Here is a 144,179-nt window from a genome sequence, read left to right as displayed (position 1 = left end):
TGAGCAACTGCACGTCATTTGGAACTTTTTGTAACCAAGGGTATGTTTTTAAACTCAACGGTTGCATATATATATATATAGTGTAATTGGTGTATATATATATATATATATGCTACGGTAATTGTTATAAATGAGACTATTATGCATAATCGCCAAGCAGTCTGATAAGTTTGATAAATTTCCCTAAATTTATCACTTCTAATTGCGATTATGCATAATTTACACAAGTGTCGCGTCGTTGGCAAACAGGATAGATCGTATGATATAATACATGCATCATCTATATGATATACTAAACATGATATAATTATTCATGCATGCAATATCATGTCATATCGGGGTTCGACTGTATTCATTACATAAACTACACTGATTCGGAATATTTTTCACGTTTCATTTACCGTCAAACCGAAAGATACCCAGGCCACATCGTCATATGGCAATATCGGCTCATTGTCCTCACGCACTGGATACCTCTGGCAATTTATTCATAAAAAGCATACATTACAAAATATACATTACAATCACAACAACTATAAAATCATAATCTAAGTATAAAATCAGTTGCGAGATCACAATCTACGTATACAATCGGAAATCAAGAATATAATTCTATATTCCATATTAAATCTTAATTCGAATATAAAATCCTAAATCGCATATGGAAATCAATAATAAATCAGAAAAATTTATAATCGTATCAAATTCACCAATTACACTAGGCTATTATGCATAATCACATACAAAGGTGATAAATTTCAAATTTATCTACGACACTTGGCTATTATGGATAATCGCCGGTAAAAGTAGCAATGTTTTCAGTATTAATCAAATACACTGCTGGCCACCCAAATTGCAACACCAAGAAAGACAAGAGATATCGCAACAATATTTATTTTGTAGATAACATGTTGACCAAGCATCAAATGATTAAATTTATAGACTTCTGTGAAGTGTGGTTCCTGCCAAAATCAGTAGCCAGAGTAGCCGCCATTGTTGGAGATCACCGTTGCCATACGCCTCGGCATTGATTCAAAGAGACTTTGGATGTGTTCTTGGGGTACAGCAGATCAAGCAGCTTCCACGCGTTGCCAAAGTTGATCTGGTGTGGCAGCTGGGGATGTAATCTGGGTCAATCGTTGAGCAACCATGGACCACGTGTTTTCTATCGGCGAAAGATCCGGAGAGCGAGCTGGCCAGGGAAGCAATTCAATCTGGCGATTGATGAAGAACCTTTGGACAATGCGTGCCACGTGTGGTCGCGCATTACCCTGTTGAAATATGGCTGTGGGCAAGCCCTGAAGGTAAGGAAGGACAACTGGCTCCAACACCTCGGAGATGTAGCGCTGGCTTTTTAAAGTACCGGCAATGCGTACTAGAGGAGTGCGAGAGTGATATCCAATACCGTCCCATACCATAATACCCGGTGCAGGACCAGTGTGGCGGTGCATAACGCAGCTGTTCAGCATCCTCTCTCCACGGTGTCTCCAGACTCGAATCCGACCATCGTGGTGTTGCAGACAGAAGCGTGACTGGTCAGTAAAGACAATTTCATTCCATTGTGCCGTCCACATCCTTCTTTCATCGCACCATTGGCGGCGGAGATGTCTGTGGTTCTGCGTCAAGGGTAGACGAAGCAATGGACGTCTTGCGGACAGACCACTCTGCTGCAAACGGCGTCGAATGGTACGCGCAGACACTGGATGATGCGGTACAGACTGAATGTGCTGTGCTATGGTTCGTGATGTGGCTGAGCGATCCGTCACTGCCATACGCACAATACGCCTGTCATCACGTGAAGTGGTGCACTGAGGTGGATGCGATCGAACACGTCGGTCCGTCGTACCCTCCTGCATCCAACGATCACATATCCGCATTACAGTTGTTTGGTTTCGTCCAACACGACTACCGATTTCCCTGAAAGATAATCCACAATCTCGGTAGGCCACTATCCTTCCTCTGTTGAACTCGGATACTTGATCAAAAGATGATCGCTGTTTTCTACGAGGCATAATTGATCGTTTTTTTGAAAAAAACCACAAGAAAAACACAATTGCCGTACTTCAAATCGTCGAAATCTCCAAGCCTTAAATAGCGCTTTGAAGTGGCGCCACAGGCGCGCGTGATGTGCGTCTGCGCTGAAATTCTAATCATTTGGATATCTCACCTCCGCTAATGCATGTTGTAAATTTCATATTATATGCATGCTTCCTTCAGGGTGTTGCATTTACGGTGGCCAGCAGTGTATTTGCCACCCACGCTTGGGTTTTTTGCATAATCTTCCTCCGGTAGAACAGTGATAAATTTATCAAACTTACTAAGACGATTGTTAAATATGCATAATAACCGGTTATTATGTGAAATGACAGATTTATCGCATTTACCGTAACATATACATTTATAAAAATAAATAATAATTTCTAATATTCCACGGAAACCACATGCGCATTATTTCATAATGAGTAGAAAGGATTTGAAATTATTTTCTGAAAAGCTATTCCAAAACCTAGAATTCGTGAATAATGAATTCCAATTCCTTAAACATGCGTTTTGAATGCCCGTGAAGTTAATTGGATCTGCGTGGGACAGAAATTCTACCTTCAGCCATTATCGCTCAGCAGTTATGCCACCAGTCATTAACATGATCGAAAATTCGGTTTCATAATATAATATTTTGAAAGGTCGGGACGAGGGACGACTCGGTCGTTATTTCACAAGCGTCGCATGTTGCAGTGGGAGGCGAAAATTGATCGGCCGTCAATTTATATTTCGGATTGTTTACCTGCCAACTGAGACGCGATTGGTTCGGACTGAAATTGTTCGATCCGGTTGTACTGGTTACGCACCGTTGTCATATGGATAAAAGTTCCTTGTCGATTAGTTATATTTATTCATTTTAATGCGAGGAATATTTCACATAATATCCCTCCTGCAGCCAAATGATATACAGTCAAACTTCGTTATAACGACCTCGGTTGAAGCGACACCTCGGCTGTAACGTCATTAATCGGTGTTCTGGACTGATTCTCATAGAGCAAGGAGTTTTCAACCTCTCAGGCACGGCGATCCGAATTGAAACTTCTCACGGAGCTCGCGGGCGACCGACTCATGTAATTTAGTGACATCTTAATACACTGGTGGGGAAGAATTAAGGACGAGACGGTTTTTCCAATGCAACGTCGTGCAAAAGTGTTTCGAATCGACACACATGATACCATAAGATCCCCAAGGCATAAGAACATGGAGAAAAGTAAACAAAACTTTCCAGAAAAGAAATCCGAAGGATAAAAAGGAACTTTGTTGAAAAATTAGCGTCGAGCACAATTGGACAGAAGACCGAAAAGTCCACGTGACAAGTGACTGGCAAGGAAATTCCAGTCAACAGTAGGGGATACGATCACCCCTGACCAAAGCTGCATTAAGAGTCTTAACTTTCAAGCGGCTTTGCCCCTGACTGCGTTATGCAGGATTTACATCGTCTGCCCATACTGAGTACCAGGTTGTCTTGGAGCTGTTGAGGCATTGCTGCCGCTTCCTGTTCTAGTGCCAGTCGCAGCTCCGGAATCGTTGCTGGCGGCTGGTAAGGGGCCGTTGGAGTATTATGTCAGCAAATGTTTAGCCATTTTTGACTCTCCCCCCCCCCTTGTAAGCAAACTTTCATTAGCACTGCCCCCCCCCCAACGCATATTGGAAGGATCAGAAACATACGAGGGAGGGGGCATATGTCACCCCCCCCCCAAACGATAAAACAAATTTTAATGCAAAAACATTAAAAAAAAAATTGAAATTTCGAAAGAAAATGCAATGTTAATTTCAATGCTATTTGAAGGGTGAGAACTCAAAATCCCTTTTAAGAAATTCATTGCGAACCACCCTTTAAGCCTTATAGGGTAAACTCTTGACCGGCGGACCAAATGTGGCCCTGCAGGTTATTTGATATGGCTTGACTCCTCAAACCCAATTTTGTGAAAATATGAACTAAGTGGCACATTTAAAGATCACTTAAATGACCCGTGGCGCAATTCCTGAGCATTTAAATGGCCCGTGGTGCATTCAAAGATCACTTTAGTAACAGTTCCAGAACACTTAAAGATCCGTGGCACACTTAGAGATATCCTTGAGTGACATGTGGCACAATTTCAAAGCACTTAAGTGGCCCCCAGTGCTGTTCTACATCATTCAAGTTTTCCGCGGAACATTCCCAGGTAATTTAAGTGATGCATGGCATAATTACGGATCATTTGAGTGATGCGACCCGGACGCATTTCCTGAGCACTTGAAGGATCCGTGGCCCATTTAGAGATCGCTGAAGTGGCACTGTAAGGGATTTATCATTAGGGAGAATATTTTTGTTTGGGTGCCCACAAACTAGCGAAAGATTTTCCTCGTTTTTGACGCACCGAGTAAGATGCCATTAAGAATATTTCATATATTCATAAAAGGTGGTTGATGACGTAAGCATCATCCACATCCCTCCCCCTTGTCACCAAAAGTCAGCAAATCGGGGACCCCCCCCCCCCATCGATACTGACGTAATACTTGAATGATCCCTCACGTGCTGCCAAGCGTTCCCCCTAAAGTCGTTCCACACGTGTTCGTTTGCATTTAGATCCTGGGATCTCGACGGCCAATCGATGCGTTTAATATCTTCACTCTCTCTCTCTCCAACAGCTCTGCGACAGCCACTGTAAGATGAGGTGTAGCGCTGTCGTTCACGAAGACGATCTGAGGACCCATAGCACCTGTAAAAGTGATAATCGTTCGAAAAGACGCACGTGTGGAAGGAGAATAACGGGCACCAGTGACTGAACCACTTTGGAAGATGTACGGGCACCAAGCATGATACCTCCGCAAACGAGAACTCTCCCACCTCCAATCCGGTCAATTTTTCAGCTTTGTCCTTAATTTTTACACACCAGTGTATAAGGGGGCCAATGAGGCCCCGAGTTAAACCAACACCACCTGTATCACAAGGCCTCTGCACGAAGCTTGTGACGACAATAAAGAAGGTGATTTCTCCTATTGCCATTGGATATACTGCAAAAAGAGGTAAAGATATATCGCATGCGTCGACCTGCTATATCCAATGGCAATAGGAATTTCAATGGCCTTCTTAAGTGACGGCACGAGCTTCGGGCGGAGGCCTTGTTCTATAGGTGGTATTGTTTTTTCTCAAAATTTCTTGTCCCGCCTTTGCCGCAAAAGAGAGGTTTTACAGTATTCTATTGCTTCTGATCTTTTTTCCCGTCAAAAAGGTCTTAAAAACGACAACTTTGGTTTTAATTGCACTTCGGTTATAACGACAAAACTTCGTGCAATCGTCGATGTCGTTATACACAAGTTTGACTATAATAATGACCAATTCAATTATTTTCCAAATAATTCAGAAATTCTATTCCTCAACCGCAATTCGTTAATGTTATTCATAGCATTATTTTGGAAAATACCTGAAATTCAAATTCACTGTCTTAAACCGAAGTTAAAAAGAAGGCTACAATATTATCTCCATTATAATTAATGACTAGTTTTGATTGACGTTGTGATGGCGCAACACTTTATTTTATAGTTATTTCCAAGTGATTTCAATATATCTTTTTATAATCAATAATCATTTTCTAAGAACTGAAAGCTGTAACGAGGGTTTGTTAAAAAAATCTAAATAATTTTAATTTTTCATGATTTTCCGAAAATAAATTCTAAAATGAAAAAAAAAATTCTCGATTTTATTATTATAAATTTTTAAATTTCATGAAATAATATTTACATGAAATTATCTAAGTCTAACCGATTAATCCCTCAACGATCACGGATGAGATATACCGTCCTTCTGTAAATGGAAGAAATGCATTCGATTTTTCTTTTCTTTCCTTCGGGTAACCTTTATTTCATATGTCAACTAAGAGCTGATGTTGGCGAGATTTTGAGCTCGCTCAAAATCTCGGCTGAGACGATTGAGAGTGCGTGTATTTTCCTCACTGACACGGTAAGCGGAAACGTGTCGGTCAGGAGTTTCTCTCCAGTGAGCTTAAAATCTCGCCAAGCGTCGGCGCATTGGCAGCATACGCAGATGGATCATTTACACCAACAATATTTTGTGACATATAAAATGGTTGTGGCCGTTTGCATGAGTAACATAAGAACCGGCGTATTATACAGGGTGTCCTGTAAATATTGGCACGGCCTTTATTTTATCAACCGCCCGTCGTAGAGGTGTGATTCCAATTAGGAAAATTCTCAACAGGTGTTCAAAAATTACCCTGTTCGAGTTTTGAGAGTGAAAATACAGTGTGTAACAAAATAAAAAAATCTAAATTAGTATACGATATCCCCTGTGCTGTAACTTACAATGAGAAAGTTGTTGTCCTGTTTCTCCTGATGCCAACAACAAAAAAAAAATTCCATGTTTCTAAATGCAATATTCACAGAGATATTCGAATTCGAAAAACGGAGGAAATTTGGGAAAGAACAGTGTAATATGCGGAAAAACTGTTTTACCCGCCATTTAACGATTTTTTTTTTAAAATTTCCTCCGTCTTTTGAATTCGAATACCTCTGCAAATGTTGCACTTAGGAACATGAAAAATTTTTTTTGTTAGCATCAAGAGAAACAGGGCGAAAACTTTCCAATTGAAAGTTTGAGTACGGGGGAGCGTGAAATAATTTAGATTTTTTATTTTGCTACATGTAAAAGAAAATTGCCTTTATTTTCCTTTAAATCAGCAGGATCTTTTTATCTACTCTCCTTGATACGGTTTACGATTAATATATGAATACGTGTGTGTGTATATATATATACACACGTATTCATATATTAATTATATATATACGCACACACACACATTTAACATATATATGGAGAGGGTAGTTGAAAGAGGAAGAAAGAACACCAAAAAAGTAGTTTTCTCAAGTTTGTTTCTCTTTCATGTTTAAATAATCATATCACTTTTTAAGATTTATTTCTGCTAATTCAACTGCACGTCGTCTAAATTTGTTGCGACAAGCCTGTACGTAAAGGGACTGAAAAATTAGAACTTTCTTTCATTGAAGATATAATTAATAAAAAAAGTTATACTAATTTAAAATATGATAAAGAATAATGCTTAAATTTTAAAAATTTATCAAACACACGTATAGGTTTTGACAGTGACTATTTTTATAAAAATTTCACAGGTCTACAAAAAATGCTTTTTGAAAGTGTGTTTAGTTTTGATATAACTGATTTTTATTATTATTTTCAGTGCTGATTCCAAACATGTAATCCATTTTTTTCTATCACGTAAGATTTTTTCACAAGAGAATTTCATATTTTGGGGGAAAATAACTCTCATCCGAATGTTTTCTATAATTTTTATTTTTATTATATTACCTCATAAATACATACTTCACATTTATATCCTAGCTTTATCATTATAATGATTAAATCCTAAAATCACCCTAAAATCAATAAAATATCTTTGGCAATGATTTTTTTTACTATATCTATTCATAACGCACATTTTGAACGTGATACGTATGCTGCTCATGGTATACCTATTGAAATTTAGTTTTCACTTTTTCCTCAAAAAATAGAACCAATCTGATAAAACCAGTGCCAGATTCAGAATCACTGCCCCAAAATCATTCTAAAGTGACTGAAATATGTTTGGAAATGATTCACTATATTTGTTTATAGCGCACTGAATCGATGTGGTTGTATGCTGCATATGCATTACTATTGGAATTTAATTTCTACTTTATCTCAAAAACTAGACGTGATGAAATATTTAATCACTTTTCCTGTAATTATCATCCAAAACATTATTTAAGAAAACACTCATTAATTTTAAGAAAGGTTTTTCATCACTGACCTGTGTTATTGGCCAGAAATGGGTTAAGGCAAGAATAATAAAAGGTTTGCTAAAATAAAATTGAGAGGCATGATCATATTATGCAGATCAAAGATTGGGTAAGAGTAGGATGACCTTAGCGAAACAAATTCTACTGCTATGTATTTAACGTAATTTTCCTCATCGTAATCCGCATTATAAAAATATCTGAATTCCTTAGTGCGAATTGTACGCGGCAGCGTCTTATCTGGAGTTTTTTTTTTTTTTTTTTTTTCTGAGAAGCTAAAATATACATAAATAATTGCAAAATTGATTTGTAAAAAACATTCTTTAAACGATTTTTATATGATGTATAATGGGCAGAAAATGTTGTTTTTCCCCCAAAAACGGGACAAACAACCCATTCCATTACTTACTATTTTATAACTGGTGTGGAAACTGTCACGTATAGATCATACCCAGCTGCGGACTATATACGATATTTTTTATTTTTCTTAGAGTATGAAAAAAATGGTATGTCACGGAATCTAATTTGTTTTCATGTACCGTGTATCAGCTATACAAGGCATTTCGCTAGTAAAAAGAAAGATATATATAGATAATTAGGGAAAGTTTCATAAAAGACATACAAAAATGTAGTCCTGGAAATTTTGATCAATGACCCAATCAACGAAGTCATCAACAATACATTACACATGGGACTAAAAAAAAACCATTCGGAATGTTATTTAAGCAGAAGAACATCTTTTAAATGTCGTCTACAGTCTCTAAATCACCGGAGGCAATCGCAGAAAACGAAGTAAAAATCACACTTATCTTCAGAACCAATGTCAAACAAGAAGTTTCAGTCATCAGTAACAGAAGTTGCTGCATCTGTACTCGATAGTCGAAGGTCAAACAAAGTTAAAAATAGAAGGAAAAATAAATTACGCAAAACTTTATCACAGGAACCATTTGCGCCATTGAGACAAGAATAAGAAAACATCTACAACTTGCGTCTAAGCTGGAAATAGTTAAATAAAGTAAAGGATAATGAAAATGAGAAATATATATACATATATATACATACATATACTATTTTTTTATTTTCCCTTTGCTTTTTAAAGCTGTCTTGAATGTCTGAAGTCATTTCACAAAAACAGTAATCCGGGAAAACAAATGACTTGGTAGACTAAATTATAATTCTTAGCACATGAATTATGCGTCTCTGAGAGAAACACTTTATATTCTTTTCAGTATACCCGAGAAGTGACACCTTTGTAGAGAGAATATTACATTTTTGTTTTGCACCAATTAATTTTATGACTGCATCACTCACATTAATTGATTACATGCAAATAAACTAATTTATTACACGTACGATATATGATGAATTGTATATTTGATAAGTTCTTTTTTTCACATTTATTTGGCCTCGTAACTTTAACGAGTTCCGTATCTAAGGGGTCATTCAAGTATTATGTCAGCATCGGGGGGGGGGGGAAGTGGGGTTTCGGATTTGCTGACTTTTGATGACAAGGGGGGGGGGGTTTGAAGGTTGTTTAGGTCATCAACCAACCTTTTTGAAGATATGAAATAATCTAAGCTGCTGACGAAATTTTGCTGACAAGGGGCGGGGGTCAAAAATGGCTAAAAATTTGCTTATGTAATACTTGAATGGCCCTTAAGTGACCATTTTTTTTCACAAATACAAACATATAATACACAAAAACAAATTGATGCACACATATTACAAACACTTTGTAGCCTCAAGGGACTGAAAAGTCCTTCCAGCAGGCCTAAAGGAATAAGCTATAGAATATTTTTTTCTTTTTCTTGCAATAGCATTATTATATTTATTAGATATGTTCTCAAATGTATTTTCGCTTATGTATATATCTGAATAATGTTCACAATTAAGTTGCTTATCGTGAAGCTCAATATAATATAATTATCGTACATCATTTCTTTTTTTTTTAATTATTATACTCTTTTGCTCAGTTTAATATTGTTTTTATATACTTTTATCAATACTTTCATCTAAATGGTTTCGTAATCTATGCGTCTGAAGAAGTCAAAAATCACATGATTTATGTTTTTATTCGTATTAAATTGATTTTCAGTGTGAAAAATGTTTAATATCTTAGGGGCAATGAAGGAAAAGCTCTTTTTATATAATCTTTTATTTGGTTTTGGCACTTGATAAACTCGATTATATCTGTTTGTAGCTCTATTTTGATTTTTCGTTAAGTAATTTTCATTTAATTGTGAAAATTTGATAACTCTGTACAAGAAGTTTTGTCTCAAAGTTAGAGTATGGCATTGTACTTTGGAACTATCGATTGGAGATCTTATTTTGTTATATATATTATCTAATTTCCGAATATTCTCGTAATATGCCACTCCCCAAGCACTGATTGCATAATTGACAATTGAATATGTCCATGCATAGAATAAATCTTTTAAAAAATGTTCATCAATCAAGTTTTTCATTTGGTAAATGATCACTGCATATTTTCTAATCTTTTTTATTAAAATATCGCAGTGTTTGTTCCAATTAAGATCATTCTGTATTGTGATACCCAAATAATTGTACTCCCATTTCTTGGCAATGGCATTGATTGTTCTCCAGGCACTGACAATGATTATGCATTCTTAGATGCATGTTTGTGTTATAATTTATGTTTAATTAAATTAACCAGATATATATATATATATATATATATATATATATCTTCTACATAGAGCACTGTATCACCGGCAAAGGTTATAATTTTTCCACTCAATCTCAAAATACATAAATCATTTATATATATATCAAAAATAATATCGGACCCAGAACAGAACCCTGAGATACCCTTTTTTTTACATCTTGTACTTCTTTTTGAATAACAACTGCTTGTTTCCTGTCCTGTTGCACTAGTATGATTTAAAACATTCAAGTATGTTTCCTCTCACTCCCGTTTCAAATAGTTTATTTGTTAAAATGTCCACAAATCCACAAAATCTAATGATATTTTTAAATCTAGGAACACAGTTCTGGAACATTTATTATTATTGAATCCATTGTTGAAATATTTAGTTCGATCAAGTATCGCCATTTCTGTATTTTTATTTTTTTTGGAAATCCATATATATTGGTTAGTTGAGAATTTTTTTTGTCTATTTAGGAAATCAAGTAGCTGGTTCTTTATACGTTTTTAAATTATTTTTGAGAAGACGAAGTATTGATATTGGTCTGTAATTTGGCAAACCATTACATCTCCTGCTTTATATATGGGATGGACTAGAGAGACTTTCAAATCATGGTAGAACATCCCATTAAATACCGAATGATCAATTAAGTCTTTTATTGTACTTAAGTGGTATTTTCAATTACAGTGGAAATTCGGTTAACGAGCTTAATTCCTTCCACCATCGTGCTCGTTATCCGAATTGCTCGTTATGCGAACCAAACTTCCTCATAGGAAATAATTTAAAATTAGATAATTCGTTCCACATCATTCATTCACATGAAAATGACTAATAAAAGAATCATTCATTCATTCATTTATTCAATTGTTTAACATAATAATAGTATAATAAATAATACAATAACATTAAAAAATAGCAATACCATAATCTTAACAAATTAAATTATTCTAAATAACTAGACAGAGGAGGACTACCGTTTAGGACCACTTACGCACTGCACTCACTGTCTGTAAACTTATTTGTATGACTTGAAAATGGAATCCTATGACACTTGCATTTGCCATTGTTTTTTTTGTTTTTGTTTTTTTGGAAATGGGAGATCGCACTATCCTTTATTGTTCGCACTGATACAGCTTTATTTGGGGTGCTTTTCTCTTCTGTAAAGTTTTGCACAGACTCCCACGTTCTACACATCTCTTAATCTCATTTGAAGTGAGGGACTGTTCATTTCTCTCTTCGTCTTCCTCAAACGAAATCATAATAATTTCTTGCGTTAATCATAATAAGCTCTACGTGCATAAGCTCTTGCTGTTGCGAGCAATGGAGATCCATCAGTTCGTCTGTAGATATGATCATGTCCCTCCAATTGTTCTTGACTGTCCGGCTCATGCACCTCCAGTCTCATGGTCTTCCCCAAGGACACAATCTCCGAAGAAATAGTGGCCCTTGTTCATGAGCTAGCCCCTCAAAGTCACGGTCAATAAAGCAATCAGGCCAAAGTTTTTCTCCAAGCGGAATTCACAGCACTTGCGTGGACGAAAGCGAAAAACCATCAGCTCAGTTATAATAACGTAAAAATAAATAAAGCCCAAAATTCTTTTTGCTCGTTAACTGAAGTTCCATTGTGTTTTAATCATTTTAAGGGTCAATCCATCATAACCACTTGCTTTATTTTCCTTTAAATCCCTTATAACATGTTTTAAATGTTCTTGATTTATATCAGTATAAAACATGGAATTGATCGAATTGTTAGTAGCATTATTTGTTCTAAACAATGGGTACAAAAATTATTTTGTTTAATAGAATTTAACTTCGTAATAAAGTCATTATTGAATTTAATGGTCAAACTCATTGGATCTTGAAAGTTTGGAAGAACGTTATGTCCGATGTTTTTATAACATAATATATTTATAACATATTTTGACAATTATTTTATCTCCGTAATTCGTTGTACGAAATAGTAATTTCTTGTTTTTTGGTTGAAAATAAGCCGTAGAGCTTGAATAATTTGAATATAGAAAGCTTGTTCAGTTCTGTTTACAATGGATTAATCGATTTGATTAGAGGCAGCACATGTAAGCATGTTCGAATATAGTTATTAGAAAAAAGGAAGTGTGTACACTATTCTTGTTTGCGTTACGCTGTACTGATTCGAATTTAGAAAGCACACTCGGTAAGAGTATTAAGATTGGCCAATTCGAGTACGAGAGGCTTAATCGCTTAGTGTTCTCAAAATATAGGTTGGTTGGTTCAAAAACCCCAAAAGCGTGCTTGTAAGCTTGTTTGAATACCGCTTATTTCACTTGAATGTGAAAAAAGATGCTCACTGAACAAGTTCACATATAGGCTGGCAGATGCAGAAAAGAGAAGCGTGTTCTCTCTACTAAACATGTTCAATGAAGGCATACTCACTATGCATATTGAAATATAGCTAGGCAGATAAAGAAAAGGAACGCATGCTCACTAAGCATGTTCAAATAAAGTCTGTTCTACTCACATACCTAAAATATATGCTTGGTAAGCTTTTTTCTATTAGAATAGAAGTGTAGTCGAAAACATGCTCGCTAAGCGTGTTCAAGTATAGCCTATTCAAAAATGTAAAGCATGTTCATTAATCATGTTCCGGTTTGCTGGGGTGATTCAAATATAGAAAATATTTTCGCTAAATGTTTTCAGAAATAGCGCTTCCGATTCGAATTAAAAGGCTGATTATTTTAGTGTAGCCAAATACAGGTTGGCAAAAGAGAAATGCATGCCCAATAAGCTTGTTTGAATGCGGCTTGTACTGCTCGAATACAAGAGGCGCGCTCAACTAAACGTGATCAATTATGGCTTGGCAGAGAAAAAAAAATCAATGCGTGCTTGGCAAGCTTTTTTAGTACGGCTTGTTCTATTCGCATATCGAAAGTACGCAATGCAAGTCATATGGTTTACGCCACTCGCTTCATAGGGGCGTACATTGGTAGTATGATTGACAGTATAGTCCAAAAATATAATTTTGAAGAGTGATTTTTCACTTCTCTTCAAAACGTTTTCAAGTATTTTTGTAAAATGTGTGAAGGAATTTTTTTTTATCTTTTACAAATGACCTTTAATTTCAAAGAGTATTTTCACGCCTAAACGAAATTTATAGGAGTGAAATTGAATTTTGAAGCGTGAGTCACGCATCTAGATTCGTATTGGCGAATACCGATGCTTGGTAAGCTTGTTTATGAATGCGGCTTGTTCAATTCAAACATCGAAAGCATGTTCGTTGAGCGTGTTCAATTATAAATCGGGTGCCTCAAGCATAGAAAACATATCAACCGTGCTATAGTAGCTGCTATTGATATGACATATATATCGTGATACGTGCTGATACGTATTTTAATTCATGTGTGTATTATTTTAATACATAATACTTTTGATCCAGAAAGCTTCGAGTTTATGAAAATATTAATCGGACATGGCCCATAACAATTATCACTCATTGATACGAAAACGCCTTCTAAGGTAAATAAAATAAAAACAGCATTAAATTAACATCAATATTATTATAAAACTTCTCTTAATGCATATAAACATGGTTCTAGGTTTGAATTCTCCCTGTTTTAGTTTCACTTCTTTATTCCAATTCACGTATATATACATTGTTTCATTAAAAACCCGGAAACCGTTTGCAAGTTATTTCATTTACATTAGAAAAATGCCCAAGAGTGCATATTGCATATGATGCATTACTAAATGTGTTATTTTGTTCTTTTCTTCGATTACAAACATGAAATAATTTGATAGTGTTATTTCCTGTCGAATAGATGTTCGGCTAAATGTTTTTTATGCACTATTCGAAGAATCTAGATTTCATTTCACGCTGCTTGCGATGAACAAACAATTCTGGTCCAATGAAACCCGGCAGACCCATAGAGCGTATCATGTATACTGTACATACGTAGATAAAACATTAAAAAAAAAAATACCGTAGGTCATTTACTGAAGACAAATATTGACAAGTTCGGAAATAACCAGCGAAAAACGTTAATCCCTTGATCTCTTTTCCCGTGTTTGTTCGACATAGAAAACAATGTCTTGCCGGAAATTAGATATACCTCGTACGGTGAAGGGAAGTAAAGTCTTTCCTTATTTTCTTCCTTTTTGCCCACGATTTCATCAATCGATATCTGTGAATGCCTTAATACATTGAATCAAACATCTTAGAAGATCATCCTTCGACTAAGAGGGGAACATGGGAAGAGAACATGATTCTTATTTTCCATTCCAGGAGGAGGAAAAACAATGTTCCGGTAAGGGTCAAATGGTCTCGGATAATACATTACGTAAAGACTTAAATTGAAAATTGAAGCATTCGCCATCTTCACTTCAAAATATGGGAGACTGATGGCATCACCAGAAAGCCAAATGTTACGAAACAAGCACACCACTGACAATAAAAATACGTTAGTGGGGCCCCACACATGCATTCAGACCACATACTCCGGCATGTACCGATCCAAGATATGCAAGAAACTGGTTGTTATGTAGAGATGATGATTTTTGGAAGGGAAGTTCGCATTTGCTTCTACTGGGACATGAACCACAGCCTTCGCACATTTCGGAAGAGTGAGCTACCAGTCCGCTATAGAAGCAATGAGGCATTTGTTTCTTAGAGAGTATATGGTAAACGGTGACAGCAATCATTTTTTCTGTGGTCATGTCGCCGTTTCTGTTGTACCCCTGCGTCAGGGAAGTTTTCTGACAAGGACGAACCGGGTATCGAACTCCTCTAAACATCCTTTGGTAATTTAGGCGAGTATCTTATCGACCTGGGCTACCACGCCCAATAACATGATGGAAATACGAAAATATTTGGAAACTCTCGTACCGATCGTTACAATGGAAGGGTAGCTATAATTAATTGACGGTCGTTACAACGAACGTCGACTGTAATTCTGATTTGAATCACCAGGTCAGACAGTGTTAAAAGTGCTAACAATTATCGCATCTTATGTTTTTCAGATGATGTTTGCTACCTTTCCCTCAAAAGTAAAGATTTGAACTATCCTGGCACAGTAAAAAAAAAAAAAAAAACTCGGTTGCAAAGAAACTTTTCAGCATTTATTAACCACTCAACACATATGATAGCTTCCTTTACATTTGTGGTAACAAAATTCTCAATTTACTTATTACTATTTTAACAGTGTATGATGACAGATATGGAGCATCGACGGGGGTAAAAAAATCGAAAATCGGATTTCATTTCAATAATCCGTGTGTGAAAACAACTATTCCGTGAGAATCGTACGTGAGTGAATAAGAGTAAAAAAAACCAAATCAGCGTCGATATCGGAAATTCGTAAAGTTGTGCACAACTCTCTAGTTCGCTCTGATTTTTTTCTCTTATCACATCGCCATTTTTTTTTTTTCCTCCACGTCACGAAAAAAATCAATAACGAAGTTTTTCCCGTATTCTCAAATCGCGTTAAAGATTCTCGGTAATATAATACATAAAGGAATGCGCTGGCACTTTCTGTCGAAATTTATTGAATTCATTCCTATAATCTATGGGAATCTTTACTTTTAACAAAATATGTTTAAGATCACTCAGAATTCTTACAAAATTTTCAGTATCGGTCAATATATTTGCATGCTTTTCCCCTTCAAAAATCAGCTCTACATTGAACTAACTAATCTTTATTAGTATCATTAAAATAGCTGCAACTATTATAAAAAATTGTAATTTCGATAACAACTTCCATTATAGTTGTAGAGAGAATTATTAATTAGAGAGAGATTATTAAGTAGAGAGAATTATTAAGAGAAGAGTATTAATTCGGAATATCAATTCCGAATTAATACTAATAAATTGCAAATTATTTATTAGGGATAAAATGACACTTCCGATCATGTACAAAAGTTGCCTCCTGCTCCTAACCAGATCATGGTCCTCCGCTCTGTCTCAACGAAAGATTTTATCAGGTGGTCGAAGAAGGAACACCTGGGCCATGATGGAAGCCGTGCATGTATGTGTTGTGAGCCTAACGTGTTAATGCTTGTTATGTGTAGTGCTGCCAACTGCCGTCAATTTTTCCGAATTCGGCACTACAAAATCATCCTGAAATCACTGAAATATCCTTGAGAACAAAATCAATGTTTTAAGCAGCGTTATCATTAAGAACTCCTGTGGGGCCTTTCAAGTGTTACGTCGGCAGATTTTTAGCCATTTTTGCCCCCCCCCTCTTGTCAGCAAAAGTCAGCAGAACACTGACCCCCTCCCCCCGTCAGCAAAATTTCGTCAGCAGCTTAGAATATTTCATATTTTCAAAAAGGGGTGGTTGATGACGTAAGCAACCTTCATACCCCCCCCCCCCCGTCATCAAAAGTTATCAAATCCGAAACCCCTTTCCCCCCTCGATGCTGACGTAATACTTGAATGACACCCTGTACACTAATGAAACGCTATACGCGTTTAAACTAAATAGTACTCTTATGTATTGTCATTCAATGAAGGGTAAAATTGAAAAAAAAAGACTAATGATAACAGTTATAACTTTCAAAAATGCCAAGAGAACAAATAATAATTTCTTGTGACATTAGAAACACATTCATTTTTCTATGCTCAAATATTTTCAATCTAATTTCATCCATCGGTAAATTTTTTGAAAAGTTCTTCTGAGGTGTTAAATCCAATTTCTTCGAAAGTATAAAATTCCAAATTAATCTCTTCAGTAATTGCAATTCATCGCACAACTTATTCGTACTATTTTGATATTACTACCCACAGGGTATATATATATATATAAATATGGTCTCTAATTTCCTTTGAAGAAAAATCTCATTTAATCCTTTACAACTGGCGAGACACTTGATTGCTCAGATACGATTATTTTCTGCACGCAATATTTTAAATGTGTGTTCGTTTTTTTTTATTTCATTCTAAACAATGCTTTGAATTTGATCCTCTTTTTATCTGCCTTTTATACAGTTTGGTGAGAAAATTACATCCTGCTTCCTTGAAGGTTTCGAAGAGAGAAAATTAAGTGACATGTAAGTGAAGGAAACATTAATGCTTCGACTGAAAATTATTTTTGGATTTCATATCTGAAAGTATTGTTTTAATATTCGTTTGATTGACTGATGAGTGATATACACACTCCGACCTATTCTGCCAAACGAAACGGGGTGGTAGACGAACCCAAGTGAATCATGAAACACTCCATCAACCCTGTCTGATATCGAACCGTTTTCGAGTTATGGTGGAAAAAATTGCATCAAGTCTGAAAAAAAAAAGCAATTTGTGCAGTTTTTGAAGGACGTTTGGGGGGTACGTGAAAAGAAATTGGTAATGGCGGCCACCCATGTAAAAAAAGAACAAAAGAATCAAAAAAAAATTAAAAGAATTTTAAAATGTAGGTAGAGGTTACCGCCAGGCAGTCGAGTGTTTAGGGAGCTATCCTCACGCTGTGCAGGTCTGGGTTCGAATCCCCATACGGGCATGGATGTTTACTAACACTAATTTCCCGGGAAGGATAATGTTATTAAAAAAAATTATACTAATATTGTCAGTTGTATACATATTGACTTTTTCCCTATCAATAAAATCTTCTATAACAGAGGGGTTGCGTCCGCTGGAAGGATCGGGCTTTCCTCTTAATTTAAGGCTTAACCACTTAAGTGCTTGTCTTGCCATCACAGACATGAATTTGCATTTTTTTTATTTTTTTTCATACTCGACCCCGATCGCAAAATTTACTCATACATCTCCCCCCCCCCCAAGAATATGTGTGTGGTCACTACAAAGAACGAGCGGTACCTTTTGTCGGCACTAAACGTCATTCAACTGTATACAAACTCTCAACAATCAACCAGACTGCATGTCTCCGCAGTAAGTAGGGGTTGTCAACCTTCTACCAACTCAGGGAGCACTATCGTCGCTGATTCGACGCCAGGTCTTTTGGTAAGAACCAGAAAGCACCGGTTACAGTGACCGCTACTGTACAAAAGGCCAGTCACGTACACCAGCGGTGAGCTCACTCATGTACACTTGGCGAGCTCGTCATCGCCAAGGTGTGAGGTGTGAGAACGTCGAGAAAAACGGGATTCTTAGCGTGAGGACAGTCAACATCTAGTTGTTTCAAAGAGAGGTTCTCTTGGAGGGACCTCCTGGTGATCGTGCGTTTGCCTTGCTACCACTTAAAATATAGTTAATGTGATTCCACTGTAAAAACCCATACAAACGTGATTCGGACGTCGAATGATCGGAAGCATCATGCAATGACATCGTAGAGTGGCATCGTCCTCGGATATGAAAACAGTATTTCGAAATTTTGACAAAAATGTATACGCGATTTTCAGTTATAGCTTTGTATTTCGTTCAGTAGATGGCGCTGTGACACGTGTGGAGAAAATGAGATTAAAATATGGAAGGATGACAACTGACGTTGTGTTTTTCTCCCATACACATCGTCAAATTTTGAAGAAGAAAAAACTCTGTGGTGACCCGCAGCACGATGACAGATCACTTAAGGGATGATTACAGATCAAGGCACAGTTCCGGAACTCTTAACCGACCCCGTAGCACATGAACAGGTAAATCGTGACCACGGTATGGTTACAGATCAATCGAGTGATCAGCGACAGAGTTCCAGCGCATTTAAGCTCCTCGTGGCACATTTCCAGACCACTTAAATGACCTCCTCCTCTTAACCAGAACATGGCCCGCCGCTCTGTCTCTACGAAGACATATAAGCAGGTAGACAGAGACGTGAGCCATGTTGATAAAAAGCTTAAGTGGCCCGCGACACACTCCCAAAGCACTTAAGTGACCCATGGTGAAGTCTCACATCGCTCAAGTGGCCCGCACAATATTTGCAGATCGCTTGAGTGACCCGCGGGACATTTCCAAGTTCACTTGTGTAACGGTGGTGTTTCAGATCACTAGAGCGGCCCCGCAACACGTTATCAAATGAATGTGCGGGAACGCACTCCCGTAATGGTTGAGCACGCTTGGTGTAAACTATTTCCACTGAAGATTACTTGTTTTTTTGTGATGGCCGAATAAATTGAAAGGGAATTTTCTCGAGAAATGAAAACCATTTCGTATTTTATAAGAGATTTTAACGCATTTTATTCGTTGTATCTCGCCACCATGCATTCAAGAATATTTAAGGTTAAGAATAAGGGGCAAAAAATTGTTTATGAAAAGAAAAGGAAATTGGAAATGGCATGAGCAGAATGGAAATGTTATGGTTTTTGGAGAAAAAAAAAGGGTTTGAAAAGAAAACTGTTGAATCGTTGCAATTTTCTCAAGAATAGGGTAAATAGGAGCTTAACGGATGCGAAATCGACAAAATTTTCTAATCGAAAAAGATGCCTGTAGGCAGGCAGGCATTTGCGGCTGAAGTAAATGTATGATTTCGATTTTCTCTTCACATGGTCATTACTATTTTATTTCCTTGAAGAGAGAGGAAAAACTCAAAAGGCATTTTTGCTGTTTTTGAGCTTTTATAAGACATAAATATTCTCATTTTATCAGAGAAATTTGAATATATATTCTTTTGGAAAATAATAATAATTTTGCAGCGAAACATTTTACGTTGAAAATATACAAAAAAATACAGTGTCAATAGGAAAAATAAACGGCATTCATTTTACCTTTTGCTAAATAGATGAATGGCATGAATTGCTGAATCTCGAAGCAAATCTTTGAAGAAAATTAGTTTTATTTAGTTATATCAATCTCTAAAAATCGAAAGCTACTACTCACAATACGATAAGCACGTTGTGGTAAATCGAGAAGCTGTCTATACTTATAGAATAAGACAACCATAAGTATTCTTTATGGTCATTTCATAATATTTTATCATGCATATATATTGTTTGTAATTGCACTTTTAATTTGGTTTTTGCTGTATTTTCAAAAATACAGCAAAAACCTCGATAAGTCGTCACCTCATGTTATCCAAAAATTATGACGGTTTAAGCGGAGTGACGACTCAAGCGAAGTGTCATTAGATTCAATGTGCAGAATTGAGAAAATCATATAAATTTAAAATAATAACATTTATTAAAATATGAATCAAATTTGCAATATTAATAAAATTTATAGATTGCAAATGAAAAAATAATAGAAATTATTTTACCTTTTTTGAGCTTTTATTACTTAACTTGCTATGTAAAATATATACTGATACCCTTTGATTTATATTAGTAATTTTTAATTTGGACTAATCAGAGCAACTGTTAGGATAGATAGATAGAACCGCTCACAGCCCCGGACTGATGCAAAGCACCTTACTTCCGTTACCTCAAAAGAGGCAGAGTTGTGTCGGAAAAGTTAGCAAAGATTTATAGTGGTGGCTCCCCTTGCCCCGTGCTCGCAAGTTTCGAATTACTCGCGTCGTTCTCCCCATGAAGACAGCCATCAACTCGATGCAACGTACAAGCCATTTGACAAAAATGGGTGACTGAATCCAATGAATAGGGAGAAAGATTGCACGTGCGCCCAGTGGCACATAAGGGCCGGAGACCGCAGCCTGGGATTTCAAAAGAAGGGTGGAAAAGACCTGTGGACAATAAAGAAGAAAAAGAAGCTGGCATGTTGAAGTGGGAGGGATTTGAGAATGGTCTAAATACACAATGCATACAAATTACATATATACAGCGCCTCGACTATGACGGGAAACGAAGAAACAAAGCCTCCGTCCACAGCGCTGAACAGTGTGTTCTGCTCTCTCTTCCCCTTACAGAACATGTAATATATCATGTAATATATACACACACAGAATACACACACAGCGCGCACTGCGACGGGAGCAATCAAACAGAGCCTCCGTTGACAGTGCTGGGCATTCACATTTGAATTACATGTATACATTATTTACTTTACAAAAATTCCCCTTTTTTATACTATTGGGAATGCACATAAACATTACTATGAAGGTAGTATTGGGTACAAATATCACCCTGAGCTCATACAAATATATATTCAAGGTTACAAAATTACTATCATACTATAAAAGTGCGGCGGGAACAATCAAACACAGCCCCCGTTCACAGTGCTGGGTGGCAGCGATCACATTTGAATTTCCCATACATATATTTACATAATATATTTATATAATATACACTATTTACATAATATAAATTTCCATTTTTATATAGTTGTTGATACACATAAACATTACTATGCACGACACATATATTGGAAAAATGCAATAACTGTTAGGATAGTTAGCTTTTCTTTACAACAGAATTATTGCACATTAATTCTACAAATAGGTACATGAAATTTATAATTTCAGTGTTTTAATTCTTCATCAGTAGTTCATGGTACAACTACATGGTAATCTCGAACACAGGATCCATTTTTGTCTTGGGGATGGGCCTGGGCAGAAAAATAAACATTAGAAGACCTCAACTTTGGAAAGAATGTCTGGTTTTTAAACAAAGATATTTTGTTTAAATTTGAAGCCCCAAATTAGTCAGGGCCCATGCAGAAATCAGGTCTAGCTCGAACAGTCCGTTACGTTTCAAAAACCTTGATCCGCAAATGAACTTCCCAGCGTAACTTTCGTTACTTAAACTGTTCCCGTTTTGGTACATAAGGCTTTTATGGTGACTTTTAAGCATATTACAATGCTGTTTAACAAGATATCAAAAGGTACAAAACAACAAAATGATGCACGATCCATCTCGGAGGCCCTTGAAGTCCATTGGTTAAGATCCCCTGATCTATCTATCCTCTTTTTTCAGAATAGTCACGCTACGGCTATGCAGACTCACAATACTTTAAATTACGATGGGAATATTCGTTGACTTTACCATTTCCCCAATTTCCGATTTGAAAGATGAATGACAACGCCATCTGAACAAATACAGCTTCGGGGTGAAAAACAACTGAATATTTCCTCTATTACAGGGTTTTTTGACTTCTTGTGCTTCACGGACTTAGCTCTAAAAATTTGAAGTCCATGGACCACCTCCGCCAAAAAAATGAAAGCCACGGAGTCTTCCGCAAAAATGATGTTCAGTTTACAGTACTTCTATTTAATCACGCATGCGCCTCATGGACCTCTGGGGATTTTTAACGAATTGATATAAACGTTATTAATTATACTGTTATAATTAATAACGAATTGATATAAATATATCAGATACGTGTTGTTTGTGTATACTGCCAAAGCCCGAAATCGGCTAGTTCACGAATTTGCCAATGTCGTTGTAAATTGAACCGGCCAATGTCCGAATGTCGGACTTAGGCCAGCCGGTTCGCGAAGTCTCTAGAGATCCCTAGAAATTATAGAAGTTTGAAAAGAAAAGAGAGAGGAGAGAGGCATGGTTCAATGTCATAACCAAGTTGGCGTGTTTTTTCGTGATGATAATGGCCACGTTAGCTATGGCAATCCATCGTATCGTGGTCACGATGCGTAAATCACTTTTTCGTCCTCCAACATTTGACAGGAAAAAAGATGCCTATATTGTTATGTAGTTTTTCTCTCAATTTTTTTTTAAATTTCTCGTCTCGTGGAGCTAACCCAATACAACCACTAGACATAGTCATGTATTACACGTTGGCTATGAAAGAAATTGCTTTTGGCGCCTACCAGACCGTCTCAAATTAGTACATTGAACTTCGGCCGGAGATCTCCAGCCGCATCACGAATTGGCCGGCCAATACTCGAATCATTCCTCAAATCGGACTTTGGTCAAAACTCTTGGTCAGCATCCGAACTGCCCGCATTTGAGGCTTTGGCTGTAATATAGCCCATGTTTGCGTAACCCTAATGCATTTACGTTGCCGTAAGACGCGTTCATATACTGTGTATTAAGGGGTTCTACGTTGCCGTAGTTACGCTTGTTTTTCGTCATAGTGGTGGTGCCATCTGCCTTCTATACTTCGAAATGACAAATGCCTAGATTTCCATTTTTTTTTTTTTGTCAGGCTTTGTCACGTCAACACTCCTTCACATAGCTCGTGATTAGAATAAGTCGGGTTCAGTCTTCTAATTCACAATTTAAAATTCTCTGTTCAGACGTAAATGCATTTCTGAAACCTTTCATAATATTTATAGTTTCCACTTCCGAAACCCTTCACGCGACCGCTACGTATATCCTTGAATAATTATTAAATGCATAATAAAATAATTGCCTGTGTATACTTTTATTCTACTTCATTTATAATTGATCAGTGATCTTCCCACACGAAATGGCTCCATGCAAACTCCATTTCCAATTTTGACTACGAAAGAATCACGCTGAAAATTCCCATGAAAATTTTTGTGAATGCGTATAATTTTTTTTCATAAAATCAAACTACTGTATACTTATAAAAATACGTAAAAGTCTGCTATTCTAATGGACGAACGGAGGTAAAACACTTCCCATAAAACGGGAACATAAAAATTGCAATAAAACCTGTATAAGTTCGGGTAGATACAGTAAATGAGATCATGTACACATGCAGACTAGTAACACTGATGGAGAAATCATTTTACGATCGTAACCTTCAAGCTCATATGGAAATAACTTCCACAATGAGGTTCGTTCTTGATCTACAAAAGAATTCAAGTTCTAATTCAATTCCTATAATAAAAACTCGCCATCACGGCTGCAATGAACAGGTTTGAATAAAGATTACTTGTCTTAATTGAGAACGTCCGGAGTAAATGATATTTCAATAATTATTTTACCACTGCCCGGATGTTGTTGCCTTTGCAAAATATCGAAAAATGGCTAAAAAATACCTTAAAAATTTTAAAAGAAATGCCATCAAAACAATAAAACAAAGTTCCCTTGAAATACCGATTATATTCGAATGTCAAAAGAAAAAGTTTCGACAGCATCAAAATCGTATGCAACATATTTCCTCAAGTATTTTTCCCCTCTAGTTCAGATTTTTTTAAAATAACAATTTTTCTAATAACTGAGTCGTAATTCATGAATCGGCTGGGGCCACCGCCCACTAAGGTCAAGCTGATAGGGCTCTGGCTTGGGGGCCTGAGACACGATCTTCTTTTTTTTTCACAAGAGATTTACTACTATGAGGCCCATGAGGAATCTGACCGGAGGGCCCTGTTGCTAAATTACTGGAAGAAGGGGATAAAATTTCTTGTAGTAAAAATAAGAAGGCAAAATTACCCCAGAAGCATGGACGGACATACGCCCCCCCCCCCCATCGTCAAAGGTGGAGTCGACTGATCCAATGTATATGTATATATACGAATTGACATCACCATCATCGTGCCGCCCCAGCAATAATGACCGTGCCTCCCCCCCCCCGAGACTTCCAAGTCTATCACCGCCTATGCCAAGAAGTTAAACACCGATATGGTTTGTTCTGGGATCTTTTAAAAGCTGTGAATAGGCAGATTTTCGTTAAACTTTTGACATTGTTTTTGCGGGATTGACGGTTGTATATTTTGGCGACAACTCGACTTTGCACTTCGCCAATTCAAGGCCTAACCCATTAAAAGTGCTTGTAGCTCACCATTGAATCCAGATATTTTTATTAAACTGCTATCTTAAAGGATTTTTTTCAGATTTCCCATCAATATATGTTCTTGTTTTGCGTATAGGTCTTTCAGAAACTTGAAAAATTTGGGTTTTTCCAGGATACCCTGTATACAGGAGCTTCTTTACAGGGAGGCTTAGCGGGCTAGATCCCAGAGCGGCAAGTTCGGAGGGGCAGCAAATTTTGCCAAGGAAATTCGTGTAATGGGAGGGGTAGCACTTTGAAAAGAAAGGAGTTTAATCAGCAGTGGACAAGATAAAAGATCTCAGCGGATTGAATGCCTTGATCGTCAAAGAAGATGGCCACTACTTTCAGAACAAACTGGGCACTTGTACTGACTGTTATCGAAGACCCTGAGCTCTGAACACAGAGTGTCTGGGTTGAAGGTATCCAACTGAATTACACTGAGTGAACCGGACATGCAAAGTTATGAAAATATTTCACTGCCACACAACAGGGGATTTCTCCAAGTTTTCTACCAACTGAAGGAATGAGGAGCCTCCCACATTCGTATCAACAGCGTATCTACTCAGCAGTGGATTTAAATAACACTTACTAAGAAAACCGAATACCGTTTGGACACCAGGTACTAATAGTACTCAAATCGAACTTTTATCGACTTACAAAGAAACTTAAGGAGTTAAACTTTCTTAAATTCAATTACAATAAAAACTTAGAACTTAAATCTATCAGTTATCATATATGTTGTTTATTCTGTTTTCATATAAATATATCTGTTAATAATAAGATATAAAATATATCTGTTTTCATATGTTGGTTGTCTTTCTGTAAGCTATTACTTTTGGGTACCTCCAGCTTGGACACTGTATATTTTTTCGCCAGCCCCGTCACAATTTCCTTACACTTAATACGTGTTTTTTTTCTGTTGTGTACACAATAAAGCCTCACTGCAATCTCTTATTTTTCAGATTTTGTTTGACCTATAGCCTTATTAGGAATTTATAGCCCAATTTAAACACCTCTCGATACAACGATATCCTCTATAACGCCATTTCGTCGCTTGGTTTCATTCTTTCAAGAGCGTCCAATGACATCGGAGTTTTGCACCACGTGATCACCGTAAATGCTGATAAAGCAGCTGTTGGTGTTGTCACTTTCACTGTAAGACACAAAAGTGCAACACGGTAAACTCATTCTACAGGGGCAGCGTATCTTAATGAATTTCATGAACCAACAGATCAATTGCAGTTTTCCGCAACGAATAAATACTTAAAAGCGCGTTTTCTGATAGTACTGACAACGCGCAGATTTATAAAATATGATAGCAGCATGAAATTTGGTGGAACGTGGTAACGATGCTGGATTTAGATATAACGATAATCCCTCTACAACGATATTTCCTTGGCCAGCAGAATATCGTTATATCGTGGTTTCACTGCATTTCTTCCAAAAAATTTTTATTACCAATTTTTTTAAATTTAATTCTTTTTAATATCAGCATGATTATATCGAATACATATTCAAAATGAAAATGGTTTTGTTGCATTTTTCACTGTCGTACAATGAAGAATATTCATAATATTTTTTTAAAATTTATTTCTTGTTTGAAAAAAAGATGGAATTTTCCAGCGAGAGAAATCAAAGGAAAAATACGAAAAAATTATTCTATAAAACTATGAATTTTCGTTTAAGGAAATGAATTTTTTTTTCTCTCTCTGGATGCAACGGCGACGTGAGGTGACGTTTCTTTTGAGAAGTTCTTAGTTTACGTTTCATGTGAACGATACGTGATTTACGGTTTACTTTCAGAAAAAGGCCTCTTTCTTTTTTTCGGACAAAGTGCAAAGAATCAAAACTGTCAAAACTGAAGTTTGTCTCTTGAAAAGGACCCGAGCGAAGTTTTTTTTTTTTCACCCTATTGTTAGTGGCCGTGACTTCAGAATACACTTGGGGGAAAAAAAATGTCTAAACTTTCTGATTTATTGAATGAAAGAATAAGATTTTCACTTCCATCCAGAATTTCAGTTTCGATCGGGGCTGGACGAATCTCCAAAACTTTTACATGCGCGACTGGGCATGCAACATGAAATAATAGATACTCGAATTACATGCTTGAAAATATTATTTACCTCGAAAATTGGAAAAGATGATATAGAGTAAAATTATAACACATTCCGGTATAACATACATCGTTGATATAACATAAGGTTGTGTAGTCTTGGAAATTTTGCCCATTCAAGCCCATGTATTTTTACCTTTGTTATGACATACCCTGCTTAAAACATACATTTGCCGTCTGTGCCATAACTAGGCAGGTGCAACAGGTGCTCCAGCACAGGACCCGCTTCGGGGGGGGGGGGGGCAGAATGGGCCTAAATGCAAATTCTTGCACAGGGCACAGGAATGGTTTGTTACTGCACTGCTTGCCGTTGATAGTTGGTGCGAAATACCGCGCTCTCGTCTTCATTTCTTTATTTAGGTAGAGATATTTATCCGTCAATAGCAGAATGGTTGCTTAAAAACAGCCATCAGTAAAAACATATACTGTGGATATAACATACCAAAAGAAGGGTCTTAATCAAGAAAATAATTCGGATATAACGTACTGAAAAAGAAAACCCAGAAAAATATAGCCAAAAACTTTCTGTAAAACATTCATTGCATGCAGGTGAAATCTTGATGTCTTCTCAAAGAAAGACTTACATTTTTTTTCAATAAACGAGAAATTACATCGCCAGAATAGTTAAAATTTTCATCAACAGACAGCACTTCAATATTTCTTTTAACTTCACCGTCACCATCGGTGATAAATTTAGCTTTTGTTTTTGACAATAAAATTTTTGGCATTTATTAAAATGTTGTCTTTCTGTGTAAACTGCATTGCCTATGCTTTTTAAATTATTGAATATAAAAGAACGATTGTTGTTAAACCACTCATTCACTGTTGAAAAGCTATGTTAATTCAAGTGTATTATTAATTGGTGACGTGCATATAAAATTTATAAGCATGAGTGGGCTCTTTTTTTAGAATAAATTGTACAATTCTGACAGCTTCAAATGTAAAACCGTTAGCATACACTAAAAATCATTAACATTTCTAAAAATGTCTGAATTTGTTGTACATATTTCGTGTTTTCTATAATAAACTTTCAAAACATTTCAGATATCAGTCAAATGCTATATTACATTTCAGTTATGCGCTGCATAGACTTATTTCGTCCACGACAATCTCAATCATGCACTTTATGTCTATATGCTATTTCTACGTAAGCTAATTTTAAGACCTCGCTTATAACATAATTAATTATAACGGCGGTTATAACACATTCTCGATTCAACTAGACCTAGAGGGAAGGTTATAGCCGAACTCGACTGTACTTGCATAACGCTATTTTAAATAGAAATTTTGAAAGAAATGCCTGAATTCAAAAGTAATGCAGTGACCATTTTAAAAATCTAAGTTCATTGAAACCCGTAATTCAAATTTTCTGTGCCATTGTCCTCGGAATAGAAGTCGCCTATTGCTTTTTATACGCGCTCTCGAAATCGTAGTCGGTTTACGGTACACAACTGGACTTGTGTAGGTACGCCAATGTGTATCTGCATATCTGTTGCACATGCCTATTAGGCAGGGTGCACACTGAAGCGATGCGTCATGCAACTCGACACGGATTGGTTAAAAAACCCGAAATATAGGTTTTCAACGATTTCCCATTGGAGTTCTAGACTATATCGCTTACAGTACCGCTCCATTGTAGAATGCGCCATATGAATCATGCATAGTGTGACAATATGTATACGAGGGGTTCACAACCATCGTAGACCCAAGTCCATTTATCTTTATTATGTATACCTTATGCCGTAACATCTTCAAGTTTCTGTAAAAGCAGGGCACTAAAAAATGGTAATTTTAACTGAACTTTTTCAATTCCTTTACATCACTTGAACTGATTCAGTTATCTGTCAAAGGCATTTAGTTGTTATTATCGATAATAAAGATATTGGTTTATTATGGCTGTGAACCCCTCATATATTTCTTTCCGAAACCATTATCGCATTTTGTCAAAGACCTATTAAGGTCCCTTCAAGGGAAGCGGGGGTTTTGTATAGCTCATGAAACGCAGTTGGAATAATTTTGTTTTCGCTTCCCCGGCCGGACTGCAGGTTGGAGTTTTCACCGTCACAACCCTCTGCACCTCGCGGGCCACTGACCTTACATTGCTGATGTGACAGAGCCTGGTCGTGCTCGGTTCGTTCAGTTCAGGTAAGCCAATGCTTCCTACATGGAGGAGGGACAACAAAGCACTTACCAGAAAAAAATCATAATCATTATTTTTTTACCTATATAGTTGCTTAAAATTAAAAATTCTTGGCGATTGCCAAAGATTCCAACGTATGGCGAAGTTCCAGAATGTGAGGGGGAATATTAGGGGGTCATACAAATACGTGAAATTACATAGACCAGGGCCATAACTAGGCTTTTTTGTGCAAAAATTATTTTTCCGCCAACACCATTGCAAAATCACAGTTGCATCAATGATTTTAAAACGATATTTTTCTTCGCCGACCTCCTTAACTTCGTCGGCCGGTTCAGCTGTCCTACTGTAGTTTCCGCCTTGAGATGACTATTTCATCATGACTGCCAAAACAGTGTTTCTGTGAATTTCTTTTTATTGGAACACTGGCAAAGTTGCTGATAAAAATAAATTAAATGATACGGGCGGTAAGATATTCGCCTAACGTACCAAAGGATGTTTAGGGGTGTCGCGAGTTCGATGCCCGGTTCGTCCCTGTCGGAGACGTTCCTGACACAGGAGCACAACAGAAACTTCGACATGACCACAGAAAAAAAACTGCTACCGAAGGGAATCCCATACGAGGGGTTAGCGCAGTGACAGATGACTATAAACAAAAATACTGCCGTTCGGAATCGGTAATAAATTGTAGATCCCGGGGTCTAATTAGCTCTCGTGGGCCGAAAATGACCGTGGTGCGACAAAAATGATCAATGATCAATAAAAGTTTTTGATTTCTTTCACACGCCCGTATCGGATGCATCGACGGCAGAAACACATGCCCGGTCAAAGTTTCTACATTCCCCGGGCATGTCAGACAATAGCCTTACTTTGGATTCGACTTTTCCGGCATCATCAAGAAATATTGGATGAAACTAACCAGAATGAATTGAAAAGAATTAAAACTATTACTGGCAGCTTGAATCGTGGAGAAACGTTGCTCGAATTCAATTGATTAAAATCGGCAGCAACAGTTTTAATTCGAATCCTATTTGGGCAGAAGAGAATTTTATTCTTTGAAAGATAGCCATATGAAAAATCTAATTAGCTATTTTTTTTTTGGATTATTTTTTGAAAAACATTCGGAAGGATTACAAAATTTCACGTTCAATTAATTATTGAATAAAAAGAGTATGAACTGCGTTTCCGTGGGGGAAAAAAGTTAATTTAAATCAACGTAACTGAAGATTTAATTTTCAAATCGAGATTATTGTGAAAATTAGAAGCATTCTGACAATCTTACGCTGATTATTTATCATAAACATAATCGAGAGAAAAGAAATTCATTATAGGAAAATACATTTGTATACTGGTTCTTAAATTTCACGCAAAAAAAAGAATATACTTTTCTTAAAAAACTGTTTTTCTCTTAACAAAAATGCTTCAAGAAATAATACTTAACTTTGATTTAAAATAAAAACTTTTAAGTTTGAAACCACAAAAATTAGTATTTGTTTTGAGTGATTCAAATAAAATTTAAGATAAAAACTAATACAATCAAATGACACATAATATGTATATTTCTAATTTTTTTTTAAAGAATAAACAAATGTTGAATCCCTCGACATTTTTCGAAAAATTTAGAATTCAAAAAATTTTTTTTTTCAAAAGTAATTCTTCAAATTATGTTGAAAAGTTTGGTTTACTTGAAATTCGTTAACTTTTGAGGACTTATATGCAAATATTCCGTGAATCTACATTTATTTTCATTTATTTCTAATTCTTTATCTTCTCTATTTCAAAAATTTCCATTTATTTCCAATTTATATGGTGCACGAAATATTTTCAGTCTCGGCCTGTGAGCTGAAAACACGTATTTATAATAATTTCGAAAATAGAATAAAACTGAAAAAAACTTCACATAAGTTTTGTTTTCCCCGTTTTTGAAATGCCTGTTCGAAAAATTAAGTAAAAAGAAGGAAAAACTGAAGAAAAAAAACGAAAGAATCTCGTTTGTAAGAAATTTAATTTTCAGGGTCTTTAGGGAAAATTCGAATTTCAAAGGGAAAAACATATTTTTATTCCGAAACGTACATGGTATGCGATAGTACATGGGGTTGCGAACATGCATACGAAATTGAAATTTGATAGAAATAGATTATTTCTCTTTTTTTTTTTAGAAAAAGGAATCCGACACGTTCTTCTTCTCACAGAATCGCAATGAGACATGACAAAGGCGAGTATGTGCTACTGCGGGAGAAAGTTTTTTGTCTGCATTCAAATACTTCGACCGAACTATGACACGATTCCAATACCTCATCCTTCAACTTTCACAAACAAATCTGGAAAAAAAAAATTCCATTTGTTGAGAAAAAAAGTGAAAACTTTCAGAAAAATGTTGAAACAGAGTAAAGCTTATACTGCAGTTTCGTTATTCTTAACCAAAAAATAATAATGAAATTCTTAATTTATGAGCAATTCTTTGTCAATTAATACATTTGCCAATCATTGATTGCCGCAGAATGAAACGTTATTAGAAATTATAAAGGGTGTACTATAAGCATAGGAGTGCGCAGAGTTTTCTCGAGGGGGGGTTTCAAATTTTTTTCCCTTCTGGGGAAGGGGGGTGGGGTTACGCTTTTTCCTGCAAAATAAGGGGAGGTTATTTATTTCATCAATCGTCTATCGTAGATACAAGTATAAAAATACAACGCCACAACAGGCAAATTGCCCAACGAGGTGGCTGACTTAAGAACATCATGGATCTCCGAGCCATTTTTTGGAGGCCCTACCTACTACTGCTACACCACACATGCACCCCGCCCCCCGCAGAACCCCCAACGAATCGGTACATGCGGGAATATGCGTGTACGTGTAGTGAAACCTGACGTGAAGTTTTTTTGTTTTTCGGTAATGCTTGTTATGTGTAGTGCTGCCATCTGCCACCAGTTTTTCTAACTATGAGTGAAGTGTTATGATTGAATGATTTATCGTTGTAGGACTGTTGCTCTCTGTGGCGAGACTTTTTAACGGGGAGATCGGCTCGCATTTGCGCCTTGAAGTTGGGAACCACAGAAAACCAACTTCAGCCGACCAGATGTATGATTCCAATATATAAAATTCTCAAAAGGCGTTCAAAAAATATCGTGTACCAGATTCCAGAATTAGAATACAGTGTGCCACAAGATAAAAAAAACATCGAATTTTTTATACGATCCTCTTGTCCTTTGACTTCCAATTAGAAAGTTGCTGCCCTGTCTTTTTGAGTCCAACAAATCAGATACTATGGTTTAAAGCATAATATTCTCTGAGATATTCGAATTCAAAAACCGGAGAAAAGTTGGGAAACGACAGCAAAAATTAACGGACACCGCTCTTTCCCTCATTTCTGCTGAGTATTTTTTAAACTGAAACCATACTCCTCTCTGAAAAACCGCTAATGAGATAAAAGCCACATTAACACTTACAGGACACCCTATACATTTCACCGACAGTTTTAAATGATGTGCATTTTGAAAACTGTCTTTTAAAGTAGGGGTCTTAAACATTTCAGATATTGTGAACCACATTGATGCTCTTCAAGAAACCCGTGGGCTATCAACTCATACTTGTCGTAGTTGGAATTTTAAGATGGAATTCAGATTCATCAAGGGTTAATGTATTGTACAGTAGGGTGTATCACGAAAAACTTTTTTTTGAAATTCAAAATTTCAAGTCGATAAAACGTTGTCACTATCCGAGGATGATGTCACTCTCTGCTATCCATACGAAGGTTTTTAACAGCTGTCTAATGAGAAGATATATTTTGGAAAGAGAGAAAATTCAACTGTGCCGCTACGGGGAATCTAACGCCCTAGACCACTAGAAAGTGTATTCGATAGTAAAATGATGACCATTTTCCACCATGGGAAAAACCAGAAAATTCTAGTGTTTCACTGAAACAAGGCCCACTAAACAATTAATGAATGCCTAGTCGGCCGTGAAAACAAGTGCTGCCAGAAAAATCTACCCTCTTTTTCCAGGGAATGTGACCGTAGAGTCATTTCCAGTAGAGCAGGAGCTCACAGTTAGCAAGTGCTGTTTTGAAGGATTTAAATGTTGTAACGCCAGAAAATCAGGCAGCGCTAATAGGTAAATCAAAGGTTTTTCGTGAAAGGGTAAAATACCGTAAAGGTATTAGTTCAATTCGCACCTCAGTAATAATTTCCACTTTATTTTGATGTTCGAAATAATGAAACAATAAGTAAAGAAATTGTAAGTGCCAAATGTGTCAAGATACCTATACAAGAACAGCACATATGTTTGGTTGAAGAGCCAGAATCAACATATTTAGGACACGTAACTCCAGGCAGTGGCTCTAGGAAAGACATAGTGGCACCAAGGCATCAATGCTAAAATTTGTGAAAGAAAACTGCATTGATGACAAAACTATTAAAGCTCTTCTTGGTTGTGATGGTACCGCATCGAACACTGGAGTCTCTAATGTATGAATTTCATTGTTAAAAAATATTTTTAAACACCCAGTACATCGAATAATCAACGTAATCAAGATTCATTTTGGATTACTTTTTCAAAGTTAACGTTTTAATATGTTTGGAATCTTTTTCTTTTTTTCTTTAGAATTTAGTTCAGTTTTATTTAGTTTTATTTCTCTTACTCCAAAAATAGGCTTAATTTCATAAAATTAAAATTAAATTGGGTCTAGTAAACACGTACAAGTATTAGTTTTTTTATACTTTTTACTTACATGGTTGCGAGAAATTTGGTAATGAAAAATGTAGACGAAGTAAATTTAACCGTGAAGAACAATAAATCTTAATTTCACAAAAAATGGATTAATTTAATGCTAATCCGACAGACGTAATGTTACATAAATATATATATTTATTTACTTACAATTAATTAAGATTCTCAGCTTTAAATTTTTGTACTTGAAACAAAAATTTGCTTTATATTTATGTTTTTAAAAAAAAATTGAAAATCTACGTTTTTGACAGAAAAAAAAATCAAACTTTAGGCCCATTCCGGGAGAGCTAAATATTTTTCTATTTGACTATTTTTTTTTCTAGTAAATATGTGACCATAGTGACAACTTTTTATCGACTGGAAATTTTGAATTTCAAAGAAAAGTTTTTCGTGATACAGCCTATTGTATAGTAGCATCGTAACAAAGAGGACAACGTGAATCCCTAGCTGATACCTTTATCCATCGACTTTTTACAAACAAATCTGGAAAAAAAAATGGTTTTGTTGTACTGTAGAGAATAATTCCGGAAAAAAAGGGGCGATGAATAAAGCATCTCTTCCAGAAAATTTCTGAGTTACTCATCTTCTCTCAAAAAAAATTTAAAATTAGCAGATATCGATTAAGCTTGCATGTACCGTAATTTTTTTCAACAAAAAGATTAGAAAGTATTTTGCAAATTTTCATCCTGAGTTCTACGGAATTCCAGAGTCTCCCGAGACATCGTAAGGGGATTTCCGGGAGGAAAAATCCCGTATTTCACCGAACACAACATCCGGTCAATTTTTAATTTTAATTTTTTTTCTCCAAAATATACATCAGAGCTTAAAGTGATGCATTTTTTTAAGTAGGAAAAAAAATCTACATATTTACATCATTTATTGAAAAGGAGTCATTCATTTTCAGGCTAGACTTTCCAAGCTGATTCTCTATTCAATTTGCAGTGCATTCATTCATTTTCATGCTCAAATGGTCTAAGAATCAGGGTCGTCTGAACAGCAACATAGGCTCTCAGGCGAAGTGATGCTCCAGCGACTTTACTTGGCTAGACGTCCTACCTGCCAGCCAATTCGCAGGACTTACTATAATATAAAATGTCCTTATCACAATATCCTATACACTTGATGCCTGATGGCCGTTCCTAGATGGCTCGCCCCCCCCCACCCCCTCGTTCAATAAGACGGCTTTGCCTTTAAAAGCTTGTTCATTTAACTCTCATCTGAAGGCACCCACTTGGGTATTCACAGGTAATTAATAAAAAAACTAGTATTATAATTTTCTTTTAGTTTCGTTGTCAATCATACAATTGACGTGTGACAACCCCGATAAGACAAAAAACAGGTAACTGAACATGTATAATAAACAAACAGATATTAGCCAAATAACAAAATTCTTATAATGATTAATATGTATTTATAATTCAATGTAAACGTAGAAAATGAGTCCGGCTAGCTGCCTTTTTTTTACTTGGGCTTATTTTTAGTTAGGACTTATTTTCGTGGAAGCACGGTAGTAATGGATGACAGCTGAGTAGTGATAGTGATAGGAACCGAGAGACACCCAGGCTCTGTCACACTCAGTGATATAAGCACATTGTCCCTGGGGACTCGGGTGCCTCCGGGGAAACCTAACCATTTATTGATCTTGAGAAAGATATATTACATACATGGGCAGGTGCCATTACGCACCTCGCCAGTAAACAAGTATAAAATTTGTAATCGAAAAATGGTGATTCATGTAAATAGATCACAATTGTAAATCACATAATAATCGTCATAATCGGGAATAGTTCTTGAAAAAATTTGATCTGCTTCTCTTCAGTGATTTTCATTGGATCTGTAACTATCACATCAATGAAAGCTGTCAATCTACTGCTGGGTTGATCTAATCGCTGCACCGTGTAGTTTGATTTGGTCCAAAGACATTCGTCAGTAATTGCTGCCTGTATCCAGCTTTTCGATAAGCCAGCGTGGATCAAACTATTCTCGACTACTCAGGCTCCTCTTCTTCTTCCTCTTCTCTAAACAGATGTGCGAGATCACTGTCTGGGTGTAGTTGACGTCGTAGTCTAGTGGATCTCCTAACTGGCATAGGTGGCTCTCTATCTGGCTCTGGCTCCGGAACTGTAGTTCTGATATACTCAGGGTGCTGCTCTAGAAAGCGGACCAGTTTACGTATTTTACTTTTCGAATCTTCCCGCTTCAGGATGCACTCAATCCAAGGTATTCACAGATGTTCAGCTGGTTCTCTGAAGTGGAAAGCCGTTGTCTTGGGGCATAGAGTTGCGTAGTGAAGAGGCGTGCCTATGGCCAAACATGAGCATTTATCACTGGGGATTGATTTGAACCTATGAAGGTTAGCCGGAAATGGACCATGGCCCGTTAACCACTGCTTTAGAACATTGCTAATCTACTTCACAGCTGAGTAGTGAAGTAGATTAGCAATGTTCTAAAGCAGTGGTTCCCAAACCTTCCCAAGTCACAGAGCACTTGCGCGAAAAGTTCATCGCAGAGCGCTGACGTTTACAAGAACGCCAGAAATCACGCTCAACATACTATATGCAACTCATATTCAGTTTCAATATTTGACAGACCATATATCTCGATTCCTACAAAAAAGTCCAAAATGTTTGGAAAGGGAAAGTAATTTGATTGAATATATAAATATATATATATATATATTTTTTTTTTTTGACAAATTGCGTTTCTTCTGAATTGACAAATGCTTATGTGTGTTATAATACAAATACCCGTGTTTCGATGTATAATTTTCGAATAAGCAAACACATTAAGCACAGCGCCCCTGAGGGCATTCGCTGAACAATTTTCGAATAAATGAAGTTTAGTTCAAGATCAATTTCCATAAACTTCCAATATATTCTATCATATCAAAATCATTTTATTTCGTTGATTCAAAAAAGAAGATAACTACCAGCTTGAACCTAGTACAAATGTAATTTTTTTAAATATTTGGGAAAACGATTTATTTGTTTTCCGATCTCTCCGCGGAGCACCAAGAAATTTTTAGCGGAGCACAGTTTGGGAATGCAGGTACTAAAAAACTATTTCAGTATAAAGGTTCTCCATACAGAATCATTCTAAGGGTCATTATTGATTTTTTTTTTTAACATGTTGTGAAACGCTGTTGAATACACATCCATTCCATTATTTTATTCACATGCATTTGCTGTTTCCCCCTTTTGATCAAATTCTAAAACTCCATGAAACATTCATCGAATTCTCGTGAATTTTAACTTGAGAAAAAAGGGAAACTGTCACAGCTGCATGAGAGAAAACTGCAACAAAGTGGCATTTAAATGAGAAGAAAACTATAATAATATGATTTTTCTATTGGCAATTCGTATCAGTCAAGATTGAGCCACACGTATCTATGACAAATAGCCGAAATACAATCCCGTTTCAGACTGTTCTATTCAATATGGTCGTATATACAGAGAGAAATAAAATAAGAGAAATATTTTTAAAAGAATATGTATCGGCAAAATTGATAGATACAAAGTAGCTGGCTCGGGTAGGTTAATATAACCGAATCGATTGTTGTACTCTCTTTCATTGTACTCTCCGAAGTAGCAGCTGCCAATCCTTCTTGGAATCAGATAAAAGTAACGTGTAAGAATTATTCATATGAGAAAGTTCGTTTCAAATATCGGATAAAAATTCAATTTCGGGTTATTTTACTACTGTGGCTGCTTTGACAATAACCACGGGATAAAATAAATGAAAAGTGCAATATTCGGTTTCGATTTCATTCTCAAAATCAAGAAAATCTGTTTTGATATTTGACGCGAGGAGGTACTATAATTCATAGCTATTCCAGTGATATTTGTTCATTAAATCACAATCTTTTTATTCGAAATGCGAGAATCCTGCCCCTCCCCACCCCCCAAAGACGATGTAACAATCACGTCAGCAATTGATAATATGTCATTTGGTGGCATTGATGTCGTTTACGAGGCATGATTGCTGGTACCGTTCAGCATACGTATGTATTCCAAGGAAGACATTTCTTATTGGCTTCTAACTTATAGCGTTTGAGTCCCAGTGGAGGCAAATGCGGATTTTCTTGCTATCGTGTTCCCCCGCATTAGCCGGCATGCCCTCCTCCTCCTCCTCCTAACCAGAACATGACCCGCGGCTCTGTCTGAATGAAGAAATATAGGCAGGTGGCGAGATACCCGTATTTTCCGGCACGTCAGGAAATTCAAGTAGCCGGTTCTGGTAAGTACTTGATTGTCTCCATTCTGAAATCCATTTAATTCGGTGAATGCATCTTGTGATCCTTGTTAAACCTCGCTTTCCCCCCGACATGTCGGGAACGGACCAGACCCCCCCCCCCAACATTCCGAAAGCTGGTGCCCCTTGATTTTCTTGGCATACCAGCTAATGCGGGAAAACGATAATCGTCATCTCTGCATAACAACCACAGTTTCCTTCACATCCTCTGTGTTAACAAGTTGAGAGAACATCTTTGTATCTCATATATGCTGCCACCTACTGGCTTTTATATTATATCGTTTACGAGCCAATGGTTGATTCCTGGTACCGTTCTTCAATACACTGCAAGGAAGAAATTTCTCATTGCTTCTATGGTGTAGTGATAGCACATTCGTAAATTGCAAGAGGACTGTGATTCTAGTCCCATCGGAGGCAAATGTTAATTTGCAATTACCATCCAACTACTGTAAAATTCATATGCACAACCAGTTTATGTAACAACCAGTTTCACGCATATCCTCAATTTACAATCATTTTCCTGTTCTAAAAAACTTTCATAGCATCGTATTACATTGATACTGGCCTGCTCTGAATCTTCGGAGAATGTTGTCTTCTGTTGTTTGACCTGGTTGGGCAATTCTCCTGGTCTGAATGCTGTTGGGGTTTTTCCCACTGTGACCCACATACTCCGGATAACTAGCTTGTAACTTCCCTGAAGACTGAGCAGGGGTTACATATGGTGTAGTGGTGATCACTTCTGAATGAATTGAAATATTGGTTCTTAAAACATATATAGCAAATCATCGCAGTCATCGAAATACATGCATTTTCCCGGTTGTTCGGCCATGGTCCGAGAAATTCATTTCATAACTTACGACAACCGTAGATAGTCTTTTCATCGGTCACAAAGAAAGAGTTCTATTGGTTGATTTGACCGGATTTGCCGGGCTCTGATTGGCTACCAGTGAAGTCTGGTGGTGATTGGCTGTTATTGTTATTTCCCTTCTGGATCTCGTTGTGTGAAGGTTTCCTCACACGGGGATACTCAAATGACTAGCACAGGGGGGACGCAAGGGCCCCCAGCCTGTATGGGTGATAGATGGCCAGCTTTAAGGGCCAGGCATCCCCCTTAAAATTCTAATTCGGGTTCAAATGACTAGCCTCAACTTGAGAGTTGAATTGACTTGAACGGTATCGCGTCAAAACATCACCAACAAAAACATCGTAAACGATGCAGTGTTTAGTTTACCTTCTCATCTTCCTGAACCTCATAAACTGGGATAGAAAAAAAAATTCTAGCGAATCTAAGCATCGATGAGGATGATATATTATTATTATATTATACGTAATTGTTATCCTATACACTACTATCTCCGTTATAACAGACATATTAGAATTAAATTATAAGTACATCCATACATTGAAAAATTACTCATTGTAGGACATTCGTTTCAGTACAGGGCCGACATAGGAACATCGTGGAACCTGCCTACAAAAGCACATGCTTACTGTCAAAAATCTGATCAAGTTTTTATTTTTATGAGGCTCCCGGGAATTGCCCGCGTGGACCCATGACTTAATACGGCACTGTTTGGGCCACGGAATTACGGGAATCGTATTCCCAATTCATCACATTCTACGGAATGAGGGAATCGAAACACTTAACTGGAGTCAACTCCTGACGTTCTGACGTTACAGACATTGCAATTTAGGGAATGTGAGCCCTGATGAGCGAGTGATTACCTAAAGGTAAGTCAAATTCACGTAGTAAATATCCATTATTTTGAGAGAGTGTTAGTTCTATAAGATGAAGAAGTTTCATTTCAAATAAAGAGCAGACCACGTTGTTATGGTACTGATAGAAAGAAAATAATTGCGTTTATCTTGGAGGGGGTATTGAATTTTTGCTATGTCCTCTCCCGCGTACGTGTCCTATATTTATAGCACACGCATTCCAGTAGAGGTAGATTATATGGGGCTGCATCGGGGAGCATTTCTTTTAAAAATACAAGTTAAATAAAACGCGTGGTGGCAGAATAGTTTTACCTAGACCAAAGAAAATATGAAAAAATACTATGGAGTCGCGCTAAAAATGTTTCTTTTCGACTAGCACGCCAAGTCGCCAGTGACCACGTTGCGTCGGATATTTGGTCGCCGATATCCTCATGAGGAGCTCCATAGAAATATACGCACTCGATTCTCGGTCGCGAGGCATTAGTATCTCCGTATGTGAAGGCCATAAGTCAGAGACAATACTTCGGCTCAGCAACGACTGGATAGCCGTGCAGCTCTCATTCACTCACTTTCTGTAGTGTATACTGAGATTTGAATGAACCAATGGAAAATATATTAACTTTATAAAATTTTTTACTTTTAAAATAGTAAAATAAAAATTGATTTTCTGTATTTTTCAACTAAAAAATACGAATCCAAGTCATTCTTTCTCTAAAAGTCTCTCCATAGAGAGTAGGATCCTCAACAGTTCAAATATTGAATCATTACACTTACCACGCAATTCAAAGTATAGATGGCAGCATAAATGGGCACCCGAATTATAGATGGCATGCAAATCCAGATTCATCCGCAGACTGTAAGGCTAAGAAATTGTTTTGTAATAAGTTTTAATAACTACAATTATGTGTTGTGTGTGTTCTTGAATAATTAGTATAACATGTTATGAGTTTTCAGAATAATTTGTACTGATTTATATTAGATTAATGATGAGTGAAACATGCTAGCAATTTTTTAATCTCAAATGTTTGCAAGATGCAATAAAGTATTCACTTTTTGTTATGGATATTTATTTTTATATTTATGGATTACACTTTTCGACATACATGGGGAAAAATATACAACCATGGCGAAAATCGCACTACTAGTCCAGGATGGCTAAGAAATGACTCAGGGGTATGCACTGTTTGCCAATTTCAGTCGGAACCCGCAGGCCACTATGTCATATTCAGGATTTGTTATACATGGGGGAAAATGATGATGCGAGTTATAGAAAAAAGCAACGATGATAAACAGTATGATGCTAAGTGGAAATGATAGTGATGTGAATCATGGGGAAAAAGGCAGAAAGAACTAAATTTATGATTCAATATACAGGGTAGAAGCCCTGACCAATGATAACTTAGAAATAAATTATAAAAAAAAATATGAATGAGTATTGGAAGATTGACTGATCACGTGACGTGTTGGCTGAATGCACAGTGAAGGATGTGCCAAGAGCTTTATATGAGGTTTTAAGTTTAGAAACAAAAATATAACTATAATGTTCAGTGATACTAATCACGCCATTAGTGATCCCAAAGATGAAGGAGATGTAGTTCAAAAATAATAGTTAATATTGATTTGGCGGATCTACATAACTTAGTCACGTTCACGGTCTGTGAGGCTAAGTGTATAATACCATGCAAAGATACAGGGTGTTTCACGAAGGACCCCTAACTTTGAAAATAAATAACTCGGAAACGATGATAGATAGAAGCATGAAACCAGTGGTATGTTTATTAAAAAAACCCGTAAGAATCTGATAGAGAAACCTCAAAATTTTAGTTACGAATTGCGCCGCTATATGGCGTCACATGCGGCATTATAGATTCTCATATTCTCTCATTCATGCGGCATATGTAGATTCTCATGAAGAGAGCTCAGATGCCGAGAGCGATCAGTCGTCGAAGATTTTGCCGTTGAAACGTGACCGCTATTAGCGTATAGTGAAAGAAATTTCGGAAGTGATGTATTCCATGGAAGAACGTGTGTTTATTGTGTTGGAGTGAGTGCCACCGATTAAATCCCAGGCCTACTGCCACAAGTCGCAAAAAGCCCAGATGGGAAAACAATGCGTGAGCTATTCAAAAAATTTCAACAGATGGGCAACGTGTTCGATGCGTTAGTCGGAAATGTGGGTCACACCCACTCCGTCGTTACACCTGAAAACGCAACGGTACTTGCTACAGTTATTGAGCGTCATCCCGGAATAAATCTGTCCGCAGACTTGCAACTGAATCCGGAATCACGCCATCCAGCGCGTACAGAATCGTGCGAAAAACATTACACATTTTTCCGTACAAGATTCAATGCCGGCACCGCCATACCAGTTCAAACTGAACGACAACGAGAGGATTTCGCTAACGAGATGCTGCTCAACATGACTAATGGTTCTGGTTTCGATGTCGCCCGAATATGGTTTACAGACGAGGCGCATTTTCATCGTCTAGATGGTGTCGTTAACAGACACAATTGGCGATTTTGGGGTACCGAAAATCCTCATTTGTCTCACGCACGACCACTCTATTGCCCAAAACTTACCGTTTGGGCTGCAATCTCCCGCAAAGGCATCATTTGGGCCCTTTTTCTTGCGAGAAACGGTGACGACTGACCGGTATATTGCGCTTTTGAAACAATTTGTCGCCACTCAACAAGCATTGGACGACCGACCATGTACGGCGCGTGGTTCATGCAAGATGGGACAAGCCCACACCGTTCACAAGCCGTTTTTGACTTTCTGGACGAATACTGTCATTATAGAGTTATTGCGTTGAACTATTCACCAGTTAAGGGAAAGGGCATGGACTGGCCTCCATATTCACCCGACCTCACCCCCTGCGACTACTTTCTGTAGGGCACTGAAGGACATTGTTTACCGCAACAATCCCTTAACACTCGACGAGATGGAGGAGGCTATTTGTCAAGCTTGTGTGTCGATTTCCGGTGACACTAACAGAGAGTCACTGACAATTTCATTCTTCGTTTGCGACATGTGTGTTGTGTGAAAGGTGCACATTTTGAATCGTTTTGATGTGAATGCAACGAGGTGTGCTTGCATTACCCAACTACGTACAGCCTACTTATGGCAATGCCGCCTGCGGCGTCATCTATCATCCATCCATTTGTAACTACATTTTTGAGGTTTCTGTATCTCAAAGAGAGATTCTTAGTTTTTTTTAATTAACATACCACTGGTTTTATGCTTCTATCTATCACCGTTTCCGAGTTATTTATTTTCAAAGTTAGGGGTCCTTCGTGAAGCACCCTGTACTAATACGCAAACAAAAATGAACGACAATTCCGAATTGAATATATTTTTAAAATCGATGAAAAATTCCAAGGCTAATTCTGCTGTAATTAATGTAAATTCGGTATTAAATGTGGGAAATTACTGCCGAATTAATCTTTCCGTCCCGGATAAAAATGACCCTAGCCCCTAGTAACGACCTTGAAATTACCACACTTTTCTCAAATTTCCTTATTTTTCTTCCATAATTAGGACTCACAGAATACTGTAAAATGGAATTATCGCAACTAATTACTCTTACCGAACCAATTTTGGCTTCTGATTAATTTTTGTTTTGTTTTTACTGCTTCATTAACTTTTTTTCCCCCAAATATTTTAATCTCCATAGAGTTTCAACTTCAAATTTCTCAATATAATTTTATTTTCATTTTTCATTTCATTTTTATCAGCGATTGCGAAACGTTATGTCTGAAGGGTCCATAAAGAAAATGGAAAATATCCCAAGAATACGTGCACCAAGTTTTTCCTTAATTAGCAAAGAAAACGAATTTTATGAATCAGCTTTATTTACTCGGTTATATCCCGCATCATGTTAAAAATAACCATCGAGAAACAAGACACCGACCAAGAAATGTTTGCATACTATTATTCGTGTTTGCACAAATGATTTCAGCCCAAGTATCAAAGAGATAATGACGACGAAGATGATACGTAAACCTAATTTTAAATACGTTTTGTATAAATTCCAAGCTATATATATACTTGATTTATTTTTTTTTTCAGAGATATATTCCTCGAATTTTTCGCCGCTCAATTTCTAAAGAAATTTCACCTCCGGGAACTCTATAAAATTCTTTTCAAATAATACTGTGCTAAGCTTAAGTTCCACGCGAATAATTTTGGTCCTAACTAACGCTAAAAACTCTTGAAACGTGAGACTAAAGTCCCGTTCACATGTGCAAATATTGCGGTAGTATTGGGAGTGTACTGTCTAGCACCCGCTTGACGACTTTTTCCCCTTCGTGAGGGAAGAAGAGCATTCATTGGTGAAAATTCTTGAAGCGGGTTTTAAACCCGCTTTTTCTATTCCCCATGTGACCGGGGCTTGAATGAACTAATAGCCCCGAAGCGGTATATTTCTGAACAAATAGCTACTGTGAGTGATTTCGAACTCAAAAATGAGCGTTGCGTCACACATCGGATGTGTTTCATTACCCCTCATAATTTCGAGATGAAACGAGGTAAAAATTTCTTTAACTGTGAGGGTGGATCAAATATATACCGGAGTTATTTTATTATAATTTAAAGGAAATAAAAATAATAATAATGATTAATAATTATTTTTATTTCCTTTAAATTATAATAAAATAACTCCGGTATATATTTGATCCGGGATAATAATAATAATAATTTGATAATAAATAATGAAACACATTACTTTTGATGACAAGGGGGGAGGGGGAGTTTGGATAATGCTTACGTCATCAACCCCCCTTTATGAAAATATGAGTTAGGATTCAGAGGGGCAGAGCTGATGACGAAATTTTGCTGACAAGGGGCGGAGGGGGGGTCAAAAATGGCTAAAAATTTGCTTACGTAATACTTGAACGGCCCCCTAGGAGTACAACGACGTGTTTACATATCAGTAAGTATAACTTTAACTAAACTTGTATAAGCAAAGTACGCACAAAAGAAGGAGCTTGAGGAGAATGTACCATCTACAAGGATTAAGACGCAGTGAAAAAACAACTATACGCATAAAAGCTGTGTCATATAGTAAGGGCTGTCTCATGAGGTTGCTCTTGTTACCTTGGCTCAGTGGGCTTTTTCCTCGAATCAGGTGCGTGACATCACTGCTCAAATAATTTGTAACTAATGCTTGACCGTTAAATACCAGGGTAGCTAGTGGCAATTTACCGGTTCTGTGAGAACGATGACGGCAGCTGGTATATACTCTGGTGCGTCATGAGACTCATTTTATTATATGGTCCCGAACACAAACACAGAATCTCGGTTCGAACCCACAATTGCCTACAAAATAGTGTTGAGGGGGGCAGGCAGGTATTCTATCACTACTCAATTCAAAGCACACGAATTCCCATACGGTACGAGCAAACATGCCAGAGAAAAGAAATAACTTGAAAAAAAAACCCTTGAATATATATAAATATATATTTACGCCTTTACGCCATCTATACGTCACTTAACGAATTTCATCTTTTAAAAAGAATCACAGGATGATTGAGCAGACTACTATGGTGCATCTATGGATGATGGGGAATACTCTGAAGGACAAGCGGTCTAATCAAACGGTCCATCCGGACTGTGGCGAAGGTGTTCCAGAGCTCTCCGGTGAACCTGCTTCAACTTTCCAGTTGCTAATGGAGCAGCGTCTGGCCTTGCATTGCTGTGGACAGCAATGATATCTGGATCCCACCTAGTAGACACTTTTCGGAACTCCAGGGTCCAGACCATACAGAATGAGTGATCGAGCCCTCTCGTAACCAATACCGCATCAACTATTCATGCTATTTCTGATATCTTTTTGTGGTCGTATCTGCTACTAGCACAACTACGGTACTTAACTGTCCATGAAATTCGTACACATTACTCTGCGCAATAACTAACGAATCGGTACATGCAGGAACGTGTTTTTGCGAGTACAAATGTATGTGCATGGGTCCTAACATATTCGTGTTTACAGAGTTGTGCTTGTTTCCTGTTTTTGTTGGTGCTGCCATCTGCCTTCCATATTTTAAAGAGAAGATGCAAAATGCTTGGATTTCCATGTTATGAAAGTATCATGTTGCAGGTCTGCCTGCTCTCTGTGGAGAGACTTTTTCAAATGGGAGACCAGCTCCCATTCACAGTTGGAAAACAAGTTTCAATCATGCCCCCAACGGGGTTCGAACCAGGATCATCATGGTGAACACACTTGATTGCTTTGATACGTAACTATTGGGGCTAGGATTTCTATGATTGCATATTTCGCTATTTTTAGGCGACAACATTTTTTCATGATTTTTATTGATCATTTATTTTAGAACATCTTTCCCGATCCTCAGAATTTAAGGCATATTTTTCAAATTTTTAAGAATTATTTTGCATATTTCAGCATAACAACGGAGAGGGAAGAAGCCAGATTCCCCCCCCCCCAAAGTCTCTGTTCTCTAGATTCATTCCACGCCAATTGGCAATTTTTGCAATAATTTGCATTTCTATGACATCGTTTTTGGCAATGATTGCTGATTTTTCAGCGATATTGGCAATTTTATTTGTGTATACATTTGGCATAATTTTCAACAATTATGGGCGATTTCCTATTATTCCCCATGTTTTTCTCGAGGAAATACGGCCAGCCTTTTAATAAAAGTATATTTTCAGTGTTTTTACTGCACAAATTTCCTTTTTATGGAGCATATGCTGTTAGTTTAAAACCATAAAATATGTTTATCAAAGTTTCCATCAAAACATTTTCCTTTTCATTAGTCGAATCGGTAATTTTAACTAATTCCATGACTCTTGCCACTTTGAATTACATATATAAACAGGGTGTCCTATACATTTTTAAACAGTTTAAAAGTTGATAAATATTGTAGGGGAATTGGTATACTTGAATGCGTTTCACGGAAGAATTATTTTCACAGACGAATTTTTTTTTGGTACAGGAAAAAAATTAATTTTTGTCGATAAAAGGCGCTGCACGGGAACAAATAACTGGAAATATGCAAATCAGAGACCCATATAAAATGAACAATTAACAGCTCATTTATGAATCATTTAGGAATTGTTTCACCTCAGCCATGAATCACCGGCTGAAACATTAAGAACGAAGCGGGTACAGAAGAGATTTACAAAAAAGGTTCCAAATTCTAAAGCAGCGCTCTCTATTGACAAAAATTTGAAATTTTTTTTAAATACAAAAAATTTTTCTCACCGCATCGGAGAAATTACTTTCGTACAAATCACATCAAAATACAAATTTTTTGAATATTTATAAATCATTGAAATGTTGAAGAATTTACAACTTCAAATTTTTCTAAAGTTATTATAAATTATATATTTTCTTTGTTTGTATGATTCGGTTAGTTGTGAGCATTATATCATTGATAACATGATAAGGTAGGGTGGATCGCCATATCAAGTCGTACTGCGATCATAGCTGCCAAGTCTCCCGAAAAGTTCTTAAATCTCCCGAAATTTTACGAAAATCAAAAAAATCCCTCTAATTGTCCCTAAAAATTCTCTACTTCATTAAAAAAAATCCCCGCTTATGAAAACAATCCTTAAGGAATTTCTTGTGGGGCATGAAGCCTCTTTTTTTTTTCTCCTTTCGATATGATTTCAAACGTCATATAAATGGGGAAATTCCCCATTTTACAAACCCTCTGATGGTAACAAGAAAGTTGTTTGTCTTATCGTGCAGGGAAATAGCTTAGCAGCCAATAGTCCTGGATAATAATTGATTATAGTGACGCGCATATGGTCAAAATTTCTTTTGTTGAAGTTACGTACGTGCGATATAACAAAACATGAATACTGATAAGCAAAAACATAGTTAATAAATTTTCAAGATACTTATTCCGATGAATTTCCTTTCATCAAACGTTCCAGAAGAGGGCCGACTTTTCCTTTTTTGTACAAGTTGTGTTACTGACATAAACATCGGTCATGGTGGAAAGACTGACATCATCACCCATGTGAAATGAAAAAAAAACATCAAGCAAGTGTCTCAAGAGTCAGTGTTCTTCAAAAATTGACACTTTTTCCCTTCATCTTCCGATGATTTTGGGGTCATTCGCGCAGAATGTTTGTTCACAGCGTTTCTGATTGAACACAGTATTTATTTATTTTTTTAGATCACCATTTTGAAGTTTTGGCGTCCAATTTCACTTGTTTTTTGCGTAGAGATTTTATTCCCAAGGGTTTAACTTCCATGTGTGTAAAATCCCTATTTTAATTAGACTTCAGTTTTTTAGAGTAGGGATTTTATTCCCCAACGCTTTAACTTTTATGTGTGGAAAATCCCTATTTCATTTGGAAAAATCCCTTTCGTATTTATTAGGGAGTGGTTTTAGCATAAAATACGGGTTCGCGCGAAAATCTCCCGAATTTTCATTTTCAAAAGTTGGCAGCTATGTGCGGTGATTACATTATAATATGTAATCTAGATTCCCAAGTACTTTTCATGTACAGTGGCGCCAAAACGGCCTCAAGTTGCGCTTCCCCCCCCCCCCTCAAAAGGAGCCCCAAGTAAACGATGATTCTTTGTTATTTGGAAAGTATTTCTTTCAAACTTTCACTAATCATGGAACTCTTTTTTTTTCGATAAATTATTTCTCTTATTAATTCTGAAATTACTTTATATGATTCTGATAACACAAGAATTTCGTTCAAAAATTATCGGAAAAAAAAATTTTAATCAATTATTTCGAAGTGATTATTCAGTGATTTTCTGAAATTATTTCTGCCACCAATTATGAAATTATTTCTGTCACCAATTATGAAATCATTTCTACCACCAGCTTTGTTATTTCTCTCAAATTATTCTGAAATTATTTTTTAATCAATCAAGGGGTTTTCAAGCATTTCTGTAAATTGGGTAATTCAGTATGCTACCGTGGAAGCCTACTTTTCTCTCCTGAGATGATGATATCAGGGGCCTCAGAAAATGATTGGGGACCTGGCAACGTATTTGGACGACCTTGGATCATATAAATGGTGTGGATGGTAATGGAATCAGGTTTCATCGATTAATTTTTTTTTACCGATCATATATCGATATATAATTTCTATTTCTTAAAAATATTCATCGGGTCACCTGAGGTCCCAGATATGGCCCGCGAAAACTGCGTTAAGAATCAGACTGAAGGAATGGTGTCACTATCCCGGATGCAACTAGAGTCACCGATTTGGGAATTCTCATTGACGAGCGACTTAAGTTTTCTGAACATTGTTCAGCGGTTGTCAAAAAAGCGAATAGAATGCTTGGTCTCATTTTCAAAAAGGTCTCTTCGCGTTCTCCTAAAGTCATTCTTCCGCTTTTTCGAGGCTTAGTTCGCCCTGGACTGGAGTATGCTGTAAGGTTTTGGAGACCATACCTACAGAGGGACATAGACTTGGTTGAAGGGGTGCAGAGAAGAGCTACGCGTGTCCTTATTGGCACACAGGGCTTGAGTTATGAAGAAAGACTTCATTTTTTGAATATGTTTACATTGGATGAACGCAGGTGTCGAGGAGATATGATCGAAGTGTTCAAAATTTTCAATGGGATGGATAGGATCGACCATGAACTTTTAGTACACCGCCAATCGACTGCTTTTACAAGGGGACACCAGTATCGATTGGTGAGGGACAATGCAAGGTTATGGTGTCGCAGGGAATTTTTCTCCAATAGGGTTGTTAATAAATGGAATAGCTTACTCCCGGAGGTAGTAAATTGTAACACAATTGACACGTTTAAAAAGAAATACGATAAACATGTTGGGGTAAATCGAGAAGCTATCCATTCTTAGAATAAGACAACCATAAGTATTCTTTATGGGCATTGTATAATATTTTATCATGTGTATATATTGTTTGTAATTTGTGTTAATTGCATTTTTAATTGGGTTGCTGTATTTTTGAAACATATGACAACCATATTTTTATGGGCATCTTTTTATCAGCCACCTCGTTGGGCATTTTGCCTATTGTGGCGTTGTATTTGTATTTGTATTTGTATTTGTATAATGAAAGGGGGTTGTTTGTCACGTTTTTGTAGAAAATATTCGATTTTCCAACACGTATCTATACACGCCATCTATAAACATTTCTACAACTATTTTTCACAAATTAACTTTGAAAATATTTATTTCTATTGCAAAATCTCAGAAAAAAAAAGTACGAAGCGGTATACATGGTGTGTGTGCACTGCAAGTCGTAATTCAGCCTTTACCTCATCAACCGTCCGTCGTACAGGTGTGATTCCAGTTCAAATAAATGCTCAAAATGAGTTCAGAAATCACCTTGTATCACTTTTGAGAGTGTGTGTCACTAAATAAACATCTACATTTATATAAGGTTCTCCCTTCCTTTAACTTCCAATGAGAAGTTGTTGCCCTGTGTCGTCTGAGCCCAACAAAAAAGACATCTCGTGTTTTTAACAGCAATATTCACCGAGATATTTGCATAAAAAGAAGAACAGCATATATATAAGCCAGGGTTCTTCAATCTCAGACATTCAAGACAAATTAAACTTTCCACGAAGCCTGCGGGCTACCAAGTCATATATCGTGGTATTTCCAATTATTATAGAGTAAAAATGGCTAGAGCTCTTCAACTAATTTTTTTTTTTTTAATTTAATCGGTTTTTTTATGTAAAGTAGTTACGTCCTAAAAATGGTCTGCAGCAAATTGCTCGTAGGCCCACATTTGGCCGACAGGCGACAAGGGCTGAAGACTTCTAGCATAAACTAACGGATAACGCTCCTTTCTGTCGAATATGCTGTTTCTTCTCAACTTTTTCTGCTTTTAAATACAAATATCACATCGAATATTACACCTGCAAAAGTAGAATTTTTTGTTGGTCTCTGGGAATACTGAGCAACAAATTTCGAATTTGAAGTTAGAGAACGGAAACCATATATAATTTAGATTTTTTTTATTTTATTTTGGGACATACTATATTTCCACTCTCAAAACTGGTACAGGGGAATTTTTAAATCATCTATGAGCATTTTTTAAATTAGAACCATATCTCTACGACGAACGGTTTATGAGATAAAAGCCGAATTAGGACTTATAGGACACCCAGTACAATCCAAACTAAGAAATCCAGATTTTTTTAAACTCATAATTCCAGGATTATACGCAGGGATATATAGTATCATTCTGTAGGGATCAATACTGAATCCGTCTCTCTCTTAGTAATTGAATTTCTTGGGAAAACATTCAGCAATATCGTCTTTCAAACAGAAATGCTGAAACATGAATTTATACACATTAAAAAATAAAGCAATAAAGTTTCTTTGATCTTTTTCCGATACTTATGCATGAAAGGATTTTTCGAATTAAAATTTTAATGAATAATGAAACTGGCAATCAACGGAAAGAAGCTGAATTTATTAATATATACACTGCTGGCCACCGTAAATGCAACACCCTGAAGGAAGCATGCAAATAATATGAAATTTACAACGTGCATTAGCGGAGGTGAGATATGCAAATGATTAGAATTTCAGCGCAGACGCACATCACGCGCGCCTGTGGCGCCACTTCAAAGCGCTATTTAAGGCTTGGAGATTTCGACGATTTGAAGTACGGCAATTGTGTTTTTCTTGTGGTTTTTTCAAAAAAACGATCATCTTTTGATCAAGTATCCGAGTTCGACAGAGGAAGGATAGTGGCCTACCGAGATTGTGGATTATCTTTCAGGGAAATCGGTAGTCGTGTTGGACGAAACCAAACAACTGTAATGCGGATATGTGATCGTTGGATGCAGGAGGGTGCGACGGACCGACGTGTTCGATCGCATCCACCTCAGTGCACCACTTCACGTGATGACAGGCGTATGGCAGTGACGGATCGCTCAGCCACATCACGAACCATAGCACAGCACATTCAGTCTGTACCGCATCATCCAGTGTCTGCGCGTACCATTCGACGCCGTTTACAGCAGAGTGGTCTGTCCGCAAGACACGTCCATTGCTTCGTCTACCCTTGACGCAGAACCACAGACGTCTCCGCCGCCAATGGTGCGATGAAAGAAGGATGTGGACGGCACAATGGAATGAAATTGTCTTTACTGACGAGTCACGCTTCTGTCTGCAACACCACGATGGTCGGATTCGAGTCTGGAGACACCGTGGAGAGAGGATGCTGAACAGCTGCGTTATGCACCGCCACACTGGTCCTGCACCGGGTATTATGGTATGGGGCAGTATTGGATATCACTCTCGCACTCCTCTAGTACCCATTGCCGGTACTTTAAAAAGCCAGCGCTACATCTCCGAGGTGTTGGAGCCAGTTGTCCTTCCTTACCTTCAGGGCTTGCCCACAGCCATATTTCAACAGGATAATGCGCGACCACACGTGGCACGCATTGTCCAAAGGTTCTTCGTCAATCGCCAGATTGAATTTCTTCCCTGGCCAGCTCGCTCTCCGGATCTTTCACCGATAGAAAACATGTGGTCCATGGTTGCTCAACGATTGACCCAGATTACATCCCCAGCTGCCACACCAGATCAACTTTGGCAACGCGTGGAAGCTGCTTGGTCTGCTGTACCCCAAGAACACATCGAAAGTCTCTTTGAATCAATGCCGAGGCGTGTGGCAGCGGTGATCTCCAACAATGGCGGCTACTCTGGCTACTGATTTTGGCAGGAACCACACTTCACAGAAGTCTATAAATTTAATCATTTGATGCTTGGTCAACATGTTATCTACAAAATAAATATTGTTGCGCTATCTCTTGCCTTTCTTGGTGTTGCAATTTGGGTGGCCAGCAGTGTATATATTTATATATTACAAAATTTTAAAATTCTTCGTTTCTTTCCAATTTAAATAGATACTTAGTCGTTAGAGAGGTTCATTACTGTGCAATGATAATTAGTGCTTATTACTTTAGTTTGACATTTCAAAAATTAACAGTTTATAGCATTGTTTTACCATCAGCCGCGGTCTGTTAATTATTCCATTTATTTATCTATATTTTGCCGGTCCAAAAATTATTTTTCTCTTTATTATTATTTTTGCCAGAGCTCAAATTATTTCCTTCTTTTAACTTATCTATTGCCTGTCAGAAAATTACTTTTCCCAATTATTTGTTTTTTGCCCGCCCGCAAATTATTTCCAATAGTTATTTTTTGTTGCTCCGGCAATTATATATTATTGCTATATTCGTGCTTTTGTTTATAATATTTCGCCGCTGCGGAAACTATTTTCCCTACAAATTTATTTTTTGTTGTCTTGCAAATTAATCCTCTATTTCATTTATGTTTTGCTGGTTCGAAAATTATTTTTATTATTTATTGATTTTTAGTTGGTCCACGAATTACTGTTTTCATTAATCCATTTTTTTCCTGTCCGTAAATGATTTTTCCTAATTATTTTTTGGCGGTCTGAAAATTATTCCTGTTTTCAAGGAAACAGTTATTTTCCGGATATTATGCTGAGGTGAGCTCGGAAAGAAAAGTCATCACGTCTCCGCCGGGACTCGAAACCAGGCCTCTTGCATACCGGGCAAGCATGCTGAGGCCTGGGTTCGAGTCCCGGCGGAGACGTGATGACTTTTCTTTCCGAGCTCACCTCAGCATAATATCCGGAAAATAACTGTTTCCTTGATATCTCTGGCTGAGAAAGAAGCCATCTATATCTCTCTATTCCTGTTTTGTTTATATCTTTACGGTCCAAAAATTAATTTTCTTATTCATTTTTAGTCGGTTCGCAAATTATTCTTATTTATTCATTTTCTGTCTGTCCACAAATCATTTTTCCTAATTATTAATTTTTTGCCGATCCGCAAATAACTTATTTTTCTTTTTCTGCCGGTCCGAAAATATAATTTCTCTTATTATTTTTTTTTTACTGGTCCGAAAATTATTTTTCTTGTTAATTTTTACTCTGTCCAGAAATCATTTTTCCCAGTTAATTATGTTTTTTTGCTGGTCCACAAATAATTTCTCTCATTTCCGCAGATGTAAAAGGTCGAGGAACACTGTTTATATATTAATTACATTTCATATATATATACCGTATATACTCGTGTATAAGCCGACTCGTATATAAGACGACCCCCCCACTTCAGGACCACCAAAACCGCAATAAATTGAAAACCCGTGTATAAGCCAACCCCAAAAAGTCCGTGCATTTTAGAGAAAAAAAATTCTTATATTTTCATAGAAAATGAATAGCTTGCGGAAATTTATGACAGAAAATGATTCAAACTTTTTAAGACGTTTCTTCTGAATCTCCAAACTCATCGTAATTCATCAGATCCTCACAGGGTGCGGCATCTTCGTTTTTATCCTCATCTGGGCTGTCATTGCTATTGTCATTTTCAAAGAGGATATCATCTTCAGTTCCGTCCACCGCATTGCTGATGCAACACTTTTTGAAGGATCGGCGGAAACAGAATTCCACGCCTCATGTACCCATTGGCACACTAGGCCAACGTCAGGTTTCTTCAAGGCACCACTGTTTGTAGTTTCTTGATCATCCATTCAATCCACAAATTCCTCAAATAGTCTTTGAGAGGCTTGTTGATGCTCACATCTAAAGGCTGTGCAAACGACGTTAGCCCACCTGAAATCAAAGCCAATGATGTTTTCGATTTCTTTGCCTTAGCTTTGACATTATCGGTTCTGTGGGGTTTGAACATATCCCATACCAATAATACGGGGCTCGATATTTTCTCATAAAAAACTGAATCGAGTATAAGCCGACTCCCCCACTTGAGAAACGAATTTTTCCACAAAAAAACTCGGCTTATACACGAGTATATACGGTATATGGTGTATCTAATTTAAAATTGAAATTCTGTAACTGTAGTTTGCCAGATTAATTAATTTCGCATTCATTTTACAATTCAAATTCTGAAATTAAAATTAATTCCCCCCCCATTCAAAATTTCCGAAGAATTCGTAAATTATCGAAATTCCCAACGCATATTTCAGGATCAAGAAGACAATTATTTAGGTGCATAATTGTAACATTAAACTACGTTTCCTTAATATGATAACACTTAACTAATATATTATTCTATCTGTAGTTACGCTGGCATTAGCAGGAATCGTAGACACATTTGTTAATTAACGAATGCGATGGAAAAGTCAAGAGAGTAAATATTGATAATTATTTATTATTCTATGCATTGAGCGGCTAATAAATAATTTTTAATTACTTCGGTCGATGGAGAATAGAATGTAAAAATGTCATTTCATACTAATTGGGTCCCATTTGTCATAAATTGCTATGATTGTGTTCACCTAAGTAGGAAGAGGTCTTCATTAATAATAAAATCATAATTTAATTGAAAATTAGTTTCTCTTTTTTTTTTCTGTTTTTCTTTGAAAAATTCCCCGGAATTCCCGTGAAAAATTTAATACAAAAAAAAAAAAAACTTTTGTTCGTGCTTTAGACATGTAATTATTATTGAAATAATTAGTAAAATAAGAATAATATACTTTCAGAATTTGACAAAAAAATGAATATTTTAATATGCGGTTATAATTACCATTAATTCCCGATAATGACTAATGAAAAAGAAATAATGACAAAAAATATATATATATTGTAATTAATTGAAAAGATTCGTATTATTTACCCTTTACAATGAGATCCAATTTGCTGATTATAATTGCAGTTTTTGGGGAGATGATAATAAATAAGGGGTGAACAAAAGATAATAAAGTAATGATCTCCAAGTAAAGAATGGAAAATAATTTTAACTGAGGCAATATATATATACATACTAGTATCCTCGAATGCTTACATTAATTTATCTACAGCAGTGTCTATACGTATCGGATGTTAAGATTTCTTCGTCGAAATGCAAAAAACAATTTCCTATTGAATGGTTAGAAGTTTGGTGGATAAATTGATTAAAATGTTTACCTGGTTTTTTCGATTAACATTTTTATCTTCTTAATCGATCGGGGAGAAATCATTTATGAGCTCGCAATCGGGAAAAAAAATTATTCTTCAAAAATGGGTGGCGATTTCCACCAGGCAGTTATAATGCGGATCTGGAAAACTTTAAAAACCGCTGAAAGGGTTATTTTTTTGTAGGTCCAATAAAAACATTCGTGACTGAATCTGCACTGGAAAGTTATGCTTGCATGAACGAAATTACAGAACGAAATCACTGGAAATCGAAATCACTATAAAATCTGCCAAGTGGCCATAATAAAGTCGCCACTCAGAGTATACTACATTGCTGTTACTTAATTACTTGACGAGTAACTTTCATTCATGTCCGCGTTGTCGCCCCATGGTCGCGTTATGCAGGATGGATATTTGAAGGGTTTCATGGGGAACACAACATTGTTTGCCAGACAATTTCTAGTTATTAACTGTGAAAAGGAAATTAAATCAACAGAAATTAATTAAGATAGCATATAAAGGTATTTACTTTATACGTTTTGGCTTTTTTTACGAAAATATTTAAAATTATTTTTAATTTTTTGTCTTCATAGTGGGGGGTTGTGAAGACCCCCATATGTCCCGCCGTTGCTTACGCGTCTGCCCAGGGTCAATTTATGTGATTAGCGATGTCGGAATTGCGACCTATATTCAAGAAAACACATTTTAATTGAAAAAAAAACCAACTTATATTCCAAGAATGAAATGGGTTGAGTTGTTTTAATTTTTGATTTTTTTGTCATTTTTGTCACACCAAAGCCATTTTTTGCACACGAGGGCTAATTAGACCGGGACCTAAAATTTATTGCCCACTCCAAACGTCAGCGTTCGACATTTTGCCTTTTCTTATAGTCAACGAAAAGTTAGTGCGCTAACCCCTCGGTGCAGGAATCCCTGCGATAGAAATCTTTCTTCATGGTCATTGTCGTCGTCGTTCCGGTTGTACTCCCCGCGTCAGGAAATTTTCTGACGAGAATGAATCTCGGATATCAAACTCGCACATAATGCTATTTTTCTTGAGTGTTGTGATGTTACATCGTCCAAGGCCCATATATGCCCATGTTCTCTTATTATTTTGCATATTAATGTCTTTATATCCTTCTATTATTCCGGAAAGGGTCTACTACTAAACCAGACTTGCACCTCGTCCCATATTCCTAACCGGAAAGGGTCTGCGAGATGCAAGTCCAGCACCTACAGTTATTGCCCTAATTGTTATACATCTGGGACCTCTCCCCCTTCTCGTACTTTTCGGATGGGCTTTGTGGCGGATGCGATGGGAGAATTTGTTGAGTTTCTGCGCTTAATGGGGTGCTCTGTTCCTCCGTGGGAGGTTCGACTTCTTTCCTACATGCTCCCTATACGTTAGAGGTTCCTGTTGGAATGTTAACGTGGGAGTGTGTGTGGTTCTCTCCCAAGGATATCGAACTTTCAACGACTCTAAACATCCTTTGTTACTTAACGACATGGCCTACCCAGCACCTCCAAGAGATAGAAGGCCACCGCAGTCTGCTTGTGACGTCAGTAAGTACTCCATTTTCCCTCAGAATATTCAGGGGAAAAAAAATTCCCTGCTCGTGCCAGTACCATCGTTGTGGGGAAAAGAAATTATTGGGCTCAGAATCGGCGATTTCTATGCCCCACATCCAATCACTATGCGGTATTTGTGAGCCAATCAGGAAGATTCTACGCCAAAATATGAAGAAACGAAATAGGATGCTGTGTTTCAAAATGTGGCAAACTTGCTAGGTAGTCTGAATGACATAGAAGAGTTGATCCACTTTGCCCAAGAATATTTAGAAGACACCAACGAATAAGGCAAATACACAAAAAATAATAAAAGTCCTAATGCATTTCAACACCAATGGGTGCCGTCTTCAGAGGAAAAATTTAACCACTAGTTTCGCTGACCGAGTTTCCCATTTGGGTTGAATACCAAATCTTCACGCTCGGTTGCTCAGCGGAAGAAGTACGTCTGTTCACTTCAAATGGCTGAATACCAAATCTTCACGCTCGGTTGCTCAGCGGAAGAAGTACGTCTGTTCACTTCAAATGGCTGAATACCAAATCTTCACGCTCGGTTGCTCAGCGGAAGAAGTACGTCTGTTCACTTCAAATGGCTGAATACCAAATCTTCACGCTCGGTTGCTCAGCGGAAGAAGTACGTCTGTTCACTTCAAATGGCTGAATACCAAATCTTCACGCTCGGTTGCTCAGCGGAAGAAGTACGTCTGTTCACTTCAAATGGCGTGCCATTTGAAGTGAACAGACGTACTTCTTCCGCTGAGCAACCGAGCGTGAAGATTTGGTATTCAACCCAAATGGGAAACTCGGTCAGCGAAACTAGTGGTTAAATTTTTCCTCTGAAGACGGCACCCATTGGTGTTGAAATGCATTAGGACTTTTATTATTTTTTGTGTATTTGCCTTATTCGTTGGTGTCTTCTAAATAGTCTGAATGACGTTTATGACAAACAGTGCAGAGGCCTTCTATCTCTAGGAGGTGATGGCCTACCACACCCATGTGTTGAGTCGGGATTATTTCTCCTCTACTCACCATTCAGAACCATTTATTTACACTTCCATGGTTCGGGTATTTAGTATTGAATTTTGAAATTAACCAGGCTAGGGTCTATGGTTCAGAGTTATCTATTACAAATAGCTAATACTGTACCCAACTCCGTTGAAGTGAAGATTCGCACTAACCTATAGCAAAGCCACTGCACACCCGGAAGGGATGACGAGTATCTGAATCTGGTATTCTATTCAATCTCATACACGATGCTTTGTCCGTATACAGAAATTCAATGTATTATTAGTCGTATAAATTGCTGGTGGAAGATTTACGGTGATCGGAATAGCTTTTCACTTATGTCCTATTCGTATTTATTCAGCTGGAATATCCATTTGCAAACTCCACCTTTGAACAAAACCTATTTAAATATATACGGCGTGATTACATACTTTCCCTGGCAGTTTTTGGCAAGTGATTCGTTGATCCTAGAGGCATACTTCCAATATGAAAAAATATCCAAATAACGCGTAGACTTCGGATACGTAATTCATGTTGCAAGGGGTTTTATAGTTATTAAGATCGAGGAATTAACGTTTTATACGGACACATCCTGTCCTCAAAAACCGAATAAGAAAGTCGTTGCCCTGTCTCTCCCGATGCTGAAAAAAACCTCTACGTTTCTAAGTGCAATATTCACGGAAATGGCCGTCTGGCAGTCGAGTGGTTAAGGAACTAGCTTCTCACTGTGCAGGTCTGGGTTCGAATCCCGGTTCGGGTATGGATGTTTACTAACACTAACAAACTCCCTGGACGGGTCATGCTGATCCCTTGGGAATACGTAAAGACCACGTTATTTATTTAAAATATATATATATTTGAACTCCGAAATTTTAGAAAAGTTGAAAATTGGGAAAAGACAGAATATATAATAGAAATAATTTCAGAACAAGTTAAAAAAAATCCTTAAGCAGAAGAAATAATTCGAGGACCGGCATAAATAAATAAATAGGAGGTATAATTTTCCGGGCCGGTAAAAATGCATAAGAGAAATAATTCGAGGACCTGCAAAAAAATGAATAAATGAATATATATTTTACGGACTATCCAAAGTACACCAATAGTAGAGATGAATTGCGATGCGGCACAAAATGCATAAATTAGAGAAATAATTTGAGAATTATGTAAAAGCAAAAAGAGGAATAATTTGCGGATTGCCAGAAATACATATATGGGTGAGAAATTATTTCCGGATAGGCAGAAATACGTGTAAATGTGAGAAATTAATTGCGGACCATCAACAAATAAATAAATAAGAAGAAAAATTTGCAGAAGTAAATTGAGAGAAAAGTTAAAAATAAATAATATAGAAAAAGGAGGAAATATTTGCGGTTGTGTGGCAGAAATACATAAACGGGAGCAATTATTTGCGGACCAGCATCAAATAAATAAATGAATAAGAGGAATAACTAGCGGACCGGCAGAACAAAAATATATACTCGAATAGGACCAAGAATTCAAGGACTGACATAAATACATAAACAAGAGTAATATTAAATATCAGGAATAATTTATGGAATGGCAAAAATACGTTTCGCAGAAAATAATTGTCATGTTAATATATTGTTTATAAGAAGGAGAGGGTAACAATCTTGTACCAGATGGGGAATGAATTTATAGAGGGAATGATCGATTGTGTCGAGATTTCGCATCACTGACCTTTATGTAATAATCTCCAAGGCGGTATATAGAATTAACTAATGGATTCTCCTCGAAGGAGAATGCTCTATTGCAAAATTGAAATTCATAGAAATTTCGCCATTAGCAGAGTAATTATCATAAATCAATCTTGTGGAAGTAACAGCTTCGAAAAGACTTATTTCGGGTGGTTCTCCGCTCTCTCTTGTGAAAACTGGAACACAAAGAAACTGAAGATTTTCCCGAATTTCTGTACGCAGTGCACGGAATATATATGAAGACGTTCTCTCGCAAGATGCTAATTCACTGAGGTTATTGCTGGTTGATTCAATCACAGATGCTTCGGTAAAATTGGTCTTCACTCTATCGCTGAAGATGATTTCTATAGGATTTCCACCACAAAAAAGAATTTTCAGTTACTGTCTTGCACGCTACGAAGAATAATGTTAGCATATCGCGTGCCAGGAAAGTGTTCTAGCGCAGTTCATGACGGGATATTAATCATGTTTTTGAACGTATGTATTTTATGGGTAGCAAACATGCGGATCTTTGGTCTTGGCTGAAATATGTAAAAGATAATAATTTTTTCATTGTTTACTCTGAGATTTTGAAACGGTCTTGTCACGTTGCACATCAGGAATTATTATCAGTGTATCGGGAAATTGTATGTTATTAACATTTTTTTTTCGTTCGAGGGCTTTACTGTGCTATTATTTTCTCGCTAAATATAATGGACTTTAAAAAATATCGCAATGTTTGACGTGGATACATTTTTTTGTGCCTTGAATCGAGTAGCGGGCACTGACATAAAAAAATTGTCATTTCCATCGGCTGTGTCTTTGAAATAGCTAACAAACAATACCGATATCGTCCATTTTCGTTGTGAACTGCTCGAGATGAACAGGAAACAATTTGTTATGAATCAGGGCAGTGGGCCTGGTGCCTAGAAGGGAATCGTAAGAAGGTTTAAAAGAGGTAAAATCTTTTCGTTGATTTAAAAAAAAAATGTATAATTGTTTCTGAAGAAAAAACCAGTTTTTAGAGCTTTATCATCAGTACATCAAACACAGATGAACTTAAATGCTAAAAGTCTGTACGTGAAGGGGGTTTCAAACATCTTTCGATTACTGGGATATTAATAATCTAAATCATGTACTCAACCAGACCAGAATTGAACATTTCCGTCGCCGCCTAGCCTCTGCAGGCTGTCTAGCGACTTACAGATCAGGATGGTATGCGAAAGGGAAAGACAAGTTTGCGCATGTGCGTGAGTTGTGTAGTGTATGTATGCGTAGAGAATGGAAAAATAGAGGGGGGGGGGAGGATTTTTAAAAATCTTTGCAAAATGAGTGTTAATAGAGATAAAACACAAAACGACAAAGTCGGGAGAATAAAAGGGAAAAAATCATAATAGGGAAAAAGGTAGCTGATATTACTGCTACCCAAAAAAGCCCCAAACATTATAGAATGTTACACAATCTCGGAGATATTTAACCAATACAAGATGAGTTCACGACAAAACTGGGTGCAAGGAAACCCAGTCGGCACCACTGGCACTTTAGTACTACTTAACCGTACATGCACCTGGCACATTCCTACATGGAATTTCTAACGAATCTGCACATGCCGGAATGCGTGTTCTGAGTGAATTTGTGGCTCAACGTATCTATGTTGTAGAGTTGCGCTTGTTTCGTTTTCATGCTGCCATCTGCCTTACATTTTCTAAAGTAAAGATAGAAATGCCTGAATTTTCAGGTTATGTCAGTATCGTGTTGTAGGTCTGTCTTGTCTCTGCGGGGAGACTTTTTCAAATGGGAGACCGGCTCGCATTCGTGCCTCAAAGCTGTAAAACTGCAGAAAACCAACTTAGACACTGTAGTACTGACATTAGTCATATAACTTTACTCAAGAATGTCATAGAAAAAAGTCATAATGAAGACACAGTACTCACAATTTCTATATTGTAATTACAGCAATTGCAATATCACATGTGCAAATATTGAAAACACCGAAAATATAGAAACTAGTCAAAACATTCTTATCAATTTGAAATGGAAAAGAACAATGTGTTAAAGTGATAATATATCTGAAAGCGTACAACCAAGAACTCAAAAATGCATTTATAACATGTAATAATTGTAATGTCAAAAACTTCAAAATGACGTGCGATTTCAAAAATGCACAAATAATTAAGCTTTTCTAAAATTTTAAATTTCCGTTCATAACCATTCAGCCTGCATTTTTAAAGTCTTACAAAAGAACTTTTATGAAACTTTTATAATGTAATGTCGGCCTTATTGTATCAAAAATATCTTATAGTAAACGTTATATTAAGATAACAAGAAATGAAAACATGGCACGGAGATAGAAAAAACTTTTCTCAATATACAGGGTGTCCTGTAAGTCCTATAATTCGGTCTTTATCTCATCAACCGTTCGCGTCGTAGAGGTATGGTTCTAATTTAAAAATGCTCAAAATATGTTCAAAAATCACTCTGTACCAGTTTTGAGAGTGAAAATACAATGTTATGAAGTGGTTCCCAACTTTATGACACGCGAACGCGAGCCGATCCGTGGTTAAAAAGTCTCTCCACGGAGAGCAACAGGTCTACAACTGTGCAAATATTCAATCACTTCATTCACAATTTTAAATATAGATGGCAACACAAAATCACAACAACATATACGCACTCTTACTGTTAGGTACACCCTTTTACACTCCCGGCACAGCTCAGTTGATAGTAAATTGCGCATGGCGATGGACTGGGGTTGAGCTCGCTTTGAAAACAAGAGATAAAGTGTATCATAAAATTAAAAATCTAAATTTTAATGGGAACACCCTGTCCTCCAAAACTGAATTAGAAAGCCATTGTCCAGTCTGTTTTGGAGCAAACAAAACATTCTACGTTTCCAAATGCAATGTTCGCAGAGATATTTGAATTTAAAATTTGGGAAAGAATAGCACGAATGAGGGAAAGAAGCGCTGTCTGTTAGTTTATGATGCTGTTCTCCAACTTTCTCCCGTTTTTGAATTCAAATATGTCAGCGAATACTGCAGTTAGGAAAATTAATTTCTTTTGTTGACTTCAAGAGAGACAGGGACAGACAAACACCTTTATAATGGAAGTTGGAGAGCGGGGACCATATAAATATTTTCTGTTTTCCTACTCTCGAAACTGGTGCAGAGAGATTCCTGAACACATTTTGAGCATTTTTTTAAGTTAGAATCACGTCTCTCCGACGACGTTAATGAAATAAAGGCCGAATTAGGACTTACAGGACACCCTGTATAGTGATAGAAATGCGGATGAAAACAACATCAAATTCAAATGTTTCGTTAATGCATCAACAACGATATATTGCCGACCGCTCGCATTCAACAAATGCTTCGACAATCCCACAACCACAGCATACGCCTAATGGGAGGTAATGGCTGTGAATTCACTAAATCTCAGCTTTCCATCGCATTCTGGGGTAGCAACGCTATAGACAAGTATATCCCTAAGGTGATAATTTTTAGATGCCAACGGAATTCCGCGAGAACGATGGAGCAAACAACAACAGGGAGGGCAACGGAAAATGTGGCAAACATTAGACTTTAATGTTAAAAGGGGGGTGTTTTGCTCGGTTTTGAATAGCAAACGCGTGAGAGAGAAGGGTGTAACATTCAGAACTAGCGGAGAGTGTCTAATTATGCGGAGGAACTGGTGTATAAAAGCAAAGAGCTAAAGCATCACATTTGCCTAAGACTGAATGCGAGTTGGTTACGATAACCAGATCTCATGGCTGCTTTGGATGAATATGCCTGGTATTTAGCTGGCAGTTAATGATTGATAAAAATTAACCACTTAATTTGATAGATGTCAGTTTCTGGTGCAGTGTAAACTGGTAAACATGATCTCAAAAATTATAAAATTTTTGCTATTTTTCCAAATATACGAAGGATTCTTTTAAGTAAGGACCGTGAAGTATTTAACGGTTCCCATACATTTTGACATGGTCTAAAAGCCTCAAGAACTATGCTTAGAGTAGAAATAATATAAAAATATAATTTAACCATTGATTGATTTCGAATTGGGTTTGACAGGGTGATTCAAAACTCAACCTACAAACTTTTAGGGAAGGTAGAAAATACAAAAGCGCAAAACAGAATCACATAGGAATGTATGACCGGAAACCACAATCTAATAAGCTGGAAGATAACGTGGCATTCCAACTACAGCGGTCTACAGAGTGCATAACTGTGGATGATAAGAACTTTGAGCACTTGTTGTGTACACGTACGGTCCTCGTGTAAGGTATCGGTAAATAAACAGCTTTTCCCAGCCATTATTGGTTTGTCATTTCTGCATGTTCGATTATCTTCCAGCTGATCACGTTGAGGTTTCAGGTCATACATTCTTATGTGATTTTGTTTTGCTTTTGTGTTTTCTACCTCTCCTAAAAGTTTGTAGGTTGAGTTTTTGAATCACCCTGTATATACCCAATTCGAAATAAAACAATGATTAAATCAAATTTTTATATTGTTTCTACTAGAGCCAAGGGGTCATTCAAGTATTACGTCAGCATCGAGGGGGGGGGAGAGGTTTCGAATTTGCTGACTTTTGATGACAAAGGAGGGGGGGATTTGAAGGTTGCTTACGTCATCAACCACCCCTTTTTGAAGACATGAGATATTCTAAGCTGCTGACGAAATTTTGCTGACGGGGGGAGGGGGAGTCAGTGTTTTGCTGACTTTTGCTGACAAAGGGATGGGGAGGGGGTCAAAAATGGCTGAAAATCTGCTTACGTAATACTTGAATGGCCCCCTAGTTCTTGAAGCTTTCTGACCATGTTAAAAGGTATGGGAGCCGTTAAATAGTTACCTTCGATGAATTGTCATTCTGTGAATTTCTCCTTCGAGTAATTTTCTGTCTGTGAATTTTTTTTTCTTTCTGCCAAATCGACCTTATTTCAGGTCTACTTCTATCGCTATGGGAAATTTACTTCCGAAGGAGTTGTGCCAGAAGTCTACATATGCATCCAGTAATCTGAGTGTGTATCTAGTATTGTTCGTGATGTTTTTTATATACAGTGTTGTCAAATGCTTTCCAAACTATTAGTGAAGTATAATGGTTTTGTAATTGCAGCACTTTAGGTCCTCTGCTTTCTGCGATGAGACTTTCCAACGAGGATATCAGCTCGCATTCACGCCTCGAAAAGTTGGAAATTACAGAAAAACCACCTTTAACCGACCACCTATTCGGTGCTCGTGAGGTTCGATACCGAGCCCTCGCTATTTAAACGGCTAAAAGGATAATTATTAGGCTAAAATTAATTTAGACTAGACGCTTTTCTTGCGAAGTTCGTCTCAAATTCTTTGATTCAACTATGCCATTAACCAATATGTCACGCGAAGAGAAATTCGAGTGAAAAGTTCTTTCCATTCTTCAGTTTCTTCATTCGTATGAAAAATTACTGCATATGTGCATTGAATTAAATGAATTAAAGTAATTGAAGTTTAGTGTTCAAAAATATATGGATGTACTCTCAAAGCACTTGCATTCATCAATTTGCGGACCGAGATGGTGTTTTCTGATTTCCGGCTTTCATTTTCTTTTATACGCGTAATTGTTTATACCACGGATTCAGATTCTTCGGGCACTAATAGCAGCGAGGGAAACAGGCATTTAAATTCGAGTGTGTGCCCTTATGTCTTCAAGAAAACCGAACGGGAAATGCTTTGAAGGTGAATTTTTGCCGCAGGAAATATTTCGAAATAACGTCGGCTATAAACATGATTGTACACGAGGCGGAACGAAATTCTATTAGATTTTGAAGAGAGAGCAGATCAAAGAGTACAACCAGGCAAGGTACTCATGAAACGTCGTAGAAACGCTTATTATAGGGTGCATTTCATTCAAGATCAGGCATTCACGGCGGTTCGTCATTTTGCTGTCTCTCAGTGTATTGCGAGAAATATGATTTAAAATGTATTTTTTTTAAAGTATTTTTCTGGAATGTGTTTCGTTTCAATCACATGGTCGCCCAACTGTACGAAATTCGGTTCAATTGCAAAGTAAAATAAAATATAAGAGGGAGGGACACCTTCAATGCCATGGCAGCAAGTGGAAATTTATACGTCCTTTAGATCTTGGTATAACGCAATGATTTCCCTTTGGATGAACTGTCTTTCTGTGAATTTTCCTCTCGATAAATTAGCCGTCTATGAATTTTTCGTGTGTGAATTTTCTTTTTGATATATTTTCGATCTGTGAATTTTCCCTTTGATTAAATTTCCTTATGTGGATTTTTCATTCAATATGTTTTCCATCTATGAATTTTCCCTTTGCTATATTTTTCATCTATGAATTTTCCCTTTGCTATATTTTTCATCTATGAATTTTCCCTTCGATGGATTTTTCTTCTCTGAATTGCTGGCGGTAAATTTTCTGTCTGTGAATTTCATTTTCTCTTCAATGAATTTTAACTGTGAATTTCATTTTTCTTCGATGTGTTTCCCGTATGTGAATTTTCTCTTCAATGTATTTTCTGTCTGTGAATTTAGCCTTCGATTAAATTTCCGTATGTAAATTTTCCCTTGCGATGAATGTTTCTTCTGTGAAGTTTTTCTTGGATTAATTTTCCGTCTGTGAATTGCTGGTGTCGAAATTTCCGTGCATGAATTGCTGACGGTGAATTTTTCATAACTAATATGAACATTTGTTCGTTCATTTAACTATCCATTGCACCATTTAAGCAATCGCAGTCGTTCACAAGAGTCAATTGCAGTCCAGCCGGTCTCCCATTTAGAAAAGTCTCTCAGCAGAGAGCAGGCAGGCCTAAACACGATACTGACATAACATGAAAATTCACGCATTTCCATCTTTACTTCAGACTGTACAAGACAGATGGCAGCATGAACACGAAACAAGCGCAACGTTATAACATAGATGCGTTAAGGCCACACATTCCCTCTGAACACACATCCGGCATGTGCCGATTCGTTAGAAATTCCGAAAAGGAATGTGTACGAGCTGCATGTACGGTAGTAGTAGTCGTTCACGGCCGTTAACCCATCAATAAAAACCTCCGGACTTTAGAGCCACGGTTCACTAATCGTGGACATCAGCACGATGCAATCTAAACCACGCCTAGAAATACAAGTATAGAGCTCCTGGTTCATCCACAGTTGTCTCTGGACAGACGTCTACTGCGAATGAGAGCGTTTCGTAACCACTGAAGATATTCCCCCATAGATGTAGATTATACATCTACGGCGAAAATCGTCGTATATATTCAAAACAGGTCAACACAAAAACATACAGTCCCGGCCACCGTACGAGACGGAAGTGTGCCAAACTCCGATGTCTAAGCAACTCGGAAACAACAATCATAATCGTAACCACATTTCAAGTTAACTATTTCAACAAAATCCGTACTCAGTCGGATAAGTAAATGTAAAATAATGTCTTTGTGACAGAAAAATCACTTTAACTGCTACTTCCACGACATAGTTCTAGACCCCCCAGACAGGTCAAGAATCGACAAGCTATGCAGGGCCAAAGAAACCAGGGCAGACAACATTGCCGAGACAGCCAAGCAGCTAATACAGTCAGCTGAGCAGAACTTCCGGGCTTTCTAGGAACTACTGAAATCAAGCAAAATCAGATTCAAGCCCTGAAACTGCGATCACATCTTGGACAAACTGATCTGGCTGATTAAAAAAAATCCCGGACAAGGAAAACACGGAACATCACGATCAAAACATCTGGGGATACGTCAAAGATCTGTTGAAACACGAGAAGTGCAAACTTTCCTATATACAGCCTCCAACTTCCATAAAGGTGACATTGTGCTGTGCCAAAGCATTGTTAATTCCCTCGCACAGTCATCGGAAAAGACTCCCAGGAAAACTCAGGAAAAATCAGTCGTGATTCGTCTATATTGCAGATGAGTCATTTGGAAACTTGCATCTGGACCACGGCCGTGTAGCTTGAAAGTTTCTGCTCAGACTACATAACTTCGGCATTCTGTAAGTCCGATCAGGTAGCTGATTTTAAAAAAGTAATAACAACAATAATAACTTCTATAGGTTATCAAAAGTCATTTTCTATAGGTTATCAAAAGTCATTTTCTATAGGTTATCAAAAGTCATTTTCTATAGGTTATCAAAAGTCATTTTCTATAGGTTATCAAAAGTCATTTTCTATAGGTTATCAAAAGTAATTTTCTATAGGTTATCAAAAGTCATTTTCTATAGGTTGTCAAAATATTTTGGGATTAATATTTTCGCTCAGAATAGCTGTCTACAAATGAAATAAATTGCCGAGAAACATTCTTAATATACAATTATGCGTAAGAAATCAATAATTTTTTGAAATGATGAGAAAAAAATTTCACCTGAACATCAGAAAAAGAAACGAACGTCTTTGAAAGAATAAAATGAAGGAAGGTTATTTAAGATTCAGTGGCGTAACTAACTTCATTTGTCATCGGTTTTATAGCTACCATCGTATAAACCTGCCGGAAAGGTACTTTATTTTCTTTTCAATGCATTATACAAAAAGGAAGAAAATAAATTTATCAAATGCTGTATTTTTTTTGTTACAAGCGAGGATGAAAAATCATCGTCATTGATCTTCTCAGCCTTTGAGTGAACGCGAAACTTTCAAAATAGCTTCTGTAAAGATAATTCTTACAGAAAAAGAAAAACCAAAGATGGTAGAACAAGACCTGGTAAAATATCTGTTTGTATTACTCAATATTTAAAATTTGGTTCTTTGACAAGGCTCCAAATAAATAGAAGGGGAAGATTTTACTTTTTCTAGGATATGTTTTCCAGTACTTATATACCTATTTAAATAAGGTATATAAATATTTATATACCTTATTCAAATACAGTCGAACTTCGTTAATTGAAGTTCAAAGTCACTGGGAAAAACTTTGAGGTATCCAAAATTCGAATTATCTAATAAATTATCCTGGTTCTATAGAATGACTAATAAACTTTACATGCGTCTCGTCCATATTCCTCTGAGAAACTTCTAACGAATTTGTACGTGTTGGAATGTGTGTATGTGTTGTGAACCTAGCGTGAAGTTTGTTTGTGTGTAATGCTTGTTGTGTGCAGTGCTGCCATCTATCATATATTTTTCTAACTATGAGTGAAGTCTGATGATTGAATAATTGTATCATTGTGGGCCTGTCTCTCTCCGTGGCGAGACCTGTAAAATGACTACAAATTCCTCTCAGCCTTCCATAGGATAATAATTATCAATAATTAAAATTTCATAATCGGTTACGAAACTGTTTCCCAAATTTTAATAATTTACAATTACAATATATACATGTAATTGATCGTAAAGCTGCTACATTATTCCACTGTTTTCGAATCGGCGTCACTGAAGAATTTCTCGGCCATGTTCAAAGCCTGACTTATGGAAACGGTTCATGACTATCCGTTATGTAACTGTTTCCTAAATTTTGCTTATCATTGTTATGATTTCTGAGAAATGTTCTTTTATTAACGTATTACAATCTGTACTTAACGCAGTACTTCTCATACTCTTAATGACAAAAACAAGATTTAGATTTTGAATGTTACACCTTCATCCTATTGGTTGAAAAACACAATCGGTAGTAAGTGGTACACATTCTCGATGCATTCCATCTAAACAATTGGCAATAAATTATCCAAAAAAAAGCAGAGAAAAACGAAATTTTCAAATAAAGTGAAAATTATTTTTAGGCAGTGAATTTAAAAATCCAACAGAAAAAAAGTGTAACGGAAATGTAAGGTGCATTGAATTTTTCCGAGTGGACTCCTCACCCTCCATCTTAAAAGTGACCCAAACGAGTTTTGTTTTCAAAGAGACGTGTAATTGTTAGAAAAAAGACGGCACAGGGATCAACCATTGGCTGTAGAAATACTATTGGCATCACACTTTGCACGAATATGGCCGATAAGTCAACTTGGAATTCCCAGGAGCTGTAGCTAGTTGCAATATAATGCAATTGCATCACCAGATAACAATGCTGAATATCTAAACACAATATCTCACTCAAAACAAACAAAAACTAATTTAAAAAAACTTAAAATTAATAAAAGAAATAATATCAGAACTAATGATAATTTTAACTAAATGTGATAATTTGAAATTTACTAATATTTCAATATTCATGAGAAATTTACCCCCTCCCCGGTTTGATTTATGGCCAGAGCCAAACATAGCTGTCAACAGCGGCGTCAAAGACGGGTGTGCCGTGAGTGCTCAACCAACACCCATGACATTTTACAACAAGTTACATTATTTAACATAATTTACTCCCTTGTATAATAAAAGTATGCATTTCCAACCCCTCATTAACGGTCATCCCTCTTTTACGGAGGAAATTTTTGTCCCGTCGGTGTCCGCAAAAGAAAAGTTTTACTGTATTTTCATTTGACGTTATTGGAGTAAGTAGTAGTTCGACGTGAATACGTCTTCCAAATAGGTAACCCGACCTCTAACTGGCTACCATCCAAAAACGTTCACCGAAACAAAATCACTCACAATTTAAACAAGGTGTTGTCACTCCAACTTAACTTTGAAGCTACTAAATGACTTTTCCTATACCAGACATCTACCGCCAAAATGATAGGGTTGGTAGAACAAGTCAATTCACAAATCCAGGGTCAAACCTTGGACCACCTCGTAAACATTCCTCTGGGATATTTCTAATGAATCGGTACACGCTGGAATGTGTTATATGAGAGTATGCATGCCCCCCCCCAAAAGTATCAAAAATATATATATTTTTCTTACTATTGTTGTTGTTTGGGGTATTCTGCTTCCCTATGATAGGAAGAGCTGATATGAAAGGGTCAAAAAACAACGTCATTATGAATGCTTATCTGCTGGTGCTGCCATCAGACGTCCATATTTTGAAATGATAAGGGTGAATGCTTGAATTTTCGTGTTAAGTAAGTATCCTGTTAAGTAAGGTCTGCCTGCTCCCGGCGGGGAGACTTCTTTAAATGGGAGACTGGCTCGCGCACGCATTCGCGGAGTCCAACCTCTCTTCAAAATCACACTAAGTTATGCAATTATAATAAACTTTCCGTATGTCGCTATTCAAAACATATTGAATATGAACGCAACTTCGCGTTAGTTCACTTGAACGTCAATATATATTTTATACTTAGACAAGGTAAAAAAATAAGTAGGCTTATTTATTTCAGACCAGCTGCCGTGCCAATGTAAATTCCAAATCTGGGTCCGATGTATTTTCGAGTAGTCGAAATGATTCTATTCAATTTTATATTTGTTTTCTTTGTTTTCAGGTGATTATCCCTGATTTACATTCGGAATGACACCAAAATATGCGTTTTCTTACATCGGAAGTCAATAATTTACATTAATTATTAAATAATTTTGTTTTATCGTAAATTTCTTCATTTTTCTTACATTGTAAACACGTGCAACGGATGTATATTAACATATAAATTACCAGTTATGACGCCATTCTTAAATAATTCATTCAAGTGCAATATTTTTATGGGAACGTATTTAATCGACGTACGAATCGTTTTCTTATTTATGAGTGTAAGTGAAGTCTGTGAATAATGCATCATTTCGTGATTGTTCTGAACAACCCATTGCTGCAGCTATTCATTTATCGACTCCCCTTGTTACTTTATTTCACATATTTCCTTTGTATTTCGAATATTCATCGTTCCTATTAAAGATGATTTTCATTACAAAGATCGAATGACTGCTCTTTCTTGCGTTGTCGGGTAATAGTACGCAGGGTTGGCATCCCAGAATACGCATTTAAAAATTTAACAGTAAATGCGAACGAATGAAGTTCATAACTATAGTATTTCCTCAAGCTGCCACTCCTTACGCTGCACGTTTCCTGAGGACCCATGATGTTGAGACGCCCTCTCCGCAAGAGGGAAGTTCACTGATTTCTAGCCCAGAATAGGCGCGGACCAAGGTCAAATCTCTGAAAATTCATTGGCTCTGCATTGTGTTATTGATTAAATGTCGTTCTTATTAGTCATTTTTATGTGAATAAATAATTGTGGAACGAATTATCAGTGTTTCTATTATTTCCGATAGGGGAGTTTGATTCAAATAACGAGCACGTTCGCGGAACGAATTAAACTCGTTAACCGAAGTTCCACTGTATATTATTATTATCATATTAATAAATATGGCAAAATCACATTTTACATAATAAATTGAAAACATCAAGGGTGTTATCAATAATGATAAAATCATTAATGCCCTGAGACACTTCAAAAGATTAAAATATTGCGTACGAACACTTACCCGACAGGGTAAAGTTACCCACATTTTTCCTACCGCATTTTTCTGCGTATAACCCGCAGATGCAAAAAATTTCACTCTGCCGACAAAAAAAATGCCACCGTATAGAACCGCAGCGGTGTGCAATTCCCATATGTAAAAACCATTCATCATTCAATAATGGAATGATGGGGAACGAAAGTGGTTGTTTGTCACAAATTTGTAGAGAAAATGCCGGTTTTCTCTCCCCAGACGCCGATTAGAAATCTTTAAAAAGAAATTTAATCGGTTTTTGAAATACTGTACAGGAGACTGAGGACTATCCGGCGTAATGTGGTGGAATGGCGGGCCGGATAACAGAAAAACCCGATAGGCCGGCGTTCTATAAATGCTCACTTCTCACCCCTCCTCTACACCATACCATCAAAACATGCTGTTATAATTAAAATAAATAAAATTGATAAAAAATAAGTATATAATATCATATAAGTAAATATTATAATGTATAGAATATATACATATATAAATATTATAATATTAGTATAAAAAATAAATAATATACTTAATATTTTCCGACCTCTCAATACAAACTATACTTACGGTAATTAATGCTGTTATGGACTGTACTATATGTTTTAAACATTTATTTAAAAAAATATTTAGACGCATTTTAGGACAAATTATATTATGTCTAACTTCATTGCAAGAAACATACAACCATGTACAGTATAGATACACATGCTTTCATAATACACAAAAAAAATGTAAAATGTAGGTGTGTTTTTTAACTGTTAATTGACACATAATTACGCACATGTGTATAGGTAGATCTAAGATAAGAAAGCGCCAAAACTCACAATTTTTAGTTTGGTTTTTTTTTTTTGTTAAAATGGGATTTTAAAGTCTTCTCCCTTTCAGCCCTCTTTCGTGACAATGTCCCTCCACTTACACTTTAACAAAAGCAAAAACAGGTTTCGAAGCAGCACAGCGTGGGAGATTTTAATTGTCGATTTTGCATAGAACAAAAAATCTCCCATTGGTTCAAAAGCAATTTTTTGTGCACCTTTGGAATCACGGAGAACTATTATACATGAATTTTTAAGTAGGCCGGATAGTCGTGAGTTTAGTGTATTTATTTCTGTCTCAGCCTTTCAGGTAAATACTCCAATCGATAAAAAAATAAAAATCCTTATGGGTTTTCCTTGTTTTTAAGTGTAATCCACGGATTAGATCAGCACCTCCTAGAGATAGCAGGCCTCTCCACGGTTTGCCGTAAACGTCATTCAGGCTACGTAGCAAGTTTGAAACATTTTGAAACACAGCATCCTATTTCGTTTCTTCTTATTTTGGCGTAGAATCTTCCTGATTGGCTCACAAATACCGCATAGTGATTGGATGTGGGACATAGAAATCACCGATCATTTCTTTTTCTTACAACGATGATACGGGAACGAGAAAAGAAATTTTTTCCCCTAAATATTCTGAGAGAAAATGGTCTACTTACTGACGTCATAAGCAGAGTGCGGAGGCCTTCTATCTCTAGTAGGTGCTGATTATACGCAGGAAAATGCGTACAAAACAAATCAACAATAGTTTTGAATCAAAAATACTATTTTTCATAGATACAGGGTGATCTATTGATTTTGATAGAAACATTTGTGATAGGTGCAACGTCGTGTAATAAAAGAAATGCCCACCAGTATTTTTCTGAAATAAAACTTGTTTTCCCTGCAAGTGTTATGTTATTTATCATCTATAAGAAAAATATTATCAAGTATATTTCTTATGTACCATGAAAGATACAGAACGACCCAGAAAAAAATACTACCGTTAAAGAAAATGAAAAAAGTATATTTTGCAAGAACTACTTCGCTATATTCTTTTATATATCTCTACGGTATATTATAATACGGTATATAACGAAATAATATCCATATAATGTATTTTTTCTCGACATGACTTCCTGGAAATTCGGAACTATTTGGTAACACGAGACAGCACTTCAAGTTTCACTAGGAGAAAATTTTATGGAATAGGATGTTTTTTTCTTGTGTTTAGCGAGTATATTTTGGTGTAAAATATTTTTCAACTATCAAAAACATTCCGATCGGATTAAAAATGTAAAAAAATATTGACCATATTCATCGAAGGAGAAACTTTATGAAAGAAAATGTTTCGGTCTATTATATTTTTTGATTTGCAATTTTTCAGTTATTTTTCCTTTCTTCATACTGTTTCTGGAACTACAAATGCCCGAAAATATTCAGAAATTTCGTAATTGAATGTTACGTGACGTATTTTCCAGAAAATACGGAATTTTGGAGAGGAAATACGTTTTTTAATGATGCTGAATTTTTCTAGGTGAATTGAGTTATAAAATGGAAATAAATTGAATAAAAAACACCTTTCCAATAATTTGTTTTAAGTACTATGTAGATTTTTAACTACTTTTTTGACATGATTTATATTCAAAAGAACTTCAGTGAAATACGTCGTGTTTTGCTTTTCATTTCAACAAGAATGGAATAAAGTGGGAATATTATTCCATAAATTCACAAATAACTTTTCTCTTATATGTATTTTGTTATCATATGCCTTTGAAAAAGATCGAATATGTTCGACCCAAAAGAGTAAATGTTTTAGACACTGGACTTGATATTTTCATAGCAATTAAAATAAACAAAAAACTCTAAATTCAAAGTTTAAAAAACATCATAAAGCATATTCACGTGAAGCAAATTATTGTTTTCTTCATTCGAGATAGCTCCGTTTAAATGGCCAATTTCGTATAAAGTGAAGAAAACAACCTTTCATTATACATTTAAGAGAAATTATTCTCATGAATGGAGCGTATTCTCAGTGATTTCCGGGTTGCGCCCTTAGACGTGCTAGAGTTCGATTTTTTCACACGAGAAAAATAACTAGTTGAAATTCTAAAACCGATAAAGGTAGCACTACATAAACAAAATACGTGAAATCCCTGTGGATTATGCAGAAAGTATTCGTTTCCATTTGGGAATGTATAGTGTTGTTTGTACACGAGATAAACACACACACACACACACACACACACACACGAGAGTTGTTTTTACAATCTCAAGTAAAAACTAATGCTTGCTGCATAACCTAGATCAGTGATTCCCAACGTGGCCGTTAGCGCCTCCTGGGAGGCGGTAGAAGCTACGGGTATAACATAGGATTCTATGGGTTAAATTGCGTTGGGTGGCGATGGGAGAAAAAAATTCTGAAACAGGGGCGATGGAAAAAAAAGGTGAGGAAATTATTACCTAGATCAATGGGTTCTTAACCTTTTCAGCTGGGAGCCCCGATCAGCTTCGCGATCCATGACACTATTTGATTTTCGAAATTAATTACACCAGTGACGCAATGATGTAAGTGGATTTGTACGACTCGTCAAGGAGGCACCAGCAAATTATTTACCAATAACTCAATAATCCCTGGCAGTTAGGGGATTTATATGACGCATCTTCTTGAAGCCCTTGCCAAGGCAGTTTGGATCGTGACCAAGAATCCCTAGCTGTAAGCGGATTTGCACGACCCATCTCGGAAGCCATTGTGACCTCAAGCTTGGGTCGCAACCCATAGGTTAAGAACCCCTTATCTAGATGATTTCTATGAGTTTGTTTAAAAGAGCACTACCTATCTTTGAGAATTTCAACTATTTCTCTTTCTTGAGTTGAAAAAAATCAGAATCTGACAAGGTTGCAAACCGCATCCCGCTAGGGCAATTTGTTAATTTTTTATGATTTCTAAGCCGACCAAATTTATGGGATACCCTGTATTTTGTAATTTGCTTCACAATATAAATAGGGCAAATATGAAATGCTGTATATGGATTATAGCTTGAATATGCAATCGATGTGTATACTTCGTAACGAATGAATTCAATTTGACGATGCACTATTGAAGCTAGTATTGCGGCGCTGTTTAATCGAGTATCAATGATTCCGGCACACAATATCGATTATCCGGGTAACAATTAAATTGCCATTTTACAACGTTAGTATAATTTGTATATTGAAAACTAATGAAGGATCAACGTTAGCAAAGCTTCTCGAATAAATCAGACATAAAAAACGAAAGAAAATTATATTTAATTCCAATAATCACAATGCCAAAGATTTTTACTTTTCATTAGGAAAGTGAACGCCTTCTATTGGCTTAACAGAGAACAAAATGAAATAAATGTAGGTATTGAAGTCAACTCTCTTGAATACTTTGAATACTAAAAATTATATCAACTTGTACTAATGTTAACAATACTAATGTCCCCACGTTATAGCGGCCATTACATTACAACGACCAGTAGGATAAGTCCCATATGTTTGCATAGAACGATAATCATATGTTTTCTTTCGATATAACGATACTCCCAATATAACGTCCGTTTTCGACGGGATGAAGGGGGGTCGTTATAATCGAGTCGTGTGTATTAACCGCTCAAGGCCGGGAAAGATTAAAAGGAATCGGCGGTTTTCGCCGATGTTTAGTGAAAAAATTATAACTTTAAAACTAATCATGAGTTTTTGAAATTTTTTATGTTTATAAAATACCGTCTTGTCTACTACTAATACTAATACTATATTGCATCATTAAAAATGCAAATACCTTTTTTTTGATGAAATTGTTTTTGCGTCTTCTATCGCTGCCAAAAATCGGATTTATAACTCAGCCTCATGACTGCAACAAACTACTACCTCAATTATACCGCATTTTAGCTCAATGGGGATAAAAAATATTCTTTATAATAATAATTATACAGGGAATTTCAGCCCAACAGGCTAAAACATGCTCTTTACGATAACATTTCGAATCCCCACTTATTAAGCAACAAACGCTCACCACTCGCAATAAAATATGATGAATGAAAATAATACAATAGTTATATGACCGCGCAAAGCCGCATTATTCCTCTTTCGAAGGATACCAAAGATGCAGTGATAGTGTTATAATGAGGTTTTGTGGATCATGTGATATCTCCCTCTTTCTTTGAGGGACACACAGACCGTAACCAATATGGCGACTTCCTGCGCGACTCACGAAAAAAAGAAATCTAGATTAAAGAAATGTAGAAATTAATCTTTTTTTTTTTCCTTTTGATAGGCGTTAGATATTTCAAAAATTTTGTTGAAAAAATTTCTTCAAAGCACTCTATGGGGGCCCATAATTAATTTTAAAACATCCTAAACTATATGGATTCATGCAGTTGGAAATTAGAAGAAAATACGGAGATATTAATTTTCATTTTCGTACTGGAGTAAATATGAATAAAAAGTTGAAATTAATGTTTTTACATGGATATCCCAATCAAACTTATAGGTCCGGATAATTATTTTATATTTAATTTCCTGGGTATCATATCTCTAAGCGGACTCAATATTCCGAGAATCAAGAGTTCAATTTAATTTTTGAAGTTATTTATGTGGCGGAAACTCCCCTAAATTTCCGCATTTTTACAGTAACATCGGCAATTTTAACATTGATTTCTATGAGGATTATCTTGCGTCTATCCCTCAAAGTGATGTTGATGATGATCATGACGTCTATTCAAAAAGCTTCATATAATGGATTAAAAAATTAAGATATGCATATGCCGCGACGTACTAAGTAAGGCGGCATACGGTGATTTAACCTCGCGTACTGAATACGTAGAACGGCGCTGAGGGGTTAAAGCCGGGAACTTTAACATTGTGTCTGTAGGAGAAACTTTGATGCAGGAGGATTTTGCGAGCTTTTACATTGTCTCTGTGGGAAAAACTTTGAGGCATTTGGATTTGGTGCGGGTTAACCGCTTATCCGTTTTTCGATTAAGCGGTCACAACTGAACTAACAATAAATACATTTCTTGAATATGTATTTGTGAAAGTTAGACATCGTGGATAAATTGCGATATCCGCTTTTATTCCCTTGAATATTTTACATTCCAGGTTATAGAGACAATGGAATTCCAATAAGTGTGTTATCAAATAACTATTATTTAACCTAAACACACTCGTATAAATACAGCGTAGTATAACCTTATTGAGGGTTTCGTTAATGCATCACTCCGAGGTAAGTTCATATATAAAGTTCGATGACATTCAATTTATTGCTTCTATAGTTTCCGATCATGCCGGTAACTTGTATTTTCAGAAAATAACATAAAAAGAAATAACGTAAACACATTTTTTCTAGCCCCGCAGATATCGCCAAGTCCATGTTTCTTGAACTATCTGATGGAAGTAATGTTGGAAAATATTTATCGAAAAGAAATTCTTTCTTTTCCCCCCCCCCTTTTTTTTCGCTCTTATTCTTCGCCTTGGGCTGTTCTTCCAAGAGAAAAAGTTGCGAGTTCTCTCCTAAAATATCGAAGAAACTATCAACAACTCGGTGAAATATGAAGTCTGAAGAAAATTCCCTTGAACACCCAAGAAATTTCAGTATTACCACGGGGTGACAGGAAACTAATGGGGATTTCCTTTCCAGTAATCAAGAATATATACAGGGTATCCCACAAATTAATAAATAGTTTGAACAGTGATAAAAATTGCTCGAATTGGTATATACGAAAGCAGTTGGCAAAATGTTATTCTGACGAAGGGGGATTTTTTTAGGTACAGGAAGGAAATTCAGTTGAAATTACTGACGATAGAGGGCGCTGCTTGGAAGCAATTAGTGGCATTTCTGCGCCGAAGCTTTTTTCAATCTTTTCTCTATCCGAAACATTCATAAAGCTTCAGCTGGTGATTCGTGATTGAGTTGAAACAACTTCACCAATAGAGCTTTACTTAATAAAATAAATCTAGAGAAAAACCAATTCAAATGACCGGAGGATGTTTGATTAGACTATGGCGCAGTTTAAGCGTTAAAAAAACCATTTGCAATCAGCCATAAATTCCCACAACTACCTAAACGTACACGCATCTCGTTAACATTCCTATGAGATTTTCTAACGAATTGGTACATGCCGTAATTTGTGTTCTGAGTGTATGCATGCCCCTGACGTATTTGTGTTTTCAGAGTTGTGCTTGTTTTGTGCTATACTAGTGCTGTCATAAGACTTCCATAATTTGCATTAAAAATGGTGAATACCTGAATTTTCATGCTGTGTAGGTTCATGTTGGAAGTCTGCCTGCTCTGTGCGAAGAGTTTTTTTTTTTCAAATGGGAAACCTGCTCACATTCATGTTCCCTGCTCATGTCAGTACCATCGTTTCGCGGAAAAGAAATGATCCGACTCACGGAATTCGTGATTTCTATGTCCAGTATCCAATCACCATGCGGAATTTGTGAGCCAACCAGGAAGATTCTACGCCAAAATGAGAAGAAATAGGATGCAGTGCTTCAAAATGTGGAAAACTTGCTAGGTAGTATTTTAATGACGTTACGCATGAACTTGGCAACCCGTGCGGATGCCTTCTATTTCTAGGGTGTGCTGGTTCAAGCCTGGATCCTCATGATGAGAGTCCAACACAATGCCTAAGGGGCCATTCAAGTATTACGTAAGCAGATTTTCAGCCATTTTTGAAGAATGAGTGACCGAGAAAATTAGTACAATGGGCGAAGGGAAGCAAAATTTGTTTGGCACACCATAGATCTGTCTCTGCCCAGATGGAGAGGGACTAGAATGACCTAGTGAGCTTCCAAGCATGTGAATGATCAAAAAACTGGTGTAAAGTGTGAGGAGGACTAGGTTCAGACATCGAAAGCGAGACCTACAGTTGCAAGCGTGTGAATGACAAAAAGAGTGACATAGAATTTATACAAGCATGCGAATGATCAAAACAGTGGCCTAGAACTTGTGCAAGCATGTGGATAACCAAAACAGTGGCTAAGAATGTTTGCAAGCATGTTAATGACCTAGAGAGTGGCTTAGAGGGCTAGAAAGTATGTCAATATGGGCACCGACCTTATTCGATGAATAATAATTCATCGACCTTATTACCGACTCGTATTTACAGGAATGGGAAAAGCCAAGTAGGTTAGGATAGGGCGGCGAATTCGCTGAATGAACGGTCTCGAACATTTGCCTGGAATGGGTTGCGAAATTCATGGAGCGCAAGGGCAGCAGAACCGTAAATCTGCCTCTGATATGAACATTTCTGATTTTTGTTGTAACAAGCAACACCGATATTTCACCGATAGAAACGGCCCTCTCGAGAAGAATACTTTGATTTTCTTCTGTGCGAGTCATGCTCTCTCCCTCTCTCTCTCTCTCTCTCCCCCCCCCACTTGTTCCTTTCATATATGCACTTACCAAAGAGCATCGATTATTGCTAGAATTGCCCGCGACTGACTTGTCTGGAGGATCAGGATTTCTCGCCAATGCGAGCCGATCTCCCCTTTAAAAAGTCTCGCCGCAGAGAACAACAGACCTACAAACAATACAAATGTAATTTAATCATAACAGATCAGTCACTTCATTTCTGAAATATAGATGGCGACACTGAAAACCAAACACAACACTACATACGCTCTCAGACTGTTAGGCACACACACAGTTACACTTCCGGTACAACTCACTAGGTAGTAAATCGCCCATAGATGGTGATGGACCTGAGTTTTACTCGGTTTGAAAGAAAGAAAGGATTAGGATTTCACAGCAGTACATTCACAGTGTATAAATTTGTAAACATAACACATACCCGAGATAAAAATCCTGACGTAGAGCGTGTGCAAGCGTATGAAGGACCAAAGGAGTGTTCTAGAGTTTAAGTGGGAGCGTCGTATTTCCAAAAAGAGTACGCAAGCATGTGATTACCCAAAAGAGAACATAAGCATATTAGTGCCCAAAAAGAAAGACTTAAGAGACACAGGCGTATTTACAGGACTGGGGATTAAGCAGATTACAGGACAGGGAGACGTAGCCGAGAATGAGTGTTTAACAGAACTGGACTATAATTGGAGAAAGTGCCGCAGTTGTAAGATACTCGTCTTCCCCTATGAAGGTTACAGTCAAGGTCCACGGGTTCGCTTCCGGGCATAGAACATTCGGAACAAGTTCTTTACTTACCGAGCCTGGGACGACCACCGATAGATGGCACCTTCATTTCCCACCCAACTTCACTAGTTAGAAATTGCCGTGTGGCAATATACGACCGGAGTTGGTGTGCGGTGAAGGAGAAGGCAGCAACGCCATAAATCTGCCTGTGATATGAATATTTCTGATTTTTGTTGCAACAAGAAGTACTGATACTGCATGGATGAAAATAGCCTTTTCAAGAAGAATATTTTCTTCTTTCTCAGTTCGTTTTCATACAAGCTATTACCTGAAATCATCGACTATTGCTAGAATTGAAAGCAACTGTCCTGTCTAGGGGATTTAGATTTTTTACAGCATATACACAAAGATTTCGAAGATTGGTCACAACGTATAAATTCGTTATCAGTGTCCAAAAGAATGTCCGCGATAGGGAAAATTCTCAAAGGATTGTGGGAAAGAGGTATGTTCCGACAAAATCCTCATAGAAGAGAGGGTGTAAATATTTCCTTCTCTCTATTCACTCATCTTTTCCTACACGAGAGGGAAAGAAGTCGTCAAGTGGGTGCGAGATTTCGCAATGCTACCGTATTAACATTGCATATGTAAACGGGTCTTATGAGAGACCAAGTGGGTTAGGGGTCATTCAAGTATAACGTCAGCATCGATGGGGGGAGAGGGGGTTTCGGATTTGCTGACTTTTGATGACGAGGTGGGAGGGGGGGTTTGAAGGTTGCTCACGTCATCAACCACCGTTTTTGAAGATATGAAATATTCTAAGCTGCCGACGAGATTTTGCTGACAGGGAGGGGGGGGGGGGAAGTCAAAAATGGCTAAAAATATGCTTACGTAATACTTGAATGTCCCCTTATTGCACAGGGTGAGGAATGAGTGGTCAAGAAAACTAGACAAGCGTGGGAGAAGGGCAGAAGAAGTACTCTGATATGTACATTTGTACAATTCTGATTTTTGTTGCGACAAGAAATACTGATACTGCACGGATAGAAATGGACTTTTCGAGACGAATACTTTTGATTTTCTTCTTCATGAGCCATACTTCTAGCTGTTTCTTTTCCTACAAGCACTTACCTGTATGCATCGACTATCGCTAGATTTGCAAGAAACTGCCCTGTCTTGTGAGATTAGAATATTTTACAGCACGTACAAAGATGTCGAAAAAGATTGGCCGCAACATCTAAAGTTAGATCATAACATATACCCGGACCGAGACGGACATCCTGATGTCTTTTTTTGGTCTGTAATCTCCGGAATCTGGAATTCGTTTTTCGCATCTTACATGGATTTCCCTTTGGCTCATTTATCAAACTTGGCATGTTTATTGACCTGAACTTTATACTGTATTCCAATGAGATCCATACATTCGAAATTTATTTCCCTACATTTTCAGAGCAGTTTTGTTACTTCATACAAGTCGGAAAATAGACTTTCCTTCGTGAATTTAGTCTTTTCCAAACATATGTGTATACAGCCACACTCGGTTATAGTGACCTCGGTAGTAACGACACCTCAGCTATAACGCAAACAATTGCCTGCCCGGACTGATTCTCATAGAGAATAATGCCAAGGGACCTTGCTTATAACGTCGATGAAAACACAACGACCTCGGGTATAACAACACATTTTCGGCATTTGCGTTTCTGTTTTTGCCATTCGACCTCCAGAAATTCATAGAATTAGAGCTCATCATATTGAGACAACGTTTGTCTATTGAAAAACAGATTGTATATTACATGTTTAACACTCCATCATGCTCATTGATAAATATATAGACGATCTCTTACAAATATAGTGGGAAAATGTGGGGGGAGAGGAATATCACTAAATATGAGAATAGAAATGACGAGGAGGAGATAAAATCAACTTCCGTTCTCAGGGTTACTCTAGAGCAGCGGTTCTCAACCTTTACTGACTATTCAGTGAATAATTTCACTGGCGGAGCCCTGTTTAACTCGAAGAGCCCTTTTTAGTATATCATTTATATGGCGGTACCCTTTAGGCCTCTTTTTTGTATGTTTATCGAATTTATTGATTTATTTTATTATTCTCGAGTGGCCGCGGCGCCCCTGGGAAGTGCACACGGAGCACCGGTTGAGAACCGCTGCTCTAGAATACTTTAAGACATTCATTTTTAAAAATATTGTTGGTACTTTGAAAATCGGTGATGAGTGCCTTATGCGGTGATGACGAAGCTCATGTATAAAAAACTAAATTCTTCATTCAGCTGTGTTCCTTATAAACTGACCTGGAAGATTAAACTTCCAGTTCAGTAATTTTCAGTAATAACACAGGACCTCCACACAAGCAGACGACAGGTAAGATCGTAAAAAATGAATTTTTCCGCACTCTACTTTATAGTAATGTGCTGCCATCTAATGTCAAATTTAAAAGTGACTCATGTGGTGATGGTGAAGTTTGAAATAAAAAACTATATTCTTTTATTCCGCTGAGTTCCTTATAAACAAAGCTCATAAACTGAACTGGAAATTCAAACTGGAAGTTCGGTTATTTTATTTGAGCATAAGGAGACGTCCAAAACAAATAACCTCTTAATGAGCAGACGACAGACGGTTTGTTCGGTTCCCTACACGCTGAGCTCACAAACAGAACTGGAAGTTTGAACTGCCAGTTCAGTAATTTTCTCAGGAGACAAGGAGCCGTCCAAAACAAGTAACCTAGAGAGAAGCAGACGACAGAGATTCCGAGGCTTGCATCGAGCATATGTTACTGGAGGGAGCTTCCAGCCGCCGCGACTGCAGCGACATCAAATGTGAGGCGTGACTCGGTGAAAACAAAGTTCCCGCCTGGCAATTTGCACATAGAAATGTACAGTTCGGTCTCTAAATATTAGGTTTTAAAGATTAAAAAAAGGACAGAACTCATCAAAAGGTGAAAAAAGATTAAGTTATTTATTTCATTAATACTGGAATCATTTCTTTCATCAATTCTTGAATTTTCCTTCATCAATTCTGGATTTTCCTTCATCAATTCTGGATTTTCCTTCATCAATTCTGGATTTTCCTAAATTAATTCGGGAATTTTTTCCTTCATTATTTCTTGAATTTTCATTCATTAATTAATTCTGTAATTGTTTCCTTTATTAATTATTATTTCTTTTATTACTTCTGGAGTAATTGCTTTCATCAATTCTGGATTTTTTTCTTTCTTAAATGCTGAAATTATTTCTTTCATTAATAATGAAAGTATTTTTATTAATGCTGAAATTATTTTTTATTAATGCTGGAATTATTTCTTTCATTGATTGTGAAATTATATTTCATTGATTGTGAAATTATATTTCATTGATTGTGAAATTATATTTCATTGATTGTGAAATTATATTTCATTGATTGTGAAATTATATTTCATTGATTGTGAAATTATATCTCATTAATTCTGGAATTGTCTCTTTCATTAATTTTGGAATTATCTCTTTTTCATTAATTTTGGAATTATCTCTTTTTCATTAATTTTGGAATTATCTCTTTTTCATTAATTTTGGAATTATCTCTTTTTCATTAATTTTTGAATTATCTCTTTTTCATTAATTTTTGAATTATCTGTTTCCTTCATTCTGGAATTATCTTTCATAAATTTTATTATTCATTAATTCTTTCATCAATTTTGGAATTATCACTTTTCATCAATTTTGGAATTATCACTTTTCATCAATTTTGGAATTATCACTTTTCATCAATTTTGGAATTATCACTTTTCATCAATTTTGGAATTATCACTTTTATCAATGCTGAAATTATCTCTTACATTAACTCTGGAATATTTTCTTTCATTAATGTTGAAATTATGTCTTTCATTAATTTTGGAATTATCTCATCGATGCTGAAATTATTTTTTCATGTTCTCAGCACTGCCAAGGCGGAGACCGCTGATGCCAGTAAACACAGGGAGAGAGAGAAAGAGAGAGTTATTTTTGTTATTTTTTGGCGTAAAAGTTTTTTATGAGACGAAAATTTTGATAACAAAATTCGTACATTTGTAACTATCGATTTTTATGTAGAAAAAAAATTATTATTTCTTTCCACAAAAACATTCGGACAATACGGATGATCGAACAAATGAGTGAAAATACGGGGATTACGTGGTCTTCAGATAGGGTCACCAGATTCAAGACTGAAAAAAGAGGACGCCTGGTGCGAACCTTAGGCAGTGCCGTCTTAACGCATGCTTCCCCCCCCCCCCGGGCCGTGCCCGAAGGGCCTGAAGAGAAGAGGTGCCTCAAAAAAACGAGACGTAGTTGAATTTTTCGGATAGGGCCTCGAAAAAATCCCTTCGCTCAGGGCCCATGATGCTCCTAAGACGATCCTGCCTGTCAGCCACACCCTTGTGAGGGTCATGGAATTTCAGTGCTTGATTCCTTTATTTCTATTAATTTACATTAATTAAACAAAAATAGCAATTAAAAATTCGAAAAATTATCAAAGTTATCGAATTGCAACGTATATTTGATAAAAAGATTATGAAGTGCTTCAAAAGTATGACAAAATTTATGCCTGTTCAATACGGTTCGAGCCACAATACGGCAGATGGACCACGCTAATTATTATTATTAATTTATGAATTTTGTAAAATTAATTTAAATGCCATTCCCTCTCAATGGATCGTGTTCGATTACGGTCTAGACCAGCGGTTCTCAACCTTTTTTTGACTCGCGGAGCCCTTTTTCGGTACATAATTTTTATATCGGAGCTCTATTTGACTCGAGGAGCCTTTTCTGTGTATAATTTTTATGGTGGAACTCCGTAGGCCTCTTTTTTTATTTATCTGTCAAATTTACATATTTATTTTCCTTGAGTCGCCGCGGAGCCCCTGGGAAGGAGCCACACGGAGCTTCAAGGGCTCCGCGGAGCACCGGTTGAGAACCGTTGCTCTAGAGCTTCGCGATGATGAGAAAATACGGGGGGGGGGGGATCCGGGAGAGCTGCAATATTAATATATTCTATTTTGTGTTAGGAGGAGATATCCACCGTTAAGAGGTTAAAATACAAACACAAATTCAAGGTCCAAAACAGGGAAAAATGCCCGTGAAAACTATGGATGTCAAATGTACCGTTCTAAAAAATACAACACAATTTAAAAGCAATTTTCACGGTAGAATCAAAGTTACCGAACATAAGTTAAAACAACAACAAAAAAATCATTTCATATACAGTGAAACCTCGTTATAACGATACTCGATATAGTTAACACCTAAATGATTAACACACTTGAAAAAAATTATTGCAAGATGAACTGCAACGTTTGATCTGCCACGATATATGATATTAATGAGGTGCTGAAATGCAAGTGCTGTTCAAAATTATTCCACCCAACCAGTATAGGAAAAACTGAAGCTGCTTTCCTCAAAATGAACAAAGCGGAACATGTATGCAAAAATTGTGTTGAGCCCATTGAGAGGTCTGAGGGTACTCATCAAAATGTTAGACACGTCTTGGATCAATTCAAGCAAGAGATGAAAGCAATGATCCAAAATAACCTGGCTTCAATTCAGGATGCCATGAAGGAATACAAAAAAGATATAGGCGACATTACTAAAAGCTTAGAGTTTCATATGGAATTATTAAAAGAGGTTAACAACAAGGTGCAAAATTTATCCAATGAAATAACCCATTTGCGTGATGAAAACTTGCAATTAAAGAACGAAAATATTCAACTGCATAGAGACATATTTGAACTAAAAGAATCACTTTCAGATATAGAATATAGGAGTAAAGCAAATAACATCGAAATAAATGGTATTCCTGAGGAGAAAAATGAAAACATAATTGAAATGTTGAATAACATAAAGGATGTGCTCAACATCACCCAAGATACCGAAATTGAGAAAACACATAGGGTACCATCATTCACAAAGGGAAAACCTAATCCAATTATTGTCAGATTCAAGGAGGAATCATCAAAGACGATTGATGCTGTTAAAAAGCACCCATCCTTAGATACTGATATCATCAATAAGAATTTTACTCCTCAGAGAATTCACATCAACGAACATTTGACTCGACACATCAAGCAGCTGTTTTATGCTGTAAGGAAATACAAGTATGAACAAAACTACCAGTTTGCCTGGACTAAAAATGGGAAGGTGTTTTTAAGACAGACGGAGACATCCACGGTATTAAGGATAAGAAACACCAACGAATTGGAAAAAAATACTTGTGAACAATGTTTGACTCGGTAACTGAAAACTATATAGAAATGAACAACGATAGAGTGTCTGTTGTATTCGCCTAATTCTATAAAAGAGTTTCTAAATACCGATGAAACAGCTTGTAATACGACTCTGAAATATATTGTCTGTAATGTGAGAAGTATGAGGAAAAACTTTGATAATTTTATGGTATTTTTAAAATATACTAATGAAGATTTTGATGTGATATGTCTAACTGAAATCTGGATTAAGGAATGTGAAGTAAATATGTACACAATCCCAGGTTATTATAGTTTTTATAATTGTCGTGAATATAATAAATCAGGAGGGGTTTGCATATACATTAGAGAAGGTATAAAAGTCAGTTCAATCTCTAGTCAATTTCAGACAGCAGAAATTTTAACATTAAAAATTTGTGATTTCAATATTATATTTTCACTATTTTATAGATCTCATAATTACACCATTGAACAATTTAATAATGAACTTAGAATATATTTGAACAAATTTAAAAACTCGGATATGGTAATTATGGGTGACATGAATGTGAACCTATTCAATGATAATGACATATATGTTAATGAATATTTGAATTTATTCTGTTTAAATGGTTTTTCTTCATTTGAAAAATGTGTTACAAGAATCGGATTTATTGGTTCAACTGATGTTGACCATGTTTTTTACCGTTCGCTGAAAAATAATTTTCAGTGTAAAATGGGCGTATATGATGTTGGAATTACTGATCATCATCTACTAATTGGTTGCATAAGAAAATGTTCACCATATAATAGCGATAACAATTCAAATTATATAGGAAAAACTTGGATAAATTATGAATTATTTGAACGATTTATTAGGGGTGTTGATTTCACGCGGGTTTTCGATGAAATCGATATAAATCAGGTGTATATACGTTTTATTGACATCCTTAGATTGAATTCAAGCTTATTTATAAAAAAAAAATATGTTAAAGATAGAAATAGGGCAAAGCTTAATGAATGGATTACGGATGACCTAATTAAAATGATAAATATTAAGGAAAAACTATACATGAAGCATCGTAAAAATCCATTCAGACATGATTATGAATTAAAGTATCATTCAATTGTTCTTCACGAAATTGACTTGCCACAAACTGAAAGCTTGGGTAACTCAATTAATATTAATAAGCCGGCAGGAAGTGATGGTCTGACACCAAGAATGATTAAAATTATCTATCGTCACCACCCATCACTAATAACCCATCTGATTAATAAATCTCTAGATACTGGAATATTTTATAATGAACTAAAAGAGTCGAATGTTACGCCTATACACAAGAAAGGTAATAAAGATGGCATGAACAATTACAGACCAATTTCGATTTTACCTATTATGTCGAAATTATTAGAGAAATGGGTAAAACGGCAACTTAATAGTTATTTACACGCCATTGCCTACTACTCGCATCATCAATTTGGTTTCAGGAAAAAAAGGAATACTGAAATGGCTATGATTAGATTAATGAACTATATAAAAAATGAAATAAATAATAACAAAAAAGTAGCAGCTGAATTTATAGATATCAGTAAAGCGTTTGATACAGTAAACTGGGATATCTTATTGGAAAAACTAAAAAATATTGGAGTAAGAGGGCTCCCGCTCGATTGGTTCAGGTCTTTTATAACAAATAGGAAACAGACCGTTAAAGTAGGCAATGCGATAAGTCAGGTAAGGGCAATAGATACAGGCGTACCTCAGGGATCGGTCCTGGGCCCAATACTTTTTTCTATTTACATTAATGAAATTCATAATATCAATATTTCCGGTCAACTTGTTTCATTCGCAAATGATACAGTTCTGGTTTCCTCCACTGAAACAACTGAAGAACTGATTGATAAAAAATTTGGAAAAAGACATCCATGCAATAAATAAAAGAATTCGAAACCTTTGACTTAGGCTAAATGCTAGCAAAACTAAACGGGTTCTTTTTAATGTAACTAACTTAAGCACACAGACAGATTTAATGAAATTTCATGAATGTAACGATTTTCTTTCAAATACTATATGTAACTGTTCATACATTGAAAGAGTAGAGCATTATATATACCTTGGAATCATTATTTCATCTAACCTAAAATGGAAAGATCATACTGATCAAGTTGTTAATAAATTACGAACAATTACAGCAATGACGTATAAATTAAAGGCTATCATCTCACACCAAAGTTTGAAAGAAGTGTTTTTTGCATGGGTGTTCCTACATATTTTATATGGACTACAAGTTTAAGGGGGGGGCATATAAAAATTCAATCCATACTATAGATAATCTTTATGACTGTTTGCGACGTGACATTATACAAACTAACAGTTCTCCACAAAATAAAGTATCATTAATTCAATTTAATATACGGCAACTTTATCTGTATAAAGTTTTAGTATTCATCTATGTATAAGAATCCTGATTGGTATCCCAGAGTGAATATACAAAGAAGCAAAGCACTGTGAGATCACAATATTTATATCAAATACCATTACCTAAAAAAACAATTTTCAAAATATCAATATGTTTTCTTGCTCCAAGAATATGTAGAGAATTTGATGACATTATTAGACAACAGCAATCATTTTATATGTTTAAAAAGGCTATGAAATATCGTATACTGGAAATAGCAGATATAGAGCGGTTCGTTTCGTTCGATAGTTAATGAAATTGCAAATGGTATAAGGAGTAAAATTTGTTTATATCTTTGTTGTGTAAGAAAATATATCTGTATTTCGACATATCAGACTATATTTTAACATTTTAAAGTAATATATTTGGTGTGACTTGCCTGCAGCAATTGTAGTAAAATATATCTATGTATGTTGCCAGAAATTCTTTATGTAATGTATCAATACGACCCATGGAAGGTTATTTATGTCCCTTTGGGTCGAAAAGTGTTTGTTTAATTTTTTTGTCTGTTTTATCCATTGTGCTTTTGGTCAATTAAAAAAAAAAAAACTAAAAAAATCAGACACAACACTATATACGCACTCAGATTGTTAGGTACTCACACTTCCGGCACAACTCATTCGGTAGTAAGTTACCCACGGCGAGAGGCCGGAGTTGTGCTGGGTTTAAAAGAAAGAATCTAATCTATAAGAAATTTTTGTTGCGAATACATAAATTTTTATACATTTTACGATGGTAATAATAACGCTAATTCAGAAAGATTCCAACAACAGAAAATTTGCAAAACCGTATGATAGTTCTTACTTCTCAATATAAAGCTAATCTCTCCATAACGATATTTTTTTCGTCAGTGGAGTAACTTTATATCGAGGTTTCACTGTATCATAATTCTACGAGTATCTGTAAACTTTGTTCGTAGATAATATGAAGTTTTGTGGATAGAGAGCTGCTTTTTAGAGATAATTTCATTTCCATATCTATTCTTATTTTGAGAATTTGACAATATTTATCCGAAACCTTTTGAACTTTCGGTTCCAAAATAAATAATCCGAACAAAACACGTGAATTTTAGGGAAAAAACCACATACTCGTTCAAAAATTTCCACTTTTCTTTGAGTTTTTGTAAATAGTCTATTGATATTTTTTTTTTGTCTCATTCAGACATTGTTAAACCTTATGATACGGATCAAAACGGAAGAAATATTAAATAAAACAGTTACAGATAGTCGTAAAAATATACTATACCTGATACTGAGAGAACTTTATTCATTATTTACTTACGTTCCAAAAACTCTTGAGTCAATTCCGTCTTCAATGAAACTAAAAAGATCTGAAAGTTCTCAGGAACGTTTTTTTTTTCCCCTTCTGTTGAAAGAAACCGTGAACCTTTCGCCACGTTTTTATTACCTTTTCTGTCATCTTTGCTATTTTCTTGAGATTTTTTTTTTCTGTCCTTTATATGGAAAGACATTACTCTTCTTTCATTTTTCGCCATGTTTTCCACCTTTTTTTCACTCCGTTTCGGCTTTCTTTATCTGCTTCTGTGATATATACAACACGTATGCCAATGGTAATAATAATTCCACGAAACACTAATGCTCCGAGCTAAATTGGCTGCCATAAGGAACATAAAAAGCCAACCAAAGAGAAAGTCCCCCCCCCCCCTTAAGTAAGGTTTTATGTTTATGTAACAGTGATACATATATATGTATATTTTTTTTCTGTATGTGTATAATGTATATGCCATCGTTCCGTGTCACTACAAGGTCGATATGCGTGTTTGTGGAAATACGATACGACACGAAAAGTCAATTCTACGTAATGCTCGTAGACACACAAATAGTAATACGAGACAGTAACACTGTTGGGAGAGAGAGAGAGAGAAGCAAATAGCATGATGCAGAGTGAGAGTGAGAGAGAACTATAGCATTTAAACAACGTCTGGCTCTTGTCCAAATAGACCAGGCATATTCGGACTAAACAGCGTCGTATAATGTGTTGGGTGTAACGGCAAACCACACTTCCGCTAATTGATAGTATCGGAGTCTTGTTTATCTGATGGTTATTCCCCCAGATGATGATGCTTCTAGAGAGAGTCTAGTGGATTTGATGTCAAGAGGTTATAATACTCATTGCAAATTCTGAAATATCCGTTATGGAAATACTACTACTACTAAACCGTACTAGGGTCAGCTAATTCGGGTAGTCAGGAATCCAAACGGTAGGGAGATGCTCCAGACCAACTTGAATATGATTGCAGCACGGGCTAATGAATGGAGGAGCATGAGGACCTTTACTGTTGATAAGTGCATGGTCGCTCATTTTGGTTCGAACAGCCTTTGCTTCACTTGCGAGTTGAATGGTGTTGCGGTCCCGGATGAGGGTGACCGATTTGGGAATTCTCGTTGATGTGCGGCTTAGTTTTTCTGAACATTGTCCAGCGGCGGTTGAAAAATCGGATAGAATGTGCTCGGTTCCATTCTCAAAAAGGTTTCTTCGAGTTCTTTACTTCTTCAAGCTTATTATTCTTCCGCTTTTCCAAGGCTTAGTTCGTTCTGGACTGGAGTACGCTGTAAGGTTTTGGAGACCATACCTACAGAGGGACATAAACATGGTTGAAGGGGTGCCGGGAAGAGATACGCGTGTCCTTGTTGGCATACAGCGGCTTGAGTTATAACGAGAGACTACATTTTTGTAAATATGTTTACATTGGAGGAACGCGCAGGTGTCGAAGAGATATGATTGAAGTGTTCAAAATTTTCAACGGGATGGATAAGATGGGCTACGAATTATAAATACGCCTTAAAATTGTAGATTTGAATAGAAAGCACACAATCACAGGCAGGCCGAAAATCAATTTTATATATATAGATTAATTATTAGCTTTTTCTTCTGTCTTATGATTTTATATTGAGTAGCTGTATTTGGGTTATATTTGACATCCATATTTTTATAGCCATCTTTGTTTTAGCCACCTGGTTGAGAAATTTGCCTGTTATGATTTTTGTGTTTGTATTTGCATAATAAATAACCAAACTTGCATAAATAAAATGAGTACTAGTTTAAATCAAGGATTTTCAATCTTTCAGAGACTGCGGGCCAAATAGAGCTTTCCACGAAGCCCGAGGACCACTAAGACATACCGCAGTATTCTCGGTTGTTAAACCGGGTTCCACAACTTTATTGCACACTTTTATTTACTCTGAATTCATTTCTTTCATTGAATTTTAATTTTAATTCATTTACAAATAACTTTCTTTCAATAATTAATTCATTAATTTTGATAAATTATTAATTTTATTAAAACTTCTGATAAGTCTAAAATTATTTTTTTTCGATAATTTCAAATTATCATTAAAAAATTATAACATCATTTCTTTCAAAAATTATGAATTTTTTTCATGTAGCATTATTTTTTAGCAGTTCTGAAATTACTCTTGACAATTCTGAAATTATTTCTATCAGCAATTCTTCACCTAGTTTTTCATTAATTATAAATTTTCATCAATTATGGAATTATCTTTTCAATAATTCTAAAGTTGCTTCTTTCATTAAAATATGTTTTTTTTTAGCATTTCTATATATTATGTAATTACGTATACCTCTTTGGATGTCGAATTCGGCCTGTCAAAATATGTAGCCTCTAAGACATCATAGCTCTCAAGAACTATTTTGGCTCAGGGTTTCCCCGAATTCGTCACTATGGCCCTTTTAATGTATCAAATGCACAGCATTACTGTTGAATCTGGAAGGTATCTCACATACAGGGTTCAGTGCCGAGCAACAGCAAAAAAGCTCGAAGGCCCGGTAAAGTCCCTAAAAATAAAAATAAAAAAATTCGTGCCAAAAAACAAACATGCCAAACACAGCTATAAGTCGTCAAAACGTAACAATTTAACAATCTTCAATATATCGATAAAAAATTAAATTATGAAATATGGAGTTTATTTTGCGAATGACTTATCGTAGAAGGTTCACCAATTGGAAATTTTATTGCACGGGTACAGCATAAAAAGTTAATTGTTCGTTTATTTATTACTTTTTGTGACTTATAAGGTCCCTTAGAACACTTGCGTCACCTACGGGAAATAATTTGGAAAGTTCATGTACGAAGGTTTTTAACAACTGACTGTTGCGAAGATATATTTTGGTAAGAGAGAAAATTCAGCGGCCCCTGCGGGGGAATCGAACCCACGTCCTTTCACTTTCCGGGTGAACGCCCGGGTGAGCTCTCTTTCCAAAATATATCTTCGCAACAGCCAGTTGTTAAAAATCTTCGTATGGTAGCGGAGAGTGACGTCATCCTTGTAACTGGAACTACATTTCTAAAGTCAACAGTTACAGAAATATCCGCTGATCAAACAATTTGGGACGGTCTGTTTACATAGAGAAAGATCACAAAAAATTACATCTTCCCATCTCCAAGAAATATTACATTAAATATAATATTTATACAGATATAATCTTGATATAGGGGATGGATGATTACGCAATTCTCCTTGCCGCATTTTACTGATGAACCGTCGATTCTAGAGGAATACTTCCATTTAGAAAAATTATCCAAATATTTAGTCAAACTTAGATACATCTTTAATGTTGCAAGGGGTTGTATGGTTATTAAAATACAAAAACAATAACTTTTTATACGGACGCCCTGACCCCAAAAACCCTGTTAGAAAGTTGCTGCGCTGTCTTCCCTGATGCCAACCAAAAAAAAAAATTCCACGTTTCTAAGGGCAATATTCACTGAAATGCTTAATTTCAAAAATAGAGGAAAGTTGGAAAAGAACGGAAAAATCTAACGGGCACACAACGCGTGCTCTTATTTATGTTGTTCACTCTGAGCTTTCCTCCGATTTTTGAATTCTAATATGTCTGCGAATATTGCACTTAGAAACGAGGAATTTTCTTTGTTTTCCACGGTAGAGACAGGGAAATAACTTTCTAATTGGGTTTTTGAAGGCAGGAGTGTGCGTATAAAAAGTTATTTTTCCTTATTTTAATAATTATAAAACCTTTTGCAACATGAATGGTGTGTGTGAGGTCCACACGTTACTGGGATAATTTTCCTAACTGGAACTATTCCTCTAGGATGAATGGTTCGGAAGTAAAATGCGGCAAGGAGAATTAAGTAGTCACCCTGTAGATATTTTAAATACAGGGTGATTCTTAATTTATAGGACAATATGTGTGTGTGTGAGAGAGAGAGAGAGAGAGAGAAGAGGTTATATAAAACACATAAATAAACAGTTTTTATAACAGAATGTGCGATCAAATCGCAATAGCAAAGGTGGTAGAGGGTGTTTTTGTTGAGATCTCAATCACCAAAAATTAATATAATTTTTAGACGAATTTAACGCAATAAAGTGCTATTAACCGGGTTGGATTGGAGTTTTGGTGCACGGACTACAATGTTATGCTGGGCCAAAAAAATGATCTAGCGGTGTAATGATTACCAAGATGTCGTTACCAAGTTGCACTATGTGATGGTTTATCAAAATACCCTGCACCCTCTAATAGTTGGTTGCAGTTATTGCAGCTAATCCATCACAAAAAATATATTTGCTTTTTGCTAAAATGCTGTTGAACACTTTCTGAAAACACCCTCTACCGCCTTTGATATTGCGATTCTACCACACATTCCAAGACCGAAAAAATTCTTGTTTAAGAATCTTATATCAACTCTCAAAGTTAGTACCATATATCTAGAATCATCCTACGCAATCTAATCGAAGAAATAAAATGTTTATTCCAAGTTCTCCAACATCAATGAAAAAGTACATTACGAGTCATTTATCTCGTAGCATGAATATATTATTTGCTTTTCTTTCAAGAGTAAAAAAACGATGTTTTCATGCAGTACATTTTTTCTGAAAAATTCCATGAAAACACCTTCACGGGCGAGTAAGCGAACGTTTAGATAAATAGACTCTTTTCTTCATCCATAACATTCACCCAAAAACGCATCGAAAATCACGAATCTAGCTGATTTCCCGTTCAATCCGATGCAATTAGCAAAGTTAAGGTACCGTGTGCAATCGCAACTACGTATATTATATTATAGCATTCAAGCGTGAGATCAGCAGAGAGATTTCGAGTCCATTATAAAATGTTTTCGAGGACCAGTTAATTATTTACAGAACGGCGCGCTCTATCTCCTGTATTTGAATACATTTTTACTTTGAGTTAAACGTTTTGAAAAAATTATCTTTGAAATTTTATTTCTGATGCTAATGGAAAGAAATCTCCTGGATGGTTCTCGTGTCAGTGGTGCCCTCGATTTTTCTTGCATGGGCATTTCCTCGCCATCTAAGCTCAATTTATTCTGGGGAAAGACACTCGATTGATGCATTTACGTTCTATTTAATCGGTAAAGGAAAGCAATTACCAGATACAAAATTTCTGTTAATATTCAATGTTAAGATACTATATAGGTTATGCCATATTTACACTTTATAATGATCAGATCTAATTTGTGAGCAGAGAAATTAATGAATATATGATATGTTAAATTGATGAATTTTTTTTGTTCAAATAAATTTAAGGAGGATTGGTATATGTATACGCAAATTTTCCAAAATACACACATTTTTCTAATTTTTTAATTTTCAATTACTATGAAATTTTCTACGTCTAACTGTGTTCAAGTTTTGTTCTACCTGTAATAGAAATATTTTTATATAAACTGCTGGCAGGCATTATATATATTCTGATGTTTTCCACTAAAATACCCTTTTCTCTCAAAACTAAATTTATTGTAAGATAAGGAACGTTTTTCCGAACACCACGAATAAAGTGTTACATACTTTAAGGGGCGTTGTTGCACGAAACTTTTAAAAAATACGCATTTTTATATTTCCAAATACTATGAAATTTTCATCTTCTAACAACGTTCAGATGTTTTTGATACCTGTACTAGAAATATTTGTAAAATATTTTAATATAAACTGATGGCAGGCATTACATATGCTAATGTTTTCCATTAAATTGCTCTTTTCCCAAAACTAAATTTTTTGTCAGATAAGGAACATTTTTTTCAAACACCACTCATTCAAATGTCTTGAAACTTTGTGTGCCTCTCAACACTATGGTTTTATATACTTTAACAGGAGTATTTGTTACTAAAATTATTTAAAAAAATTTATGGCATGGAATGTGGGTAAATTTTGCTGATTTTTGAAAAATTTGCACGTTGTTTAAGTTCCAAAAAAAACCAACAATTAATATTGTAAATGCTCGTGTTAAACTGTATGCAAATATCTATAGTATTTGAGAGAAATAAATTGTGTCTAAAGTGAATATGTATAGAAAAATATAAAAATTTCGCATATAAAAAATCATGGGAACCCTCAAGATCGTGCACCAACCCCATAAATTCATAAATAAATTTTTCATTCCAAAAAGGTCTTACCAGTATTCATACGAGGTGGAGCTGGAGGATACTAGTCAAAATCTATTATAAAGAAAACTCGGTTATAACGTGAATAACTTAAATTCTTGGGTGATTCTCATATGGATAAATATTAATGAGCCTTGTTTATAACATCGATGAAAAAGAAAAAGACCTTGAATATAACCGCACTTTTACAACACAGAGGAATGTTCGTCTGTGTTGTTGATACGTAATAATAAATATCTATTACAATATCTAATAATAACAACAAATATCTATTACATGTTTTGCACTCAGACTTGCTTATTTGTGTGATCCGTATACGGAACATCCCCATATTTTACTGTGATTTTGCCAGATTATTTCATTAAAATGTCCTCCTCCTATACCAGATCATATTCCGCCATTCTGTCTCAATGAACAGAAGCAGGAGGTCGAAGAAGACCTGGGCCATGCCGGAAACTGTGCGCATATGTGTTGTGAATCTAACGCGATGTTTGTTTCTGTGTAATGCTTGATATAGTGCTGCCATCTGCCTCAATTTTTCTAACTATGAGTGAAATGATGAGTGAATATTTGTGCCGTTGTAGGCCTGTTACTCTCTGTGTAAAAATGTCTGGTTTTCACGATGAATATTATTTAATTCAGGATCATCATTAAAACTGGAGACGGAGAAAATTTGTTTAGTTACTATAAATTATTAAACAATGCTTCGTAATATATATCCATCGTCACATCGGACCAGAAGCCACATTTTATATCAGGAGAAGAACCTTTTTCCTGTGACATATGTGGCCTGCGCCAAAAATATGTATCTAATTCCTAAAGTACATTCTTATAATATAACATTGCTGATGTAAAACTATAGATTTGCGTGTGCGTCTTTCGGAACGATTGATCCAAATCCTTTGAGTCATGGCTCATCGTTTGTCATCATTTGTTTAACGGCAACCATTCGGTCTTTGAATACCCGTGACAGCTGCTCCGATTGCGTGCTGCAGGTTGGCACGATGATACGTGATAGTTACTTATTGCTATTCATCTGCGAAGACAATTTTCGGATTGGATTCCCTTCTGTACCGAAGAGTTCTTTTTCGATCATCGTTACGGAAACGAGGGAACCGTTTTGTTACTAACATAATGGAAGTTTTCTTCTTATGTAATGGAGAAGTAGCATAGATTTGGTTGAAGTCGTGCAGGGAAGAGCTGTGGGTGCCCTTGTTGGCGCACAAGTCTCGAGTTATGAAGATAGATTTTATTTATTGAATATGTTTACATTGGAAAAAACGCAGGTGTCAGGGGATATGATCGAAGTGTTTAAAATTTTCAACGGGATGGATAAGATGGTCCACACATGAGTAATTAATCCACCGTCAATCAACTGCTTTGACAAGGACACCAGTATCTGTTTAGTAAGGGAAAGTTTCAGGTTGTGGTGTCACTGGGAATTTTTCTCTGATATTATTATTTCAATAAATGGAATTGCTTACTTCGAGGGGTCGTGAATTCTAATACAACTGACGTATTTAAAAAGAAATACGATAAACATATTGTCATTAATCAAGAACTATCCTTCCTAAAATTATTTCTTCCATTATTTACTATTTGAAGGGTGGGGGGTCCACACATTTACAATTCGTAATTTATTAGGTTTTATTTTATTTTTTGTTGGTTCATAAATTATTTCTCCTACTTTATTTTTTACCGTTCCGCAAGTTAGCCGCTGTGTTGGTCGAGTGGTCATAGTGACGGACTCGCGAGGACCCGAGTTCGAACCCCACCGACGCCACAGTGGTAATCGGCTGGAGTTGGTTTTCTGTGGTTCCCAACTTCGAGGAGTGAATACGAGCCGATCTCCCCGTCAAAAAGTCTCGCGACAAAGAGGAATAATAGGTCTGTAAAACGATACGATTATTCATTAAATCATTGCACTTCACTCATACTTCTGAATATTGATAGGAGATATGTGGCAGCGCTGTAGCACACACAACAGCAGCCCACTTCACGTTAGGTTTTCAAAACATACACGCACATTTTCCATCATGGCGCCAACGTCTTCGCCCACCACCAGCTAAAATCTCTTCATTGAGACAGAGCGGTGGACCATGATCTGGTTAGGAGGACGAGGTCCGCAAAAAGTAATTTTTTCAAACTATTTATTCATATTTGTCGGTCCACAAATTATTTCTCCTAATTTATTTGTTTTTTTTTCCGGCACGGTAATTATTTCGCCCCAAATTTATTCATTTTTATTTATTTCATTTTATTTTGCTGGTACGCAAATTAACTTTTTATTTATTTCTTGTGTTTTTCTAATCCGTGTACATAACTATAGCAAAAATAAATTGTGGAAAATATTTGCGGTCTGCGGAAAAAACTGAAAAAACGTATTAGAGAAATAATTTGCAGACTGGTACCCACGGACCGGCGCTTGAAGAGCATCGGTTCAAACAACATAACTTCAAGTTCTCTTCAAGTCTTCACCACCCACCGAACCGATAATACACCCCACTCTTCCCCAGACCCCGTCGATGTAACATGAAATAATAAATGCTACTCATTTGCATATTCAATTTCGGTATTCCCGCTTTTCACTTCGCTCTTCGGTTAATGCCTGAAAATCTCGAACATCATTAGAACGCATCTCACAGTGAAAAGCTAAAAAAAAAAAAAATGAGCCGGTAAGTGTGAAACGAGCTAGTGTGTCAATACATAATTTGTGGTGACGCAGCACGTTCCCAACATCATAATCAGAAATAATTCAACAAGTTAATTAGCTTTCTTGGTAACATCTATTTTGAAAGGTGCGTTCCGCTCTCCATAATATATAATGTAAATTAATGTTTCGATTTTCCCCTCATCTCTATATATATATACATACATCTGTAATGATATGCATTCTGGGAATCATTTTCCAATTCTCACAAAAGCATACGAATCTCGAACCCTGAGACTCTGGAACGGTCGTGGACCCACCTTTTGTGTCAATGATACACATCTCTCATCGAATTTTCTCTCTTTGAGCACCCCACTACGAAATTCTAATGTCAATAATGTTTTCGTGTTTTAATTTCCGCTCCTACTGCTTCAGTACAAAAGCGCAAAATACACCTACTTATCTCTCAAAAAACATCAGGGAACATGTCGTTGATGTTCGAGTGGGAAAACTAATTACTTACGAGCAACTAATCAAATTTTTGGCCCTCGTGATGATTATAGGTGACGTCATCATCATGTTGCGATCGTTTCTCGCCAATGAGATTAGAAACTCGATCAGGTCATATACCGCCATATGGCAATTCCCAACAAGTGGAGTTCGGTGAGAAATGAAGGCGCCATCTATCGGTGGCCACCCCAGGCTCGATAGGTAAGGAACTTTTGCTGATGTTCTTCAGGCTGGATTCGGACCCGTGGACCTTAATGGCAACCTTCATAGTGGAAGACGAGTATCTTACCATTGCGCCACGCGGAGGTGTACCGACTAGACTTCTATAATGTATATACATATATGTGACGCAGTTTATTTTTAATTATAGTGAAAGCCCCGTGATGTGATCAAATCGGAACTCGGGGTTTCTGATAACAATAACAGATTGATAACTATATCCGAAAGAAACTCAAAAGCCTATATGATAACCATGCGTCACGTTTGGTCCGATAGGACATTAGGAATAGATAACGGGATCACGCTTTCATTCCCCACATAACTGGTCACATCTTTTAGCGTACGGTGCGTTCCATAGATCTCTTGAGAAAGTCTCTCAGGAGAAAACTGTAAATGTGATCAACTGAAAGAAACTGACTAAAAACTTGATGTGATTTTTCTTTCATAAATCTTACATTTATATTTTTTACTGTATGCTGGCAATTGCAAAAGCAGCTCCACACGTACATGGATCATAGTGTGGCTACTATGGCCTGATTAGAACGTTGCAAACTGAATACAGGGATGTTTGTCAACGTGGAAGGTGGTGAGGGGGGGGGAGAGTAAACTTTCTACATAGTTTTCCAGACTGATAACGATAACTTACAGAGAAAAAAATTATTTTGTTAAACCTTGGCTTCAAAATGCGCAAAAAAATCGATAAAGTAAACCGAAGTCCCGATAACTATGAACGAATTTTTTGTTCACGTTGTGCTGTGGGTTCCCCCATTCCATATTTTGCAAAAAGAATAATAATATCCGAATGATAACGTTATCTGTGATTCCGCTCAGCGGCTTCTACTGTATTAATAATTGAACTGCTTATGCTATAGTAAATGTGGTAAATCGGTTATTATGACTTTTTCAATGTGCCGATTATATAAAAAAAAGTTGAACCTAACGCGAGAAATCATATCTTTTCGATGTATATTTTTGTATTCCTTGTAGATGACAGCAGTGTTTCCAGCGTAAAAATGATTTTCTTTACTATTGTTCACGAGAGAAAAGCGTTTGACCCAGCATGAAAATGAACAATGGCCGTAATACCCATAATAATTTATTTTCATGCTGCACACCGGTTTTAATTTATATATATATAATACGGGTTTCTATATTTTTATATTTGCCGCTAAATTTCAGCAATTTATTTTTTGTTGGCGAATTGTAATGGCCTAGTAGTTGGACATTCACTGTCTGTTAGTTGAAAAAATTTTTAAGTTTCATGATTCAGCGTTGTTTATCGGATATAAAGCTCTGTATTAACTTCCATTCGAATTTTTCTTTGTGTCAATTATTACACGGCTGAACAGTTTTCTTTCACGTGTGTAGAAATTTCAGAAGCGTCCCTCTCACTCTGTAACAATACAGATCTCCAATTATGCAGTTGCTATTAGAATTTGGAGAAATGTTTCGCGGACCAGCGATTCAAGAGCACAGATTCTTGAAAAGTCTTTGAAATTATATCCGTGTCGAAGGTCCATAACATGGATAATGGATATACTTCAAGGGTTGCAAGGGCAAAAAAAATAGGGTTGCTGTAAGTATTGAGCCATCACTATTCCCCCCCCCCCTCCACATACACACACAACATCATAACGCCTATGAAGAGTTTTATAGCACTGGGTGAATTCCGTAATGTATTTGGAAGAATCCCGGTGAAAAATACATGTGATGATTTTTGGAACTATTAAAAATAAAATTTCCAACAAAAGGGGAAAAAATAACATGGAAGAGAACTTGTCGATACTAATGTCAGATAAAGTATGAGAAATCGCAGTCAATGTGAGATTATGGTTTTTTTCAACCTCTCCACAATCCATTAATCAATGGCGGTCGTGATTAATGATGCCTGTACTGCGTCGAAATATTTCTGATGGAAAATGTGTAGTGGCTTTGTACATACGATCGAATACTTTTCGCGAAAATTCCATGTCACCTCGGATTAACAATAAAAATTGACAATTGAACACAGTTTGGTGACCTAAATTAATGATAGCGGCAACTTTTCTTCAATGAATCTACGAGCACACATTGACGTCAGTAAAGATTTTTGTGACAAGCTCAACGCGGATGACAACAGCTTTCACTCGAAGTCAATTTATGGATATATTTTATTGCATATTTATGTAAACATTTTTTATATATACAGGGTGTCCTGTAAGTGCTAGCACGGCCTTTATCTCATGGACAGTGTGTCGTAGGGGTATGGTTCCAATTTAAAAAATGCTCAACAAGCGTTCAAAAATTACTCTGTACCAATTTTGAGAGTGAAAATACAGTGGATCGCAAAATCAAAAAAAAAATCAGAATTTTATACATCCCCCTGTGCTCAAATTTCCATTTAGAAAGTTTTTGCCGTGTCCCTTCTGAGGCTAACAGAGAACATTTCATGTTGATAAGTGCAATATGCACAGAGATATTCGAATTCGAAAAACGGAGGACATTAGAGAAAGCACAGCGTTAAATGCGTAAAAACCGTTTTTCACCCACATTTAACTCTGTTCATTCCCAAATTTCTTCCGTTTTTCGAATTCAAATATTTCTGCGAATATTGCATTTAAAAAAATTTTTTTGTTGGCATAAGGAGAGATAGGGAAAGAACTTTCTTATAGGAAGTTAAAGCACAGAGAGACCGTATAAAATTGTAGATTTTTTTTTATTTTGTTACACACTGCATTATTGGTACAGGGTAAATTTTTGAACTCCTGTTGAGCATTTTTAAATTGTAATCGTACATCTACGATGGACGGCTGATGAGATAAAGATCGTGATAGCATTTAAGGGACACCCTGTAGATATATTATACATGTTGCAAAACTAAACTGATGGGCAAAACTGTAAGGGATGATGAAACTCGTCAAAACAAACAACTTTCGCCTACATAATGTGGTGTCGGAAAACAAGCAGCTTAGAGCGCCTGCGTGGTAAAGATGGAGAACACAGTAAAAACGAATAACAAAGGACAAAAAATTTACCAATTACAAATTTACAACAAATGCTCAAATGAGCGCCAACCAGCTACTACAACTACTAAACTAGATTTGTCCCTATTCCTCTACGGAACTTCTAACGAATTGATACATGTTGGAGTGTGTGTGTAGTGAACCTTCCGTGAAGTTTGTTTGTGTAATGCTTGGTAGCGCAGCCATCTGCCATCAATTTTTCCAACTATGCATGAAGTATAATAATTTAATCGCATACCGTTGTAGGCCTGTTGCTCTTTACGGCGAGACTTTTTAACGGGGAGATGGTTGCAGAAAACCAACTTCAGCCGACCAACGCTGAGGCGACTGTGGGGTTCGAACCCGAGCTGCAATACGGGCGTCATATTGGCGACAGATAGCTGAATGACGATTTCTGCGAAAGGTGACATTTCATTCACTCCAGAGAAAGCACCCTCTCGCGGCTCACCACTTGCTTTCCGACCCCACATTGTATGATGAAGTTTGTTTGTTTTGGCGAGTTCTATCACTCCGTACAGTTCTCTCTATCTCTTTAGTTACATCCTGCATTGTTTTCAAACTTCTTAATTAGTCGATTCCCATTAGTACGAAAGACTTCTCGCGGAGATACAAAAGATACGGTGACAACATGATCACAGAAAAGGGTCACTACCGCAGGGTGTCCCGCATGGAGAGGCCAATGCACCAACCTCTCGGTGAGTTTGAAGGAAAGGCGTCGAACACTGCCGTTAGAAATCAGTAATAAATTGGGAGGTCTCGGTCTAATTATCTCTCGTGTGCAGAAAATGACAACGGTGTGACAAAAATGATCAAATGATCCAACGAAAGATTTCTAAAAACTTTCTAGTTTGTCCACAACACGGATTTTCAACATTTTGCGTTCCGCGGATTCCTTGCGCTGATAAAATGAAGACCACGGGGGCCCCTGGAATTAATAAAATTGAATCAATCGACTCCCTTTTTACCAATAAAACAAAACCCAAGATCTCTGTACCAATCAAACAAAGTTAAGGGCAGAAACCAATAGAATACAGTTAATGGACTCTTTCTACATATAAAATAAAATCCAAGTGCTTTGTACCAATAAAACAAAGTCAAGAGATTTGCACCAGTAAAATAAAGTTCATGAACTTCTTTTCCAAATATAACAGGAGCTTTGTAAAAATGAAATAAAGTCCATAGACTTTTTGTATCAATGAAATAACTTCTATAGACTCCTTGTGCAAATAAAATAAAGTCGAAGCGCTTTGTGCAAATAAAATTAAGTCCATAAACAACTTGTAAAAATAAAATAAAATCTGTGGACTATGTACGAATGAAATAAACTCCATGGACTCTTTGGACAAGAAAAATAATGTCCAAGGGCTTTGTGCCAATGAAATAACGTCCATGGGGTTTTTACTAATGAAATAAAGTCCATAGACATGCCAATGAAATAAATTTCATAGACTCTTTGCACCAAAAAAATGAAGTCCAAGGGCTTTGTGCCAAGAAACAAAGAAAAAAGTTTATGCAAGGAGTCCATAAAAGTTCACGGACTCCTTCCATCAATAAAATGAACACCACAGATCCCTTTCCAGAATAATATTCAGTGCACTACCATAAAAAAAAATAATGAGTTAATCATTTTCCCATCCAAGTTTACGAACACCTTGAGGACTGCCTAGAGACCACTGGTCTAGATAAGAACCGTTGGTCTAGGAAAGTACAGAAAATGTTCTTGGCATTTCAAATGCTTCTAGCCCACAAACGTTTAGGAAATAAAGATCAAAAACTCAAATGAATCTTTTTCAAATGATCACATTACATGTTACGGCTATGGCAAATAGTCAGCAGAAGAATTCCGAACGAGATTTTTCGACTATTTCTTCATTTCTAATTGCAAGCAAAAAAGAAAGAAAAGTAAATGCTTATATAAGAGGCTCTTTCGCGGTAACCACGTACGTCCTCAGAGAGGAAATCCTTTGTAATTGGAAGTACTGCTGAGTATGCCGTGGCCAAACCTATTTTCCAAACGCAAGGTAATAACAAAATCAAGGCTGCCTGAATACTAACAAGAAAAATCCGAGGGAATCAGAGTCCGATTTATCTCCCAGTAATTGAAAGGATCACAGAACGTTGTGTTTAGACATTGGACAGACAGAAGCAAAGGGACTTCTGCTGTATAGGAAGTTACCTTCCCGCGATTCATTACCCATTTTATTTATGCAAACGCAACTGCAGTCAGTCTCAGGCTTTTTTTTTCCTCTTTGAGGAATCGGATACTGCTCTAAGAACTCGGTGAATAATAGCAATTGTGGAAGATAGCAATATGTTCCCGGATAAAACTGATGAAGGTATCTCTGATAGACTATAGTAGAACCCTGATAGGGATATAATTAATCATTCTGAGCTTGTTGTTTCCACTTATTCTCTGTTTATGGTAGAATGCAATGTATTTACGTATTACATGATGTTTCTATTCGTTGTAGAGTAGGGGTCTCTAACGCACGACCCGTGGCCGCATTTGGCCCTGGGAGCTTTTTGTCGTGGCTCGCCGAATATTTTCAGAAAATGTTTGAAAACATTGAAAAATGATTAATTCTAGAATTAATGAAAGAAATAATTCGAGAATAAACTGAAGAAATAATTCGAGAATAAACTAAAGAAATAATTCGAGAATAAACTAAAGAAATAATTCGAGAATAAACTAAAGAAATAATTCGAGAATAAACTAAAGAAATAATTCGAGAATAAATTAAAGTAATTTTTAGATAATTCGAACCATTCGAACCTTTCCCTAAAAGACCGTAATATACATAATAACTCCCCTTTCTATAATATTATGAAATTTATTTATTTTTATTTTGAGCCAAAGTAGCTCATACGTTAGGGTAACTTTGTCCCGCATCAAATATTCCTATTTTATTGCTCGAAGCGATGAAACGCACTAGTTTCGAAGAAAAAGTACTCTCACATATCTGTACAAAAATGCACTTCATTCTTAGTTTACACTGGCACTTCTTTGTCAAAACAAAGGCATTTTCGCAAATCAATAAAGGGAAAAGACTAAGCAACATCAGTCTTTTATCAGAAGTCTTAAATAGGTACATGGTACCTGAGAATAATGTTTTTAAGGTATCCATGTATGATCCTTGTAACAGTCTTTTATAAGTTCAAAAAAAAGTGCTTTGAATTCTTACCAAAACAATATTCGCAGAAAAAGTCCTCTTTTCAATAATTTTAAAGGTTTGATCGCTTGAAATAATATTTGGAAGTATGGCCGTGTGAATAAAGCAAATATGTATAACTGTGAACTAATTAATCCTGGCTAGAATAATCAACATAGCTAATGTTTGATTGGAAATAGTTAACGTAAAAATACTAATTTCACACTCATGCAGAATTACACATTTATATAATACACGGAAACTTATAGCGTCATCTAGTGTACAGCAGTATATACAGGGGGATGTACTGTATGTACAGCACACTAGATGACAGACAAAATGTTATTAAACTTGGTAATAGTTTACAGGAGGTCACAGGATTCAATTTTCCGCAAAAAGAGAAATAGTTCAAAAACTCACCACCAGCGGGGAATGGCACTGTATGCAAGCAATGTTGTTAAACGAAATAAGGCATGAAGACATTGGTTCAAAATGGTTTTAATCGTTTCTGAAACGAAACTGTTTGCGGGGTTATGCAAAATCGATACACCGATATGTCCGTAACATTATTCCCGATATGCTAAGAGCTACTGTTGGACCGCAGTAATGCGATTTAACTTGCTTTCAGAAAATGGCGGACGGCACACTGAACATGCTTTGTAAAGCGTTTTAGAAACGATTAAAAAAACATTTTAAACCGATGTGCTCATGTCTTATTTCGTTGAACAATATTGCTTGCATACAGCGCCATTCCCCGCTGATGGTGAGTTTTTTTTTTTGCGGCAAATTGAATCCCATTACTTCCTGTAAACTATTAACAAGTTTGATAAAATTTTGTCCAATACTTTTCCTTCTATGGTCATTTCAAAGTGGAACTTTAATTATAAAGACCCTGCACATTATGGAATTGACGGTAAATACATACAAATTTTCTTTCAATCGTATTTCGAATTACACATGAATTTTGCTGAAAATTTAACATAAAAAATGGTTTTTTTTCATGGAGAATGGCATTAATTAGTCCAAAATTTATTATTGTTTTCACTATTTTGAGACATTTATCAGGAAAATTTATTAAAAATAAACTCCAATATTAATATATGAAAAAAGTAACAAAAAGGGAGGTTGATACTTGAACATCCTCCCGACCTAGATATTTTAATGTAATTCTTGAGAAGAAAAACAGTTTGTAGACAGTGGTAGAAGCATTACACGTCAAAAAAAAGAAATTGTCTAGTTTTGGGCTCATTTGAAATTTCAGTCAAGTTCCCGACAGTATATCCGGAAGGATTTTATTTATTTGCCTCACAAGTTACCAAGTTATGTGCCTCACGTTCTTTTATAACAACAACCAGAAGCTTTTTCTCTTCGAGAATGTAAATACAGATGAACATTATTCATGTCTTCACTGAAGTCTCCACCCGGCGATGCTTATGACGGTAGCGCCTGCCTCAATGGTCGCATGCACGAAAGCGCGAGCGACTTCGACCGCAGCCCAAATTTACGCAATGTACGTCCGATGTTCCCTGACATTCAAAGTTTAATACAGCCTCGTCAATTGCAAATTACTCGTATTACCCCCCGACCACGATGTGTAAATGTCACTGCGATGCAAACCGTGCGTTCACGCTGAGGTTATTAGCGCAACATACTCTTATACACCGTGGATATAGACAGAGCGATATCACGTGTAATATGTAATGCGCGTATGCTTAAAATGATTAAGAAGAGGAATTTCCGCGAGAGCGCGGGGATGGATCGCGTTAAATGATTACGTATGTGCTATGGTCGATCAGTTTGATTGCCTTCCACTGACCTTACACGTTATAGCTTCTCCTGGTGTGGATCGGGCCCTTCTCCCTGGAGCTTATTGGATGTACCTACATCGAATGTGTCGAAAATTGAGTCTCACCTGAGCGATTCGCCCGACGATGACGTCAAACGCAGGCGGAAATTGCCGAGTGGCTCCCCGGACCAAATTTATAATGATAGTGTCCCCTTGCATGGTGTCCTGTAGAATATCAATCGATTGAAATAACTGTGCATATTTTATTTCATCGAGACTCGCCCGTGAATTTTAGAGAAAACACTTTAAACTACTACTTAACTTGAGCACACATATGAGCCTCGTACACATTCCTCTGCGGGGATTGAATTTTAATTTAAACCACCGCGTTTTAGAATATTATTGCTATGATAGCTTAGTGCATATTAATTTATGATGGTTATCTCGAGTGGTTGTCGGTCGTTTTGAAGATGAATGACGGATGTTATTCAATATTCGTTCTTTGAAGTTTGCGATGACTATTTGAAGCTGAAATTATTTAATGCCCATAATCAGAATGAGGAAACTCGCTGAAGTATTGCATCATCAATGGTGGAAACTCGTCTAACTATCAGACTTTAAATTACAGGTATGATTATGTAATATAATTTGTCTAGAAAGTACGGGGAATGGCATTCTGACTTTTTATTGGTTATTCCAATTTGAAAGATGACAGAAATCTGAAACCTGTATTTTCAGACCCTACTTTACTGCACACCAACTCCGGTCATAGATCGCCGATTGGAGTTGGGTGGGAAATGAATGCGCCATCTAGCGGTGTTCGCCCAGGTCCGGTAGGTAACGAACTTGATTCTGATGTTCTTTGGCTGGATTCAACCCCGTGGACCTTGACGGTGACCTTCATAACGGAAAATGAGAACCTTACCACTGCGCCACTCGGGTGATAGTTTTCGCCGCAGTCGGTAGGATTTTCAAACGCTGATACCACACCTGATGGGGCCATTTAGATCCTGGTGGATTGCTTTTGCATTCTGTAGAATATTTTCTTTTGATCAAAGGAAGTCAAAAGACCTGCCCTAAACGACTGAGTAAATTTTGTGTTAGAAATAAGGTGAATATGAACTTTGGGGTTTTTCTCATCAGAGATGGCATCAGTTAAATTTGAACTTTCAAGGGATTTTTAATATGGCTTCCAGGAGAAAGCGCCTCCGGAAAAAAATGCGATTTATTACAGAAAATTTAGCAATTCCGGAAAAGAGTCTATGTGAGGATCAATAGACTCTGCATCATGAAAAAAAAATGATCTGCTGACATTTGTGTTTTTAATGCATTTTTTGAGTATCGAAAATGCAAAAACATAAATGAATGCTCGGATCTTTTGTCAACTGTTGCTCCCGTGCTCAATTCATGGTCCACATCTGCGGCCTCCCTGAATAGTTTATTAGATATCTTTTCTACGCACACACATTCGTTCGAATATAACAGATACGCTTATTGGTCGGATTTCTTAAATTTCACAAGAGAACTTTCCTAAAATTTTTATAGTGTAATGCCGAGCTTATAGTGTTCCGTGTAAAAGTAATTAATTTTCCTGTCGCGTCGCCTATGAAGAAATAGCGTCCAATCTGCCCGGAAAGAATCGCCTGTTAGAAAAATCAGCGTAGCATAATGGAAGGCAACTCTTGTGATGTACAATCTTCTTAGTTTTAAATTATTATGCACTCTTCCAATAAGTAAGAAAAACATTTGAAAATTTTCCTGAGTAGGCCTAAGTTTTCTTCGAATTAACGAAACATCTTAGCCCTGTGTATATGGAAGAAATGCGTTCGAGCATTCTCTCCCTTCTTTTGATCATTGATCGTTTTTGCCGCAACACGGCCATTTTCTGCACATGACGGCAAATTAGACTGGGACCTAAAATTTATTGCCGATCCCAAACGGCAGCTTTTTTTTATACGCGAGAGAGGTTGACGGGTGAACCGCTCGATGTGGGACTTCCCTAAGGCAGGGGTTTCCAAAATAGAGTTTCTCGTGGATGCCTTGATGGAAATAAGGCTATATCACTCAACTTGAACAAATTTTTGACTTATTTTCCCAAAAAGAAGTTTATCCCTACTACCGTCTCAACAGCATCATAGTCCCAAAGCGAAATGAAAGCGGGCCTAGGCATCACCACCTCTTAATCAGGGGCATACGCAGGATCGACTTTTGACTTGGGGAGCGCACAAAAAATGTCTACTGCCGGGCCGGGGTAAGTTACTCATAATTTTTTGTTTTTAATACTACAGACTGTCACAAATTGTTTGCACAGCGGATATCTCTGCAACCGTTTGACTTTAGTAACATACTTTCAATAACAAAAAATTTTCAAGTGACGTGCAGTTACTTGAATTCTCAAAATTTGTTTGAGGAGTCGTATATATGAAAAAAAATAAATAAGGGAATTAACTATTTACCGTATATACTCGTGTATAAGCCGACCCCCCCCCCCTTCAGGACCACCAAAATAGCAATAAATTGAAAACCCGTGTATAAGCCGACCCCAAAAATTCTTATATTTTCATGAAAAATTAATAGTTTACGGAAATTTACAATAGAAAACGATTAAAACCTTTTAATCCGTCTCTTCTGAGCCTCCAAGCTCATCGTAATCCATCAGATTATCATAGGGGGTGCGGCAACTTTGTTTTCATCTTCATATGGGCTGTCATCGCCATTGTGTCTTTCAAAGAGGATATCATCTTCAGTTCCGTCCATTGCATTGCTGATGCAACACGTTTTGAACGATCGGATGATAATTTCGGTGGAAACAGAATTCCACGCCTCATGTACCCATTGGCACACTAGGCCAATGTCAGGTTTCTTCAAGGCAACAACTTTTTTTTGTAGTTTCTTTATCATCGGAACTCATCCATTCGATCCACAAATTCCTCAAATAATCTTAGAAACACTTGTCGATGCGCACATAAGGCTTTCCAGTCGACATTAGCCCATCTGGTATCAAAGCTAGACTACTGATTGTGGGGTCAAAATTTTCTCATCAAAAACTGACCCGAGTATAAGCCAACCCCCCCCCCCCTTGAGGAACGAATTTTTCCACAAAAAAACTCGGCTTATACACGAGTATATACGGTATACATATCATTGTGATTGATATGTTACTGTCCAGTCTCTTCTTAGGCGAACGAAAAGTTTGTAACGTTTCTAAGTGTAATATTCACTGATATATTCAAATTCGAAAAACGGAGGAAAGTTGGGAAAAAAAGGCAGCGTTAAATAATTTTTTTTTTCGAATTTGAATATTGCACGTAGAAACGTGGTATTTTTTTTGCACCAGGAGAAGCAGGACAACAAGTTTGTAATTGGGTTTATGAGCACAAAGTATCCATATAAAAGTTAATTAAATTTTTTTCATATATAAGACAGTTCAAACAAATTTTGAGATTTTAAGTAACTGCACGTTATATTTGCAAACTTTCAGTAATTGAAAGTATGTTTCAAAGTCATCGGTTTCAGAGACATTCGCTCTGCAAACAGTTTGGGACAGTCTCTATAACTTCATCATAGACGGGGCCCGTGAAGAATCTTACCCGGGAGCCCACCAATGATCTCAACTTAGGGATCATACTGCAGGATTGGGAGAGGGCATGAGTCTCCGTGCTGTGCCCGATTGAACTCATAGTTAAGACTCAAGAGGTTAGAACCCTGTTCTACGATTGGAAACATATTCACGAATCAAGAGCTTTTATTATAACCATCACCAAAAAGGTCATTCACTGGCGGAAAAATACTGGCGCAAATCAGTCCAGCCCGTCATACCTCGACACACAAACTCTCAAATATTGACACGTTGAATACATACAACTATTCTTATATTGCTGTAGTGTAACAGATGGACCTTCAGAATGTCCAAATACTTCTTCTGGTCTATGATGCTTCTTATTCGCACTAAAGGACTAGCAACGGACGATCCCATCAGCCCTACATCATAACGTTACCAAAACCATGTTTTAACTGTAGAAAGCTGTCTCCTATTGAAGCCCTGGTTTACTGGCCGCCTGACATATCGTTGTTAACTTGATTTAAACATTTGGAACTTGTACTCATCACTCGCAAGAACTTTTGTTCATTGTTTGGAAATCCAACTTTGCCGCTTCCGAGCGAAATCCCGTCGGGCCATTGTATTCTTAACAGAAATGAAATTCTTTTTCGTATGTCTTCGACCAGAAAGACGAGCTTCGCAAAGACGTCGCTTGATTGTAGAGACACTGACAGAAACTTCATAATTGGCTTGGAATTCTGGGTTTATCTCCGCTGCACTCTTCCTCGGATTCTTTACCGAATGTTGTTTTATGAAGCGAATGATTCTGGAACAAGTTTTCCATAACATTTCTGAAACAAGATTTTATAAACATACGTCCACTTATAAGCATAAATATGCATAGAGTAGTTTTCAGGTTTTTTTTCTAGATTGTCGTACACATGCAAGCGTTAGTCTAGAAGTCGAAGTTATGCAGACTACAACAATGAAAACTGTCAAAACTGTCTAGATGCAATTAGATCTGTTAAAATAAGCGAAAAAGAACCTGCAGATAAATTTAAAATACATTGAAGCTCCATTAAAAACAATCTTAAAAATTTATTTTCTACTAAACCATGTCATTGGAAGATTTTTAGTGCCCACGAAGAATTTTCTAGTTACGTGGACAAAATCCGTGATTATGGGTTTCTAATAATTGAAGCTCCAAAGCCTGTTAAAAGTTTTTTTTTATCAAAGTAAGGCATGAGATTGTTAATTACAAATTTCAAAGAAACATGTAAATATTGGTGTATTTTATTATTAATACAATTTTAAATGTGTCGTCTTTCGAAAATTAAAGTTTTGTTCCGAGCCCAGGCTCAAGAAATACCCAAGGTTTTCGTTTATTGCTTTAAAATAGGAAAAAGTGAAGTGTGCCAATGTTACCTACATACAAGGGTAACATTGGCCACAAAATATTTCCATTTATTTTTTAATTAGCTTAAATAAAAAGAACATCATTATTCACATATAGGCCTACATAATATCGATATTTACGAAAACTTGAAAGTAGTTATAATATCGGATTTATATTGGATAGTGAATTTGAAATTTTTAAAAAATGGGCCAAATTAGCCCGAGTTTACGGTCCTTGATAATAGATACAGATAATTGCCAACCGCGATTCACTTTAAATCTCTTAATATAAAACTAATCAAATTCTTCTGATTAACTTTGTGGTTCCAATTATGTCAGTCGACTATGTTTTGCCAAGGAAGCGCTTTCGGGACTTGAGCCTTTGTCACCAATTCCGACCGAAAGTTTTCCCTATACTTTTGGGCGGACCGCAAATTATGTAGCTCGGGATTTTGCTTGGCATTAGGAATTTACGGTTCGCGTTCGGATGGGTGGCGGTTTTGGAATTGGCTTTCGGATTTTAACCGAATCCTGGATGGAATGGGGGGAGAGAATTCCTTACACTCTACTTCCTTTAGCATCGATTTGGCGTGCAGTGTCTGCTCGGGCTGGCACATGTTAATTAAAGTGGCCTCTCTGCCACCTTGCATCGGAATTCGCCTTCAGCTCCAGGAAACAAATTCACTGTAAATAACGTAGAATCCGGAATAAGCCGCGTGTTACCACTTACATAGCATGTGTTATCGAGGACTTACTTTCTGCATAAAATGACGTAATTATCGACTTCTAATGGATTTCTATTAACTTGGATGTACAGTATATACTACTAGCAATAATACCCGGCGCTCTGCAAGGATTTCCTTCAAATAATCGAAGCAATAAAGAAGTGACAAAACCATTGTAAAAGGATGAAAATGCTTAAAGTGCATTGTTTCAGAACCACGCGAACCAAAGTAAACATTCCAAAAGAAGCAAAGGAATTGGGTTCGTCAATATTTCGTACATTTCTCTGGAAAACTTCTAAACAGGCCTCCTACTACTACTACTACCACTTAACCATACATGCACCTATGTTCACATTCCGTGTGGAATTTCTAACGAATTGGCGCATGCCAATGGAATGCGCGTGCACGTGTTGTGAACCTAATGCGAAGTCTGTTTCTGTTTAATATATATTATGCGTAGTGCTGCCATCTGCCATCAATGTTTCTAACAGAAGCCTGTCGTTCATGTACGTTTATGTTTGGGATATTCAGTAAGGCATCGATGACTCGCGAGATAATATGAACTAAAATTGTCATGGATAACACGGACTGCATAGAATTTTGGTATTAAATTAAATAAATGAAGCCGTATAAGTAATGATAATTACTTCACCCAACTATTTTTGTTAATTATTATAAAATGGAAATCTCATCAAAATGATCGAATTAATAGGTCATAAAAAATATCAAATGAATGAACAATTTCGAATGATCAAGTCATCAAGAAAACTAGTCACAAAAATATTGAATGGATGAGACATGGAAAATGTTGAATGGATGAGACATGGAAAATGTTGAATGGATGAGACATGAAAAAATATTGAATGAATAATACATGAAAGAATATTGAATGAATAATACATGAAAGAATATTGAATGAATAATACATGGAAAATGTTGAATGGATGAGACGTGTGTGAAAAATTTTGAATGGATGAGACAGGTGTGTGAAAAATATTGAATGGATGAGGCATGTGTGTGAAAAATATTGAATGGATGAGACGTGTGTGAAAAATGTTGAATGGATGAGACAGGTGTGTGAAAAATATTGAATTGATAATACATGAAAAATGTTGATTGGATGAGACATGGAAAATGTTGAATGGATGAGACATGAAAAAATATTGAATGAATAATACATGAAAAATGTTGAATGGATGAGACGTGTGTGAAAAATATTGAATGGATGAGACGTGTGTGAAAAATATTGAATGGATGAGACATGTGTGTGAAAAATATTGAATTGATAATACATGAAAAATGTTGATTGGATGAGAGATGAAAAAATATTGAATGAATAATACATGAAGGAATATTGAATGAATAATATATGAAGAATGTTGAATGGATGAGACGTGTGTGAAAAATGTTGATGGATGAGACGTGTGTGAAAAATATTGAATTGATAATACATAAAAAATGTTGAATGAATAAGTCATGAAAAATATTGAATGGAATAGACATATATTTTTATAGTGTAATCCCGGAATCAGTCAAGATGTGAAGTTTTTTTTTTTCTGCAGCTAATTCGATAACCATTTTTTGAAAAGTACCTCGGATAACCCAAAACTTCGTTAATCGAAAGTTATACTGTATATATATTACTGCCAATGCCCGAAATCCGGTCAGTTTGCAAATTAGCCGAAAGGTGTGGACAAAGTAGGATTATTAGAAATTGCTGATTTTATTCCCTACTTTAGCCGGTCAATTCGCGAAGTGGCTGGATATACCTGACCAAAATTCGACGTTGTGATGTAAGACGGTCCTGTAGGCGTCATATCTATCGGTTCTGGTTTGTTGTGCAATTTGAAATGTAGGAGCTCACCTTGTCGTAACAAGTGATGACAATAAATAAAGAATAAATATATGAATTTTTAAAATCATGTTATATCTCTTCCGAATTGGACGAAAGAAATGCCCAAACTACGATTATTAGAAATTACTGGTGTTTCTTTTTTTACTTTGGCCGGCCAATTCGCAAACTAATCTGTTTCGGGATTGGGACGTAACATATACAGATTTTTGTTGAAGTTATCTTTGAAATTGTAGATTCGTGTCGAGTATGGAATACGATATGATTGAAGAAATCTCCTAAGATATTTCAATTCTAAACAGAATAGAAGAGTTTTTATTGCAGGTTCTGTAGTCTAATCCTCTCTGAACTATTCAATTTCTCCAGTGACATGCTAGTTGGTTATCCATTTACTCATGAATAGGGCTTGGATTTTCATGACTTTGCATATTTTCTCCATAATACTGCACATTTCGCTATTTTTACGCACATGGTATTTTTTCACGATTTTCAGTGATTTTGAGGCCCTTTTTTCATGATTTTCTGAAATTAATGCATATATCTTCATATTTTAAAGCATTAGCTTGCGTAATTCAGCAGAACAATATGAAGAGGGATTTATGTTTCCAAAAGCTCACTTTTCACTAGCTTCATATCTCACACTTAGCAATTTTTCGACGATATTAGATAAAGTTGACACTTTCACCTACCGTTGGTATCGTTTTTTGGGCAACGACTGGTGATTTTTCGGCGATATTAGCAACAATTAGAAATTTTATTGGTATGCATTTAGATTTCGCCAATCATTTTGAACAATAATTGTCGATTTCCCGTAATTTCCTCGAGGAAATATGGTCAACCTACTTACAATGCCATATTTTTAATTTTTACGGCATATATTTTAGGGCAAAAACTCATTTATTTTATGGAGCATATTCTGTCGGTTTTTAGGTCATAAAAATTCTAGCCCTACTCATGAGCATCTGTCTGCGTCTCCCTAATGCCAAAACCTTTCTCAGTTGCCAACCTCTCTTGGCAAAACTCCCATATAAACTTTTTCCTCGTCTTCATTATCACAGAAAAATCTAGTCTATTCAGATTCCACCATACATATTGTATTGTCTTCTTCGCAGACGTCTCTCTTTCTTTCTGTCTGTGTTACGCCAAATTAACCTTGCTCTTTTTTACTTCCTAACAATTCTTTTTAGTCTATCTAATATAGATTACGGTTCCAGCCCAGATTTTTTTGCACAATAATAATATATATGTGTAACGCCATGTCTCTCTGAATGACTCTTTATTAAGTCTTCAACGCGTAGTGTGCTGATGTATTGAAAAAAAAACAAAAAAAACTTGGAATTTTTTCGTTTCGTTGCTTAATTTGTTAATTTGCTTCAACGCAATCATCCTAATTTTTGTTTTATCCTATATTTTTGTCTTTTACTTAAAACCTCGGCATTTCTTGTTGTGCGATGCTTGTCATTGGTCCCAATGAATTGATTGCCACCAGTGTCCTGAATTTATAATAATTAGTTTTACTTAATTTTTGCTCAGTGATTCATTTATGCAGGGTGGATACTATCGACCGCCCAATAAATACGCACGTGATTGCTTGTGAAAAACTGATATGGAAAAATGTGTTCAGTTTTGTATTTGATCAATATTTATGGAGTTACAGTCGAATCCCGTTATAACGAACTCTAAAAGATCGGATATATCATTTCGTTATAACGAAATTTCGTTGTGCAGGAATTCCAGGTTTTTGCATTGTTCCTAAGTAAACTTACCTGAGCTGAGGGATTGGAAAAGTGTTCGTTAAAACGAGATTTTCGCCATAACTGTATTCGTTAAAACGGGATTCGACTGTGTAACGCAATAAAAGTTGATGGTATCACTTTCGATTCTTGCCAGATTCATCGGACGCGTTCAGCGTTCGCGACGAAACTAGTTAACATGAATGCGTCATTAGGGAAAAGCAATACCCGCGCAATTCGAAATCTTGTTACCCTGTGTGTGTGTATGTGAAAACAGCGAGAAAGGAGTAAAATGGTTAGCATTTCGTTAACTATCCCAAAGGTAACTTCTTCTTTTTAGGGTTCTTTTGGGGGTAACGGGGCTCTAGTCCAACTCAGCGTTTAAGGTGATAGCAATGCTATACATAACTCTGAAAGCAATCAAGAAAGGCTAAAGTTGCGCAAACCATGTTTTCTCCTTGCTCTTTTCCTCAAAAAATTTGACTAAATACTGAAGGGGAAAAACCGCATTTTCACAAGAAAGTGTTGATTTTAGAAAAACTATTTTTTAAATTTTTACCGTTGGACTAACACTTCAGGAATCCAGTGAGAAATTTGCCAATATTGTGGGGCGAAGGTAACACGTAGTTACAAGGTTAATATCGCTCTACACGAAGAGGAAAAAGTGCTACCCATGAAAGCAAATAACTGAAGTTGGCTTCTAACGGCGTTGAATATCTCAATTCATTTTGAATCAGCGGCAACCCACTGCATACCCCCGGCCAGAGAGAGCGCATACAAATATTCAAGATTACAAAATTGTTATCATACTATGTAATTGTATATACAAAAAAACATTTTTTAATTTTCCGGTTATTTACGACAGTGTCGTGGAGTGTGTCGCCTTTATGTTAGGGTGTGTGAGAATACTAATCCTTTTTACTTTCAAAAATAGCTCACACATACACAACATGTCCTTGATTCACAATCATAAATTACACAGTGTGTACTACTTAAATATTACAGTATAGGAGTCAAAGAGTACGCCCCTTTATAATGAATCTGTGTCTGTTTCAGTTCTACTTCCGAATCACTAGTGGAATTTTCACTTCTTCCAGTTATTATCAAAATAGTTTCTTTATTATTCATCAGATAGCTTAAGACATGTTGTGGTTTTCTCAATGCAGATATTTGTAGAATAATTTTCCGTTTCATAAGATCTCTCGTCCGTTTGGTGGTGCTTCTAAATGGTATCCATTTGTGTACTCACACTGTGTTACACAGTGTATCACGCTTCCTGAACTCATCCTCATAGATTTCCCTCATGCTTTAGACTTCTCCTCATAGTTTCCCAAACTTTTTGTTCCATCGCCCTTCTCTTCAGAATTTTTTTCTCTCATCGCCCCCCCCCCCGAACTCAAGCTTACCCATACTATCCTATGTTATATTCGTCGCTTCTATCGCCTCCTGGACCATTCCATCGCCCACTGCGGGGGGAGGGCAATATCGTCCTCTTTGGGAAACACTGCTCTAAGAGAAGGAAATGACAGTCCTCTGTAGCTTAATGGTAGAGCACTCACCCGAAATGCAAGAGGTTGCTGGTACGATTCCCTGAAGAGGTATGTGAACGTCTAGAGACTCATTTTCGCTTTGTATCTAGTCTCTCGTACTTTGTACAATAATATTCATTCCTGTCCTTTTTTTGTACGCGTAAATAGACATTCAGAGATACACAACAATAGCAATTTAGATCGCTGTCTTAATAACAAAAACTAATCCGTTAACTACATTACCGTGATTTCAGTGATTTCACTTCATTGAAACACTTTTTAGACGACGCTTCTCTCTAGAGATTCAAGCGAAGAAATGATTTGAAGGCATTGTAAAGAAATATATTTCCTAGTAAAAAGAAACCTGAAGGTTTTGAGTTGAAAAGAAGTAATATACGGTGAGATGGGCGATATGTTGATATTACTTTCAGAAGAGTCAGTGAAGAGAGATACGTTTCAATTTATGTTCTGAGAAAACTCGAGTGAAAGCATCGCGAGAAAAAAAGAAAAATCTATTTTGTGGAAGTAGAGAATCTTGAACGGCAGCGAAAAGCAAAACAATTCCAATAACTTTGTGAAATGACTTCATTTCGAGTGGGAGAGATAACTTCAGGGCACGCATTTGCATACCCGCGTGAGTGCAATTTTTCCCGCGTTTCACATAAAGAAGACCTACGGAATTTTCGCCACGTGCTGGAGGTAATATGATTTTGCACATGGGCAAATAAAACAAATTCCGTAAACACGGGTTACTTTGGCTCACTTTTTGTCTAATCTTACGTTGGGAACTAACAAATAATAAATGCATGTACCGCGAGATTAAGGTAATTGTAAGATAGTTTCTTTTCAAGTTCCCTTCATTAAAAAAAGCTGTGATATATTACAAATCCAATTTCCATAAAATAGCTTAATGAAATTTATTTATTTCTACTTTGTTCCAAAGTAGCCCATAAGCTAGGCTTCGTCCCACACCAAATATTCCAATCTTGAAGTAATTAATTAATCACTGTAAAACATGCTTGGAACAACGAAACCTACAGGTTTTTGAAGAAAATGTACTTTTACATATTGTTACAAAAATATACTTTATTTATTATTATTTTACATTGATACTTCTTTGCCAAATAAAAGAAATGTTTACAAATGAATAAATAAAAAAGACCAAGCAACATCTGCCTTATTAGAAGTCTTACAAAGGTACTATGTATAATATAATACAGTGTTTCTTAACCTTTTTTTGCCCGTGGCCCCCTTTGAACCAAATTTTTTTTCTCGTGGCTCCCCTGTCTTACCCAGAGTTCTCAACTCTCATCTAGAAGCAAGATCCTTTATACGTATTGAAATGATTTTTTGCAGTGAATTTATACTGGACGAAAATTTTGCAAAGAAAATTGGCCTCCAGACCACCAGCCTAGAATTTATTGATCTCCCTGCTAGTCCGAGTTCTATCACGACCGTCTCAACATCATCGGGCCCCCTCCTTAGGCAAAGTGATGCTTCGGGAGTCCCATACTTTAGCTGGAAATAAACAGCCTACATATTTCCTGATTATTTTCAAAATTAATTGTACTATACAAAATATCATAAGGTGGGGTCATTTATGGGCATGACCCCTCACAAGACTGGGACTGACAGAGCTACAGCCTGGGGCCTAATATGGTTTTCATCATTTTTTTCTGTTTTTCATACAATAAATTTCATATAGAGAAGGGGGTCTGAAAAATTTAGCCGGGGACTTCAGAAAAACCCCATCCTAGAGAACTTGTTGCAAAATGTAGGCGGTGAGACCTGGGTGGGTCCATGCCCTAAAGAAGGCCCTGGTTTTATGGGTGGTTTTGTTGGATTCTCTCTCTCACTGTAAGTGCTAGTCACTAATATAAAATCTATTTCTTCACACCTTAATTTTTCTTCTCACCTCTCCAAACCACCTGTCTTGGCCCCTTTCTCCATTTTCTTCCGTGGCCCCCCTGAAGTATCCCAGTACCACAAGGCCATATGGCCCCCAGTTGAGAACCACTGATATAATATATATGTGCTATGTATATACGTGAGTATAATCTTTGTTCAGTCTTTTATACGATCAAAAAAAAAACGACATTCTTTAGTATATAATATTCACAGAAAAAGTGCCGTTTCCAAAAAATCGCGAAGGTCTAATCAATTGTGCGATATTAGACCATTTGTATAAAAGGTTTCTTTTTTTTTTTTTTGTTGGCCACTTCCAGGCCGTTTTTTGTAGGTTCCATGCAATCCACAACAGTTCTCCTACACTCATAACCAGTCTTGGAAAAATGTTTTATCCCCTTTCGCTCAATTACTACCATATTTCCATGTTGTAAATTTTCCTTTAGATATTGAGTTTCCACATATATTTTGGTAGTGTTGATTCCAATGGCTCATTTTCCTGAACAGACTTCTTAATACTACTACTGGTCCCCGGTGTTGGCTCGAGAATTTTCGGCTACTTTGTCTCGCTTTTCTTCTTTTTTTTTTGGGACAAAGTAACTCATTGTTTGGAGTTACCAGTATATTTATCTTTTTATTTATACATTTTACCAAAAAAAAAAAACGGTGTTAATTCTATAAGAGTATTTTATATATTCTTAATCAGAATGTGATATTGGCTTCAAAATTTGGTACTTTTCTAAACTAAAACATGCTTGTACAAACGAAAGTTTGCAACAAAATACACGTGTATTTAACAGGGTTATGAAAACTGCACTGCTGCAACCTAGCGGCGAATATTAGAGCCGTATTGAAGGTGGGCTTGCCTAACTGGGACTACGGCCTGATTGATCCTTCGGCTGCTATGCGAACCTGAAGCAATTAGTTCGAATGTTTCAATCATTTTTTTCGTCGTTTTGGACAAAATAACACTCCAATTGCCAAAGTTGCCCGTGCGTTTACGGTACAGTCAAACTCGGTTATAACAACATTGTTTGGAACGACACCTCGGTTGTACAATAATTGGTGGTTTGGGCTGACTCTAATAGAAAATAGACAGATTCTTGCGTATAACGGCTATGAAATCACAACGGAATCGGATATAATAACACATTTTTCATCTCTTTTGTTTTCTAGTTTATATGGTACTAGCTATAATACCCGGCGCTGCCCGGGTTTTCTTCCATGAGGCTGTTTGAATCACGTGATATCTCCCTCTTTCTTTGAGGGACATGCAAACCGTGTCTAATTTAACCAATATGACGACTTCCTGAGCGACTTCATGAAATAAACAAATCTAGATTTAAAGAAACATAGAAACGAATATATTTTTTTTTCCTTTTTTTAAGGGGCGCTAGGTATTTCGATCCCCCCCCCCCGAACTTTAAGTTCTCCATCTGCCTGTTTCAGCTTTCAAAAATGCTTGATTAAAGCTGTGGAATTTCTTCGATGTACTTTACGGGCCCATAATTCATTTTAAAACATCCTAAACTATGAATTAATGCAGTTGAATATCAAAAGACAATACGGAGACATTATTTTTCATGCTTGAGAAGATGTAAATAAAAAGTTGAAATCAATGTTATTGCATGAATGTCTAACTCAAAAGTAGGTCCGGCTAATTACTTCATTTTTAATCTCCTGGGCTTCGTATATCTCTAAGCGACCTCAATATTTCAAAAATTGAGAATTCAATACAATTTTTAAAATTATTGATGGGGCGGAAATCCCACTAATTTCCGCATTTCTACATTAAAATCGACAATTTTAGCACTGATTTCTATGAGGATCACCCTTTTCCTGACTTTCAAAGCGATGCTGATGATGATTATGACGTCTATTCAAAAAGCCTCATTACTGAGAGTATTGAAAAAGTGGCAAACCATTATAAAGGCATAAACTATTATACATATACTAACAGGATTAAAGAAGTGAGAAACCGTTGTAAAGGCATATACACGTCTGAAACGCATTGCTAGGGAACCACGGTAACCAAAGTAAACGTTCGGAAAGTGATTGTTGAGGCCCAAAAACCATTGTTGCCGGACAGTTTTTTGCCCATTTGGGGCATTTGCCCTGGTCTGACGAAATTTTAAAGTAGCCTATCGTTCAAGTCGGGTCCCATTTGGTATATATGCAAAATTTGGTGACGATCGATCTAAAATTGTAGATTTGTATAGAGAACATACACACACACACACAGACACACACACAGAAAATCAATTTTATATATATAGAAGATTCCTGCGAAATTTCTAGAATTAGAGCTTATCACATTGAGGCATTGTTTGTCTATTGATGATTAATCGCTTTACGATCAAGGAGGTGATATTGAGTTCAAGCACTAGGGTAATAAATTCAAACATGTTCTCTCTGTTTTCTTTCCCCTCTCCTCACCATCGCGGTGCTTTGTAAACGAAAGTATCTTTTCCCTCCGTTTATTTCAATACTGCTGCTAGTGATTTTTTCTCTCGCATATATTGTATCTTTCTAATACTGTATAGGCCTATACATGTGAGAACGAAAGAGAACAGGTAGGTTGAGGGTGAAAAGATAAATCTACTTTATAGTTATTCACTTATTTACTCATCTATAATACTGTTTTCATTTTTTTCGCTTATCATTCTTTGTGGAGAATGTTGATGGCATTATAGGTGAAAAGCTTCACAATTTCCAACTAGCTGTAACTGAATACTTTCTTTATCTGTAATTATCTCAGCTGTTTGACAATAACTTGCAATACTTGCAATAACTTGCCGCTGTGGTGGTCGAGTGGTTATAGTGCCGGACTCGTGATGCGAGGATCCGGGTTCGAACCCCACAGTGGTGGTCGGCTGAAGTTGGTTTTCTGTGGTTCCCAACTTCAAGGCGCAAATGCGAGCCGATCTCCCCGTTAAAAAGTCTCGCCACAGAGAGCAACAGTCCTACAACGGTAAATCATTCAACCATAACACTTCACTCATAGTTAGAAAAACTGGGGGCAGATGACAGCACTACACATAACAAGCATTACACAGAAACAAACTTTACTTCAGGTTGCACTACACGTACACGCACATTCCCGCATGTACCGGTTCGTTGGGGGGTTCCGCGGGGGGGGGGGGTGCATGTGTGGTGTAGCAGTAGTAGGTAGGGCCTCCAAAAAATGGCTCGGGGGATCCATGATGTTCTTAAGTCAGCCACCTCGTTGGGCAATTTGCCTGTTGTGGCGTTGTATTTGTATTTGTATTTTCCCTTTTCTATCGTGTGGTTAGGTTACGACAAGGTTACCAGATTTATCGGTGATTCGCCAAATGGAGGAACAGCTTCGGTATAAGGGGCAGCTTGGCGATTTTCGGCGACTTTTTTTTCGGTGCCAAACATGTCCGATGACCCCCATCAAAAGTCACCGAGGCCGTTAGACACATTACGGGCGCCGAAAAAAAAAAATCGGCAGCATAGAAAACAATAATGAAAACAATATGAAAAATATCATAAAACACAACAGAAATGGAAACATAAATAGATCTGGATTATAAATATGATTTCTGAGTCCCCTAATAAATATGATATTAGGCTGTGGGACGGTATTGACGCCAAATCAAGCATAAAAATGCTAAAACCAACAAGCATAATTATAATAATCAAAATATCACTAAGACTAAACATCAAAACAACATAAGGTATCCACTCCTAAATAAACAACGGTCCTGCATGTTGCATAAATAAATATATTCTATGTATTATAAATTAATACCCGCACTCTCTTTCCGGGTATCCAGATTCTGTTAAATAAAATAAATAAGAAAAATAAGTAAAAAGGATACAAGGGTATGCTGTATGCAGAAAAGAATAAATATTGGAAAATATTAAAGGTACAACCTGAGAAATATCCAATAATTAATTAATCCGACCCACACACTACATTATATATATGGAAGGAAGAGAAAATGATCTAATCTTTCTCCCTACGGTTTTGCAAATCATTCAAACGCCGCTGCGATAAGGTGACGTCAGTTGGAAGAAAAGAAGAGAGAGAGAAGAATGAGAAGAAAAAGGGAGAAGATCCGTTTGAAAAGTTCAAAAGACGCGCTAGGAACAGGGAAAAACAACAACCAGTGTCACCAGGCTGTAATTTTTTTTAACACAAATAACATTCAAGAACAACGGCAACGCAGAACACAGCGTCGGTGCTGGCGACTTATCGTCGGAAAAAAGTCGCCAAGTTGGCGTGTCCCTTATACCGAAGCTGCTCCCAAATGGGGTTAATCCGAATTTGTTGCCAATAGCTTGTAAGCGAAGAGGTTAACGTTGAAAAAAAAAAATTCATGTTTAAATACTCCTACTCGCTCATTATATGCATAATCATCTCAAATACTGACCATGCTCGTATTCCTTCCCCCCCCCCCCCCGTGAAAAATTGTTTTGAAATCACTGCAGATTTCCTGTATCATTATATTCCTCACCAAGGATTATTTAGGAGTAATATTTGGTGATTTCGCCCATAATTGGTCACATTTTTTTAGAAATGACGATGTCTCGTATTCCAGACCCCCGTTGGCATAGTCACCCAAATCACAATGAAATCATTTTATACATAGCATTTAATTGCATCTGATTGTATTCTTCGCCAAAAAAATCTTTGCAAACATCCACCTTGGTTATAACGACAAAATTTCGCTGAATCTCCGATGACATTATACAGGCTATACCAAATTGTTTGTACAGCGGATATCTATCTCTCTGCAGCCGTTGACTTTAGAAACATTTTTTTCAGTTAAACAAGTTTTCAAATGACGTGCGGTTACTCAAAATGGCTTAAATCTTCTAAGAGGTCGAACACATTAAAAAGTAGAAAAATTAACATTTTACGAGACCCTGTGTGCTAAATCCTCCAATTAGTGAAATGTAAATGAATCTCTAAGAAGTTATTTCCAAACATATTGAATACTTTTAAATGGAATATTAACGTTTTTTCAAGACCATAAGGATTTATGAAGTGACACGGAGTTTTTAGGTACTGAAATGAGTTCATTTGGCATCTATTTAGCATAAAACATAAATTGCAAAAAAAATGAAATTTTTGCAACTTTTTTGATGAGCGACGTTAGCATATGATTTCCAGAATTGAAATGATCAAAAATATATACACCGGATTGCATATTTGATTTAAAATACTAATAATAAAAAATCTTCGTTCATGTGTTTAATCGATATTTTCTTTGGGACACATGCGCCTCTGAAAGTGTTAACGGAAATATTTGACATTCAGCATTTATTGCCAATTATTGAGGGTGTGGTTCACAAATTGCGAAATGTAAATTTAAAGAACAAATTTAATGTTATAAAAATTCTATAAGTGTCAAAGTAATTGTCAATCGACGTGATTGTTATTTATTATGAATAAAAAAACAAAATGGGCGAGTTCATTCTATTGGAGTGCAATCCATAAAAAACGGCAACTTTTGAGCCAGTGAAACCTGCCAATACAGTGACTGATAAGTTCACAAAGCGTATTGATTTTATATATCTAAGAGGGGGTGGGGGGTGGTGTACGATCGTGGCTGCCCATACTTTCCTAAAATTCCAAAAAAAAATTCCCAAAAATGTCCTTCCTTAAAGGCTTTTGTTCACTTTAGGCACTGATTTTTTTTCTCAAATTCTACGGCTATTTTTATGCAATTTTCACAAGAGCTTTTAGGAGATTAATTGTCAGTTATTTTTTTTATTGAATTTTAATTTCCACAGCATGCAACGTTTTCAAAAATCACCAAAATTGACCCATATTTTGTGATATAATTTTTTTTTTACGCAAATTTAATATAAATTCTTCGTGTTAAAATATGTAACACTATAGTGTTGAGTGACACGCAAAGTTTCAAGACATTTGAATGAGTAGTGTTCAAAAAGATGTTCCTTTTTTTTTTGAAATTTTGAAATTTATTACACGCACACATATATACAACATAAAATGATAAATAGTACACACAAAACAAAAAGCGCGTACAATACAGACGCAATATACAAAAACATATATTACCATTTATATATTAGCCCAGGGGATTACATAATCCAGGTCATATTTCATTATAAAACAAAAACTGAGTTTAATGAAAAGAGCATCAGATAACATCAGGAGTATATAATGTCTGCCGGCAGTTTATATTAAAATATCTTTAAAATATTTCTAGTACAGGGTAGAACAAAAACTTGAACAGAATTAGACCCAGAAAATTTCATGGTATTTGAAAATGGGATTTTTGGAAAATTCGCGTGTATCTTAATATCCCCCCTTAATATCTGGATAAATATTGCATTAAAAATATGAAATTTTTGCAACTGACTTCTCAGAGTGGAAATCTACATTTCAATAATTGGAACTTTCATCACACGGGGATTGTGTAGGAATTTAATTTCTTTGTTTCTTTATGTATACGAACCCTAAACTAATTTTGAGATTTTAAGGAATTGCACGTCCTTTTTAAACGTTTTGCAATTGAAAGCATGTTTTTAATTAAACGATTGAAATTTGGGACAGCCTGTATAGTATGAGTGTATCACGTATAAAAAAAAAAATTGGAAACAACGAATGCATTTTTCCTCGCACCGTTTGTATAGATGCTGAATAATTTTCACAACTGATTAAATATTATAAAAATTGGTAGTTTGCGTCAAAAGTCAATTAATCGAATTAACGTTGAATAATCAATGAGTACGAGGAGAACGATGTCCATGATAAACATCAAAATTAGGCACGTGCTTCGGAAAGTGAGATTTCTTTTGTGTGATTACGGGAAAAAATTTTCTTCCGTTAATCGGATTTTCGTACCTAATCTAATGCAGTCGAGTTCCCTTTTTCCGGGACATGGTTCTTCCGCCTACATATAATAAGAATGTCTCGAATCGCTTACGAGCAAAGTAAGTTTTCGGAGATTTCCACCTCACATCAAATATGTTACTTCTTTCAGAGAAGATAGAGAGAGAAATGCGTAATAAAAAGCAAGAAAACAACAGGAAGAAGAAGAAGAAGCCAAAACCATTTCGAGTCCTTAAAGCAATTTTCTAAAATTCTTTCTTCGTAAGCAAATGACTCGTATGCGTACGTACGCGAGGAGTAGAAACGCCGAAGCAAAAGAAATTTACTTATTGAGGCGTTCGCGACGAAACTAGTTAACATGAATGCGTCATTAGGGAAAAGCAATACCCGCGCAATTCGAAATCTTGTTACCCTGTGTGTGTGTATGTGAAAACAGCGAGAAAGGAGTAAAATGGTTAGCATTTCGTTAACTATCCCAAAGGTAACTTCTTCTTTTTAGGGTTCTTTTGGGGGTAACGGGGCTCTAGTCCAACTAAATGCAGCGCAAGACTTCACAGCTTGGTTAAAGGTTAGTAGTTACAACAAGATTCCTCGAAAGACTTTATATTTTTGGAGATGGTGATTACAAGGAAGAAAATTCCTCTCAGCCTCCATGGGGATACGAATCACGGTCTCTCTCGAATACGAACGAGAGACCGGGGTTCGTGTTCGACCCTGGAAAAAGTTGAAATGACCTCCCTGAACAGGGGCTCAGCTCAACGTTCTTTCTCGCATGTAATATAAACGAAGTGTGAATATGAAATAAAAAATAAATAAAATAAAACTGAAGGTTAGGAAATATCCACCTACTACTATATTTTTGACTGTTTCGCAAATTGTTTATCCCATTTATGCCGGTCCGCAAATTTGTTCACTTCATTTTATCGGTCCGCTGAAGGCTGAAGGATAGTTGTAGAGCAAACCTTCAGCGAAGTGTAGTTGTGTTAAGGCTTGCACTAGCCTTGTTTTAATCATCAACCTTAGAGCCACCCCTGTGTGCTTAAGCATCAACTTTTTAACCGGATAAAGAGAAAAAATAGTACCCATTGCAACAGCAGAGCACCCCCCCCCCTTCTGCCATTGACCTTTTGCCATTGAAACTCGTATTTTTAAAAGCCTTTTTAATTTAGCAATGTCAAGCCCATATTCGGATACAGGGGAAATGGTACGTCTCTGCCGTCTTCAAAGAACTTGTATTGTTAGTGTAGGTGGCAGGTGCATAATCAGCCCTCCTGTTCCCTATACATCCCCCGCCGCGCTGTGCCGTTCAAATGAACAAGCCCAGATATTTTGTAAAGCTGATTTCCCAATGGAACACATTTTCCTATTTTTCCCTTACTTTGCACCTGATGAAAATTGAAAGGGAAGCCTATATTTCCTAAAAAAAGAATACACCATTTTACAGTGGGCTTAGTGATTTCTGCAGTACCGTGTAAAAGGTGAAGGAATACGAAAGAAAAAAAAATCTGATTCAAAAATTAATTTTCAAGTCCTCAATTTTTTGGTAAAAATGCCGGTTCGTCATTCGAAAAACAAAAATTTTCCCCTTATACATACGAGAGTATAATATTATAAATAACATCCTGATGGGAAATTTTATTTTCCTGATACTTGGCAACGAGATGTTTGTCTCACGAGGTTTCAGTTAAAAACGTTGGACCCTTTTCAAAAGAAAGAAAAAAAAACTTTTTTTTCTCGTTCCTTAAATCTCTTTAATTAAATTCAGTTATATAGACTCCATAATAGACAATCCATTTAATATAATTTCATTCAATGCTGAAATCGGAAAACAAGAGACAGATAGATAGTAATCCGATAAACCCCCCAAGAACTTTTAATAAAAAATAGTTTCCATGGGCAATAACATCCAAGTATTCCAGACGGGAGGAAAAACTCATTTCCATTAAAATGTTGTTTTCATTGAGACTCAATTTAATCAGATTCAATCTCTGAAATCCATTCTATATATAGCGCTTTCTATATTATATTCTATATTGGATCATCTTTATGAAACATAAATGAACCTGGTAGAAGTATAAGAAGAAGTAGAGATAGATAACTATAGAATAAGTAACTTAGTGTTAAATATAAATTTCTTTATTGTTTCCAAAAGACTTTCATCTCAAACAATCAAAAGTAGTAAATAATAACTTAATTTATAATCTCGTTTCTCATTTAATTCCATCAAGAAACATCGAGGAGTTATTCGTTTGTAATGATACAGTCCGTCTCAAAAGTTCAAAAGTTTAGGTAATGCGATTTTCTTGAAATAGCAGAGAAAATACGGCGAGTAAAATTAGCACCTTTTAATGGATATTACCTGAAGCATTTCTACATTTATAGAAACAATTTCCACGAAAAACATATAGTATAATTATAATATCAGAAATGCGAAAGTTGTTTGTCTCAAAAGTTTAGGATTTTTAAACATTAAAACTGTATCCTCGATAGGTCTTTTGAAGTCATCAACAGTCGAAAATACTGTATTTCATTTGCAAAGACATTTATCGTAATTATACCTCATACATTCCTAATAGGATTCAAGTCATTACTCATCGATGGCCAGTCTAAAACCAATGAATTTTTGTGATTAAAGAGTTTTTTTGTGGCAGCAGATCTTTGAATAGACATACTATAATGTTTAAATGCCAAGTTTGGTCCTCCTAAATTTTCTCCAATCAATAGAGAATTGTTCTCAACGATCTCCTTCAAGCATTAGAGTTTTGACGACAAATACCAGAAGTTAAGGAAGCCTGACCATTAGAAGCAAATGCTGCCCATACCATTATCGAAGCTCCTCCTTACTATCTGCTGGAAACATCCGTTTGGAACATGTTAGTTCCATCTGTTTTTACACCGCTATGTGTCTATTTGTTTCCCTGAAAACATGGTTTCGTGCCCATTTCAGTCTTCCTTCTCCACCTCTCTTTGGTGCTTCCTTGTGTGACAGGTGATTTTTCCTAACTACTTTTTCACGAACCAAATACAAGCTTCTTTGACCTTTCCATGAATTGTATCTGTTGAAATTTTCACTCGAGGAACTTTCATAATTTCATGCAAGGTCATTTTTGCGGTGAATCCAATCTTCCAAAGGTTTTGTTTCAGCGTAAACTTGTACTGCGTTGCCTACCACAACTACGACAACAAGGTTTTGGCTTTTGAAACATACGTTGGGTCGATACACATCATACACTTCATTTCGACCTGCTCAAAGCAACAGTAATGCATTTTACTCCCTTTCTTTTTGCTTTCAAATGATGAATGACTCGAATGATTTCATCGTGCAACATAAACGACGATCTCGGCAGTTCTTTTTTTAAAATAAAAACCGATCCGATAGTTTTACATTTTTATACTATCACGTCTCTGATACGTTGCATAGACGCAATCTTCGAAATTTGCTTGTAATCGGAAGTTTTTCTAAAATTTGAGACAGTTATTTTTCAAAATTTTGAGTTTAAAAAATTCAAAACTTAATTTTTTCGACAATTAGCGAAGTTTGAAGTAGGTTTTTTTCATTCCGATGAAGTTGGGCACCTCTGATACACAGAATGATAATAATTAAAGTTCCCGCACTCTGGGTAGTTTTTCCTCAAAAACTGCTCACCTGAATACAGTTAAATTTTTAGGATATCTTAACGAGACCATGGGAGAGAGATTTATGAAATAAAAAAATATAAATAGTTAAATTTTTTGGACTGACTACCAGATGGAAAAAGTGGCGCTTTCATATTGAATCCCCCCCCCCCTCCTTTCATGGACCATATAGCGTATATACCAAGTTTCAATGGAACAGTATACTGACGGGTGATACATTCGTCTGAGTAGTGTCGGTATACTGAAGCTATACTCCGACGTATGTAGCACCCGTTCTGGTAGACGTATTACATTGTAACTTGGTATACACTCTATATGGGCCATGGAAAAATGTAAAATGCAATAAAAAAGGCACTTTCTCACGTGGTATTCGAAAATTGAACTACATTTTTTTAATTTCGCAAATCACTCTCCCATGGTCTCGTTAAGACGTCTTAAAAATTTGGCAGCATTCGGCCAAGCAGTTTTGAGAAAAAACTACCCGCAGACAACGGGAACTTTAATTACATATAATCATCCTGCATATAATTAGAAAAAATTATTTACTATAAAAAGGGGTACCGTGAATTTTCGAATAAGTTTTCACACAATACACCATTTCTCATTGTATTCGTCATTTCTAAAAAAAATTTTGAAAAATTTTAACTTTTATTTTTTTTAAATTTATAATCGCAATTTTTCACCTGGTGCTATAATTTTGGAATTTCCTATAGAATTTTGCAATAATGCTGACTGACTAAGCTATAACCACAATAAATAGCGGTCGTGTCCGATTCCCACAGAGAATAATGCAGAGACACATCTCGCCTTATTAACGTCAGTGAAAATGCAATGATTTCGGATATAACGATCCAGTTTTCAACACTATTTTGCAACGTTTTCTGCCCGAAGAATAATCGGACTGCCGCACCACATTGATGAAATGTTTGCCTATTGATAACCAGATGACAATGGAAACAGAGGGTTCGTTGCACTGATTATCGATCATTGTTCAGTTACCACCCGTTGTTATATGGGAACATCGGCAGAGTTTGCAGAAGCTGCGCGAATCCCTATTGATGTGATTTCTTTTCTTATTGGTATCCATACGTACAGCAAGCCGCAAGCATCTCTGCAGGGATCGGTATCCGTTATTCGGTATTAATCAGTGTGTACGTTTTCGCTCTGAGCATTGTCTTCGGATCAGTAGTTGCTAATACGCATCTTAGATGCGTGATACGCTCATCCAATTTCAATTTTACTCCTCCAAATTTCGTTGATGAGTGAAAATACAAATTTTTTGAATTTTAAGTGGGTAATTTTTCTTTAAAATAGAGTTATTCACCTGCACAATAAAAAACAAAAGCACTATTATTTTTACTAGTATGGCAGTTAAAAATTAGGAGGGGTGTGAAACTACTTCATAATTATGTTTTCGGATTAAACTACTTCGGGTAATAAAAAGAGTTCTGCATCTCAGCACACAAAGATCTCATCTTGGTGCCTGAAGCAGAGCTGTTTGTTTATTTATACAATGTTTATAATACGGTGAAATAATCACTTCACTCACAATAGTATCTCGTGACATGTGTAGGGTGCGTCAAAGGTTCGTTAAAACGTCAAAATTTATTGAACAGCATTAATTGCAGTTAAAAAAGTACCGGTTTGAACGAATAGGATCACAGAAGATCGGATTTATTTAAAAAAAAAAAAAAAAATAGTTCCAAAAGTCAACATTAAATGGTACACATATCACACACATACGTCTGCTTAGAGAGGAGGAGGAGTCAGGGTAGTCAAAGAGAGATATGGTCCACGTGGTCTTACCGAGAAGTTGATTACAGGTAGCAATTGTGGAGTCTCTTTTGGACTGAATCGAACTCTGCAGTGCAGGGATTAGATCAACACCCAGCTGCAGATTGATTCAGTTACTATCAGTCAATAAAAAGTACACAATGAAAATCCCTGAAGAGAAGCTGATCAAATTTCATCAAGCACTATTCACGATTATGACGGAGCGTCTTTAATTTTGAAAGCGATCTCAGAGATTCTCCTTATTCGACAGTATCAGAAGTATGTTGGCCGAGCATTAGTTCTTCAGTGCTGAGAATTTCGAAGTGTTTAGACCAGTTACTTACAAATTTATAAGGAATGTCTCTTTGGGTCTTGAATATTCTATGGTGGGCACACTAGTGGATTATGAGTTGAATTTAATACTGGCATTGAACCTAATCTAATGTTATATGGAAAGTTTTTAGAAATTTCAAAGTCAAGTACAAGAGGAATACCTCTTCTCCCATGGAAGTTAATAGGACCCGCGCTGGAGTGTATACAAAGACATTTGTTCCTACGATATTCCTCCAGGATATGTCCGCATCAGTTATATCTGTTGCTATAGAAGGCCGGGCTTTGCTATTCCAGTCTCCAGCAATGAATGCGGGATTGGTTGAATTGAATGACAAATCAAGTAAGTTAAATGTCCAGGTTGTTATTCGTTGGTTTATAGATGACACTTAGGGGCCATTCAAGTATTACGTCAGCATCGATGGGGAGGGTGTTTCCGATTTGCTGACTTTTGATGACATGGGGGAGGGGGGCTTTGGATTATGCTTACTTCATCAACCACCCTTCATGAAAATATGAAATATTCTTAATGACATCTTACTCGGTATGCCAAAAACGAGAAAAACCCTTTCGATAGTTTGTGGGCACTTGAAGTAACATTCCCCCTTCTGATAAGTGCCCTACAGAGTAGGGCAGAGTAGGGTCACTTTAGTGATCTCTAAATGTTTCGCGGATCCAAGTGATTTCGAAATGTGTCCGGGCCTTAAGTGCTCTGGAACTGTGCCACGCATCGCTCAAGTGATCCGCAATAATTAATTATATGCCGCGGATCACTTAAATAATCTGCGAATGTGCCGTGGGTAACTTGAGTGATGTAGAACCACACTGGAGGGCCACGTAAGTGCTCTAAAACTACGTCACATGTCACTCAAAGGATCTCTAAATGTGTCACGGATCGCTTAAGTGTTCTAGAACTGTGTCCCGGGTCATTTAAGTGATCTGAAAAATATGCCACGGGCCGGTTAAATGCTCTGGAATTGTACCACGGGACACTTAAGCGATCTGTAAATGTACCGCTTAGTTCATTTTTACAAAATTACGTTTGAGGAGGGCAGGCCACATCAGATAACCCCCAAGGCCATATTTGGTCCGTGGGCCGAGGGCGTTCACGCGATTTATCATTATATGGCTTAGAGGGTGTGTGTGGGTCGCAATGAATTTATTAAAGATACACTTTGAGTTCATAGCCTTCAAATAACATTGAAATTAACAGAAATCGATTATAATAACATATAAAGATACGTTCTTCCGAAATTTCCATTTAAAAAAAAATATTTTTTGCATTAAAAAAATGAATTTTTGATCGTCGGGGGAAGCACGAGCTCCACCTATCCCCCCTCCCTCCCGCGTACGTCTCTGATCAGCACCACCTACGGATAGAAGGCCTCTTCACTGATTTTGCCATAAACTTCATTCAGACTACCTAGCAAGTTTGCCACATTTTGAAACACAACATCCTATTTCGTTTCTTCTTATTTTGGCGTAGGATTTGCTGATTTAGACTGGATTAGCATATAGCATTTTTTCACTGTAAAGTTCTCATTGAATCTTTTGTGTTGCTGAGTTATGTTGTGAATTTTAATAATATGTAGGATACTACAAATTCTTTTCAATTTATGTCATATACTGATTTTCTACCAAAATATGTAATCTTCTAGTTCGTGATAGCATATGTGTTGCAGTACATATAAAATATATGTTAATATCTAATACTGTAAGTTATAATGCATAAAATCGACTGAAATATAACTTGCATTACAGTGTTCTTTGATCTCGTGTAAAGTTAGCTGTGATTGACGGACTGATTTGATTTGTATATTTCAGCTGACCTGATGTGTATAGGATTTTTTTTCCTTTTTCTCTTTTTTTATGTTGAAAGATTAAATGATTGTCTGACTCATATGATGATATGTGAATGTATATATACAGTGTGATAATTGCAATGTAAAATATAATACTTAAGTGAAGTAATTATTATAAATCCCAGGGACACTAAATTGCTGCTCGCGAGTTGTTAACGGTTGCTCCCTGGGGTAAGATGTAAAGTTGAGGATGATGTGTGTGTGTTTTTTTTTTGTGGCGAAAATAAATGCTCCCTTCGGGGAACCCCGCATGGCGAACTATGTTTGCCGGGCCGGGGGTTAGTATCTCTTATTTTAGCCTAGATTATACCTGATTGACTCACAAATACCGCACAGTGATTGGATGTGGGGCATAGAAATCGCCAATTCTGAGCCCGATCACTTCTTTTCCTCACAATGATTACACTGGCAAGAGTAGGGAATTTCTTTTCCCTGAATATTCTGAGTGAAAATAGACTACTTACTGACGTCACAAGTTGAGTGCTGCTCTGATCCCACCAATATGCGTTAGGATTCAGAGGGGCAGAGCTGATGACAAAATTTTGCTGACGAGGTGGGGGAGGGGGTCAAATCTGGATATAAATTTGCTTACGTAATACTTGAATGGCCCCCTTATTACTATCGGTTGTCTTCTTATGCAAAGAGTTATATGTTCAGCATCCATCTCAGTGGACGTTGGAAGACCCTTTTCTGGAGTCGACCCTCACGGATATTCAAAAAAACTGGTATACATATATAATTGTAAACAATAAATAATATAAATAAATAATATATTTAAATAAAATTTACAGATTAAATTTTAAGTGCAAGTTTAAGCACTGCTACAACGTTGTTAGACTGCAGCAGCAATATTATTATGATTCAACAAAAATTACACTCGCGGTAACAGCTCTTAAAAGGGATATGAAACATTTTTTTAGTTACAAGATATACAGAAGACTGGATGTTGTGAAGATATTTATTATTTGAGATGTTAATTGTTCACCGTCCATTGCACGGTTCCATTCGGCACATATACGCTCTAGCGAAGAAAAATCCCTATCCCCTCTGTCGCTTAGTGGTCAGAGCACTCGTCCGGCAATCGAGGGACCCGGGTTCGACTCCCGGTAGAGGCAGTGATGAGTTTTTTTCCTTCCTTAAAGAAAATTAAATAATAAATTTAATAATAATCCTCAAATAATAAATATCTTCACAACATCCAGTCTTCTGTATATCTTGTATTAACAAGTGGAGAGCGACATTTATGTCATTTTTTTAGTTCTTTTGCAATCCAGTAGATGACATCGCTCTCGCCTCATATTTACTAATAGCAGATAAAATGTCCTCCATTGATTCAGAACATCCTCGCTGTAAGATGGCTGTAGTTCCTAATGCTATAAATGGGAGGAGGGGGGGGGGATCCATATGGCAGACACCAATGTTTCCTGGGGGTCCACGACAAAAAGTATTTGGGAATCGCTGGGGGGTATGTTATGTTGTTTTTTTTTCTCTTTTTTTCTTCACAAAATAAAATGATCAGGACTCTGCCACGAAGCTGGCCTGGACGAGATATTGGCAACGAGATACGTCCAGTGGCAAAGTTCTGACATTCCTTCATTTATTTGGGGGTGGGGGGGGAGGTCAGTCAATGGCGAGATGACTGTTTTTAAACAATCACCGAAATATATATATATATACAGTCGAATCCCGTTTTAAAGGAACTACAAGTGACCGGTGAAATCACTTCGTTATAAAGGAATTCCAGGTTTTTGCTTTGTTCCGATATAAACTTATCTGAGGGATTAGACCGGAGTGCCGGACCATTCAATTGAAATTAGACTGTCCCACGCGTCTTTTAAGTGATCTCGAACAGGACCCAAGGGTCACTTGAGTGGTCTGTAAATGTGTTGCGGACAGCTGAATTGAAGTGGGAATGTGCTCCGTGTACAGCTGAATTGAAGTGAGAATGTGCTCCGTGGACAGCTGAATTGAAGTGAGAATGTGCCCCGGGCCACGTAAGTGACCTGCAAATGTACTCCAGATTGCTTGAGTGGTCTGGAAATCTCCCGCGGACTTTCTAATTGAAGTGGGAATGTGGATCGATCCATTATTAGACGTCAGGTGTGCCACGGTTCACTTAAGTGATTTGGAACAGTGCGCCTGTGGTAACTTGACAGATCTGTAGACGTGATGTGGGTCGCTTAAGTGGTCAGGTAATGTGCGTTGCTTGGTTCATTTTCACAAAGTTACGGATTAGGTCACGTGCCACAGATGACTCCGTGGACTTGGCCCGCGGGTCATATAGTCATATGTTGAGCGTGTATGTTTTCTAGCATTAAAGCGCGATACTCGGAGTTTTATACAGAAGTTCCAGTCGAGGTTTTAAAATAAATTGAAATCGCATGTTCGGATGTTTCTTGAATTTGAAAGACTGATCACTTCAGTTCGATCAAAATAACCTTTCACCTTAAAGTACAGGGAAAAAGGAAAACAAATACCAATAAAACGAAAATTCTTCTTGTATATCGATATTCGTTTAGAAAAAGCATTCTCTTCTCCGACATTATTCTGAAAAATCCAATTCATATCCAGTCTCTGCAAATAATACGGGGGGGAAATACCACAAAAAACACGCGAACAAAATTTTTTGAGCGATCGTTTTTTTGTAACATTTTGAGTGATCGTTTTTCTTTTTGTTTGGCAGACCAGGGGGGAAACAGAAAAAAAAATGCAAACAAATATAATTATTTTACCAATATCTGTATTCTGTTCGGAACTTGAAACATTAATCAAAGAACAATGTATCGTGTTCACATAAAACATGAGACTAAATCATAAATGAGGTATAGACTTTGCAAATTAGTCAGGACATGGATAAATATTGGATATAAATTGTAAAATTGAATATAAAGGGCTACAGAAAACCAGGAAAAATATATCAAATTATATTTCATATACATGGTGAATATACATTTAAAAAATAATATAGGGTAGAAAAATACAGAATGTATTAAATAATTTTGATCTTATTAACTTTCGATCTGAAAATCCCTGAAGATTCTACAAAGTGTCCTATGCATTCACAATTACATACAGTGAGACATGCTTATAACGATACTGTAAGGATCTAGAAAAAAATATTGTTATAGAGAGAGGTTATCGTTGTAGGCAGTTCGAACATTTGCGCACTTCCTATTGAATAGGAATTCCGCCGGCACCGAGGGAAATATCGTTATAGACAGTATCGTTGTACACTGGTTTTACTGTGGTTTAAAAATTCATAAAATTTCAAGAAAATGGTATATTTGAATGCAGAATAGTTAATCTACGAAAAGAGATTTCTTCAAGTTCAGAAATAATAGTTTGAATTTATGTCGATAGAGGGTCATTTGATCATTTTTGTCGCACCACGGTCATTTTCTGCACACAAGGGCTACATAGACCGGGACCTACAATTTATTGCCGATTCCGAACGGCAGGCTTGTTTTTTATACTCATCGAGAGGTTGGTGCGCTAACCTCTCGATGGGGGACTCCCTGCGCTAGCAACTTTTTGCTGCGGTCAAGTCGCCGTTTTTTTGTTGCACCCCTATATCAGGAAAGTTTTCTGGCAAGGGGGAACCGGGTATCGAACTCGCGATAGCCCTGAACATCCTTTGGTACTTTAGGCGAGTATCCTATCGACCTGGGCTACCTCGCCCTCGATAGAGGGGGCTGCACGAAAGCGTATCACTGGAAATATGGTCCTTAAATCCTCTTTAAGCTGTTTTCAAAATTTCCCTGATCCGCATCATAACTGCCACATTTGAAATTGCGGAACCTTAACGAATCGCCACATTATTTTCAAGAGCTTTTTTTTTCCGATTGCGAGCTGATAACTGCTCCCCCTCCCAACAAGAAAATTTTCTCCACCCATCGCCTTTATTTTCCTCACTAAGATAGAAAAACACCTACCGCGTGGAAAAAGGAATGCTTTTTTTTAAATGTTTTTGTATTACACTAAAACCTCTCTTTTGCGGTCACCGTCGGACAAAAAAAATTAGTCCGTAAAAGAGGGCGACCGTTTATCGGGGGTTTCAAATACATACATTTATTATACCAGGACGATATTATTTGGCCGTAAAAGAGGGGAGACCGGATCTGAGGGGTGTCCGTTAAGAGGAGGTTTTACTGTATTTATACGGAGCGTATATTTTTTACAGTGCTGAAAAAAGGGAGGAAAACACACGTCTTTTTTTCTCTCTCACCCCTTCCCTTACCTAACCTTGAACAAGAACTGACTTCGCCCACTGGCAGTTGATTGATTGAAGGGGGAGATAGAAAAAACATATTTTACTGTAAAAACAACTTCAACGCGTTTTTAGAAGACGAAATATTTCAGGGGACTGAAATGAAGCAGATCACGTTTGACGAGTTATCTCGGGATTGCCGCTGAAAGGGTTAATAGACATAGTTTACGATTAACAGGTAATTTCTGAACTTTCCAGTAGTTGTCGCTTGAATAAGGTCGATGATGTCGACATTGGTTGATAAAGCACTAGCTGTTTGTTGTTTCGTACTATTGCAGCCACGAATCGCCGGCTGAAGCTTTACGAACTTTCGGGACGCAGAAGAAATTTGAGAAAAGTTTAGTTCCAAAATTTCCTGATTCACTTTCCTACAGCGTTTGCTATTGAAAAAAAATTTGAACTCAAGTTTTTTCCTCGTACCAAAAAATTTCCTCTTCGTAAGAAAAGCTTTTCTGCAATCCATATTTAATAACGCCCATTTCTTTGATTTTATAAATTTTTAAATGTTTTTAATGTATGGGAATTTCTGTATATCTGACTATATAAAATAAAGGTTCTTAATTATAACATAATTCAATTTTTATTATATTTAAATATATTGATTATCCTATGTTACCAAAAGGCAGACTGGGTTTATACGCTGACGATGTATTAATTTCAACCAACTAGGAACTGATCAAAAATGTCGAAAGATGAAACGCGTACAACAGATGTCAAGTTGAATGTGTATAAATATGCGATGATATGGCTCACAAACCGAGATATCGCATCAAACACGAAGGTCATCATAGACTGACAACATATCATGCCATCGACTCAAAGTACCTGGGTGTCACCCTGGATGAAAGACCAATTCAGGAGCCATACAAAGAACAAAATCAAAAAGACTCACCAAAGTCCAAACTCAGTTTGAGGAACAAAGTTTTGATGTACGAACAAATCGTTCGCCTAGTGTTGACACATGGTGCCCCAGCTTGGGCTTTTTCGCATCTAAGAGCAACATGTACAAACTACAACGATTCCAGAATCGCGTCCTCAGGCGCTTCACTCTGGAGCACCAAAATTTTTCCGCCTCGTCGATCTGCACAAAGATTTCAAGGTGTCGTCCATGTATTCCAACATCAAGGAACTATCTCGAAACTTTTTTTTTTTTTTTTTTTACAGACGTACTTCTTCCGCTGAGCAACCGAGCGTGAAGATTTGGTATTCAACCCAAATGGGAAACTCGGTCAGCGAAACTAGTGGTTAAATTTTTCCTCTGAAGACGGCACCCATTGGTGTTGAAATGCATTAGGACTTTTATTATTTTTTGTGTATTTGCCTTATTCGTTGGTGTCTTCTAAATATTCTTGGGCAAAGTGGATCAACTCTTCTATATCTCGAAACTACTTCGAAAAACAAGAAAAATCGTGCCACCAACATCTGAGAGAGATCTCCAATTACCATGCCCGCGAGTTTCTGAAACATCTAAGGCCTGAAAACATCCTCCATACGAAATATGTATCCGAATTTTGAAAAATGTGTGTGCACTATGTGTACACTGTATACATTGTATATATATTTTTGTAAATATTCAAATATTCAACAATCATCTTTTAAGACAATGTTTAAGACAGTCTCATGAACGAAGGCATCAAATGCGCGCCAAACAGGTGGACGAGACAAAATTTCCCGCAGCAAAGTTCTTTTCTTTGCCCTTCAAATATTACCCTTTTATGCCATATTTTATACCAATGCGTTACTCCATGGCGAAGGAGAATGCGGCTCTTTTGATATCGGCGCTCTGTATAACGTTCAACGGTCGCGGTCATATAATTAATTTCCATCCGGCCAATTGGTTTTTGCTATGAAATATAATATAAAATTTAATATTTTATATCATTATATAGTGAATAATGTGAATATTTTTAATTTCCGAGATATAGATATTGAAAATTTGTGTAAACTTATGTGGTAAAAGATGTTATAACTTCTGCAAATTCTGACAATGTAAATCACTCTAATGGCTGAGGGCGCGGTAGCCCAGGTCGATAAGATACTCCGCTAAAATACCAAAGTATGTTTAGAGATGTCGCGAGTTCGATAGCCGGTTTATCCTTGTCAGAAAACTTTCCTGACACAGGGGTACTATAGAAAAGGCGACATGACCGCAGAAACAATTGCTACCGCAGTGAGTCCCCAGTGAATTGATGAGTATAAAAACAAGCCTGCCGTTCGGAATCGGCAATAAATTGTAGGTCCTTGTCTTAGGCCTCGTGTGCATAAAAAGACCGTGGTGCGACGAAAATGATCTAATGGCTGAATTGATTATTGCAAAGTATTGAAAAAGGCATATAAGTATGTATAAACTGTAATTTTTAATTTTGTGTAATATAATTGTCAAATGTTCAACGTTATTCATAAGTGAAGAGCGTTTCATATAATATTTAAAAATAAATCGCTCCGTGATGGTTGTTTTTAAGCAGCAATTTTGCCAATGACTGATGAATATCTCTACCAAAGTAGAGAAACCAAGACGAAGAAGACAAGAGCTCAATGCTCGGTACTTCGCATCAACTAAGCAACGGCATATTATTATTTTTATGGAAAAAAACCGAAACATTATCTTCATAAAAGAAGTCCTATGCGATTTCCTACTGATATTACGTGAATAAATTTAGTATCGATTTTCAGAAAAAACATGGCACTGAAAAAAAAAAAAATTAAATTCCGATCAATGGCGGAAGGAATAAATTTAATGAATTGCGTACTCTCTAATAGGGAGAATTGAAAATTTCTCTGATTACTCAGAAATTCATCCGTCCGTCCGTCTTTCCATCAAGATAATTAGAATCGATGGGGAAAAAAATTCAATAACTTAGAATCAACTTCGAAATAAAAATTCTTTATTACGTAGAAAATCCTATCTCCAGCATTCTATTTACTCTCGTCTATAGAGTCAAATAATGATGAGAAAGTTTATATTTTTATGTATTCGTACATGTCGTATAAAAATACATTACTTTAATCATCGTTCCCAGCCTAAGAAGTGATCGATAGCCTTTATTATAAGTCTGACTTACTTATTGAGGCTCGAAGCAATCTAAATCCAAGAACTTGAATTTTCCAGACTCTAACATTACTATTTGCATATATAACAGAATTTTCCTATAAAAATGTCTATTTCTTACAGTTTAATTGGTATTGAATTACCAAAGCATATTTATTTTATTATTTGCATGGGAAAATGATAAGCTCCAATTAGTCATTCGTTTGGAAATATCTCTATAGTTATCCGAAAGCCCTGAAAGCTTAGGACTATGCTTATATTGAAAATTAAATTACTATAAAAGATGTTGAAATTTATACTGCTGCTTTAAAATTATTAATAATCTTAGAAATGAGCATTAATTATTTATTGATTTTTAGGTTTTATTTCTATATTTGGTTTGCTGAAAGATTCAGCTACTATCAAACTCGGCTAAAACGACCTCGGTTGTTCCGACACTTCGGTTAAAGCTTGAGTCTGTGTTGATTCCAGTAGATAAATGATAAGGAATCGTGCTTATAACGGCGATGAAAACGCGTTTTTTATAGCGTTTTCTCAATAAATTCATAACCAGCGCTGAAAATAAGATTAATCACATGTTTGATGTTCCGACATTCTCATCGACATGGCCCTTATACGGGGCACTGTTATGTTTTCCTATAATTTCGCCCTTCCCGACTTTCAAATGAAAAAGTATCTCTTTTTCTCAACGGAGCTAACCCTAATTCATAATCTTTACTGAATTCTTGGAAATGGAAATAATTCCCATAATTTATAGATTGTGCCACAGTCGACGCTTGTTATAACGGCTATGCGTTATTACGACCGTTCCACTATAAAGATGGGTACGATAAAACCCAAACCAAACTTATAAATCAAACCTTTGTTATTCCTCCCATATTATTTTTCATTTAACATAACGACCTACCATTCAATTCAATATAACGTCCGAACTTAGCTCGGTCAAGCCTCTTCTTTGCGAACGAATGAACACAATGTTTTTCATTTGCCAAAATTGTGTTTGCTCCTGATATTGGATAAATTGATACATGGTTGAGTATACGTGTAATTAGCTTTTACAACTTTATGATATTTTCTAACCTGATGCATCTTCATATAAAACGAACAAAATCACTTTTTATTCCGTTGAAATGCGAAATCACTTAATACGA

Source organism: Pholcus phalangioides, unplaced genomic scaffold (assembly GCF_987345545.1).
Source record: "Pholcus phalangioides strain wild (caught in Gottingen) unplaced genomic scaffold, Ppha-v1.0 ptg000042l_1, whole genome shotgun sequence".
Classification (NCBI taxonomy): domain Eukaryota; kingdom Metazoa; phylum Arthropoda; class Arachnida; order Araneae; family Pholcidae; genus Pholcus; species Pholcus phalangioides.
This window is presented reverse-complemented; position numbering follows the sequence as displayed.